Source organism: Pan troglodytes, chromosome 5 (genome assembly GCF_028858775.2).
Source record: "Pan troglodytes isolate AG18354 chromosome 5, NHGRI_mPanTro3-v2.0_pri, whole genome shotgun sequence".
Classification (NCBI taxonomy): domain Eukaryota; kingdom Metazoa; phylum Chordata; class Mammalia; order Primates; family Hominidae; genus Pan; species Pan troglodytes.
In genome coordinates this window covers 138966632-139110810 of record NC_072403.2, presented here as the reverse complement: position 1 = coordinate 139110810, position 144179 = coordinate 138966632, and the positions used below count along the sequence as shown (strand labels likewise).

General features: G+C 37.0%; 1 protein-coding gene across 2 annotated transcripts; it reads right to left on the bottom strand.

Moving 5' to 3' along the window:
* Window positions 1-25252: 25252 nt before the first annotated feature.
* RSPO3 (R-spondin 3) lies at window positions 25253-103628 on the bottom strand. 2 transcript variants are annotated; one of them, XM_009451955.5, is made up of 6 exons: window positions 102954-103572; window positions 73458-73649; window positions 71735-71881; window positions 66873-67070; window positions 29581-29647; window positions 25253-26463 (listed from the first exon to the last, which is right to left on the bottom strand). In XM_009451955.5, the coding sequence occupies exons 1-5, from the start codon at window positions 103048-103050 to the stop codon at window positions 29607-29609; spliced, it is 675 nt and encodes a 224-aa protein (XP_009450230.3). In that variant the 5' UTR covers window positions 103051-103572; the 3' UTR covers window positions 25253-26463; window positions 29581-29606. The 2 variants fall into 2 exon arrangements, with proteins under 2 accessions (XP_009450230.3, XP_001166327.3); XM_001166327.8 differs by lacking the exon at window positions 29581-29647 and having other exon boundaries at window positions 102954-103628.
* Window positions 103629-144179: the final 40551 nt, after the last annotated feature.

The following is a 144179-nucleotide window of genomic DNA, read 5'->3' as shown; positions in this document are numbered from 1 at the left end:
TAAAAACTATCAGGGCAATAGAAGTGAATATAAGAGGATTCCAGATAGGAGCAGTACAGATACCAGATATCCTCAATCAAACTGGCTAAGGGGGTCTCATAAGCTCCTTAGTAAAATATAGCTAAAAGTCTATTTTAGAGCCCTGCTATATTAGTTTATCAACTTCCATATGTATATGTATGTATTTAGTTATGATAAAATAGATGAATGTCTGAGTATGCGCACATATGTACATGTGAACTGCAAGAGATTTTATGGAAAGAGATATGGCTATGGCTAGTCAGGATAGGGCATCTCAATCACCTTAATTTGATTCTTAACAGGTACCATACCCACAAATCCAGGTAAAAAATATATATATAGAAAACAAAACCCAATAAAATAATATTTTATTACTATCTGGGTTTGGCTCCACACTCCCATGGAGATCTTGGGTGGGCTGAGCTTGGCTTAACCATTCACTGATTCTTTTGGCTTGGTTAATTGGACCTATGTAGTCTAGGACAAAAGTTGAGTGGAAGACCTATTTGCTTTCTTTGCTTCAACTCCAAAGTTTAAATCTGAATTCTCAATGTCAACACTCATTGAGTCAAGGAAAGCACACCTCTAACGACAAGCAGTGGAGGAAAGCACTGAAGACTAAGATAGTATTTGGCTCAAAGGGTAGGGCAGAGCTGGTTGGATTCCCAACCTCTGTGTTTTTTGAGTTGGCTGTGGGGAAACCTCAAGGGAGCTTCTTTGGCTCTTCTTATGCAGCTGGGCGGAAAAACTAGCCAGGGTTATACAACATACACCAGACACAAGCTTAGCTCAGTTATATAAGGCCAGAGATATAAAGTGCCGGAAAGTTGTTTTGTTTTTTTCTCTAAAACTGAACAAAACAAACCCCTTCTTTTAATCAAGAACTTCCTCGGTTCCCACAAAAGAAGTCCCTTAAATGGATTTTACCCTCAAATTATTCCTGACTAAATATAAAATTCTATAATAGTACAGGAACATAGATTTTATTTTTGCCGCTTTTCCTGCTGTTGGAACCGTTGTTCAGGACTTCCAAAGTGTTAGTATGTCAACTCCAGATTTAGAAGAGCTCTGATGAATTTATTTGTTCAGTAGCTTTCCCCTTTCTTCATGTGCAGCTCTCATTCATTTGTATTTTCATCCACCTGGTTCGGATGGGAGCTGACAGTCATTTGCCCATGGATGGGAATATTCCCCAAACTGAGCAAACCAGAGTTTCTTTCCAGGAAGTGAATCTCTTTCTATTTCTTCTCTAATCAGGAGCCATGGGATGTGCTCCTTGATTAGTTAGTTAGGAGGCATTCCACATATTTACAGTACTGCAAAATTTAGGAAAATAAAGCTGTCACCATCCAGTTCCCCAAAGTAATAGAAATGATGAGAAGTAGGGGGAATGTCCCATATTTAGAAGATCTCTTCAGTATCTGGTTTATCCCTGAGGCTAGTTCAACACTTGTTCTCCCAAAGTTCTGGTTGTTTGGTAATTTTCTAAGTTCTGAAAATGAGACAAATACCTTTGCAAAAAAAAATCTTCCTTTTTTCTTAAGCTAGTCCAAGGTGGGTTGCTGTCACATATGTTGATTCCAAGACTTCCATTTGTTTTATTTTATCCCATGAATACATTGCTACACCATTTCAGCTGGGGCTTCAGCTGCAAACCCTATATTGGGAATTCTAGTTGATGAGACTGGGCCTTCAGATTGGGTTAGAATGAGTGACCTATTTACAAAACTGGCCAAAAGTTGTGGACTTTTCTTACTCCACCGAAATCCACCTCAGAGTTTTTATTGCACGGCAGGGACTGCTAGTGGTTTACTGTAGTTTGCATTCTCATTTTCTTTCTTGTAATTAAAACCCTGGATTTTAGTTGGACATTTGGTTGCCTGGAAATAAGGTTTTATTTTCTAATCTTCCTTGTGGCTAGGTATGGCCATGTGACTAAGTTCTGGTCAACAAGACATGAGCATAAGTTTTTGGATTTTTGTTTATAGCTTCACAAAACCCTCTGTAATGGTCATCTGACATACGCCTTTTGCTTCCTTGCTTTTTCAGCTGGCTGTAATGCAGTCCAGATGGAATTTGACCAGTTTTCTTGGGCCATGAGGTGGAAGTCATGAGCTAAGGTTGATGTAGCTGGGACTACTCTTCTTTGCCTCATCAATTAAAATGGTGTATATATACTATCAATTCCTAAATATGTATCTCTAGCCCAGACCTCTCTCAATGGATGGACTTTAGTATCTGAATGCCATCAACACCTCCACTTGAATGTCTAAAACATCTCAAACTGAACTCCTGATTCTTGCCCTAAATCTCTCTGTACCCATAGTTTTCTCCATCTTAGTGGATGGCTACTCCATTTTCTGGCTAGTTAGACCAAACACCTTAGAGTCACACTTCCACATTCATTCTATCAGGAAATCTTGTTGTTCCTACACTTCAAAACAAATCTGAATCTAACCACTTCTCACTGATACTGCAGCCACCATTTTAGTCTTAGCTGCAACGTCTCTTGCCTCAGTTACATGGCAGTCTTTTGAAATCTACATCAGTGCATGCCATGGCTCTACTCAAAACCCTCCAATGGTAGCCCATTGTACTCAAGGGGAGAGCCTGACATGAGCTGGCTCCACTGTGACCTCTATGACCTCATTATCCTATTCCTCTACCCCAGCTCAGCCCTGAAGCATAGCTCAGTCCCATACAAGCCCTCTAGCGCATATCTTTAGGCTTTTTTTTTTTTTTTTACAAAAAACATGAGACAGAAATAAATTTCATTCTAGTTTAAGTCACTATTATTTTGTTTGTAGCCAAACTAACCATAAGTGATAAAATATTCTGGTTGGAAAAAATTCCAGTTGAGGTCACATCCAATAGCAAGAAGACCCAGAGAATAATTTAAGGGTTTTCGGTGACTAGAAAGCCCTACAATGACTGAAAGGTCTTAGCACAATTAGCAAATATTGTGCCTATTTGTTTCTTTAGTTGTTTGTTTTTTTGTTCTTTTATTCTTCCTACTGAATTATATGCTCTGCAAAGGCTGAGACCATGATATCTTGTCATGAGTGTCTACCACTGTGCTTGGCACAGAGTAGATGGCCAACACATATTTGTTAAGTGAATGACAAAGAGATGAATGAATTTAGGAAAAAAATCAAGAACTTGAGAAATCCTTGAGGTAATACTATTTCATAATAGTTCCTAGACTGAATTGATTATTATAGTTAAGATTCTGGTGTGCAAAAAAAGATTACACCAAGTAGCACTTCTTATAAAATCTTGTTTTAATTGTTCTATTTATAGGGAGTGGGTGGCATGGTATGCTATATACAACAGGCAGAATTCTAGGATGACTCTCAATGACCTGTGACTTTGTATTACTCCCACCCATTGAGTGTGGGTAAAACTGTGAATATGATATCACTTGCATGATTAGATTACTAATTTGTTGACTGATTAATCTCAAAATGGAAGTTATCCTCAATGAGCCTGACCTAATTAGATGAGGTCTTAAATAAGAAGTATCAGCAGATACATTCCTGCTGGCCTGGAAGAAAGCAAAGAGCTAGATTATGCACTGCCTGTGGAAGGCACATGATAAGAAACTGCAGGTGGTCTCTAGAAACTCAGAATGGTCACCAGCCAATAGTCAGAAAGAAAATGGGGACCCCAGTCCTACACTGCAAGGGACCAAATTCTTCCCATAACCTGAATAATCTTGGAAGAGAACACTGAGCTTTGAAGAAGAATGACAGTATGGCCAACACCTTGATTGCAGGTTTGTGAGACCCTGAACAGAGGATCCAGCTAAGCCATGACCAGACTGCTGACCCACAGAGATGATTAAGCCTCTAAGTTTGTGGTAGTATTGTTAAGTAGCAATAGAAAATGAATATGAACACTTTCACATACATTGTATTATTTATTCTTATCACAACATACATATTTATATTTGAATTTAGGAAGGTTAAACAACTTGCTAAAGTTTATCCACGTAGTAAGTTACCTAGAAGAATAGGGAGGCCAGGCACGGTCGCTCATGTCTGTAATCTCATCAGTTTGGAAGGCCAAGGTGGGAGGATCACTTGAGCCCAGAAGTTTAAGACAAGCCTGGGTAACATAGTGAGACACTCACCTCTAAAAAAAATACAAATATTAGCCAAGGTGGCATGTGCCTGTAGTCCCAGCTACTCAGGAGGCTGAGGCAGGAGGAATTGCTTGAGCCCAGGAATTTGAAGCTGCAGTAAGTTATGATTGCGCCACTGCACTGCAGCAGCCTGGAAGACAGAACAAGATCTTTCTACTAAAAAAAAAAAAAAAAAAAAAAAAAAAAAAAAAAAAAGAAAGAAAAAGAAGAATAGAGATACTTTTATAAAGACCATATTACAGGGGGTATAACTGTGTTCTCATGTGGTCAAAGGATGGAATAGACCAAGAACTGAGGCTGCAAACACTTCCATAATGTGGTACCATTGCTTTCTATCCAGCTAACAGTGGTGATTGGATACTTTAATTCTAACCAAAATATGATGACCTAGGCTGAAATTTTCAACTTTTAATTGCTTAGAAATCTCTGTAGGTGCTTTTAAGCCTATGTATTTCTACTCTTGGCTTTCTACATCTACTTTTCAGGTTCTTATTATTTTATTGGATATATTCTTATTGAAATCTCTCTCAAATCCTATGTGGCATAAGGTATAATGGAAGGAAGGGAGGAAGAAAAGAAGAAAAAGAGAGGGAATGGGAGGTGGAGGGAGGGAAAGTAGGAGAGAATGAAAGTAAAGATGAAAGGAAGGAAAATAAGATAAACAGGAAGAAAAGAAAGGCAAACACTACACAATGATGCCTTAGAAGTGAGGAAGCTATGATTCAGAGAGGTTACGTGACTTGCCCCAAATCACTCAGTTTGCAAGCTATAAAGCATAGTTTTCAAGTCTTCTGACTTTAAAATTTATGCAATTTTTCAGGCTGACATAAATATTTGATTATCTTTATCCTGAGGCTTTCTATTTTTAAAGCAATGTGTGTATTTCGTTCAGGCAAATCACGAGGCAAGCACCTACTCCACCTACTCACAATGAGAGATGCACCAGTGCCCTTCTGTTACCAATTAGGCTTCATAGTAGATTTGGGTCTTCTTGCAATGCTAATAGGAAGAGGCTGATTGAAATAAAACATGATGGATTTAGATGAGCTCTACTCCACACATGCTCCAGAAATCACACTTTAACTTCAGGATAAAACTGATGTCTTAAAAATTTAATGGCCCACAGAGCAACTAAGAAAAAAATGCAGTTTTAGAAAGAAGAAAAAAAGAACAAGCAGAAGGTAATAGAAAAAGAAGGAGGAGGAAAAGGAAAAGGAGGGTTATAAAACAAAAACTAAAGAAAAATAGATTTTTCAAAAATAAACCTTAAAATCCACTCTGTTATTTTTATTGTATTTTTGCAAGTCTTAAACAGTTCCTGTTTGGGATTCATTTATTATGGATGCAGTCTGAATTGTACTATTCTTTAGACCATATGGAATATCGGAGTATCTAGAATACACTGATCCATCCAACTTGTCATCACTATATTTCATAGTACAATTTGATTGCTGGGTTCAGATTACTCTTTTCTCCAGGGATCAAGATTTTTTTTTTGAAGTTTTGATGTACACTAACAATTTCTGTTCATTGAGGAGGAAGATTAAGCTTAACCAGAAATAATAAACTCTAAGACCTCACCAAAAGCCTTTCTATCACAGTTAATGGCCACTCCATCCTTTTAGTTGTTCAGACCAAAAAACACTGAAGTCATCCCTCATACTTCTCTTTTGTTCACATCCTACTCATAACCTATGAGCAAATCTGGTAGCTTTATTTTCAAAATAGTTCCAGAATCTGACCTTCTATTACCAGTTCTACTGCAACCACTCTATTCTGCAATACCACCTTTCCTCAGCTGCTTCCTTTGCTCTTTGTCCCCTAAAGTTGATTTTCAACCTGGAGGCTAGAGTGATTCTGTTAAATATTAGTCTGATCAAAGAATTCCTCTGCTCAAATTCTCTAATGGCTCCCCACTTACCCCAGAGCAAAATCTCAAACTCACTCAAGTGGCACCTCCCTAAAGTCTTCTCTGTCCACTTTATTTAAAATTGCCACAACATTTTGGGGTCTTATAACCACAAGCCTCTATCTTATTAATGGCCAGCAGATGTAGGATGAGGTTTATAATGGTGTACAAAGTAAGAAGGCTGTAAGTGGCTAAAAATCTGGGTGTTTGGGCTATTCAAAAATAATTGGATGTATAGACATTTGAGTTTGGTGCTGGGGGACTTTTGATTTAGTGGGTTTCAGCCTGCAGTGATGAAATAAACAACCTAGAGACCGAGATACAGAGGCTGTCTTTGGCTCAGTTATATAACAGCCATTATGAGCATATTTTTGCCAGTCAGAAAGTCTCTTGGCCAAATTCTGCCTTTGCTACTTCTATTCATTATTTAATCTTGGGTATCTAATTATTCTGGCCCCATTTATTTTTACTTTAAGGATTATTTTTAGATTAATGTAAATGGTATATAAAAAGTTACCATACTTGGTAAGTACTGGATAATTTTGTTTAAAGTAATGGCAAACAATGGGGGAAAATTTTGATTGGGTGGGTACCTGGCAACAGTTGGGATGATGAGTATTGCTCCAATGGCTTTTAGCAGACACAAGGAGGAGGCTTTTGTAGAAAACACACAGAGAACCAAGCATGAAACAGTAATCATAGAATACTAATAACAAAAGAGTGGATTTAAGGATTATTGAGGGAAAAACATAGTAGGACTCAGTCAATAGATTGAATGCAATTTTTGGCTTGAGAAAACGGCTGAGAAGTAGTACTGTTTGCCAACATAGGAAAAACAGGAGATCAGCAAATTTCAAGGTACGAAAGAGATGGTGAGTTCAATTTAGGATACAATATGTTTGAAATGTGATATTGAGAGGTGACAGCGTGCTGGCAGTCCTCACAGCCCTCGCTCCCTCTCGGCGCCTCCTCTGCCTGGGCTCCCACTTTTGGCGGCACTTGAAGAGCCCTTCAGCCCACCGCTGCACTGTGGGAGCCCCTTTCCGGGCAGGCCAAGGCCAGAGCCGGCTCCCTCAGCTTGCAGGGAGGTGTGTAGGGAGAGGCGCCAGCGGGAACCGGGGCTGTGCAAGGCGCTTGCGGGCCAGCTGGAGTTCCGGGTGGGCGTGGGCTTGGCGGGCCCTGCACTCGGAGCAGCTGGCCGGCCCTGCCGACCCCGGGCAATGAGGGGCTTAGCACCTGGGTGAGCGGCTGCGGAGGATGTACTGGGTCCCCCAGCAGTGCCAGGCCACCGGCGCTGCGCTCGATTTCTCACCGGGCCTTAGCTGCCTTCCCGCGGGGCAGGGTTCGGGACCTGCAGCCCGCCATGCCTGAGCCTCCCACCCCCTCCATGGGCTCCTGTGCCGCCCGAGCCTCCCCGACGAGCGCCACCCCTTGCTCCACGGCGCCCAGTCCCATCGACCACCCAAGGGCTGAGGAGTGAGGACTCACCGCGCAGGACTGGCAGGCAGCTCCACCTGCAGCCCCGGTGCCGGATCCACTGGGTGAAGCCAGCTGGGCTCCTGAGTCTGGTGGGACGTGGAGAACCTTTATGTCTAGCTCAGGGATTGTAAATACACCAATCAGCACCCTGTGTCTAGCTCAGGGTTTGTGAGTGCACCAATCGACACTCGGTATCTAGCTACTCTGGTGGGGCCTTGGAGAACCTTTGTGTCAATACTCTGTATCTAACTAATCCGATGTGGACGTGGAGGACCTTTGTGTCTAGCTCAGGGATTGTAAACTCACCAATCAGCGCCCTGTCAAAACAGACCACTCGGCTCTACCAATCAGCAGGACGTGGGTGGGGCCAGATAAGAGAATAAAAGCAGGCAGCCGGAGCCAGCAGTGGCAACCCGCTCGCGTCCGTTCCAGGCTGTGGAAGCTTTGTCCTTTTGTTCTTTGCAATAAATCTTGCTAGTGCTCGCTCTTTGGGTCCACACTGCTTTTATGAGTTGTAACACTCACCGCAAAGGTCTGCAGCTTCACTCCTGAAGCCAGCGGGACCAGGAGCCCACTGGGAGGAACGAACAACTCCAGACGTGCCACCTTAAGAGCTGTAACACTCAGGGCGAAGGTCTGCACCTTCACTCCTGAGCCAGCGAGACCACGAACCCACCAGAAGGAAGAAACTCCGAACGCATGCGAACATCAGAAGGAACAAACTCCGGACGCGCCGCCTTAAGAGCTGTAACACTCTGGGCGAAGGTCTGCACCTTCACTCCTGAGCCAGCGAGACCACGAACCCACCAGAAGGAAGAAACTCCGAACGCATCCGAACATCAGAAGGAACAAACTCCAGACGCGCCGCCTTAAGAGCTGTAACACTCACTGCGAGGGTCCGTGGCTTCATTCTTGAAGTCAGTGAGACCAAGAACCCACCAATTCCGGACACAATATGACATTCAAGTCAAGAAGTAAGTTAGGTGTTGTACTATTAAGGTTACTGGTAGTTAAAAATCCTTAAATGAATGAGATTTTCTCTATGAAAGACAAAAGAGGCCTGGTGCAGTGGCTCAAACGCCTGTAATCCCACCACTTTGGTAGGCTGAGGTGGGCAGATCACCTGAGGCTAGGAGTTCGAGACCAGCCTGGCCAACATGGCAAAACCCCATCTCTACTAAAAACACAAAAAATTAGCTGGGTATAGTGGCGGGCGCCTGTAATCCCAGTTACTCAGGAGGCTGAGGCAGGAGAATTGCTTGAATCCAGAAAGCATAGGCTGCAGTGAGCTGAGATGGTGCCATTGCACTCCAGTCTGAGCAACAAGAGGGAAATTTCATCCCCCATGACCCTCCCCCTGCCCAAAAAAAGAAAGAAGAGGAAAATCAAGAGTAAATGGTGGCTTAACAGTCATAGGAGGAAAGAATCTCAATAAAGATGATAAACAACATCATGAGTAGAAGAAAGGTCATGTAAGGTAAGGACTAAAACATGTTTGTTGTTTTTAGTAATTAAAGACATTTGCAAGATTGAATTTACTGTAATAGAGATAGAAAAACACAGATATGGTGGTTGACACAGTCCTAAGAAATGGAGTCATGGAGGTAAGTACATACTGCTCTTTGGAGAAACATGGTTGTAAGGTGAACGAAAAACTAAGGTGTACACTAGAAGGAAACAGAGCGACAAAATAGGAGATGCTGAAAGAAAAAGAGAAGTTGAAATACAGAAGAGAAGAGACACACGCAATGTAAGCTTCCCAAAGAAATGAGAAGATGTGATTCAAAGAACAGATGGTAGGTTTAACATTTGAAATGTAGGACAACAATTTAGCTAAAATAGAAAGGGAAGAGGTAAGGCTGGCTCTGCCTATATTTACACTTGTTTGTGTTTTGGGGAGAGAAAGGAAGTGGAGAACGTTCTTGCAAGATGATCTGTATTTTCTCTCTAAAGCAGAGTTCATTTGCTGAGAATGATGGAGAAAATCAGGTTAGTGAAAGTTTGAAAATATTATTGTGGTGAGTGACAGAGGAAGTGGATTAGGGATAGTTAGAAGTTTTACTGTGTAGTGTTAATAGCCCAACTGATGTGGGAGACCATAAATTTGTAGTGGCATCAATCCATGTGGTTGTGGAATTTGTTTTTAGCAGTGCTTGGCAGCCAGATATGTGACTGGAAAGGGAGTGATTGGTTGATCCAGGGTTTGAGTTTTGCTAATTAGGTGCAGAAGAAGGACAAAAGGCAAGGGAACTGATGGTAATGGCAAGAGAGATCTCTAAGTAAAATGTCATGAGCTTTATGGGGATTAAGGTTGGTAACCATCACTTAATGCCTACTTTTAGCATGGAACAAGGTTATGTTTTACATAATTTATCTCTAATTCTCACATCAAATATGTAAGGTGGGTATTCCTACTCCCATTTACAAGTGAGGAAAATGAAGCCCAGCTGAAAAATTTAGTGAAGCCAGGTGGAGGATGAGAGATTAAGTAAAATCGGAAGGGTGAAGGACTAGAGTCCTTAATGAGATTGAAGAATATTATCAGTGGACCAAAAAGTTGAGGAAGCAGAAAACACATGAGATTGTGGACACAGTGTGGTAATCAAGAAATTAGAAATCTGGAGCTAGATGACTTGGGATATGATATGGACTAGGGTATCCAGACAGAGATATATAAACAATAAGGTTGGAGTGTTGGATATACTGTCCACACAGAAGTGGCAGTGGTCCAAGATTAGTAGAAATAGGAATGAAAGTGGATTGATCTGCTCAAATCTTTGATGAATCTGTCAGGAGTGGTAGAAGTGAAAAAGTGGCAATGGTACAGTAAGTGTAAAGCATGATTTTGCCAGATGTTCTGAACTTTAAGAGAAGTTAAGGTTTAGAAACAGTAACATGAAGTCCCGTTCTTTTTTTTTTTTTGACGCGGAGTCTGGCTCTGTGGCCAGGCTAGAGTGCAGTGTCACGATCTCGGCTCACTGCAATCTCTGCCTCCCGGGTTCAAGCGATTCCCCTGCCTCAGCGTCCCAAGTAGCTGGGACTACAGGCGCGCATCACTACGCCCGGCTAATTTTTGTTTGTGTTTTAGTAGAGATGGGGTTTTCCAGTGTTGGCCAGGATGGTCTCAATCTCCTGACCTAGTGATCCGCCCACCTCGGCCTCCCAAAGTTCTGGGATTACAGGCGTGAGCCACCGCGCCCAGCCAAAGTCCCATTCTTCTGGCTCCTTCCTTCATGTACATCCTTCTCATTCTTGGTCATCCCCTACTCCTCAAATTCTATGCTTTTCCTATTTATTTTGTGCTGCTTCCAGTCTGATCTAGCCACTTCTCACATCCATCTCTCTATCCATACCTAGACTCCAACATACAGCTCTTCTAAATTGAGCTGTCCATTTCTTTCATTTAGTGGATATTTGAATAATTCCCTTAAAAACGGGGGTGGCCTTGAAAAATCCCACCTCATGTGCTAGAATTCCCTGGAGTTACACTTCCTGATAGAGCTCATGGGTGAATTTGAACATGCTGTGGTTTGAGGACATGAATGAATGGCCACTTTTCAAGGCTCCAACTCAGTGGCATGGATATTTTATTATGGTGCCTTTGAAGAAATTCTAGCCCAAGAATGCAGACACTCAGAATAGCTTTTTCCCAGGACCTGACTTTGGGGGTTGGGGGCGGGAGTAGCAGCAGCTTCTGGGAATGGCGGGCTGTCCACAGCACCATTGCTTCCTTAGCTCCTTTAGGCACCGTTATCAGCTTCTTAGCTCCTAGTAAGCTTGTGGTCCAATAAAACCTCTGAGGGTTGACTTTTTCCATGCCAACTGCCATTCATTTCCTTGTATTGTGTGTTTTGTTGTATTTTAACGTGGGCCTATTTTTTCTTTTCTTACTGATTTTATCATTTTGGCCCAGCCTATCATCACACGTGCTATTTTACAGTTTCGACTTTCTCCTCCAAAGTATCAGTTATTTCTGTCAGCATTGTCCTATTTTTTTTTTTTTCAAATTCAAGTAGGCATGCTTTCTTTAGCTTCGTCTAAGCTATTGAGATGGGGCTAACAGGGCAAGATGAAGGACAAAGAGATTGACATAGATAATTTTATCAATACTTCTTACATAGGGTTGTTCAATCAGATATGGAGCCATCTAATTGTAGCTGCTTCTCTAAATCTTATACATAAATATATTCAGGGAAGTTCTGTCAAATCTGTTATTTAATTCAATACACATTCTGTAAAACTTCCCTAATCTATTACTTTAAAAACTCTAAAAAGCAAACAAACTAAACCACAACAGAAAAATGGGATTAGTAAGGCAGAGAGCATGATACCTGAGAGGGGTTGTGATCCCATGTGTCCTGTAGTTTTCTCTGATGGTAAAGGCCGGTATTCTAGCTTCTTATCAATAGTTTAACATTATTTTTAGAATTTTATCAGATACCAACACACAACTTTGGTGCAGTCTTCAAAATCCACAATTGTTTCTCAGGGCAAGCCCTGTTATTTAGGCAAAAAGGAAATATGTTTTGAAAATAAATTTTTTTAAATGAGCAGTTTTGGAGGGATGCTGAAACATAATTGATTTTTTTCAGAAGTATTTACAATACATGTAAGATAATTGCTTTATTTTCTGGCCTTATATAATAAATTTTATGATTTAGAATCTAACTTGAAAGCAAGCATTTCTCTTTTATTGGCTTAGGAGAAGTTGTGAAGATGTGTGATTTTTTTACAGATCATCTGAGTTTCTATAGGACAGAAAACTAGAATTCTATATTTAGTATTGGATCCATACTGTAACCATTACATTAGGTTTCTATTTTTAAGGATTAAATAATAAGTTAATGGAAACAATATAGCCCTATTTTTGCTTAATATGCTAAGCACAAGATGCTTTATATCAGCAACTGAATACATTAATAAAAAAATCTCATTTTTAATTGAATAGCTGAAATGATGCCAATATGTGAAAGAATTATAAACTGTTACAAAAATAACTGGTTGCATTAAACAGGATTGCATATAGTAGACTGCTGCTGCATGTGTTTGAAAAAGGAAATGCAAATATGGAAATAAATATATGTATTTAATTAAATAAAATATAATTAACAGGTTTAAATTTTTTAAGGGAAATTTTGCTACTAGGCAGTGACGTCAACCTGAGCTAATTTTTTTTCTTGTCAGTGATTTATATTCATGATTCAAATATTGGCTGACAATTTGATCAAGGGGGAGATAAGGCATCCTTAAATTGATATTAATAATATTATCAGACTTGATATTTTACAGCATTTTACATTTTAAAAAGATTCTGACATCTATTTTTATTTTATTTGTAATTTATTAAAAAAATAATGTACAAAAAGTAGAAAGTAATATAGTATACACGAGTTTGGGGCACAGAGTTGAATAGCCAATATTGCCTAAAAGTTGAGAAATTTGACTTAGGTGTTAAGGAGGGCAGCAACCAAGATTGATTTTACATGAAAAAAAAAAATCAGTTAAGATGAAGTAGCATTACCAAATGCATTTATATAGAAAAGGATAAAGAGAAATAAAGGAGAAGGCAAAAATATCTTACTGAAAATTATGAAGTGATATGGGAAGTCAAGAGAGAAAGTTGGGAAGATGTATTGGGGAAAACAAGTTTGAATGGAAATTCTGTTAAAATTGACATTTATCCCTCACGCTTAATATTTATAGTGGAATTTTAGTTTTATCACAGGTGTGGATAGTTCTACTCTTTGTTAAATTAGAACATTTACTCCTTTTTCTCCTTTGCCTCAGTAGGTTAATGGCTGTAGTCTAATTTCTTCATAAAGCAGACCCAAATAAAACATATGTTGACTCTCTGTAGGCTGTACCTTGAGTTTCCTTCTTACCCACAGATAGAAGCCTTCTCTATTGAGTTGCCTACATTCTGCATCTTCAATTCCCTACCTCTCATTCTTTCTTGGCTCACTGAGACCTGGATTCTGTCCTCAGAACTTTGTTAAAATAAGTTCTAAAAGAACACCATATTGGCAAGTCCTGGGGACACCTGCCAGTCTTCAGATTGATTGATTTTGTTGCAATATTTGATATAATCGTGCCCCATAATGTTTCTATAATGTTGCTTTCTTTATTCTTGACCTGTTTACCTCTGAGTCCATCTTTCTCAGTTCCCTTCATAACTCCCTGTTCCTCTACTCACTCTTTAAATATCGCTAATTGTATTCGATCTTTTTTCTTCTCTTTCACTGAATTCTCCTTAGGCTCATTCACATATGCCCTGTGATTTATTTATTAGATAATTACTTCTAAATCAATATCTCTACCTTTCATACAGTTTAGCCCAGGGACAGACCTATAATATTCCAGACTCCTAGGAGATTATCTCAATTGAATATCTGTCACACACCTCAATCTCAACAAAGCAAATAAACAATCCCACTCTCAGCTGTGGGTGATTCTCTGATTAATGACACTGCTTACCGAGTGAGACATGGGACTCACTTTGCTCCCCTGCTTCTTGCTATTGGTTACATGTTTCATGGCTTCTACCTTCAAATGATCTCTGGTGTCTATTCCTTCCTCTCCTTCATCTTTTTCTGCATTAATTCAGGTTCTTTTTATTTTGAAGTTGACTATACAATTTTATACTCCTATACTTAAAACTGTTACTCATCCGAGTGTTCTTCATTCTTAAAAATCCATCTTTTCATTGTCACCAAAGGCAACTTTTAAGACAAATAGAATTATTTCATTGCTCCTCATAAAAACCTTAACAGACTCATCACTGTTTTCAAGATAAAGTATAGACTCTTTCCCATAACATATAAGGCCATTTATCATCTGTTTCCTGTTCACACCTCCCAAATCTCTTGCCAGAGAACACAGAAACTACTTGTAATTCCCCAAACTGCATATTCTCATTTATGCCAGGCTTTTCTCATGGCCTGTGATACCCAACCCGACATTCATTTCCTATTTTGTTTCACTGCCAAAGAAGTACTCATGATTGAGGAATTAGCTCATGTTACTAAACACTCATCCTCTCCTGCTCCTGCATCCAAGCCTGAGTTAGGGGCTCATTCCTCTTGACCTCCGCACCAGGAGGCACAGACTTAGGTAAAATACCCTCATAGCATTTGGGTATCTTATGTGTTTCTCCTAGTAGGAAGATTCAAAGACAAGAATTTTGTTTTGTGGATTTGTATTATCTGTATCAAGCATGTTGCCTGGTAAACAGTAGATATACTGTAAATACCTATTGATTAAATTAAATATTATAGAAAGATTGATTATTGAAGGAAATATATGTGTATGTATGTGTGTTTACATGATTGTATTTATATATATTTATATATAACAGAAATATTGATATTTCTGTTTCAGAGTGACTTGGAAATTCTATTTTAAGCAAAGCACATACATTTTAATTAGTAGCAATTTATTGGGAACCCACTACGTACTTGGCATGCCACATAGTTTCCTTTAATCTTCACAACTCTATACAGTCTGTAAAAATATTATATTTATTTTATATATGAATATATGGAGAATCAAATAAATTATTTTTCCAAGAGTGCACGGTCAATAATAAAGAGATTTAAATGCAAGTCTTTCTATCTGCAAAGCCTAAAATAGACAGAACTTTTAAAATTTTTATTTGTTGAATTATTGTTTGTTGAAAGAGAGGAAATGACTAATCATGGAAGCCAAAGATGATCTTTTAAATTTATTACAACTTGTGGCTTGGGTAAATTTGATCTTACTTTCAACCTTTGCAATATCTGATGAAAGAGGGTCTGGAATTTAAAATATCCTTTATGTAGCCTGCCTGCAACTGGCATTTTGGCTAATCAAAATAAGAAAAAAAGGAATGTTTAGTAAAATGCCTGTTATTTTCAAAAGGAAAATTTTTTAAAAGGAAAACTGAATTCCTCATTTTGCTGGTATAGTTTAGGCCATGTGAGAAACACAATAAATATGTGCCATTGGGAGCAGACTGTGAGCAGATGAAACTATCTCAGACATAGCTCAGCAGTTTTCCTCTGCCAGACATTACTTCCTATGGAAAGAGAGACAAGTATACTTTTAAAAAACACTTATATGAGATTAAATATCCTTACATATTTATTTGACTAAATGGAAGGCATTTACTGTTCCCCTGATAGTTAACAAGTTTATTTCATTTTATAAAAAATAAAGATTTATACATTGGGAACAAGAAATAATTTAGGGTATATACATTTCGAATAATTTATTTTGTCATTATTAGTAGTAGTTATTGTAAATTAGGTATAATGGTTTTTAGGAGGTATTATAATTTACTCATAAGTTACATATATTTCTTTTCTTTTTTTTTTTTTTTTGAGACAGAGTTTTGCTCTTGTCTCCCAGACTGGAGTGCAATGGCATAATCTGGACTCACTTCAACCTCCACCTCCTGGGTTCAAGTGATTCTCCTGCCTCAGCCTCCCAATTAGCTGGGCCTACAGGTGCCTGCCACCATGCTCAGCTAATTTTTTGTATTTTTAGTAGAGATGGGGTTTCACCGTGTTGGCCAGGCTGGTCTGGAACTCCTGTACTCGGGTGATCCACCCACCTCGGCCTCCCAAAGTGCTGGGATTACAGGCGTGAGCCATGGCGCCTGGCTGTAAGTTACATGTATTTCTAATGAGTTTTTTTTTTTCTTGGCATTGGAATACAATGCTTTCTATGTCACCTACAAAAAATCTTACCAGAGCATTACACAAAATAAGAGAAGTAATTCCTAGGGCAATTATCTACATAATAATATTATAGTAAAATTTACTAGGAGCAACTCAAGCATTTGATGTAATTATTTTGTACAGGTAGAGAGCTGGACCAGTTACTGTTTGCCGATGATAAATGTTAATTGAATGGGATAACTACACATAAGTCGGATGCTGATAGGAAGTGCATGAAACATGGTCTCTGCCATTGCAATGAGAAACAATGGTTGAATGTCATAATCATTATAATATACTCTTACAATGGAAGTATTGTGTTTTTCTGGTACATTATATTGGAGAAATTGGTTTCCCAAGACAGAAAGAAGATTTTTATGTAACAGGACAGTAATAATTAGACCTAAATATAAACCATTTTCATATCTAAATTAACTGCTTGGTGACTGAGTGCTAGTTTCAAATAGTAGAAAACAAGGGAATTAAAATATAACTAAGAAGATAAGCCCAACTTGCAAAAAGACATTATGGACAGACAGTATTCCATTCTTTGGATTTTAAAGTAAAATCAGTAAGTCTTTGATTTGTTTTTGGTTAATAATGGAAAGCATTTTCCAAACGAAAAGAAAATGAAATTAATACTTTATTAATGGTGCTAAGAAAAGCTAGCACTCCCTCTCACCCCACTCCTAGCAAAGCTTTGCCTCCAGATGTTATTTTGTATTTATTTTGCAATGTTTATTATGGCAGTCCAAGATGTTTATGTCTTAAAGATACATTGGTCAGTTTATTTACAGAGAGACAGCTTCTTGAAGTGAAGGCAGTTTACTTTGGGTGTGGGTTAAGCTACATAGCACTAGAGAGAATGGGTGTGGCTGGTTTCCTCTTGTGTGTTCTCTTATTATTTCTTTCATTTCTTTTCATTACAAGCGCTTCTCTCTCTCTCTTTTTTTTTTAATCCTGTAAGGTTTTATATGATTTGTCCTGTGAGAAATAGTTGAGTTTTTCTGAGCAGTTACCCTGTACAGGAAATGAAAGAAACACAAGGCAGAATGGATGACAGGGCCTTGACACCTTTGCTTACCACCTTTGCCTCCTGTCAAAAGTGACACTGGAATAGCTGGAGACCTTCTCAAGGCACTCAGGATAGAGAGCAGTCTGTAGTATTTGACAGAATCACTGATATTTCTCAGGCAAGGCTTAGGATTGACTAACGGGAGAGAAGGGAGGCAGTAGGTGCTTGTGTGTGTGCAGTAGGACTGGACCAAGGATTTTGAAAGATTCTGTCGTTCCTTTTTTTAACGTATTGCAAACTAACACAGAATTAAATTGTAAAACCAGTATAAGAAATTTCAACCAAGTTCTCACTTTTCTCATTATGACTGTTTCAATGCCATTTCAGTAATATTGAATAACATTTATTTGAAACATTGCTTTGTAATATAAAAACAACATTTTTAAAGTTGTTTTTTCTTCTGCTTTGTTGAGTTCATCAGAGTGTACTAACACTCTGATGGGAAATCCAATTTGTGGAAGTGCAAGGACATGGCAAAAGAGAAGCTGGCAATGTGATATTCGGTGAAGGCTGGAGAAGGGCTGAGACATGTTTTGGTTAGGACTGGTGTGGCGTCTTCATACCCATAATGTAGTATTTTGCAGGAAGAGTGAAGCTTCATCTTGCAAATTAGAATATATAGGGAATTCCACTTTTAATTATTTTCCTCCACTTTAGCATTATTTTTCTTTCCATGCTTTAAGGAGTGATTTGGGCATAGATTTGTTTTCTGAAGTATTCTCAATACACTTTTAACTTAATATTTAAGTCTTGTATGTTTCAAGTGATACAAGGGAAAAGCAGGACCATCTGCTGCTTTTTCTTTGTGGATCTGAAATAATCTTACACCTCTTAAAGAGACATTTTGTAAACACTGCCTGTGGCTAGCCCTTATAACTGGCTACTTCTCCAGTTAAAATGATCCTCAAAGGTATAGTTTATTTTATTTAATTTTAGTCATTTGAAAATAATAACTAAATACTGCTTGAGTGGCAGATCAAGACATTAATTTTGCTGGCCAGTTCAGTAGTTCAGTTATGATCATTGTTACAGATAAAAGAGTTTCCCTTCAAATTGATAATTAAATCACCCAATCTCTGTGAAGCTATACTTAGATAACCATCTGTATTTTCACATTTTCTGGATCTTTTTTGGTATCAAAACATACAAAGTTGCATAACTATAAAAGCACTAATATGTTTTATATCATTTTTACAGAATGGAAAACATCAATATTTATTGTGGATGCCAGGCTTGGTATATCAATTATTACAAAATAATACAAGGCTTTTAACCTCCATCTAGAAACCTGATAGAAAATTTTAGGAGAATGTTATGTCACCTATACATATGAAGATTGTCTAATCTGATAGCTCTACCGGTATAGCAAAGCACTGTTGCTAATTTCCTAATGGCAGAATCTATAGGTTGATTGATTATTTATTTAAAAGATACTTTATTAATGGATGGAAAGGGCATCTGCTGACTATTTTCATGTTTCATGTTTTATATTCCTGTCCCAAAGTGACTACATTAAACCTGAAACAAGTGATTTTTTTACACAGTCATTTCTCTTTGTGCTTATTAATTTCTAATTATTCTTTGCTTGTCAATATAGTGTTAATTTATCCATTATCTAATTGACTGGTTTCTTTTGGGGGTGAAGGGGGTGGAGGCAAGGAAATGATACAGGCCCTGAATTTCAAATTGCTTAGGCCTGCAAGGATGTTTATGGCCAAACAATCTATTTTGACAATTGTGGAAAGGATAATTCTCATAATAAATTTGAGAATTCTAGAGATACTAGAACAGCACATTCTAATGATCTCTTCTGTTCTATAAATAATACCATTTTGGATTTAATTGGATCATCTGGATATTCAAATAAAACTCTATTCTCTTGACCCTTTCACATGTACATATTAAGCTATCCTTTAAATATTCCATAGTTAACAAGTGGAATTGTTGGTTTACCACAATAATTCATTTCCCCCCCTAGAATTCCAACATTAAAAGGAGACTGGCAATCAAGAAAGCTAGAACTTATTTGCATGAAACTGACTCACTTTCCTAAATTGACTCTGCATGTCCATGTCTTTTTTGGAATCATAAATTATTCTCACTGCTGGTTTGGATAAAACTAAAATCTATTTTCCTGTAGCATTTGGTGTGTTCATAAAGTGAGTCATAATCATTTTTTTTTACTATGGGAAAAAGATCAGTAAGGGTGAACTTAGTGATAAATAGGACCTTCTTCCAAATAGTTGCCACATGAGGAAAATCCCTTGTATGTGAAACACAAAGTGTTTCTATTTTTGTTTTCTAGTTTATTTTTATTAAACTTCTTTTAAGAAGTATAAATGGGGCCGGGCGCAGTGGCTCACGCCTGTAATCCCAGCAATTTGGGAGGCCGAGGCGGGCGGATCACGAGGTTAGGAGGTCGAGACCATGCTGACTAACATGGTGAAACCCTGTCTCTACTAAAACTACAAAAAATTAGCCGGGCGTGGTGGCAGGCGCCTGTAGTCCCAGCTACTCGGGAGGCTGAGGCAGGAGAATGGGATGACCCCGGGAGGCGGAGCTTGCAGTGAGCCGTGATTGCGCCACTGCACTCCAGCCTGGGCGACAGACCGAGACTCCTTCTCAAAAAAAAAAAAAAAAAAAGAAGTATAAATAATATTCTTTCCATAGCTCTATACTTCGAGGAATTTATTAAATTATGTCTTCTCCAGTTTATTCCTAGGTTAATTTTTAAATCATTAGGTAGGGTTTTTTTTCCTTCCCAAACTAGTCAATCAAAAAACATAAATAAGCAAAGTGTAGAACAGAAGTAGGGAAGGAAGTCAAAAGGATGGACGGACTGCTGCCAGGGACAGCACAGTGCCCCAGGGCATGGCACTCGTTTTTGGCATGTCATTCTGGTGGAGGGGCAGTACATGTCACTGAGTAGTTATAAGGATGAAAATAAGGGTTCCTTTCTTTTTGGGATCAGAATTCTTTTTACTTTTTTTCAAATCTTGAGATCATCATAGCCAGATAGTTGACGGAGTTGTCACCAAATTTTCTACCTCTTGGGAGATTGGGACCAACCTGGAATGTGCGTGTTCTGGGGAGACCGTATGTGGTAGCGTTAACTGACTCAGAAATGTCTCCAGTTCAAGATTCCACATTTAGTGGTAGTTTATTTTATTGTATTTGGGTATCACACAATGTACAAAGTAAAGTTGCACCTCTAGTTCCATGTTTGATATAGCTCCATTGCCAGCAGCTACAGAAAAAAAACAATGCAGATATACTAGAAGGAAGTGAAGTATATCCTTACTCCCTTCTAGTAAGGAAGGGCTACATTGTTGCATTCTCAAATATGTGGTCTCATCACGTACTTCTATTGACTCCTTTTGGGGAATAATATAGGTAATTCTTAGACTGAAATCTCCAGTGTGGGCAGCAGTGTGAGCAATGGGGAAAGGAATGTCAAACTGTTGCTGTAGCTAGGGACTGGCTAGCAACAGTAATAGCTTATATATTTATTGTGCTTTAGAATTTCAAAGCACTTAAAATACATTTGATTGTTTTATTTTATTTATAAAGGTAGACTCCTCTTTAAAATGTTTAAGAAGTTGTTAAATTTGTTGAAGAAAATCTAGATCTTGCTTGAAATTCATTTGTGATAGAAATTCGGAGCAGCTAAAATAGTAACTGATGCTAATAGTACAAAAGTGAATACTTCCATTAAACCTGTTAGGCAGAACACTTTGGTAAAGTTATTATTTAACCTTGTTTAAAAACTTTTCTTATATGTATCTGCCAGTTTTCTTTTTTAAAATAAAACTTAATCTTTTGTAGGTGATTCAGTATGTTGGATTGCCTCCACATCATATTGAACAACAATTTTCACTGCACACAGCTATAGATATAGAAGTAACTGTAACAGTTTGCAAACTGTTTATATGTCAGATTATTTTGTGGTCATGTAATTATGTCTTTTGAAATTATTATGTAGCCAATTTTCCAATTAATGAAATATTTCCTCTTGTTGGAGTTGTGTTACCACTGTATTTTAAGGACTATGAATAAAAATGATTGCTATTTTGCTTTCTTGCTTCCCCCCTCCCTCCGTCTCTCCTATGTTTCTTCCTCCCTTTCTTTCTTTCTTTCTTCATTTTTTTGTACCTGTGTATGTGATGGATATGTTAGCCTCAAAATTACTTGAGAGCCAGTATGGGCAAGAAAAGGTGTGTGACAATTAAAATCCTGATATTGAATGTCTGAAAGTAGCTGGAAGAAAATGAAGTATCCTCTGAAGAAAGTTGTTTTGGTAGTTCCAACAGTGAAGAAAATCTGTTGATGTTTCTTCCTGGATCATTGCAATTCTGAACAAGGACTCAGGGGAAAGACGATCATGCTGGCAAATACCCTGCTTATACCAGAAAAGAACTGAATTGAGGGCTAATCCACAGACATAAAGGGCTATAACAATCAAGGGCTTCCCAAGGAGCCAGACTTACTGTTCTCTTTCTGAACTTTGGTCCTTTACTGATAGCACGTATTTCCCATTTCTCCTTTTTATTCCTCTTGCCTACCAATGCACTTGCCTCCCCCAATCCACTGTTCCCCACAAACCCCACATCCAGCCAGCCCATAGGCTTCCTGCAGCTCTGTGTCTCACCGCCTCACCCTACCCCGCCGCGCCACACACACACACAGTCACATTTCGAGTTCAGATTCAGAGTTAAGTCTTATCCTGGGTTGAGGCCTCTAGAACTTGACTTCTCAGGCTTCTTAATGGGGGATAATAGTTTTAGATCATGAAGAAATACTTCACTATTATATGTCATGGGCAATCTTGGAACTAATAATAAATATGACTTTAGAAGTTATGATGAAGGAGAAGGAAAGTGGGTTTTGGAGTCAGCCAGAGCTGGGTGTCACTTCCAAACTCACATGTTGCTAGTTGTGTGACTTTAGACACTTCTCTGTGCCTCAGTTTCCTCTTTCGTAAAACAAGGACATCAATGACTCTCTCACAGGGCTTTTGGGATAATTACATAATATAGTATAGTCAAAGGGTTAAGTGGCTAGCATAAAGGAGGTACAGCCATTTGTTTTGTTTTGCTTTTCTTTTTCTAAGAACATTTGAAATAAAGTTACAATAATCTACTATGTTAGTAAGATGAAATGTTATTGCTTAAATTTGGAAAAATTTCAATTGATTTGATCATGATCCTTGTTTAATTTTATTTTTTCAGTGGTGGATGAATTCCAGACAAATTATCTTTACGTTACAAGAAGTTACACCCTGTTTATAACAGATCAACCACAAAACAGGCCTTTTCCCCATAATTTGACCAGAAATAGTTGCAGTTGTATTTAGAAAGAATCTAGTTGGTTCCTCTGCTATGAAAATATATCCATGGAAAATATATACTGTCTGTATTTATGCCCATTTATAAAAAATGTACTTTAAATAGTTTCCTAATTTTAAGAAGACTCAAGACAAAATTACAATTTAATTACTAGTTAATATTATTAATTTCATTTCCATGATTCTCACATATATACTTATTCCTTGAAATTATCATGCATGTACATTTTTATGGATACTATCACATATCATGAATCAAGAAATAAAATTTATATGTTTGACTTGTGGAATTAGTCATAACTTTTAATTGATATTCATTTATAACAAAATATTTATTATTATATTGAATGAAGAACCTTTTAATTCTCATAACAATCTTGCAAAAGAGATGATGCCAATTCCATTTTGCAGATGTGGGATGAGGCTCTGCGAGATCATACAATGTGCCCAAGGTCACACAAGCTGCAACCAGTTAGTAGCAGAATTGAGACATTAACACAAGCTGTCTAACGCTAGCACCAGTGCACTTTCCATTTTCTTTGCTGTCTCCCTTTGTGAGAATGAATATCTATTCTTGTTTTTAGCTGTATTTATATATGCTTTTTCTTCCCAGTGTTATTTCAATATTTTAATAACCACTAATGTGAACAGCTTTTAATTCAATAACATTAGAGAAGCAGAGTTAAATCTGTCTCCTCTGAGAGCCTATACATTTTCACTTTTGAGAAAAGCAGGGTTGGGATAACTTCCAAAGGACGCAGTCACTAATGAGGACTCAGGGACATCACCCTGAAGTAAACAAAGTGTGAAATGTTCCCTTGTCTGGAACTAGAGTGATCATCTCCAGTTCCCCTCTTTCTTGTTGCACATGAGAAATGGGGACCCAGAGGAGTTAAGTGACTCACTAGTGGTTACACAACTGCTACTAGAACCTAAATCTGAGGATAGAAAACAGGCCTTCCCTTAATTATGAAGCTGAATTCGGAGAACAGGGCAGGAGCTTGATCAGACATTAACAGATTTATGTTGCTGCACTCTCTGGATTCTTCGAATCAATAATTTACCGACCATCTGTTGATGGGGTAAACTATCAACAGTTTACCCCATTATGGAGACAGAATCAGAGTAGAAAGTTAACACCTTCTGTGACTAGTGTAGGAACTTTACCAGAGGTTGATAGAGTTTTTGCTCAAATTTGAGAAGGCTGCTGGTTTGAATACTGTATGATTCTATTGTCTTAAGGATCTGTTACTGGTGGATGGAGAATTACAGTTAAAATTGATGTTATCTTTTTCTTCATTTATATTTCATCCAACGTATGAAAATGAATGTTAGTTTTTATTTCTTTTTCCTTTGTAATAATTCTACTTTTATATAAGTTTAGCATCAAGGATTCAGACCTTCTGCCATTGTCAGAAGGACCATAGGGTAATAAGTTTGAGTCAAACACATGGGAAGACCTGATAGTCATTTGCCACCATTGTCATGTCCTGGTTTACTTAACCCTTTTTCCAGCATTGCCTATGCAGGTGTAGACCTTCCCAGTAAGTGCTTGTTGAATAAATGAAGACATGAGAAACAGAAAGATGTGCAAAAATAATTTGGCTACTTATACTTGACTGGGTAACACTCAGAAGAAAGATGGTATATGAAATCATCCGAAAGGTCTCAAACCTGGGGACATATTTCTACCTAACATCATTCTGTAGGATAAAGTTTGTTTCTTCTTGGTAATATATGTTTTAGCTGAAAATGGAATTAGAATTATTTTATACATTGGGAATAGATTTAGTGAGTTGAGACACTTATCTCATAGGGACAAGGAAAGAAACACCAGAATAAGAAACAGGAATAAATCATTTAAAATGTTTATATCTTAGAAGAGGAAGAGAGAAGTGGAAAATCAATTAAGCCAAGTAGATTACATGAACTGTACAACTGGTGGAGAAAGGGTGTCCAGAGATAAGCAGCCAGAAGCCAGAGTCATTGCAAATTCTTCAGAAAGCAGTGATCTTGAGAGGGCTAGGAATCACAGTGGACAGAGCAGCCGTGCATCCTTCTATGACAACAGGAAGGTTAAGGTGGGTCATGAGATTCTGTGCTGCACACTCAGAGATACCTCCTCCTGCAAGGGGTGGGCTGTGTCCTCTGTGAAACACTGGTGAGGCCTTCAGCTAGGGTGACTTCAATCCCCTAAAGAGATCCACAGATAGAAAATATGGAGAAGAAAAGACTAAATGTTGAAGATGCAGGGGGATCTGACATACAAGAAATGATGCCCATTTCTAAGCAATGAAGGGGGAGCAGTGAAATCAGCTAGGGAGGCCCATGTGTCTATAATTAGAATGTTGATTAAAATAAGAAAATGGAATAAATATCTCCTAATACGCTGTAAGTAAATCTCCATTGGCTCAGATAAAGGTGGATTCAAAAAACAAATATTACTGAGAAATGTAATATATTCTGAATTACATAGGAACCAGGTTCTCTGAGTTAGCAGAATTCTCTTTCTTAATTCATGAGTCTCTAAGAGTAAGAATTTCTCAATAAACAAACAATAAAACAGAGTGAACAAAACTTGAAAAACTATTAACAAATATATTTATTGTGGTGGCTTTCTCCCCTACTAGATATACCTTGTTAGAAAACAGTATCCCTTTTAGTTCCAGGTGGACCATTAAGCAGGTAATAAAATTGTTTTTCCCTCATTGAGAAAGAAAACACATGACTTTGCAAACATGTTATATTCTCCTTGCTCTATTTTTTTTCTATAAAATCAGAATTTTCTTCTAATAAGTATGATTTTGTTTTTGGAAGTAAGTTACAGGCACATGTTTACAGGTTGATATATAATCCAAGGGGTAACAGAGGCTGAGCCACATAGTGCTAACATAGATTGGAGACCTGTTCCAGGTGACCACAATCCTTCACAGTTTTGTAAAGCACAAAAGTAGTCTCCAGCTCTATGATTTCTTCCACATTTGTCTTTCTCCAATCCCATATGGTATATTCAATTCTGGTATGCACTCTTGTGTTTCTTATAAAAATACAGGATGAGGGTGATGGAACTAATCTTAAAACAGTTGTTTCTGTGATGATAAATCCTGTGATTCCAAATGCCAGGCCCTAATTCTGAGCACTCTCTAGATCTCCCGGTCAAAACAACACTGTCCTTTGAAGGATGTTTCTCTTCCCTGAACTCCTATTTGTTTTGAAGGGATACTGTATCTTTGAATTTGCAGAACTATCTTTTGCTTCTTAAAACAACAGCTTGAAAACACATTTTTATAAGGAAAAGATGTTTCTTCTCCAGATGTCATCATTTCGTTGTTACATCTTATAGCCTATTGATAATATGTACAAGAATGTCTTGTCTTTTAAAAAAGCAGAGAAGCACATAAGACAACCATCTGAAAGTATCCCTTCTTTGATCTTTTGGCTCTTTGTTGTTAACTATGCTTGTATGAAGAATATAGCAACTACTGGGAATGTTGTTTAGACAGAGCAATAACTGACATGTCCATTTGTGGTCCTAATGGCTAGAGCACCTGTCCTGGGCATCTGGTTGAGATAGCAGCATCATGAGTCTACAATAATCTCATGGAACCCTCTAGTGTACAGTGCTGACTGATACCGATTTCTGTTTATCTTGGACTTTTCGCTTCTTCTGCTGCTGTTTGTTTTCTCGTTGCTCTGGGATTTCTTTGCTGGATTCCAGACTTTTGCTGTCAGGTATTGCTTCTTTACTTTCTCCTTTATTAGGTTTTTTTCTTTTCCTCTCCCTTCCTTTTTTTCCTGAAATGAAAGGATACTCTTTTAAAAATTACATTCAATTATGTTCTAATTTTTAATTACATTTTAAAAAATGACTTAAATTTCTCTTAGATTATATATCATAATGATAGATACTAAATATCTACTATTTCAATCATTCAACTATTATTAAGTCTGTGGTATATTCCAAACAATGTAAATGTGAAACACGTATATGATATAATAAGGCAACTAACATATGACTGTTTGAAATCCAAATAGTTCTGTTCTTCTAAGTTTGGAACTTATTTTACATGATAGTTATTTATGCATGTTTCATGGAAAGTTTTAGATAGATTTCTTGCTGTTGAAAACATTTATTAAAATGTATATTTTGGCTGGGCCTGGTGGCTTATGCCTGTAATCCCAGCTCTGTGGGAGACTGAGGTGGGAGGACTGCTTGAGCCCAAGAGTTCAAGACCAGCTTGGGCAACATAGTGAGACCTTATCGCTATTAAAAATAAAAAAAATCAATGAGGCATGGTGATGCATGCCTGTGTCCCAGCTATGCAGAAGGCTGAGGTAGGAGGATCACTTGAGCCTGGGAAGTCGAGGCTGCAGTGAGCCCTGATAGCGCCACTGTACTCCAGCCTGAGCAAGAGAGGGAGATTCTATCTCCAAAAAAAAAAGGAGAGATTTTTATCTGGCTCGTATTTTTAAGGTACCATGTTGTATTCAATTTTTTTCCAAGTAGCAGTTACATAGTTATAATTTGTCAAGATATTTGCCTGCTATCTAAGAGAAAAGAACTGATTTGCATAACAAATGCAGAAATAATAAGGATGAATAACAAGATAATTGTATTTTAACATAAATATTTGTATGTTGAAATTAATTTGGATTATAATTTCTCTACATGCAGGGTGGTGATGACTATAACTGATCAATAACCCTCTGGTACAAGCTACCAGGGCAGGTTGAGTCTCTATCCAGCAAATGAGTAGATATTTATCACATGTATACTGGATTTCATGCAGGCCCCCGACCTGGAGCTGGGTTTGAAGCATAGATTTAACTCAGACTCACATTATGAGAGGAGAAATTTTTAAAAGTGGAATCAACATGACTTTAAAGGTTTGGATGTGAAAAGGTATTATTGTAGCCAACAGGGAGCCACTTGAAGAACTGAATTTTATTCTGTCGGCATTGGAGAAATGCTGGGAGTTTTAGAAGAAGAGAATAATTTGATCGAAGTAGATAAACCTGGCACCAAATTGGACGATTATTTTTATTTATTTCTAAACAGTGAATTAACTAGATGTTTTATTATCATGTACACCTTTTATATATGTAGTCTACAGTGTAGTCTGAAGGCATGGTTTTAGTAACATCCATGAACACATATATCCCAATGAGAAATTACCTAGATTCAAATCAACATTACAGTAAACAAAAACTAGGAACCAACTGTTTCCTGAGGTATGACAAATTCTGAATGTGTATCCCACATACTGGGTCATTTAAAATTTGAAATTAGACTGTCTAAAATAAGTAACTTTTGACAAAAATATTTTGGAGAAATTGTCTGCATGAGAGAACCAAAATATTTTCATGTCCTGAAGTAGGCTGCAAATATTGAATTCAGTGGTTTGGCTTTCCTTTTCTTGGGCTCTGGTTACAGAATCCTAGGGAGTGGTATTATTAATACTGCATAGGCATACTACGCCAATACGGTCTCCTTGGATTAATGATTTTATGCCACATCTAGCTTTGTCATGAGACTGTATTTATAAAACCGTCCAGTTACTTTTTGAAAGCTTTCCTTGTTGGGCTCAGCACAACATACCTTCAAATTCTGGAATCTAAAGGGACAATTGACAAAAATCAGAATTCATCCAAGGGTGAAGCAAATTGTTTTGGACATACAGAGAGGAACAAACAACATTAGAGGCAACTATTATGCCTAAGCTGAACTACTTATATTCTGATTACTCGATTCCATTATTCTTTTCACTTTAAAGGATTTTGCTGGGTTGATAAGATTTCTACAGAAGGGATCAGGGCCTTCTTTCCATGCTGGATTTAATGAGTACACATTTGATGTGCTGACTTGAATATAATAACCAAACAGGGAAAACTGAAGAGTAAGTTTACCTTTCTGAATATGTAGCATAATTTAAATTTTATAAAACTGTACAAACAGAAAGAGAAAAATACTAGTTTTCATGTTATGTGCTTAGTTTTCACAAGGAGATGGCTGCAAAGGTTGGATTACATAATATTTCCATATTGAGGAGCATTTTGGAGGTGTTTGAGTTCAACTCGAAAAAATTGTCAGCAAAAACCATTCCAAAGTTCCATAAAAACTACTGACCCCAAGCAAAATGTTATTTTTATGGAAATCATCCAGAAGTTCAGTGTTTGACATTGTTCTCTTGATGACGGTCCAACATCTTACAGCTGTGATCCCAACCTTAATGTTTTGGACACATAAGAAATGTATTGTTTCTTCCTTGGTCACAGATTGATTTATATGTTTTTTAGCCACTTGTGACAACATCCTCAACTGGCAGTGCATTTCTGCTTATTAGCAAACTGATATGATTATTTCTTAAGGCAGGCCTAAACATTTTTGGAAGTAGATTGAAACTCGGTATTATAACTTTATGTCCAAGGAATAACTAGTCTGGGCAGTGAGTGAAAGGGAAGGCTCTAGTAAAGTAACAGGAAACTAACACATTGTACATTATTGCTGCTCAACAGAGGGCTATTGCACAACAGAAGAATGGGGTTGTTATTTTTTTACAGGCCATGTGTTAGTGGTTGGAAATGCTAACTACCCTTTGCATAAATATATTTTCTGCTTGTGTAAGAAATAAAATAGAAATACACAAGAGTGGCTGTAGTCCATTAAAAATCATGTGTAATTTGGGATAATTTTGTAAGGTTTTCATTAAAGGGGACTTCCTTTTTTATTCTGGTGACTTTTCATTGATGTGGTTAATATTTTTTTCAGGCTTTTTTGGCAATTTTGCAAACTAAGCATTCCAGTTATGACAATCTGACATATATACACACATATATATATATACACACACACACATGTGCTTTGCCATTCACTGAATATTCATGTATGTGTGCATGTGTACACGCACGTACCTGCCTGAACTGGGTTTTGGAACATTCTAGTGATTAAAACAGCGTTCATCTCCCCTTGATGTTCTACCTGTGAGGGTGTTTGGGTAGAAAACATCAAAGAGAATTTGCTATTAGCAGTCAAGTACAATCTGAGCCCTTGCAGAGAAGCACTATGGTGTAACATTTAAGTACACTGTCCTTAGGGCCAGAAAAATGCTGTTTTCAAATTCTAGGTCTGCCACCAACTAGTTGTGTGAACTCTGGCAAGTTGTTGATATTTCTCAGGATTAACTCTCTGATATATTTAAAATGTGAATAATCCTTACTTCTTGCTAAACTTCATAAGGATTAAATGAGATGCTGGTAGAGCATTTAGCATGGTGACTGGCATATGTTACTCATGGGACAAATGAAAACTAATATTATTAATCCCTTGCACAAACATGAACAAAGCCCCTACTCTGTGCCAAAAATATGTGATAAAACCTGGGGATATAAGTGAGATATGGAGACTGCCAATAATTATAGTCACATGTTAATGCTAAAATAGAGGTGTGTACAAGGTCCTGTTGGGGGTACAGTGGGAAAGCATTGAACTCCATGAAGAGAGACTGAAAATGATTTCAGAGACTGAAAATAATTCCCTTGATGTAATGATGTTTGAGGTGAGCCTAAAAGAATGACTGAGAGTTTGCTAGGCTGATGAGGGAAGAAGTGCATGCCAGGCAGTGAACATGCACTAAGGCATGCAAGGACATGGTGAATCTGGGGCATTGAAAGTCGACTTCCTTGGTTTGATCAGAGTCTATATATAGAATATTACCCAGAGAAGCTGGAAAGATATACGGGCTTCAATTGCCATGTTGGGAGTTTGTCCTGAGGACCAGTGTACTGAAAACTAGAGAAGGGCAAGTATTGAATTCAGATAGCAGGCCAGAGTTTGGATGTTTTTGTGATGAGTTTAGAAAAGGCCAATAGGCTATTCTTACATGTTGACCTTATTTCCTATTTCAGAAAATTGCTGTAAGTAATAAGATGCCATAGAGGGAATGTAGTCAGTGGTTGGTATTTTTGAGCCTTAATTTTTGAAAGAGTAGCTAAAATCTCCACGTAGACCAAAAAGCCATATTTAAGATTTTGTTGCATAGTAGTATCACATAATTGAATTGATAATTGATATTTTTAAGATTCTGAAATTATTTTCTGTTAGTATAAACACATACAATCTTTTACATAAACATTTCCTATGGCCTTCTGCAGACAATGTTCCAAAACATATAAAAATACAGATTCCTAGATCCCACCCTTGGAGATTATGATTCAGTGGTTCTTATGAGGGGCCCAAGAACCTGTAGTCAACAACAAGTTCACACCCCTCCCCACCAGTTTATTTTGATGTGCAACCACATTTAAAAGCCAAAGCTGCAGAGCAACAGAAGACCCAATTTCTTCAAATATATACTCTCAAAACTTACTTCAAATTGCATGGTTGCTCCTTTGTTTCTTTCATTTTTCCTAATGAATATCAAATACGTTTTTGACTTACTGTAGCTACTAATTTTAAGGCAAGTTTTCTTAATAGATACATTTGGAATAGGCACCCAGATATAAATTAAATTAGTTGCAGGTTATCTTTTTAAAACCTGTTCAAGTGCATATATGAACTAGAAAAAATAAACATGTAAAAAATGACAAAGAGAGTGATCCTGAATTATTCTTCCTAACTTATATAGTATATATTTAAATTCCAAGTGAAAATGCAAACCATAGAACACGTTCAATATCCTTTAAACATAATGAGGTTATGAAAAAAAGAGTTGCTTTCCCTAGAATCACAACTGTAATTCACTTATTGAGAACCACTTAAATTATGAATAGCAGCTATTTTCTTGATGTTTGGATAAAATCTGTCTATAGGTCTTCATAAAAGCTGCTGCTTTGTGAATTTCTTGCGAAGTGTCACTAAGGGGAGCCATTGAGCTGTAAGTAGTTCACTTCCCAAGACAAACTAGGTTATAATTTTTACCCAAATGCTAAAAATGTATTCCACATTACAGACTGAGGACTAAATATCACGAATTCTATGACTCAAACCAATTAAATAAGTATTACATTTTTCTTTTCTTTTTATTTGGTGTGGAATGAAATTCAACCAGAAGCCCATGGCTTTATGCCTTCTATAAAGCACTCACAGTGTGAAAAAGGGGTTGATCTTATTATTTTTGAATCTGGAATTTGACCTGATTATTATGTATAGAGAATGAAAATTCCAGCTTTTGTTCTTTTTTCTTTTTTGTTTTTTGTTTTTGAGACGGAGTTTTGCTCTTTTTGCCCATGCTGTACTGCAATGGCGCAGTCTTGGCTCACTGCAACCTCCACCTCCCAGGTTCAAGTGATTCTCCTGCCTCAGCCTCCCGAGTAGCTGGAAGTACAGGTGCGTGCCACCGTGCCTGGCTAATTTTGTATTTTTAGTAGAGATGGGGTTTGGTTTTACCATGTTGGTCAGGCTGGTCTTGAACTCCTGATATCAGGTGATTTGCTTGCCTTGGCCTCCCAAAGTGCTGGGATTACAGGTGTGAGCCACTGTGCCCGGCCTGTTATTTTAAATTAAAATATCACTGGGAAAATTTGCAAGGAAGAGGAATTGCTGTAGTATGACTTTTTTCTTTTGTGGGGGCAATTATAATGTATTGTGTAGATACATATTTACAGGCCTATATTATTACCAAGTAAATTGAGAAATGTCTTTTGTTTGTTTTAATAAAATAGAAAACTTCTTCTTGCTCTAAATTTAACCTAGGAATTTACAACAAATATAGTAAAAATATCAAAGAATGAATGTCTTTTGCTTTTTGATAAATAAGCAGATAATTTCTCCACATTGAAATTTAAAGCTACCTGATTTACCTATGCGGTAGGTTACACACGAATTCTATTGCCTTTTCTATTTAATTTTCAAGATGCTTCTGATTAATTATTCAAAGAAAAATAATTTGATACATCATTACATACTCTACTAAATGCTATTAATTTGGGATATTACTTTGAGCCCACTTTTACAAAGATAGCTCTGACCATTAAAATATACTGAGATTGAAATAACATTTTATCATCAATTTCAAAGGACCAGTTTAAGAGAGGCACTCTATTTGTATCATGCTGTTTTGGGAATTCAGAAACAAGAACATAATGATTGGAAGGCACTGAGTATAAACTTTAGGAAATGAAAGCAGATAAACCCAAGCTTCTTAACATGGCCCTCAGGGTCCTTGTCCACTGTGATATGACCCCTGCTTACTTATCTACTTTGCTGGCCTCACACTTGTCTTTTTAGTCACCCCTGCACTTGTCCCACCATAATGCTTACTGATGCCATATATTGGATACATTTATCTAGAATGCAGTTTCTAGATCCCTTGCCCTAACTCAGACTTACTGTTGAATTATCTGGCCTTCAGGGAAACCTTCCTCACTCTCCTAACCTCTTCCTAGGCTAGACCATTTACATTTCTCCTCTCTGTGTTCTCAGCTCCCAATTAGGACCCTGCTGCAGATCAAGGTGAAGATGACCTGGATAGTTTCTTTTTAAAAATAGTAAGAATAATTATAACTAAAATTCAACACACACTTTTATTAGGTTGGTGCAAAATAATTGTGGTTTGTGCCATTACTTTTAATATGTACCAGGCCAACTTCTAAGTAAGAGTATGGTGCCTAGAAGCTCTATTCAACCCCTGTTCTACAGATGAGGATAGGGAGGGTTCCTAACCACAGCACCCTTCTGCCTCCACATTATTTCTCAATAGAGCACAATGCGACATGCCATCCTTGTTTATGTCACTTCAGCTACTGAGGCAAGGAAAGAGCCCAGCTGTGGACTAACTGTTTAAAAGAGAGGAGTTTTATAAAAATCAAGATTTGGAGTGTACTTTCTTAATCTCTTGAAATTTGAATTTGCTGGGCAAGAAAAAGCTGCTTATCAGAAATTAACTCGGAACTTAATAGCATTTGGAATAAACTTTTTGAGTCAGCACCATTCAGCACTATCTCATTCTCTATTCTCTTTCTTTTTATTTTTGCTACAAGCCTATATTTTAGTATTTCCACTCCCCCAACATATAGAGGTATGATATATATATATATGTAACTTGAAAATTATACATCATTTATATCTAATTTAGAAATAATTTTCCATTAGACTACTACCGTTACATTTTTGAAGCTTTAATGAAATTATCACATATTTTCATATTTTGTTATACTTAATACTAAAAAAGAGAAAGAAAAATTATATAGCTTTAAAATTTTAAAATGCTACTTGAGGTTTGAATGCAGTCCTATTATAAATCATTTCACCTTATAGCAGACATCATAAATATCAGTAATCACAACTTTTTAGAATATGTATTTTCATAGTCTGCTTTAAGCATAATAAACTCTCTTTTGCCTAATTAAATACCTTCCTTACAAATGGACCATTGCCAATAGGCCTTTACAAATTTTTTTCTCCGTTGTTTAAATAATTTTATTATCCACTAAAGACTCAGAATCTGAAATTTTGAATGTTGGCTCAATGTCGTGACAGAGGTTTCCATAACCCTTTCATTCAAGCTAACTCCATTCCACCTCATTGCTTCTGCTGCCTGGAACCCCAGCCTGGAATCCTTGCTTCCATTTAAAAGGGCCATTAGCTGGAGTCCAAAAGAAACTATTAAAGGCATTGGGTATTGCATACTAGGATGTCTTCCTGTTCTATGTTAAAAGAACAGTTAAAAGTGATCAGGGGAGAAAGTACCCAAAGATTTTTAAAAATATTGGCAATGTTTATGAATTTTACTCATTATAAAAGTAAAGGATATTCTGTATTTTATTGTATAATATTTTAAAAGCTAGCAGGGTATTATAATTTATATTAAATATTTTAGATTTTGCATTCTTTTGTATGGGTTTATTTCTCTTGTATCAACTGCTTTTTGGTTAAAAGTTCATTTACAATAAGTAATTTTTTCTTCAGAGCGGAAGTTCTTATCTTGACTTTGAAATCCTATCTATCACCTTAGGATAGATCATAAAACTCTTGGAAAGTAAATCAGATACATTGACTTACATGTAGACAATTTCTTGATCTAAGCATGTTTGCATAACACATTTTGAATTAGATCTTGGGTTTTAAATAATTGTATCTATTAAATAAGCATGTAAATTTATTCTCATTCTTACTTGTTATCAAAGGGTATGTTGGCAAATTTCATCTATTAAGCACCGTCAAATATTATTCATTACTTTTGCCGTGAAATTCATGACTAGCTTGTTGGATGAATATTATTGTTCCCTTAAAAAAAATGACCCTGAATAGGATACTTTGGTTGTTTTATATAATGTTTATGAGCTTATAATACGGGAATTTTATTACCTATCTTCAGAAATTTAGTCAGTGGGGCATCCTAACGCTAATATTTCAAAGACCATTAAAGCCTGCCTAACAACATTGTCGTGTTCTATCCCAAATTTTCAATTTGGACCTAGTCCTCTCAAAATATTAGTGACTATCTCAAAAACGAATTGATGTGTTCATCTTTTTTTTGTAACACTTGTACTCTACCCTGTCCCCATCTCACCACCATGCCCGCTGGCGCCCCCTGCTGCTTCAACCACCATCTTCCATTTCAAGCTGGAGAATATGCGTGAGTCTATGGAACTTATTAAATATTTCTTTCATATTACCCTTTAAAAAGTTCTCTCAGCAATTTAAATATTTAAAAAAGTGGAACAGCCTCTTTGAAAAATTTCTGTTATACACACATTGCCAGACTGAAAGTACATAAATAGTATTACCTAGAAGTCTTCCTATAAAATTATTTTAAATCAGAATACACAATTATAATTCAGACCATCTATCCAGTGATTCCTTTAAGAAATCTGGAAAAATTATTTCTTTAGTACTTGACTATCATTAATTTTTAAACAACTTTTCACATTATTTGCGATAAATTAGTTTGCCTAACGTGCCAATTTAAAATTTAAATGTAACAATGTTATTTAATATATCTATAATCAATGACTAAGTTTAAAGTACTGCCTATGGTACAGATTGCTTTAAAAATATGAATTTTCAAAATAATTTTTTCCCAGTAAATTTTTATTTTCTTGCTGTAGATCTTTTTGAGTTGACTCTCATGTTTCCCCAGCCCCAATAACACATATTCCAGTAACACAGTAAAGAACACTTAAATGTGTTGACTTATCTAATTCATTTGCTTCAGAAAATCAGGAACCACAGCTGTATTATCCATCTTTCATTCTCAAAATTAATGGTTTCTATTTCTATTTTCTCTTTACATATTCCTCTCATGACTGAGCATAGTGAAAGTTAGCTTTTATGTAGAGTTTAAAATAAAACTTGTATTTGAATTTTCCCTATTTTTCTTTAGTTAAATGTGTAGGCTCACAGCTCATTCATTTGTGCTTAAAATACATGTTCTGGAATCAGTATATGATAAATATTCACCAAATGCCTTTTATTTTTTCTAAGAATCACTAAGGCAAAATCACTGTCTTCATCTTTGATGGAATATAACTTTCCAATTAACAGAAAAGTCCTTCATTTCAAAAGGCTGAGCAGAATGCTACTTGAAAATTTATTCCAGCTGGTTAAATTAAAGAATTGAATTAATTCCAAAGAAAGAATATTCTCTGGGCATTTATCATTTGATTTTTATTTGGATAAACTTCCATTTGTTCTAAGAGCTTGTCTTAGAATTTTGTTCTTTTGAGACAGAAACAGAAGAAGTGTTGATAGCCACATTTGGCACTGCTATACTCACTCCCTTACCCAAATTGTCTACTGGGTTGTATGGACAGGAGCGGATGGCCTCATACTTGCTGACATGTTTGCTGTGATTGATTATACAAGAAATCTTGATAGTATTCTACTCTTTCATCATGTTATGCACTAGTTGACTGTGCTGTCTAATTCTCATTCTAACACAGCCCACTATGTCTTTCTCTGAAGCTTTTTATTGGTCTATGGGGAAAAATGTACCTTTAATCTGGAATTGCATCATGTGGGGAAAAATGACTACCCAGTTTCTTATTTGTGCTGCTCCACGTATCATGTGTCTCACTCCATGCAATTTTAGCTACAGATAATATACATGTTTATAGTGATGGTTTAATGTTTTCAGCTCTTTATTAACTACATATGTAAAGATGATTTTCATGCATCTTCAAATATGTTCTTAAATGGTTTCACTATGCTTCAGGATCTTACTCATTCTTCTTTTGTTGCAGATTTTGCTTCAAACTACTGGTTTCTTAACTAGTTTGAAAAACATAGAAAACCCCACTCAACCTCTACTACATTAAAATTTGTGATAAACTTTACCCATAATATATGATAAGGGGAGTATTTCACCTATAGCAGGTAATGCATATTGTTCTAGGTACTTTTTCTCCCATTCTATTTGTTGAAGCAATTGTCTGTTCTTAATCAGAAATACTTTCAACATCCATTTCCACAATCATCAAGATAGGTCCTTGTAATTACTTCATCAATAATGGTTACATATAGGACTTGGAGGGGAATACAACTGATTTAATCATCTTTAAAATTTGTTTGGAGGTTAAGTGTTAACTAATCTAGAAATATCCACCCTGTAATTTAGCAAGATTAGTAAGATTTTACTGTACCTATTTTACAGCTTTTCACTGTGCTTTCTCTATCATTATTGATGAGGGTAGGTTTGGAAGTATAGACCTGGGCAACAAATGTGTATGTATGTTTGTGTGTGTATATATTTTTTATATATAAATGTATATGCACATATTTATTTATAGGTCCCTTTCCACCACTGATGGAAAAGTTTATTTTTGGGGTGAATTTTAAGTATCAATTCCAAGACAGCCGGTTTTCCAGTGTAATTTTTAATGATTCTGAAGAGAGTGTCATCCTTTCACAAGAGCTCTTTAGAAATTTGAATCTTTAAATTTAGTGATTTCTGTAACTTATATGACTTTTAACTTTTTCTTATCAACCATATTTTCCATGTAGCATATTAAGACTTGTGCCCTATCTACTTTTTCTCTTCACAAACTTTCAGAATGTCCTGAGGAAAATAGAATATGGCTTTCTAATAAGCATCTGATTAATGCAGAAGAAATCAAATAATTACTTTCATTCTTTGGATAGTCAACCTCGTATGCATAGACTTTCCCTCCCAACATTAACGTTATCATTAGTAGATTTCACTCCTCTTCCTTTGCTACTAACTAGTGTGTTTCCTTCTATTGTTTGATTGGGTCCCTATGTGCAACCCAGTATATCATCTACTAATTTTAATTGATATTTCTAGGCCCTTTTGCAATTTGTCAAGGTGATATTGAATTTTGTTTCCAGTTTTCATAATATTAGGAAGAACAATTAATGTAGTAACAACTACAAATATAAAGAACTTACTCTTTATAGAAATTCAACCTTAATTTTTATTTACCTATCAAAGTATTGAAAAGGAAATGCAATTCACAGGACTGATTATTTTGGAGTAGGGTGGTTATATGGTTTGCCCGCTTCCCTACCCAAATCTTACCTTGAATTATAGTTCCTATAATCCCCATGTGTGGTGGGATGGACCCAGTGGGAGGTAATTGAATTCCAGGGGTGGTTACCCTCATGCTGTTCTCGTAATAGTGAGTGAGTTCTCATGAGATTTGATGGTTTTATAAGGGGCTTTTCCCCCTTTCGCTTGGCACTTCTCTTCCTTCCGCCATATGAAGGATGCATTTGCTTCCCTTTCCATCATGATTGTAAGTTTCTTGAGGCCATGCTGAACTGTGAGTCAATTAAACCTGTTTCCTTTATAAATTACCCAGTCTCGGTTATGTCTTTATTAATAGTGTGAGAATGCACTAATACAGGTGGGGTGGATAGTATTGGGAGATTCTAGCAGTGATTCCCTGATTTATTTGCATAATTTTGTGCACAAGGGGAAACATGTAAGGCCGATATTCCTGGTATATTAGTAAGCACTGCTACTATTGCTCTAAAGGCTGTGGTAGCTCCTTTCTCTTTGGCAAGAGCCTGAGAACAGTAGTGAGTCTATAAATATTCGTTGAATGAATTAAATGAAAAAGATAAATATTGTTCCCTTTTCTTGATTTCATGGCTGTGACTTAATTCGAGTTAGAGTTGGAGAAGGACAGGCATAGACAGAGATGCTTTGGTGTTACTCTCTCATATGCGGGCATGCTGTGATTACCCAGTGTCCCAAACAACCTGTCTTAATAAGTCCCACTTATTATAGAGTATTCAGCCAGTTAGCTACTTCTGTTCCAATATCAGCTTCAAGAGATTACAGTGAACTCCAGGGAGCTATATCATGTTTTCAGGAATATCATTTTGACTTGTCATGCTTGGTCCTTTGGGACCAAGTCAATGATGAATAACTAGAGTATCCCTAAAGCTGTTTCAAGAAATGGCATTAGGAAGTCCAGGTTGGAACAGAGAAGTTAGAAAGAATTCCATTCTCTTGTTTCCAGAAGGCATTTGAGTTCTAGGACAGTTTTAGTGATTTGAAGACTTCAAAGTTTCCCTGAGGTTGGGAGTGTGGATCAGAGTCCATCTCTCAGCCCAAAGCTGGAAAACAGTGGTCTACCAAAAAGTTTTTGTGATTGTTTGGAGAAAAAGAGGTGGTCAGGAAGAGGAACAAATAACAAGAGAAATAGAGGAAGAGAGGAAAGCACTTGGGATGGTTGTCAAAAGTTGAAAGATGACAAAACAAACTTGTCTTCCTTAATTATCTTCTATAGCAAGCATAAATGATGCTTTATTTGGTGGAGTTGAGAATGTAGTCTTCCTTTAAAGTCATGAAATATGATTCTAGCCCATCTTGCCTGATCTTGGGGCTTTTGTATCCTCTTTTGAAGTGGCACTACACAGTCTCAGAAGCCTGACTTCCCCTTGAGTTTCGAATAACTGTGGCTTTTGTTGTAATCCATTGAATTTTTCTTTCAGTGGAATGCCACCAAAATGGACCATTGGGTAGTATGATGAAACTTTCCATTTAAGAGGGTGTAGCAAGGACAGCAGATGTTATGTGCAATGCAATTAATGGGAAGAGAAAGTCTCAGGAAAGGCTTAAGCAAATGAGCTGAAAATTAAAGGAAATGTGACAATTCCTGAAAGAATGAACACTGTCTTACTCAATCTCTAAGAACACTGTCTTAATCTCTAAAATAAATATTTCTCATTTAATTGAAGTATTTAAGAACGAAATAAAGTGACCCTGGAAAAAAGAAGGCCAGATGAAATAGATAGAAAAAAAGTTTTAAAGGGGTAAAGAGCTTGAAATAGCCCACATGTTTGGTTTTTATTTTCTGAGCAAAGTAAACTTCATATATACCGTAAGACCTAGTTAAGGTAATGCTATAGTTTAGATATTTGACCCTGAAAATGTCATATTGAAATTTGAGCGCAAATGTTTGGGGTGGGGCCAAATGGGAGGTGTTTGGGAGTCATTGGAGTGGGTCCCTCATGAATGACTTGGTGCCATTCTCATGGTAATGAGTGAGTTCTCACTCTATATTAGTTCCTAGGAGAGTTTCCCAGAGAGCTGCTTGTTAAAAAGAGCCTGGCACCTTCTCTCTCTCTCCATTCTCTCACACACACTCTCTTTTCTTCTCTAGTCATATGATCTGCACGTGCCAGTTCCCCGTTTCCTTCTGTCATGAGTGGAAGCAGCCTGAGGCCCTCACCAGAGTCAGATACTGGTGCCATGCTTCTTGTACAGCCTGCAGAACTGTTAGCCAAATAAACCTCTTTTTTTGAATGAATTACCCAGCCTTAGGTATTCTGTTATAGCAATACAAAAATGGACTGAGACAGGTAGAAACGGGGATACGTGATCAATGACTGTATATAAGCCATTCCCTTATCTCCAGAGAATATTTAGGAGAAAGAGTAGTAGTCAGGAAGTGACTTCAAATATTGGGGAGTGAAAATACTGAAGGAAAGCAGAAGTAAGGTTGGCTTACTTGTTTATCTGTTATGCCAGAATTTGGGGAGAGGAAGGTGAATCCCTTTTTTGTCCATTACATCTTGCCCACCCTTAATCAAGCACACTTTTGGATCCTGCAAGGTCTGCTGGAACTTTTAAACTGCAGAGGATTTAAGGAGTTAAGCACAAAATGTCTCTGAGGAAGCCTTCCCTGAGTATGAATGGGTCTGGGTGTGGGTGTGTGAATCAACCCTAACAAACTGAAAACAATACTGGGTGATTTCTAAAAATTAGCAACTCTTTTCAGGCATCACTGAATAACCTCACAAATGATTTGCACTACTGCTAACAACACCTGGTAAGCAGTTGTATTATCTATGTATGATAATATATTTAACATATTTATATATGGGGTACTGTATTTATATATTTTACTGTACTAGTTTTTAAGTATCTTGAAGATCACCCCTTACCTACATACATCATTCAAGATACATTTTAAAGGCTACTTCTCTATTAATTCTTCCCTGATCTTCTCCAGCAGGTGAGGAGGGATGCAGTAATGTATAGCTGCTATGACCTTGGGCTTTGAAGTTAGAAAGATGTGAGTTTGATTTTCTGCCAAGCTATTTAGTCATAGTCTATCTTTGGGGGATATTACTTAAACTCTCAAGACCTCATCTTTTAAAATGTGTGCTTAAAAAAAGTGGGGCATTAAATTTTAAATATCTGAAATAGGTATCAGGAAACGTGCATTTTAAACTTGGCTATATTACTCATCAGCAATATCACCTTAAGTAAAGCACTTTCTGTGCTTTGTTTGCCTCATTTATAAAATAGAATCAATAATTCCTACTATTCTCATTATTTGGGGTAGGTATGAGAAACAAATGATATATAAGTAGTTGAAAATGAAAAGGATTCTAAAATTATAATCCCTAAAATAAAAATAATTAGTAATGATAATAAATGGTCTCTATGAAACTATAAAACAGCTGAGTGAATCAACTCACCTTTAAAAATAGAACAGCCTTAATCTGGTTTGGGTAAAATCTGAGGAGCACTTAATTCCTTTAAGATGTTTGATGAAAGTTGTTAACCCACTCAAGGCCATCTGCCTTACTTCTTGCATATCTCTCAAATGTGTCATTCCTTCTTTATCCTCATTCAGTTCAAACCTCTGTCACCTCTAGAACCTCTAGAATGATTTTTGCAAAGATCTGGTGGTTTTTTTTTGTTTTGTTTTGTTTTGTTTTCTTCCAGATATTTTCCACTTTGCTGTCAGGTTACCTTCTTATAGTGCAGAGGGCTGGTCTTTTATTCCTGTTGGTTTTTTGTTTGTTTTTAAATCTGCCCCGTGCCTGTACTCCCAAAGTTCTTGGCATGGTTTAGAAGGCCCTTCTGAATCTGACTCTTGGTTATGTTATTGAACAGCACCTCCTTCCCTAATTTGCCTTTGCTCAGTCACACTACATAGTTAACTATAATTTGATCACATCATGCTCTTTCTTGCTTTTGTGATTTTATTGATGCTGCTTCTCAATGGAAAGTTCCTCTCCTTCTCTTTAGCTGGAAAATTCTACTTGGCCTTTAAGAGCCAATAATAATTTATCTCCTCTATTTCCAGAGGACACATCTGTCAATTTTGCATTTATTTGTTTACAACCAATTCTCCCATGAAATTATGAACTTCCAAAGGAGTCTCATACATATTTGCATATCTTTGTTATTTTCACTTCTAGCATCTAGCTAATCAGCTGACCTTGAGATGCAGAGATTATCTGGAATTATCCAGATTGGTCCATTTAATTACATGAGTCCTTAAAAGTGGAAAGTGGAAGAAGAGGCAGAAGAGTGTGTCAGAGAGATGCTGTGTGAAAAGGACTCAACCTGCCACTTGAGGCTTTGAGGCTGGAGAAAGGGGCCATGAACCAAGGATTGTGAGCAGCCTGTAAAACCTGGAAAAGACAAGTAAGTGGATTCTACCCTAGAGTTGCCAAAAAGGAACACAGCCTTACTGATGCCTTGATTTTAGCATGGTAAAACTTGTGTCAACCTTCTCACCCACAGAATTGTAAGATAATAAATTTGTGTCATTTAGGACACTAAGTTTTTGGTAATTTATGATGACAGCAACAGAAAACTAATACAAACCCAACTTTGTAATGGTTTTCTTATATTTCAGTTCACATGTCCAAAACAGTTTTAAAGACCCTCATCCCACTATTCAAATGTTCTAGAGTAAACTAAATGAGATCGTTTTGGTTATGAGCAGCATCTAATTTGTCTACACAGAATATTAGCACATAAGAGCCTTAATTTCCTTTTTGAAAACTTTGTTCCAGCGAATTTGGATAAGGTGAATTTATTGATAAGATGCAAACTAATAAATCAAAGGAAGCGGAGCATCAGAAAGAAACCACATTCTAATTTTTATTACAAGTTTATACCTCTACTCTCAATCTAATTCTCTACTTTCAATCTAATTCTTGTAAGAAGCAAAAATTTCCTTTTCCTAAAAATGATCTGATAGATTATTAGCTGAATTATGAGAAAGGTATTATGGTATGCTTGGGTATTCTCCACTGTGTTTTTACATATATGGTTGGTATATTTTTCTGTCAATTTGTGAACAAGAATTCTTATTAAGCAGAAATCCATCTGGACTATATCATCTGCAAGATCACCTTTAAGACAAATGAAAGAATGTGAAAACAGGGACATTCTTTAAGAATGAAATTATGTCTTCCTCCATGCACCCACATCACTGTGGTTACAGAACTTTGGGGAATTTATTCCCATGTTTTCTCTCCTCTGGGTGTTCACCGCTTCAGTTCTTCCTATCAGAACCTCCTGAGGTCAGAAAGTTTTGCCCTTTTCAGAGACTTTCTTTGGCTGGTAAAGCCTTCTGAGCTAACCAGAAATCAAAATGGGATGCTGTATTATGTCAGAACTGTGTGTTTAGTCTGCTTTCCTAGAAATAATCAAGAAAAGTTATATGTGAGAAGACACAGATGGTCCTTTCTCAGCAATATTTTCATATTTTTGAAGTATAATATAAAAATATAGTTCATATCTAGAACAATATATTTTATATACACATATTTTTATTGATTCCATTTATAAAAGTTCACAAAACGTGTGTGTGTTTGTGTGTGTATAATGTAATACAAAGCAATAAATGTTATATCATGTTGGCCCTTAACCCAGCATGTTTTTCTTTGAAAATTCACAGAAATTGATATTCTATTTCTGACTTATTACTGAGCATATTTATAGCATGGAGAATATTTTTATTTGCCAGATTACAAATCATTTTAGGAGAATCTTTGAAGGGATACCTAAAACCATTTTGCACCAATATTAATCATTTTTTAACCTGACTTTTATTTTTATAATTATATAAAAAATAGGACTCAAAGCTGCTTCAAGACACATATTCTGTTATGAGTTTGGTAATTAAGAAGCTTATGTGTAGAACTTAGAGAATCTCAAGGAGTTGTCTGTGATACTATTAGCTGTTGTCCAGCCAAATAATACAATATGTTTCCCCTTGCCAACTATAATATATAATCTACTATTTAAAAGTGTATACAGTGAAATATAATTAGTTAACATTTCAATATTTAAATTCAAGATGACTAGTAAAGGATCTCTCATATACTGCACAGTCCTAGACATGCAGCTAAATGTACCTATTAATATTCAATGAATACCAGGCTCATTTCATGCTCATTTCTATTTCAGGAATGACTCAAAAAAGGACTGTGTTCCACTGATTATGAGACTAATACTAATGTGACAAAAGTTATTTCACCATTCTCTTTTTGTGAAAAAAAAAAAAAGAAAACTATAATAACACAAACAAAACTTTAAGACCACTATTTGGCTCTCTCTGACTCCCTTCCCTGAAGAGCATTTACGACTGACTTTTGAGGAAAAACAAACACATTCATAAAAAAAAAATTGGCTTCTTGCAAGTCCTTTTCTCCTTTGTCTTCCAACTCTTTTACTCAAGCTATGAAAATAAAGTAAACAAATATTTTCAATTTACCTATTTTAAAACTTCTATTCTTGTTTTACCATTTCAGTTTTTCACTCTGCTCTTATTCATTCCTATAGTTTGGGACATACTATGCTTATACCTTATCATTAATTCTAATAGCATACAAAATTAAGTCTTATGATCAGCACTTATTACTGGCATGGAGCATCTGGTGCTAATCTCAAATTGATTCCAGATTACATCGCAATCCTGTTGTCGTCCCAACAGGGCAATACCCTTTGCTGTCTCAGGGTCAAACATGCAACTCCTGCCTGCTTGTATGGCCAGCTGGGTTCAAGAAGGAAGGAACCTCATTGTTGACAGTTACCAGATGAATGTGCCCCTTCTGTACAGCTAAGAAATGGAATAGACATTGGTGAGTGTTGGATACAGTTTACAAGCTTGAAATGCTGGGAATTCACATTTGTGATACTTAAGCAGATTTTAGTCTCACTGGCTTATTCCCAAGAATTGGGTAACATGTTATAGTTTTTGATGATTTGTTGGTTATTTGTTATTCTTTGAAATTCCCAAGGAATGAGCAAAATATCCAGCGGGAATATTGATGTGAGCAATAGACTTAGCAGTCTCTTTCATGGGCCATCAGCTGTGGCACTTCACATCATAAACTCCAAAGGCAGGCTAATCGTGGGTCAAAATTCACCCTAGTTGGAGGAAGTCCTTGCAATAAGGAACGACCAAGTTCAAAATTATTCTTGGTTTAAAATACAAGGTTTTGGAATCTCAATAAGGTGAAGGAAAAAACAAGTTGTGTTTACTAGAAATAAAAATTTGCTGCCACAGGGAATTGAGGGATTATCAAGCAAGGGTATAAAGATTCAGCTTCAAGGAATGACAGCCAAACATTTTCCTCAATATTTTGCAACAGGTATCAGGTACCTAAGTTAAGTGAAGATGAACTTTGACTTTTATTTGAATTTAAATAATTATAAAACCCTGGAGTAGAATATGTCTTCCTTAAAGTGTATCTTGAGCTTTTTCATTGTTCAAACCCTGGATTATTATACATTCATCCTAAATTACTTTCTGTTGACACATAAAATGAAGTGTCATGTTGTTTTCCTAGACATGAAAAACCACTGTAGTTTTTTAAAAGCTTATTCTTTGTATTTGTTTGACCGTATCAAAAATAGTCATGGAAAATAGCTGACCTAACCAAGCGGAATTTTAGGACCCAAAGAAACCAGTAGTAAGGAATGAGTGTTTTAGGTCTATTAAAAAAAAAATAAATAAATAAAAAGGAAATAACAAGTTCCTTGATGTTGGAGCCCCAGCTCCTTTTGTTACGAGCTTGTATTTGGCTTCCTTTTCTGCTTAGTCATTGCTTTAACTCCCACTCTGAGATTAATTGCATGACCTCTGGAGATGAATGATCTTTTACTTAATCTTAGTCAATGCAATCTGGACAACCTCAGGTTTGGTGAGGCTCCTCTTGGGTGGTTTTCATTTGTTTTAGAACATTAAAGTATCTCATAAATCTATATTTATTATATTGGTGAGTAATCTACTGTAATTAAATATGAAATGCTGAAGACAATGTTACGGTAACATTGGGGTCAAAAACCCCTTTTTATGGTGATTCCATGGCTACAAAAATACTCTGGAATTTACTTTTGTCTTTATGTCTGGATCTGCTTAACATTACAGAGCATCCAAAGGCACATCATTTTCAAATGGCCACTTTCTAAGTGTTTTAAAATAATAGTGATTTTTAAAATGGTAAATACACAATTCTTATAAGAAAACAATTTAAGATGAATCTTAGAATTTGGCTAACAATCCCTTATTCTATATAATGTGTCCACATTTACTGGTATTAGAAAATTTGGTGAACGAGTCTTAAATAATCCAGTCTTTAAGAATATCCAGGTTTGATATTAGATCTCTTCTTACTAGTTTTCAGGATGAGACCAGTCTTAAGATGCAGAAATGAGGCTGAGTAACAACAAAATCAGTTTAAGGCCATCAATTTGTAATTTATGAGTTAGAAGGAACTGTCACAACTCTGCTAAAATTGGCCTCTGCAATGTTGACAGGGAGAAAAAGGATTTCTTAAGCAAATTAATATTGAAACAAACTATGATTTTTAGATGCATTTAAATGATGCAAAAGTATAAAGTTTTCCAGTACTTTATGCTCATATACGAACAAAATTGATGTTACCAGGTAGTATTATTTGATAACTGAAGTAGTCACCTACCCAATTTCCACTTGGTGGTGGTAGATTAACCATATGCCACCACTGAAGAAGGTAACACAACTGCATGTTTTTCAAACATGTTCTGTAATTGAAACTAGCAAAGCTCTTACTTACTGGTTTTCAATATTCTGCAAGATGCTGAATATTGAAACACAAACTAAGTAACATGCTTTGGGACTTTATATTCAATAAAGGAATTCTATTTTCTAAGTTAGACAAATAACCAAAATAAAACAAATGGGCCAACTTAAGACAGACAAAAGGGCAAATACAGGAAAAAATATAAATGAATATTTTTAATTTGGGAAAATGTATACATTAGGAGACAAATGAATTATTGAATGTAAAGAGAATGAGCATTGAAAGCTTTTGATAAGCTGGGGAAAATCACCTTTTTGCATTGAAGTAAGGTTGAAAATCCATTCACTAAGAAGTCTTAAAATCAAATAAATTTTCATGCATCTATGCTTAAAGTCAGGGATATAAATGAAAGAAGTCTAAGAGTTCCTCACTCATATGATTCCACGGTTAGTTTAAAGTTTAAGATAAAGCTGCCCAAGGGTAGAAAGCTTCTTCATCAACCTAAACACTCTTTCTGTCAGACTTCCCTTTGAACTGCCCTAAGAAAACTTTCATGGGTACTTCAAATGAAAATCTCTTATATCACTGAAAAGAAACACAAATAGACCATAAAATACTTTTAAAAAATGTGTTGGTGACTATGTTCAGTTCTATGACTCCATACAATTACTTTCAATTATTTTATTATTGAAGTGTTAAATAATTGTGTAGCACACATACACTTAAATCTTTGAGGAAAACAGAGTAAGACTAGTTCCATTCTAGTGGCTCTAGAGAATATGGTGGCAGGGAGGTCAACTTGAAAAATTATAGTCCTCATCTTCCCATAGGACAATGGTAACAAAATAAAAGCTAGCACAGAAGCAGTTTCTTAATGTATCTATTACCCTGATTTTAAAAACATGTTTCTTTTGCTTTCTTCATACTGCTTAGTCCTCTGATCAGAACATATCCACCATTTCAAAATTATGCTAAATGAAGTGTTTGTAAAAATACTCAGGCAATGCTAAAATGCAAACACAAATTTGTTCGTTTTTCTATTAGGCCAACCTTGAATCTGCAAATCTCTAATTATGTTGCAAGTGCCTTAGAAGGCTTAATAGACTGCTAGTAGGTTTTACCACATCTTAATTCTGAAAATCTGTATACAATTTAAAGGAAACATATCCATGTGTTCCTGACTAATTTGCCATTAAGCTTATTTTGTGAGCTCAATTTCATGCCTAAAAAGTATTTCAAAGCCTCTTTAAATTTTTAAGCCTTTGCCACGAGCAAGGTATCACAAACACACATGTTATTAGAAATGCACTGATGTTTGACAACCCAACTAAACTGTAAAGAGATATCAAATAATACTGCTAAAGGAAATCAATGCTCCCATATTTTTATAAAGAAATAGCTTAACGCCCTCTGTGCGCCCACATGAATGAGCACGCTGTACAATTTTCATGTTAGAATGAAACTCTTATTCGGTTAACAGCCAATTCCCCTTGCTTCCAAAGTTAAACTACAATATTCTAGGAGAAATTCTGTACCATTCCCTAGTCTCAATCTCACGTGCCTTCAGCAGATGTCTACAGCAATTGGGAGCAGCATGTATTTTTCCATATAGTTGTGTGTTCCCAAAGAACAAACCCAAAGTCATGCTGCATCTGCTTTCCTCGCACATGCACGTTGTGTTCCCTCTTGGAACTCTACCCACTTACAGCTTGCTTCAGGCTGAGAAGCCTCCTGGGGTGGGAAGTTTGCTTCATGTCTGGCATGTCCAATGATTCACACAGCATTTAGGAGACCGTATATGCTTCATAAATTGAGTAGAAAATCCAAACCTTTGAAATACATTTTTTTTAGTAAATTTTACTTTATGTCTTCAATATTATTTTATAGGAATTGGATTAGGTATTAATTTTAACAACATTTTAAAAAGCCAAGTGAGATTCTTTATTAGGATTTATATTTAAGCATAATCCTGTGAAAATTGCACAAACCACTTAACAGCCTGAAGGTCACTGACTTTACTGACTGACAGCGCCTTTGTTTAGACAACATGATAGCACTAACATAACCATTTAGTGCATTTGAATACAATGTTGGCAATTTGTGAAAACTATTTGGCTTTAAAACATCAGTATGATTTGAAGCAAAAGGGGAAATCACTGGCCAATTTGCTTATTATAGTTAAGTTTGTTATTTGAATAACAAAATGGTTGTAAACAGAAAGATGAAGCAGATTTGGTGGTAAAAAGAGGTTTTCAATTTTTTCAACAATGATAATATCATTAATAAGAAATAACGGTTGATGCTAAGCCTCATGTGTGATAAGTATAGTTAGAAAAGAGCAGATGATTAGAAATAAATGATCCTCTTGAACACGGGGCAAAAGTGTTGAAAAAGACAGAATGGAAAGATCAGATTGACAAAAGATTTAGGTTCTAGTACTGACTAACTTGCTTATTAACTGGCATTCTTAAGGTAGTTATATACTCTTTTCAGCCTCAAATACTTGAAATATCACTGGACTCAGAATTAGGTCTGAGTGTGAGTCCTGGTCTTTGAGTGTGAAATCTACTACTCACACTCAAAGCCTCAATTTCCTCATCTTTAAAATGCAGTCGATAATAATAATGCATATATGCCTGCAATATTTAAAGAATTTTAAATGAGATAATTATGTAAAATTGCCAACATTTAAACAAATAATATTATTAAATCACAGTCCAATCAGAAAGAATCTATGTTAATATGGTTATGGTAATGGATATGGTTGAATAAGGACATATAGCCCAAGCGAATACATGTTTCTGTCTTTTGGCTTTTTGTAAGGTGATTTTGAGTCCAAGTGTAATTCCCCTGGAAAACCATTTACCTTCATTGCAGTAACTGGAGGTCTCATTTCCATTTTAATCATTGTATAGGTTCCCAGAATTATATAACCTGGTAACTGAACTACTGTGCCCTAACTCCTTAGTGTCCAGAGATGAATAAATCCCTGACAGCTGTTATATTATTTAGTGGGGCTCTATGGAACATTAGGATTTAAAGCAACTCAGCATTTGGATATTTTTTTTTAATTTCTGATTATAAAAACCATATGTATTAAACAATTTGGTTTCAGACTAGGAAATTAACAGGTGTCTGTATGTGTGAGTGTGTTTGTGTATATATTATATATATATATATTTATATCTGTATATCTATAATGATTAATAAGCCAATTGTCCAGATTAATATAGGCTTGTGAAACAGGCATTTCAGTGTAAAGGTATAGAGTTTCATGGCAATACAATATGTAATATGATGAATTAAAAGTACTTTTGTTTCCTCTGGAACTTTAGGTGCTTGTAGTTAGAAGATACTAGATCACATGTTGGCAGTTTTGTTCTTTTCATTATTCCAATACATATATTCAGGTCCTCTGGGTCTTAACTAACTTTTAAAAAATTTAGTATTACACACACATTTTTAGTTAAGCAATATACATGTGTCATCTGCCATTTATTAATATTAATTATAAATGATCAGTGGTTAATGGGATCCAAGTCCAGCAGCTGAGATTTTTCTGAATTTGACCTCCTTAGAGTTTATATAAAAAGTTTTCAGAGTAGTTCTCCCAAGCTCCTAGCCAATTTGAAGCTAGTTTGCAACCTAACATTTTAGATTATGTATTTAGCAATCAAAAAGAGGAAGGATAAATGACAGAAATCATGAAAAAAACATTATGCCAGAGGATTAGATGGGACAAGTAAGAGGAAGAGATGTTGTTTAAAGTGATACAGTGTCGTGTGTTAAACATTACAACAAGCTAAAGGTTATGTATACAGTATATGTTTTAGGAATGTTACAGTTTCATCTTTGTTTTCCATAGTTTTACAATAGTCATAATGACAAATGTGGAAGGGATGTTTCTATAAGTTAGTATAAATGAATGCAAACTTGAGGAGAAAACCTAGAAAGAAAGAAATACAAAGCCCAGCATGTTAGTATATCATGAGAGCCACTTCTCAAAGTTACTTATTTCTTGCTACCCTACAACATCCTACAGCTACAGCATAATGGACTCCAAGACATCTGATATAACCTCTGCACAATGCCTTGGGGAGCACACTGATATATTTTTCCTTCTGAGAGTCAAGCAATTTTCCTAAGAAAAAAATACTGTGCTTTTCTGTAGCAAAAAGTCCACAGGTATGTCAAATACAGATTTTACCATGATTATAACTGAAAAATATAAAAGAGGTTTTAGAAAACATCTTGTTCAACAGTTTTAAAATACAGCACTTTGGTACAGAGCTACTGGTTGGCTAGACCTTACTTCAATAGAGGCACTTAGTTTATTTTTATTTTATTTTAAATTGGGGTAAAAAACACATAACTACCTTAACCATTTTTAAGTGTACAGTTCAGTGGCATTAAGTACATTCACACTGTTGTATAGCCATCACCAGCATCCATCTTCAGAACTCTTTTCATCTTGCAAAATTTGAAAAGTCTGTATCCATTAAATAATCACTCACCATTTAGCCTTCCTTACCTCCTGGCAACTATCATTTTACTTTTTATTCTATTAACTTGCTACTTTAGGTACTTCATATAAGTAAAATCATATAGTATTTGCCATTTTGTAACTCTTTGAAGTTACTTAGTATAAAGTCTTTAAGGTTTATCTGTGCTGTGGCGTGAGTTAGAATTTTCTTCCTTCTTAAAGACAATAATATCTCATTGTATGTATATATCACAATTTGTTTAATCTATTCATCCATCAATGAACACTGTAGTTGCTGCCATCCCAACTTTTAGCTATTGTAAATAATGCTGCTATGAACATGGGTGTAAAACTATCTCTTTGAGATTCTATTTTCAATTCATTTGGGTATACACTCAAATGAAATTGCTGGATTATATGCTAATTATATATATATGTATAACTTTATATATATATGTATATTTGTTTGTGTGTGTGTGTGTGTGTATGTGTGGAACCACCATGCTGTTTTCATAGTGGCTGGCTGTACTATTTTACATTCCCATCAATAGTGCATGATAGTTCCAACTTTTCCCACATCTTTGCCAACAATAAGGCACATCTATTTTTTATCCATTGTATAAATTGGGCTCTACATGCAATTTCAACAGAGCAGAGGGTTCTGTTGCTAAAATCCATTTCAAAACAATTTTTTTCTACTCCAATTTTCTCATCTTGTAAGCATCTGTAGATAGCCAAGCAATCTATTACCAGGAGGAAAGCAAGACCCAGTCAAATGCCCACTAAAAGTCTCCTCTTACTACTCCTACTTACATTTTTTTTTAAGCCTCAACTTTTTTGGCAGACCTTCTCAGAACACCTTTCTGAGGATAACTCTCTTAGTCTAATGCTCAAATCTGCTTTACAGAATACCTGGCCCCAAGCCACATCAGACAGTGAGAACAAAGTGCTAGAATAGCCATTTTATTGAAGGGAGAATGTTTTCCATTGCAGCAGGGGAGAGTGGCTCAAGTAGGTGGCTCCCCTTGCTGCTTAAAAATAAGACCCTAAGAAGTGATTAAAAAAAACAAAAGAAGCAAGTAAGCACAGTTAGTATGGTGATATATTATTAAATATGTAGATAGCTCCACAAATTGAATTAACACCATCAACACAGTTCAAGGTAAACAATACTTCACAAAATATTGTGTCCATAAAGCCTTATGATACAGTGGAAACTATAATGCACTGGGATTCACATTTCTTTTCTGTCATTACCAGCTTTGTGATAATGTCACTTCGGCAAAGTCACTTTAACTCTTTCGTGTTGTTTATTGCAAAAAAGAATGGTGAAGTATGCATCTCCAAGGTACTTTTTGACTTATTCTGATGTTTTATGTTTTGTTATTCCTACATAAGAGGAAGAAATCTAGAATTAGTTCTAACATAAGTCTTCTTAATTACATCAGCACAGGCAGAAGAGTTTATGAGGGATATAGGACAAGATAGCTTATACATACCTATGATCATATGTACATGCAAATATATTTACCCTAGTGTGCCTAGCACTATGTCCGGCACACAACTGTCACCTATAATGTTTGTGAATGAATACCCACACATGTAAGATTGCAGTATCTAACAATTTTTATTAAAATCAGCATCTGAGAAGGAGAAGTTGTAATTACAAAAACAAAGCAAAATAAAAAACCAAACAGGAAAAAAAAAAAAACCAGATGCTGGTGAGGTTGTGGAGAAAAAGAAACACTTCTACATGGTTGGTGGGAGGGTAAATTAGTTCAACCATTGTGGAAGTAAGTGTGGCGATTCCTCAAAAATCTAAAGGCAGAAATACCATTTGACCCAGCAATCCCATTACTGGGTAAATACACAAAGGAATATACATCATGCTACCTGACTTCAAACTATACTACAAGGCTACAGTAACCAAAACAGCATGGTACTCGTACCAAAACAGAGATATAGACCAATGGAACAGAACAGAGCCCTCAGAAATAATACCACACATCTATAACCATCTGATCTTTGAAAAACCTGACAAAAACAAGAAATGGGGAAAGGATTCCCTATTTAATAAATGATGCTGGGAAAACTGGCTAGCCATATGTAGAAAGCTGAAACTGGATCCCTTTCTTACACCTTATACAAAAATTAATTCAAGATGGATTAAAGACTTAAATGTCAGACCTAAAACCATAAAAACCCTAGAAGAAAACCTAGGCAATACCATTCAGTACATAGGCATGGGCAAGGACTTCATGTCTAAAACACCAAAAGCAATGGCAACAAAACCCAAAATTGACAAATGGGATCTAATTAAACTAAAGAGCTTCTGCACAGCAAAAGAAACTACCATCAGAGTGAATAACCTACAGAATGGGAGAAAATTTTTGCAATCTACCCATGTGACAAAGGGCTAATATCCAGAATGTACAAAGAACATAAATTTACAAGAAAAAGTCAAACAACCCCATCAAAAAGTGGGCAAAAGATATGAACAGACACTTCTCAAAAGAAGACATTTATGCACCAACAGATACATGAAAAAATGCTCATCATCACTGGCCATCAGAGAAATGCAAATCAAAACCACAATGAGAAACCATCTCACACCAGTTAGAATGGTGATCATTAATAAGTCAGGAAACAACAGGTGCTGGAGAGGATGTGGAGAAATAGGAACACTTTTACACTGTTGGTGGGACTGTAAACTAGTTCAACCATTCTGGAAGACAGTGTGGCGATTCCTCAAGGATCTAGAACTAGAAATACCATTTGACCCAGCCATCCCATTACTGGGTATATACCCAAAGGATTATAAATCATGCTGCTATAAAGACATATTCACATGTATGTTTATTGCAGCACTATTCACAATTGCAAAGACTTGGAACCAACCCAATAATGACAGACTGGATTAAGAAAATGTGGCACATATACACCATGGAATACTATGCAGCCATAAAAAAGAATGAGTTCATGTCCTTTGTAGGGACATGGATGAAGCTGGAAACCATCATTCTCAGCAAACTATCGTGAGGACAAAAAACCAAACACATGTTCTCACTCATAGGTGGGAATTGAACAATGAGAACCCTTGGACACTGGAAGGGGAACATCACACACCGGGGCCTGTCGTGGGATGGGGGGATGGGGGAGGGATAGCATTAGGAGATAAACCTAATGTAAATGACGAGTTAATGGGTACAGCACACCAACATGGCACATGTATACATATGTAACAAACCTGCATGTTGTGCACATGTACCCTAGAACTTAAAGTATAATAATAAAAAAAAATCATTCTATTATAAAGCTACATGCATTCATATGTTCACTGCAGCACTAGTCACAATAGCATAGACATGGAATCAACCCAAATGGTGATCAATGATAGACTGGATTAAGAAAATGTGGCACATATACACCATGGAATATTATGCAGCCATAAAAAGGAATCGGGTCATGTCCTTTACAGGGATATGAATGGATGTGGAAGCTGTTATCCTCAGCAAACTAACACAGGACCAGAAAACAAAACACTGCATGTTCTCACAAATGGGAGCTGAACGATGAGAACGCATGGACACATGAGGGAAAACAACACACACTGGTACCTGTTGGGGCCAGGGGAAGGGAGAGCATCAGGAAGGATAATTAATGGATGCTGGGCTTAATAGGTGATGGGACAATCTGTGCAGCAAACCACCATGGCACACGTTTACCTATGTAACAAACCTGCACATCCTGCACATGTACCCCAGAACTTAAAATAAAAGTTGAGGGAAAAAAATAAACTAATTCAAGTATATCAGTAATATAAAAAAAGAAAAGCAAAACACATTATAGTCAAGTTAATACTAGAATAAGAAAAATATTTGCTATGCACATGACAAAAGATTAATCTCTAATATACAAATAATTCCTATTAAGTGGTGTTTTACTTAATAGAAAAATTAGAAAATTGGACAAAACATATAAATAGGCATCCTGTGGAAATTCAAATAGGCTCTAAACATGAGATTAGCCTTATTAATACGAAAATGTCAATAAAACAATAGAATACCATTTGTCAATCAGATTGGCAAGAGTTTAAAGGACTAATAACATGCAGTTAGAGTCAGGATATGAGGAAACACGTAATTTTGATATATTCCACGTGTGAACTGAAACACCTTTTTGAAAAATAATCTGGCAGAATATATTAATATTTAAAATATTCACATCTTTGGTTTATCCATCAAATGTTTGGGACTACATTTAATATTAGATCTCACAATTATTGAGTGCTTACTCTGTGCCAGGCACAAGTCTGAAAGTTTTATACATACTCATAACTCCTCACTACAACTTTGTAATGTAGTTAGTGTTATCATCCCCATTGTACGGATGAGGAAAAATGGGATATGTAAAGGCTAAAGAATTTGCTTAAAGTCATAGCGATAGTTAAAAGCACAACTGAAATTTGAAACCACATGGTTCCAAAGCCTGTGCTCTAAATTCTAAGATGCATCACCTCCTTTTCCTCTGATAGAAAGTCAATGTATCAATTCATTAACATGATAGAGATTTTTGTTACAGTAAGAAGAGCAAAAAAATGGGAAACAATTTTATAATCCATCAATAGCAGAATGATTGAATACATTATGTGATATTCGTAGCATGTAACATTTTGCAGCTATTAAAAAGATGAATTAGAAAGACGTCCATGATATGCAAATTTTAAAATGACACAAGTAAACATGCACACACTATTGAGCTACTAAGGTGCACAATTTATTCTTTTTCTGTAGACACAGAAAGAAAAGTCAAATGCTTTTTATAAAGAAAATAATATATTCCTTCTCTATGGAAATTTTTTATATGTCTATTTCTATAAGCAGAAGATTAATGTGGAAGAATATACAACCCACTTTCACATTGCTTTTCTCAGAGGAAGGACTGGACTGAGGGAGAGTGAGATTATTAATTTTTTATTTATGTATCTTTTAGGCTTTTGTGTTTTTACAAGAGCATGCACATCATTATTGATATTAAAAATACAGCTTTTGTGTAAGCCAAACAAAGAAATGAATAAAACAAATAACAAATCTGTAGCTTAACTGAGATGGTTCTGGTTTTTAAACTATTTCAATACTTTTTTAGTTCACTAGGCTGACACTGCAAATATTAAATATTAGTTTTTGAAGATGATGAACATGAGAAGAAACAGTTATTCTATGAGCAGATAATTTTAATTCAAAATTGAAGAAATCTGCTGAGATAGAAGGAAAGGGTGACAAGGTAGGAGGAAGGGCATAAAAGGTATAAAACATGGTAGAAAGCCAAGGGGCTGATGGAGAGAAGTTAAATTTAAAAACTCCCTTGTCTTATACATTTCAAGACCTTGACAAACTAGACAAATGTGAAGCCACTACAGGTTTGCCAATGAAATACTTTAGTAACTGTATCTTAGCTGTTGAGACAAACCAAATTTGAAATAAAACAAAATCTCTTCATGATTTTGCTGTTGGCTGGAAAACAGATAAGCAGCATAGCAGATGTTTACAATTGTACTTATTATTCTGAGAAATATTTTACTATCATATGTACATATTCCATAAGAAATAATTAGCCATCTAAATTGTATTCTACTAATTACATTATGAAAACCTAGGTTCTTATTTCTGTTAAGACAATAATTTTTGTTCATGAGTTATAATTAATTAGATATTAACTCTTGATCCTAAGTATGCACATATTTTCTATATCTTTTATTTTTGGAATTAGCAACTATTCATATTTTCTGCATGTGAATTTAGTATATTGATATTTCCTTACCTAAAATGTGCTATTACTCAAAAAAGTGAATAGTAAGTGGCATTGTGCTTTCAGATATTACATTTTATGTAACGCAAAAGTAAAAGGAATATCTCACTTACAGATGTACATGTTTTGCATTGAGATATAAAATGTAATTAAACTTTATTCAGAAACTCTTCCCTACATCTGTTTCTTTGCAAAAATAGGAAAAGCAAGCTCTTCCAGCAGAAAAAACAAGTAAACAAAACAACCATTTGCAAGGCATATTTCTCAATTATGGCAGCTGGGGCTCACAGAGGCTAGAGTTATGACCTGGTGGTGTATACACAATATAAACACCGGAGTTCAGTAATTAGGTTAGAGTTAATTTTAACGTTTCAGTGGCCTTGTGCATAATCAAGCAAAAGGTCATTGCCCACACTGGTGCATTTCACACAGAACCCTCAGCAGCTAGAAATGGACATGGACATGTCTTTACTTAAGCCTGCACAATTCAATTCCAGAAACCATTCATATGCATAATAGATTATTTTTTCTGTTCATTTAAAACCAGTTTACTCCCCCCCAAAAAAAGTTTCTAGCAAATGCAGAGAAACTAGAAAAAAACAGTTAAAATATTCTTGGCATTATCCTGAACGTGTGTTTAGTCTGAAATAGACAGAAAAAACTTTGGTTACTCTTCCTCACTTAAAGTTATTTTCAAAACCAGTATTGAAAAGGGATTATCTTGTAGAAAAACATACATTTCTAGATTTGGTAAGTTTTGTTTCTTGTTTGGTGAGGAGATGGGAGATGATTTACATCTGTTGTGTTTTTGTCAGTACCCTTGTTTTCTAAACAGAGCCAGCAATCAAAATGGCTCACTTGACCCTGGCTTCAACTGCAGGCATTTTACTTACAAAGACCAATCTCAGGACCCCAATTCCTCTGCCACAGTGATTCAAAGTAGGGTCCATTGGAATCCTTTCATGAGATTGGATGCAGGGATACTGAAAGAGAGAGCGAGGGCACTATCCTTTTTTATTTGGAGCAATGTGGATATATAGACTTGGAGCTGCCCAGAGCCAGCTTTCCTCCTAAATGGAGAAAGACTCTGCAGCAGAGGAGAATAAGGCCGACAAACAATGAGGAATGAAGGCAGTGTGAGCTGAAATGGTGAGAAAGGGAGAGAGCAGAAGGCGATGCAGTGATATTGTGATAAAGTGATATTGTTTGAGGACTTAGTGCAGTCTGTGGTTAAGCCAATAATTTTCTTCTTGCCTAAGATAATTTGAGATCTGTCATTTTCAACTACAATGTCCTGCAGAATACAGAGGGCAGAACAGTGAGCTTGGTGAAAAAGGACTATCATTGAGAGATAACATGCTAATATATTGTTTTGCTATTAAAGTAATAAGTATGTCATGTAAATAATTTTTTAGAGAAACTGAAAAACAGAAAAATTTTAGGAAAGTATTTCTAATTTGGGACCTGAGAAATGGGATGTTTTAAATGAAAGGGTAAGGAACTGAGTAGGAAATTAAATAGAAAGAGAAGGGCATGTAGAAGAGAGTGAGAACAAAGTGGATTAAGAGGTTTTGAAGAATTTTCATTTCTATCCATTTTGTCATGCTAATAATAGCCTACTTAGTCACACCTCTTGAGAGGCCCAAGGATAAGGCATCAACTCCTTTCTGCAGACTATGACATCTACAAAGTTAGTCTGTAATGCTTCTATGAAGAAGTTGCTGGAGGATATAAAAAGCAAGATAATTATCTATGGAAAGAATAATTCTTTGTGCCTTCAAATGTGGGGTGTCCCCTATGTCAAAGAGGTTTCGGCAACACTAGCAGTTTTAAGGAGTGACTGTATTAGGGAGATGGGAAGGAGAACAGGAGCATGAAAGGAGGGAGTGTCTTTTTGCTGGAGAAATATTTACTTTGCAACTAGCAAAGGACAAGAAGCTTCTTTTGGAAACTACATTTGGGGGTCCAGAATTTAAATTTATGCTGATGCTCTCGGAGTCTCTCTCTAGGGAACCCTCCTAATTGGCAGGGATCTCAGTTGGCTAGAACAGGCTGTAAAGGAAGCCAAGGTCTTGGGGTCATTTCTCCAAAGGGCCGGTTAACTCAGCATTGTTCCACAACCACAAGCTGTACCTTTAACCCTACTTAGCTGTCTTACAAAAACATATTAGCACATCAACATGGTGGTCACAGAAAAAATACATGTATTCACACTGAGACCAAAATGAAATGTAAGCAGAGAAGTTTCATTTTTGCCAGCATTAACAAATGTCTTTGTAATGTGTTAGGAAACTCTAATGAAGACAGCAGCTACTGGTGGTACAAATCACAAAGGTGAAAACTGTTAACAAAGGTGTATGCTTACAAAAGGGCTGATACTCTATGGTCATTACCTTGTGGACTGATATAAACCATTCGGAATATAAGATCTATGATGAAAAGAATTTTGTCTTTTTGGTGTACTGCTTTATCCTCAGCACCTAAGAGTGCCCAGCACATGGTGGAAGTTTAATAAATATTTGTTGAGCGTATGAAGGTATCTTGGCCTCAAATTTTATTTATTCTTCCTGTTCTGCCCTTTACAAATTAGAAAGTACAATAGAAATAATATCCAACACAACATCTCGTGTATCAATAGTTGACTGTTTTTACAAAGGAAGGAAGGAAATTTACAAAGGAAATACAAATCTCTTACTGTATTTCAGACAATAAGAGATTGTTAAGTGAATGAGGAATCACACTAATATAACTACAAACAAGAGAAAGACCTCTAGGGTAGAATGCAAAAATGGCTATAATTCTCCTCTCCCACCCTGTATATGCATGCCACCTTGCAAAGTAAGTTTGCACCTTCTCCTGCCAAGAGATAAAATCTGTTTCTTCAACTCTTGAATCAGGACTAGGCTTATGACTAGTATAGGCTGACAGAATGTGGTGGAAGTAAAAACTATGCCAGGTTCTGAGCCTAGCCTCAAGAGGAATGACTTCACCTTTTCTACTTTGGAAGGCTGTAGGACCTCTTGCCATCTTGATGATAATAGAAACATGGCAATTTCCTCATTCTCCAGCCATCCAACAATGTGACAGAGCCCAGCCAAGATCAAAATTGCCCAGTAGGTCTCAGCCTTAATTGCCCAGCCACAAATTGTTAAGTAAGTGGTTGTTGTTTTAAGCCTTTATGTTTTGAGGTTATTTGTTATGCAGCAAAAGCTAACTGAAACAATCCTCGTGCACCAGACCTAAACAATGGCAAGATCATTGTTTGCTTAGGAGCTGAAGAATGCTACCACTCTATTCAATAACCTGATCACTGTGTATTATGTCATGCTCACCAATGGGTCACAAAGCACTAGATATTTATAAATATCACTAAGTGAAATCTCAGAGAATATAGGCATTTTCAAGGGTCATTTATTACAAAGTTTATTTTAGAATAGGAATGCTGAGGTACACACCAATTAGCAGAAAAGCCTACAAATAATTCTTATATTATCATAGGAATGAAGGGATTGCATGGATGATAATAACAATTAAGTATTTCCCACTGTGAATAATGTCCACCATGATTTTCGACCACCGTTAATAAAATCCCCAAAATCTCAGAGAGCCTACAAAAATGGTATGGAGCAAACTCGGTCTGAATTGTAAGAGGTAGTAACTGCTGGCTGAGTTCTAAAAAATGATATAATATCAAGGAATGCAAGGCATGAAATAAAGTCTTCTTATTTTCTGCAGAGCTTTTTCTTTAATGTTGAGAAGTTTAAGAACATACAATAGGATGTAAAATGTGTTAGAGGCAAGAAACTTAAAAACTGTCATTTCATTTTTTTTTCTATATCTATCAAGGTGCTGGCTGTAATTCTTCTGCTTCATTATGACACAGGGGAGTCAACTGTGCATGTCTTCAACCCAAAAACCTAGGCAACAAAGAATCCTCACATAGATCCTGCTATTATAATGTCAATGCCAGAGGAAACAATAAGAGGTGGGGCCTGTCACTGAGGCATTAAATGTTTTCACCTACATGGATAATAAATTCTGATACTTGTCCACTGAATTTACAAGGTGATTTGATGTTTCAGTGATTAAATTGGAGGTGGTGGGAAAGAAAAAAAAAGGAATAAGTGTTGAGTAATATAGCTAAGGAGAAAAAAATATCAAATAAAAACAGAGAATAAGTCATATGTGACCATGATTAAAGAGCATCTGAAGACCAAACATGTTTTTATGAGAGACTTTAAAGATTAGTAGTGAGGTAGGAGGTAGGGCTTGACTCACAAAGTGAGACTTGACTCTGGAGGCAGGGTTCAGACACCAGACCAAATTGAGGACTAATTAAAACAGGCATGGAGTGGAAGCACCTTTCTAAAAGACACACCCACCAATGTGCCATGTCAGTTTGCCATTGCCATGGCAACACCCAGAAGTTACCACCCCTTTCCATAGCAACAACCCAATGACGTAGAAGTTACCACCCTTCTCCTAGAAATTTCTGCATAATGTGCCCCTTAATTTGCATCTAATTAAAAGTGGGTATAAATGTGACTGCAGAACTTCCTCTGAGATGGTACTCAGGGCACAATGCCTATGGGGTATCCCTGCTCCATAAGGAGCAGTACCTCTGCTGCTGCTGTACACTGCTGCTTCAATAAAAGTTGCTGTTGAACACCACTGGCTTACCCTTGAATTCTTTTCTGGGCTAAGCCAAGAACCCTCCCAGCCTAAGCCCCACTTTTCAGGGTCCTCTTCACTGCATTGGTAGTGCCTACATTCTTTCAAGGACAGCTGTACAGTTTACTATTATTAAAAGCTTAATATTTAAAACAGATTGTAGTATATACAAATTGTAAACTGTCAGTCCTTAAGAAACATACTGTAGGTCTGGTTCTAAAACTTGATCAGTTTAGAGAGATGAAATTTTAAAGTATCAGGTTGAACCATATGAAACTGCTTACACTTGACCATTTACGACCTACAAAAAAGGTGGTTGCATACAGTTCAACTGAATAGATAGGAGAGTATTATGAAAAAGAAATGATTATAGCCATATAATTAATTTTAGTGGAGGGAAAGCTAAATAGTGATTCAGCAACTGGAAGGCCTGTCCACTGAGGACATTAAATTGAAAACGTGGCTTCGCCTTTAAGAGAGAATACATTCAGCCAGGCATGGTGGCTCATGCCTGTAATCCCAGCACTTCGGGAGGCTGAGGCAGGTGGATTGCATGAGCTCAGGAGTTCGAGACCAGCCTGGCCAACACAGTGAAACCCCGTGTCTACTAAAATACAAAAAATTAGCCAGGTATGGCAGCGTGTGCCTGTAATCCCAGCTACTTGGGAGACTGAGACAGGAGAATCGCTAGAACTCAGGAGGCAGAGGTTTCAGTGAGCCGAGATCGTGCCACTGCACTCCAGCCTGGGCGACAGAGTGAGACCCCATCTCAAAAAAAAAAAAAAAAAAAAAAAAAAAAAAAGGAGAATGTATGTAATGCCTTTATATAATGCCTGGTAGACTTTTACTATACTTAATTTTGAGAAAGTACGTAAGGCAACCTACAGTATACTCAAATAGTACAGTAACACAATGATTCCCACATTTGTTTCTTCCCTGGAGTGTCCCTAAACATTTTATTTCTTTCTATTTTAAAGGGTTCCTTTTATATTTCTCTGGTGGAATGAATGCTAGCTTGTCTTTATACCAGGAAGATAGACCTCCACCTCACTTCTTCCAGCAACATGCTCTGCTCTTCTCTCTCCTTTCTATCCCAAGATCATACACTATCTGTGATTAATAAGAATCTTTTTCGTAAAACTAACCAAAGAACAAAATTTCTTTTATTCTTGGTGAGTTGCCTTAAAAACCATCTATAGGAAATTCTCTTTAGTTAATTAGAGGAAGGTACAAATGAATGAAAAATGTGTTTGTTGACTCTGCTTCCACCACCACATACACAAATATACCCTTTTGCATCAAATGCAGGTGCACACACATCTTCCTGAGCTGTTTCAGTTTTCCTTATCTGAGATGGTTATACACTGTAAGTCAAAAAAGTCAATAAATAAAACCTGGCAACCACTGGAAATGCATTTTCTCCTTGTTTACTTCTACTTAAATATGATGTCTCAATACACATGTGATAATAGTTTATATATTAGTCTGTATAATCTCTTAAAATCTATATTTTTGATATTTCAAATATATAATTCAATTAAGTTCAAGCTAGAAAGAATTGTATTGGTAATGACCTCTTACTAAAGTTAGTAATTGATGGAGAAGTTCAGGCTGATTAAAAGGTAGCATGTCAAGTAAAGGGGAATAATCTGAAATACTGTAAACAAATACATGAGGTAATTTAAATGTAAGGATACAACAATTAAATTTATCTCCTTGGGTTAACTTATTCTAACCATGAGAAAATGGTAGTAGAGAAAAATGTATGTGTGTAAGATTTTGTAACATATACATATTAAAAAGCATCTCCCAACTAGATGAATCCACTCTGTTCCTACAAACTATTTTCTTCTAGTCAACTTCTTCTTTGTGTACATTTTGAAAAGTCATTTCTGGATCTTATCATTCTTCCCTGGAGATCTTGCCTTTGGCAATTTCAACAGAGCAGAAAAAATCCTGAACACATGCTCCCTACCTTTTCCAAATATGAGTTATCTACCTCTGTCTATTGTTAACCTCTTAGGCAGGGATCATAGACCTAACTTTAAATTCATAAGAAAAGCCTTATCTTTTAGTACACTCATCTTGAAATGCTCAAGCTATGAACCTAAAAGAATCTTCTTCTTTTATTAATGTATAAACATCTGGGAGCAACTCAAATAATAGCTATCCTAAGTGTGAGGGGAAGTCATGTCTGTACCACTTTATTGTGTTTATCTTTAAAGTTGATTAAATGTTTCTAATGCTTACCCTACTTAAAATAAGAAATGCCAACTTTTATAGAAAAATATAAAGGTAAATTAAAGTCCTCTACTAAATTTGCTCTGTTGATATGCTTCTCTATATGTGTATGTGGGGTTCTTATCATTTAGGTTATAAATTCAAGACAATGAGTAATTTTCAAGATGTTTTTATTATATATTATACATATTATATAAATATATAGTAGAGCCTAAATGAAGACTCTGGATGTTCTTATTTTGATATGATGCTTGATAGAGAGGATACGGTGGGATGTCCAGAGGTCACTATTACTTTTCTATTTGGTTTGTGTTCAAATAGGATACTTGCTAACTAAACCTTAAGAGAAGTTAAGAAAACTGGAGGATTAGAGAAATAACAAAGAGAGAAATGATTTTCTTCCTACCTTTAGTTTATAGGCTACTTAAGAAAAGTTTTTGACAAACACCTTGAAAAATAAATGAAGAAAAATAAAAGTAGGACTAAATCTGGAAATTAATTGTAAATGTGATTCATATTTGCCACTTGTTAGTCTATGTTTTATGAAATTTGAAAAAATAAAACAGTTAAATTTTCTAGTTGTATAAACTTCTCTTTGTAAATGTAAAATGTCACTGTATCCTCAGAGGGGAAGAAAACAAATCAGAAAGACACTTTTAAGCTAAATCTTATGTCACAGGTTACTATTTCAAACTTCTTGTGATGTTGTTTATTTTATCTCTTTCTAGATGAGATAAATGCCAGTTTTAACAGCTGACATTTTCAATGTTAATGTTTAAGTCAAGTGCTACCAAAATATAATCTATTGAAAGATCACATTCTCAAGTAAAAGAAATAAAATGTAATTAGAATCGTGATTTAATTCTGCTATTGGATAACTTTTCTTCATTTATATTTTAAAAGGAATGTGTACTGAATACTGATTAATAACCTACAATCTTTGTGAAAAGAATGATATGAGCAAAGACCACCTGTAAGTCATTAAATTTTAAGGAAATTTAGTAAACATAAGTAAATGTACGGCAACAGGAGCATACCAACAAGTAGAGTGATGAAATATTTGACTTCCAAATCCAACTTTTAAAATCTAAGATGTTTTAAATTAATTGGTAACAAATGCCAAAAGGCCTTTTTCACTAGCCAGCTTTCATTCCTTAAACTAAGTTTTAATCAAAACCTCCTACAAATTTACAAAAGTTTGAAGTTCTCTTTAAATAACCCATGTCTTCAAGAATTTTTTCACATTAACTACTTGATTAGAATGGCAGAAACAGGTTTTATAGCTTTTAGTGATGGCCAATTCTTTTGGCATAATGGATGTTTCTTTGCAAAGTACAGGTGACCCAAATTCTCTTTTGTATAAGCAATGTTCAAGTTTGCAGTGTCCTCTTCTGTGTTCCCTTTAAACTAGTTCACACATCTATAATCTCCCTTATTCTACGATGTTGTGATTATCTGTTTAAACATCTCAACCTTCCACTGGACTCTGGTGTACCTTCACAATAGAGAGACAGTACCCCATTCAGTTGTGAATCCTTAGGCCCTAGTACAGTGCATAGCCATAAAGTAAGAATATAATAAAACTATGTTGAATGAATAAATGAATGAAATAAGCTAGTAAATGAATGAAATAACCTAATAAAGGTCAACTATGGAGAAATAAGAAAGGTCAACTACAGAGGCAATCAAACTCCTTTGGAATTAATTGAGAAGATCATTTATAGACTCACCAGATAACTACCAATAGTTACATAAAACTACACAACATATTTGTAGGAAGTGGTGCTGAATACATTAGTGAGAAAGATAGAAAAATGATATTTTAAAGATCGGCAACTGAGGGTCTTCTGGCTGGAAGTTTATTCACCCTAAAGGATCATATTATTAAATGCTATATTTCTCCTTGTTGATTTCACAGCAAATTCTAATAGTTAATATTGATGGAATAGGTTCTGTAATCTGGTCTATAAAGACCAGAATATGAAAAGAAATCAATATGAAAAGATATCTGGAGACAGATATGAAAAGAAATATGAAAAGAAATATGCAATATGAAAAGAAATCTGGAGACAAATGTCGTTAATGATTTTGCTATATTCATAAAATGTGGTCTTGGTCATTTCAAAATAAAGTCAGTATTAACTATACTGGCCAGGTATGGCGGCTCACGCTTGTAATCCCAGCATTTTGGGAGGCTGAGGTGGGATGATTGCTTGAGCCTGGGAGTTTGAGGTTGCAGTGAACTGCGATGGCACCACTACAATTCAGCCTGGATGACAGAATGATATTCTGTCTTTAATTTTATATATATGTATGTGTGTGTGTATATATATATATACACTTGGCTACAAATCTTACCACTAAACACTACATTTCACTACTTTGGTTTGCAGGCAGTGAGGAAAGGAATGTTTGATGGCGGTGTTTCTTTGTCTTGTTCTTGTAAATATCATTAGACTTTGTAATTATGAGACTTCCCAAAAGTTTTCTAAGTACTAGCAAAGCAGATTATAGTACAGATAATGCCCTGAATGCTTACAATACAGCCTAATTCAATTAGCACATTTCTATAGTAAAGTTCTGACATCAGGCTCCATATTTTGGAATTACCACATCTATATTCTGTAATTTACAAGCAACATATTCTTGCTTGGTACACATTTTAGGATATTAGGCATGAAAGATAATGCCAAGTGTTTCATAAGAAATAAAATGAAAAATGCAACAGATTATGAGGATTCAAACAAGCACATTTTGTTATTATGATTGTACCTCGTTCTCCCTTCTGACACTTCTTCCTTTGCACTGTACACTTTCTTGTCTCATTTGTGGGGGGACATAGGTTACCCTTTACTGAAGGATGCTGTATTATTTCTCGGACCCGTGTTTCAGTCCCTCTTTTGAAGCCACATGTTTTTCCCTTCTTCGTGCATGGACTCCAAGGATTCCATTCACTGACCTCACAGTGCACTGAAACAGAACAGAAGAAACAGACTCAGCTGGCTTACAACCACTTTCACTATTGTTGAGTTAAAAAAAGATTTGCTTCCATTAGAACTTGCCCACATTTGAGAAGAATCTTGCAGATCAAAGTCGGGCAAGATGACTTAAATATAAAACAGGAGAATGGGAAAGGCAGAAATTGAATGTTTTCAGTTTAGTACTCATTATCAGGTAAACTCATTTTTGCATTGGATTTCCTTTTTCTCTAGATTGATTAACACAGGCACTAACATTAATATAATCACTAAAATTGATCAATTCTTTATAATTTCCAGAGCACTGCTGCAATTGTTGATTGATCCTGACCAGAATTTGAAGAACAGTTGTTATACTATGTGCTAGGGAATTGATTCTCAAACTTTAGCATGCATCAGAATCACTTGGAGGGCTTGCTAAAACAAAAAATTCTGGACCTTTCTCCATTGGCCCCCACCAGAGTTTCTGATTCAGTTATCTGGGGCAGGGCTGTGAATTTGCCTAACAATATAGGTAATGCTGATTTGCAGGTACTGGGAACTCCTTTTGAGAACCTCTGTGTTAGAGAATGCTTGAGCAGAAAATGAATCCAGGTCTTTGGCCTACTATTTACTGCCTTTGCTTACGACATGTGCTGTTGTATGCTTAAATATTGATATCTGTTACTGAGTATGGTTCAGGCATAGTGGCATCTATTATATGTGAATTCTGGGTCAATTTCAGCTGATAACCTGCTTCTAAAATTAACCTGACCAAGTGATTCCTAAGATGACCTGATGTACTTTTTCTGAAGCTTCTTTTGGAGATTTGTTTCCTTTTTCTGTATTAGTTTCTTTTTTTCAATAATGGCTTTCTCAGGTTGTAACAGATTTTTGAACTTCTAAAGAAAAGAAACATCTCAAGGTGCTATTATATTTATGTCCCTAAAACTTTCTAATGTATAACAACAGCTAGCAACAGTAACTCTTTCAGATGATTTAACACTATCTTTCCACAAAAAGAAGTTTCCAGTAACCTCCCTTATTGCCTTCTGATTTAATGATTCCTTACTTTAGAGCAGAATGCTATCTCATAACAGCAGAGGCTGAAAGATAACTTAAATGTTTTAGAAATTTAAATCCATTTATTATACATTTTTCACAGGACATTTCAGACACTTTCAGGTCCCTGAGTGCAACACGGAATTAAATGGAATTGATTAAATACATGACTTTATGTTTCTGTGAAATGAAATGAACTTATTGAACCATTTTAAAATAGTCTTCATGCTCAGTTATACCATTACAATTTTCATTCAAGAATAGAGTAACTAAGTCAATTAATAATATTATAATCTCTTGCTGGTTATGGATATTATCTTCCAGCATCCCATTCTGATATTAACCATTAAAAAGTAGTGTATCCTTAGCATTACAAAAAAGGCACCTCCAAAAAAGCAAATGAGAGGAGGAAAGTCTATGTTTGTGAGCTGTCACTTTGTCCAGTATTCATTTAATTCCAGAATTAAGAGGACTGAATTAGAAAAAATGATCTGATGTGCAAGTGACCAGAACTTCGGTGCTCTTTCATAATAGCAAAAGTGGTCTAAGCAAACGTATACTTGGACTTCAGAAAAACGTATTTAAAAAATTACAGCTTAGGCAATTATTAGTTTATAGTCAGAAGATGAAAGGTTTTATAAATTAAATTCTAAGGACAACCTTAGATAGTTTCATTGGAGGAGGGAAAATGTTCAAAACTAATGAGTTTAGGTAGTAAAAAGTTCTAATGAGACCAGAGAGTTAAAACACCATGAAATGAGGTGAATTTATCTTAGAGAAACACTGTAGAGTAAACCTATAATGTTAGCATCCAAATAATATTTCCAGGAAAAAAAATGAAAACTGAAAAAAAAAGTGCTAAAGACAACACAAAAGGTGATTTAAGTTCTATTCAGATCATTTAATGAACAATGTAGAATTGAGGCACTCCTTGGTTAAGAGATAGTTAAGGAAAAACAGAATATTCACCTTCTGTGTTCCTTCTAGCTTCTGTATTAAGAACAATCTTAAAACTGGAAATCTTTAGCTATTCACTAATGAAGCAAATGAAGCACATGTCTCATAAAGGTAATGAGCTCCGGTCCCTGGGAATGATTGTGCTGTGGTTGATCATCAGTGCAAGATGCTGTAAAAGGGATTCCCAAATTGGCAAGAAAGTTGAATAGGATGTCCTATTAGTAGTGACTTTACTGGTCATTTTGCTCTAATTCTTGTTGACTAGTTGCATGGTTCCATAGAGAACATAGCAAGGGAATGTCCCTTGCTACTCAGTCCTTGAAGTGAGATATATTCTCTCTGTGTTTCTTGAACAAATCCAACTAAGAGAAGCAGTGAGGGTGACAAAATGACAGTGCAGACAGGAAGCAAATATCTGGAGCACAAAGTGAAAAGAATATATTCTCTTATAAAATTTGGTTCAGTGGATGTTTCTGTTTCATTTCACCTGCAAACCATGGAAAGCGGATACACTGTGACATACCTCTTTCATCCCAGCTCTATATCAAGGTAGCATTTCCTCTGTTTATGACCTTTCCTCTCAATTTAAAATCTCGATAGAAAAGTAGAAATACGGTGTGGATTTTAGCAATGAGAAAGACACATTCTTTCTATTGGATGAGTAGTGGGAAGCTAAAGTCAGACTACTAATTACAGCACTGAAAATAACTTAAAATGTTTCTTTGGGATCACCATTTTGGCTCTCCGGATCCTAGTTTTCATATTTGTTAAAGGAACAGGCTTTAATATTCCTTTGTGATACAGAAGCAGGTCATCATCTTCCCTGAAATTCTGGACTGGCCTAAAGGCATGGCAGGTGTAGTACCTGCAGGTTAGGCGCCATATGATGGGAGACATCTCTTATTGAGCAAACAACTGGAGCCAGCCCTGAACGAAAGTTGGTGATTTGTGTTACTACAGTGTCCTAGGTCATTTGCATCTGTTAAATGAACCAAACTCAGTAATTGGCCTTTGGACTGCTAACCTCTTTTCCAAAATATATAAACTTAAATGTAGTTGTGTTAAGAAATAAATAGTCTTAGTCTTACTAGCAGCATAAATTACCAGTAAGCTTTAAAGGCAAATCCAATAGTGCCAAGTGTGAAATGATCTCCCTGACAGAAAAGCATTAATACATTTAAGGTAAATAGCCTTTCCAGGACTGAATGTTACACCTTCAACAACTGAAAAAATCTAAATATGTGCCTTTTTTCTGGGTAGAGAAATGTCACAAACATTCTGCAACTCATCCTGAATTTCTGCTCTTGAATATTCCACAGACGTGTTTTCTATTTTTTCCAGTGTTTGGAACTTATTACCTCTAATCATCAGCCCTCAGGACCTATAAGAAAAAGAACTTGAAGTGCTTTCTTTTGTACTTTTTACCCTATTCCTAAGTTGCTTTTTTTTCCATGTGTTTTTACAACTGGAGAAGAAAAAACTTAACCAAAATGAGCCATGAACTGTTTCAAGACTGTTGTTTTCCAGATGCTTCTAAAATTATCTTTAAAATATCTATTTATTTTATTCTATCAAGAACATTGTTTAGAAATAAAAGTGCTATGGTACACTTGAAATGGTTAAACCATCACTTTAGAGTTATTACTCCAGCACTTTAGATTCTAAGGGACCCCTAAGATGGGGACCCCAGAGGAGTCCTGGAGACTATCTTGTACTGAATCAGGAGGGCAGTTGTGTGGATATGCCAACATCACCGCAGCATCAAAGGTTCCTGTAGTTCTTGCCCAGGGGATTTTGAGATTTCCTAGGCTATTTTACCATTTGGTTCAGCATCTGCTTCCCAAGTGTTCATCAAAGTTGTAGCTGTAGTAGCTGCACAACGTTTAAAAGATTGAAAATACAGCCTGACAGTGATCTGTTATTTAGACAAACAACTTGTCTGAGGGACCTCCCCTTCAGGAAATTTGGCCTGCAATTAATCAGCCCCAGGGACTGTCTCAATCTGTCAGTTTGAGTAAGTCCACAATCCTTTTTATTATGTATCAATACCTGTGCAAGCGGAATACTTCAGCATAGCAGTATGAGAGAAAAAGAGTGAGATTTTAACTAAATCAATTTCAGTTCTCTAGGTCTTTGATCCATTTACTGAGCATTAATGGGCTGTGTCAAGAGAATATATGTTCCCACCTTGGAAAATAACTTTGGTCATTAGTTGAGATTAGACCTAGGTGTTTTATGAAACTGTTGCTCTAAGGTAAAAATTAAGTTCAAGACATATATGTATGTCACATAACAGATCACTGTCAGATATACATGTGTGTCTTGACTGAATGTTTACTTAAATTCATTAAATAATAATTTAAATAAAAATTCACTAAATAATAAAAATAAGTCTATCATAAACAGAACGGTTGAAACAATTATCAATAGTCCCTAAGAAATAAGGAAGCACCTACTATATTAAATTGTACCATAATACATACTAGATAAGGTTATGAAAAACACCTTTAAGAGAGTATCTTTGTGAAGAAGGATGGAGACAGCCTTTAAGAGATCTCAGCCCAAGAACCTTCAAGTTCTTTTGACAAAGGACTTTGAAAAGCACCTCCATGGAGACTGACATTATCACTTACTCAAATTATTACAGGTTCTCCTTACCAATACTGACACACTCCATAGTATGGTTGTTGGCTTCCAACCCTTCTGGGCAATTGTCAAGGCACTTTCCAAGGTGTAAGTAAAATCCACTTTTACATTTTGTGCAGAAATTTTTGTTGAAACAGGTATCACAGTCAGCTTTGCATTCTGAAAGAGAAAAAGGAGAAATATGCTTGCATTATGTTCTCTTAACTATTGGTCCAGTTCTACATGTGTCAGACACAGCCACACACAACTTTAGTATCAAATAAACACCTGAAGTCCAAAATTATTTTGCCAGACTGAATTCACGATTCCTCCACAGTGATTTAGTTGAGGTACATTGGTTATTGATTTTAAAATCATTGTACTGATTGCCCTATGAAAAAATCTTTGTTTATATATATATATATATATATCCAAGAATATTTATAAGATGAAGTATCTGTTTATATTAAGTGATAGTGAAAATGTTTCATCAGAACCTTAAGAAAACATACAAAGGATATTACCTTTGTGTTGTTCTTGAGGGCTATTGATTCTTACAACAAATATTTGATTGCCTACTATGTGCCAGGCATTGTTTTTTATACTGGTTGACAGCAATGCACAAGAGGGGTAAGAGTCAGGCTTCAGAAAGTTTACATCCTAGGAGAGGAGATACAGTAAACAATAACAATAGTTCACCCTTATATGGTGATTACTGTAAGCCAGGATTGCTATAATGCTTTACAATATTATTAAGTTATTTAAAGTTTACAACAATCCAATGAGGTAGTCATTGGTATAATTTCATTTTACATATAAGGAAACTGAGGCTCACAAAAGTTATAAAACTAACCCAGGACAACAGATCAGACTGCTTTTTGAAACCAGGCAGTCTAGTTCCAGAGTGATAAGTGCTCTGGAAAACAAAACAAAAAAACAACAGCAAATGGTGGGAAAAAGAGATGGAGGGTGGTTGACAAGGGGAACAGGCTGATTAGTTTGGATAGGATGATCATGGAATGTCTCTCTGAGAAGGTGACATATGAGCAAAATCATCAATGATATAAGACAGCCAGCTATGCAAAGATGTGGACAAAAAGCTTTCCAACTGCTAGAACAGCCAGTGTAGAACATAATTGCAAAGGCTTGAGGTGGGAAGAGCTTATGAGAAGGGAAGTGAGGCTGGTGCAAAATGGTTGAGGGGGAGTTGTAGGAGATGAGTTTGGAGGAACTACATGTGGTATTTGAATAGAGTGGTATTTCCTAATTTACATTTTTGAGAAAGGTCCCTGGGTCTGCAGTGTGAAAAATAGGTTTTCAGATTCCAGATGACAGTACTCCCAATATTTATTTCCAATTGATAAATAAATGTTTCAGTTGCTCTGGAATCTCTCTTGAAGTCAAAATAGCTGAAATGATTTGGCAAGTTAGTCAATACTTGGATTTTGTGTTGATAATGGAAACTCAGATGGAATTGAGGCTTGCAGTACTTTTCTATAGGTTCAATGAGCAATAATCATATTCCCAGCCTTTGCTTTCATGATTAAAAAGAAAACCAAAACATGAGTGCTTTTTTGTAAGTTAGTGATAAAAATTTTCTGGTTCTGAGGGTTAAGTCCAAGTATGATTTAGCCTAATTATCAGATAAACATTATCATTTACTTAACATTGAATATCACAAATATATTAGAGGCCATTACAATCTGGAAAAGTCACCAAAGATGAGATAAAAATACAATTTTGTGTGGGCACTTACTTGTACACTTATTTATATCTGGATATCGAGTTCCATAATATCCACTTGGACATGAAGAGAGACATACTCCAATCTGCTTCATGCCAATTCTTTCCAGAGCAAAAAATAGTCTGGGCTTACATGACAAACATCCATTGTAATCTGAGCACGTTGCACAGCCTCCTTGGCAGCCTTGACTAACGTTAGGATGCACTGTGGAGACAAATGTAGAAAGACATTACAAAGGTTAAATCACAGATTAAAAAAATGACATTTTCTGGGCAGGATATATATTCTCTTTCATTAGCTTTCAATTCGTTGGCAATGGGTGAATGAGGTGGGATTTTTTTTCCTATTTTTTTTATGATCTTTTATTTCCCTTTAGCACATGTATTGTTTTTAATTTCAAAGTTCTTAAAATTGAGCATTTGAAAAATAAGAATATACTGCCTCAAAGGACTTATACATGTGTGTGTATACATAGTCTCTTTATCATATAATATATATTTTTAAATTATGTATAACTAATTATATATATTCTCTTCATATATATAATATCCTCACTGAACTAGCACCCTGGGAGATTGGGGACTGGTAATTTTGTGCTCATTTACACAGTGAAATTAATACACATTTGCTTTGCTTTTCATTTATGTAATGGAGGATAAGCGTATGTTTCTAATTTCTTCAGTAAGTAAAATAATGTACATTAGGGCTTAACTTGAGTAAGGACACTAAGTTTTATATCTGTTTTGAACTATGGTGTATTAGAGAACACAATTTTACTTTTTGATCCAATGCAAACTGATGCTGAAACTATGTTAGCTGTTGAGCACCCCACAATTCCTTCATTAAATATTTCTTCTCACACGAGCTTAATAATTGCCAGTTCAAATAGATATAATGGTGAAAATGTGATGCTTATCTCACCAGTGTTTCCATGTGGATCATATATGACTACTTATGGTAATTTATGTTCAATATTTTCTCTTTTGGAACTGGAGTCTTACAGTTTCTGTGCCCTTATCTTCTACTTACTCGAGTGAAATGTATATTTGGTGAGAATGGACCAGTCTACCTTAAGAATCACTGTTACACATATTCCAGGGTTTCCAAGAGTTACCAATGTGTGAGTTAAGAGTGTTCATTAGCAAGTCTGAACAAACAGAAATGAATATTTGGGAGACTCATGTTTGCTTAAGATCATCACAACTTTAAATCTTCTTTTGACTATTAAATAGTCATCATCACCTCTGCATGAGCTGGCAAAAACTACTGACTAACGGATGTTTCTCATATAGCTGGTGTTTAGGATGATTTCTTTTCCTAATGTGTTCTCCACTCAAATATATTGCTAATAGCTTTATTGTCCTTTGAAGATGCCAGAAGAAAAAAAAACATAATCCTTAGAGAAAGAAAGATTGATGCACAGGAATCTAAAGGCATGCCAGTGTATTTCTGGCTTCTCTTGTTGGTAGTAGAAGGAGTAGGCTCTGATGGACCTTAACATTATTAAATCTGTCTTTACAGTGACGTTTGGTTATTACTAAGTTCTTTACCACAAAAACAAATCCCTCCAAGCTTAGTTAGAAGAGGTACCTATAAGACCAAACAGCCTTACCACAGGGGTGCACGGGTTAGTTACAGAGAGGTCATTCGGTTGACCAGCATCCTCTGCCTGTAGGAAACCATCCCCGAATCAGCCACAGGAACCACAAGCAGCTCATTCTCATTCCAAGACGTTTTGTAAATAAACTAAGGAAATGTGTGGGGGAAGGGAAGTCTGCTTTTCCTGTGCATGCTCCTCTGTGGGGGTGGGGTAGTCACATAAAGTGGCACAGGAGGTTTAGACATTACAGGGCCTGGGGGACTTGTAAGTGAAACTACTTTCCAAGTAACAGGGTCATTTTTCATGCCAGTAACTCAGCATTGGTGACTTACAGAAAACGTGTACATATTGTAAGCTTGCAAAGATCCTAAAAAGTAAAAGGGGCAAGAGATTTCCATGTGTTTGGAATCTATCATTATCCATTTCAAGAAGCGAGAGGTGTAGATAAAAACTTGTAAGACCTTTTCATAGAATTGTCTATAGGAGAGTGGACCTCAACTTGAAGGAAAAGTGCTTCAAACTCAGGGCACTAAGAGACTCTGGGTTTAAGAAAGATGGACCATATTGGTCCATGTCAATCCATCCCTATCTCTGAAATGTGGCTGCTGAAAGAAAACACAAAATTCTAATTTTATGTATTCTGAAACTTTTGCCAATTATGATATAATTTTAAATACATCAATTATTAATATAACCATGATTTACATATTCAGAGCTTCAAAAACTGACATTCCTTAAGATAAATTTTATTTTAAAAACTAGGTTTTGAATGTTTGGAATGTTCTTCAGGAGAGAGCTTTGAATAAGTCTCATGATTGTAACTGTATCCACTGAAATTATGAGATGTGCCAAAATACCTTGCTTGATTCCCTCTGTCTCTAAAACTTTTACTGATGAAATGCAGCACAGTCAACATTGTGCTACAATAATTCTTTTTACCTTTTTTTTTCATATAATGACTTCCTAGGCAAGGGTTTTTAAAAATTTGATTTTTGAAAAAGCAAGAAAGACCTAGTTGTCCCAACTTGCAATAAAATTATATGTTTTAATCAGTGAATTTTGAATATGGACAATGAATTTTGAATATCAAATGATGGCAAACCTTATTTCTTCAGGAAGGTTTAAATGCTGGCTGTGGGAAGAGAGAGAAATGAAGACTATGAAGCTCAGATTCAATGAGTCTAGATTTTTTTTATGGTTATGTAGTGTAGTGACAGCTTTCTTGAATGCCGTATAAGGATCATACAAATTACACAGTCAGTATTACACAACTAAGTACAAATTTCCCAAACTTCATTTTAAGGCAAGAGATTTTACTTTTTATATGGAAACCACAAAAAACTTTGGTCTATATTGACTGTAACAACACTTTCAGCCATAAAAACTTGTGATTCTGAGACAGAAAATAGAATTTTACTTTCTCATGTGTCTGTCTTTTTATTCCCCATTCAATATTAACTTCATTTTGAATTTCTAAATCACCTTTTTCAAACAATATTTTCCTACTATTATTTGAAGTTGTTGGTGGAGAGGTAGGGAAAGTTTCACAGAATCTCAGTGTTTGAACTTAATCTTAGAAAACGAGTTGGAGTTTATCAGTATGTAAGTGGCCATGTGTGGCTAGAGAAGGAAACACTACAGTGACCCAAGCTGGGAAGGAGACTGGCATGAGTTTGATGCAACTGGTGCATAAGTAGTGGGGAATGAAGATATAAGGAATAACAAGAAGATTGGAAGTATAAAATAGATCTAGATTACAGAAACTTTTGTGAGATAGGCCAATGAAATTCTTCTGTAAACATAGGGTGTTTCAATCACACCAGTGATTGAAATTTAAGATTTGAATTGGAAAGGAAATTTCCCTGGCAGTGTGGCAGGCATGGAAACTAGGAGAAGAATAATGTAGTAGTCAAGGTAAGAGGCTGATGATAACTTAAAGTACTTCAGAGGCAATATAATGTAGTGAGGAAGGGATGCATGTTTCAAGGATATTTAGGAGGTGGTACCAACCAAATATAGTGGCCAATGGCATGTAGGCTGAACAAGAAAGAGGATTTGAAAAGGTGGGTTTCTAGGTCCAGCCAGTGAATAGAGAGGGGAGGGGCTACCAGGGGAGTAAAAGCCTGCAGTTGGAGAGTAGGGCATGGTGCATAGAATACTGATGTTTAAAAAGATAAACCTGGCTTGGAATCATTAATTTTGCAGATTTTATGAAATATCCAGAGAGTGATGCTTAATAGATGGAGCTTACTTTGGAGTGGCTGTTGGAGATGCACACATGAGTCTCTGATGGTGGCTACTTAATTAGAAAAGCCATGGGAGCTACTGGGCCTGGCACGGTGGCTTACGCCTCTAATCCCAGCATGTTGGGAGGCCACGGTGGGCTGATCACATGAGGCCAGGAGTTTGAGACCAGCCTGGCTAACATGGTGAAACTCCGTCTCTACTAACAATACAAAAATTAGCCCAGTGTGGTGGTGCACGTCTGTAATCCCAGCTACCGTAACTGCTTGAGCCTGGGAGTTGGAGGTTAAAGTGAGCGCAGATCGCACCATTCCACTCCAGCCTGGGTGACAGAGTGACACTCTGTCTCAAAAAAAAAAAAAAAAAACAAGGGGAAGCTACTGAAAAATTACAGAAAAAGAAGTCATCATGCAAAATAGGGGACATTTGGTAAGAGAACAAAATGTATTATAAGCAGCTTTAAACAATACTTTGAATTTCTAGGTCACTCACTGTTGCTTTCAGAGCATACTCAAAAGCTAAATTAACTGTGGTAATTGCCTTATGATACAAGTAAGTAGAAGCTATCATAATCATTTATTTTGAAACTTCAAACTTGAACTCTAAGGAATAGCCTGCTGGAAAAATAGTGAGTTTAGATCAGAGGTGAAAATAGAGATCTTTGATATCTGGTAACTATATCTTTATATATAAGTAAACTTTAGATGTGTAATGGGGGTAGATATGAGTGGGAAAATGGGCAGAATTCATGGAAACTTTAAATTGGGACTTTCTACTAAAAATGTGTCACATACACAGTGAAATTAATATGTCTATCTTTAGAATTAAGAAAGAGGGAACTATTATTTCTTAACTTGTTTATTATGGTTAGTTGTACAAAAAGGGTGTGCACTGATACATAACTTAAACCTACTTTCAGTGTCTGAACTGTCAACACTCCCTGAGTAAAAAACTTCAATTTCACTATCTGTTAGGAAGGCTTCCTACTATTTGATAACCTTTAACTTGTGATACATAACTGATGCAACCATTCCTAAGAGACTTGCCATTATCATAAGAGTTAATTCAACTTTGATAAAATATCCAGAATACAGAATTTTAAATGGAACCAGAACATTTGGTCAATATACAACCTTTGGCTACTTGTTTTCAATGTTTATGATGTATCAACTAATACAGTATTGGGAACTAAATTCTGTTTCTGTGACAACTTAAATGCAAGCTTCAAGCATTTGCTTTACGTTAATTCACTTCTAAAGCTCAGTTACAAATGTACTAACATCTATTGTAAGTTGTTATGTGAAAAAAATCCATTATTGCATGCTGCCAGTTACTGCTGGTGATCATTTATTTGTAGCTAATTTCCAGAAATGTAAATTTTAGTAGACTTTAGACTAATAAAACAGGTTTGACTGAGTTGGAAAGAAGTGCCAGATACATAAAAGTAATAATGATTTTATAATCTAATTAAAAATTAATAAATTCACAAATTTGATCTAAGTTATTTTTAACAACAATAAAAACATCATATATAAAATCTCTCCAAAGCATACTTGCCTGCACAACATTCACTGCCTGTTTTTCTGTATGCAGTGGCCTTAAGAGACAGGGTAGAGAGAAGAGACCAACTGAATTCTATAATCAAAGTTTTTTTTACATCTGTCCTTTCCTCCATGCCTTCTCTTTTTAGAAGTGTGCTCACATTGACTGTACGCTTCCTGAGGGAAAAGGTCTCATGGTTTGATAATTTCTTCTTCTTTTTTCCTCTATAGATTCAGGAATTTGAGATAATTCCCACCTTCTATTCAAGGAAGCTATTTATTGAATAGGTTCTCAATAAAGTGTTTTTGATTATTGAAGGAATGAACACAATACATATAAAAAAGCTATTTTTTAAAAAAATAATAAATATGTTGTTAGGTACAGTGGCTCACAACTGTAATCCCAGCACTTTCCTTGAGCCAAGGAGTTTGAGACTAGCCTGGGCAACACAGCAAAACCCTGTTTCTACCAAAAAAAAAAAAATTAGCTGGGCATGGTGACACATGCCTGTGGTCTCAGCTACTCAGGAGGCTGAGGTGGGAGGATCCTTGAGCACAGAAGGCCCAGGCTCCAGTGAGCCAAGATTGTACCATTGCACTCCAGCCTGGATGACAGAGAGATACCTTGTCTAAAAAAAAAAAAAAAAACCCGAAAGAAAGAATAATAAAAATGTTAAAGTAGTAAATGTTTAACAGAAAGTATCTATAACAATTTAAGTGGGCTATGCCTATGAATATCTGGCAAAGAAATCACCTTGCAAATTACATAAACTTTGAATGCTTAATTATGAAATCAATCATTCAAAGTGAAGTAATAATGGTTTTTTTATGTGTCATTTACTTCAGTAATTCATTCCCTTAGAGAAAATGTGGCGATTTTTCTTGCCTAAGTTAGGACAACACATTTCTACCGTATCTTGGGACTTGATTATTACGGAGCCACATTTAAGTTTGGAGTAATATTACATTTATTGAAAATTAAGAGATGTTTCCCGATTCCTCTGGTGGCAATGATCACTTTAAGAAAAGTCTAATGTTAAAAATTTGAATTATTTGGCTGTCTCTCTAAAATTCTGCCCAGTCAACCCAAGAAAATATTCAGAGTCAGTGTTTCTCATTTGTTCATGTGTTAAAGCTTGCAAGTAGAGGCGACAATGGCTAGGTCTCCACAACCATTTAGGCAACTTGAGAAAGTTAGGTATAGATAGCAGAATATGAACACAAGATTTTTTGAATAAATATAATTACTTATTTGGACACAACACTCCTTTTGGATTATCAAACTATGATATTTGGGTGAATACAGGTTTATTCATTATTATTTTTTATTGATAACTTATTGAAAGAACCACATGTTTATATGTCCAAATATATACAGACCCTGCCATTTTTGAAATACTGTTTATCATCTGATGGTTTTAGGGTTTTAATATACCAATGTTTTAACCATTAAGTAAATTAAAATTCACCTATGCTATTTAAATATACATATTTAAATATGTGCACATATGTGTTTGTATGTCTGCGCATGTGTATATGGATACACACACATATATGTGTGTATATACATATATATATGCACGCATGCATGCCCATGCATGCACACACACACCTACATACAAATTCTATTGGTCTTTCGTCAAACTCAAAAGTACATACATTAATTGAACTTTAACAGCTAGGATAATAGAGTCTGCTGTATCTTTTATCCTACTAAATCAACATCTAATCTGAAAGTTTGTGCCTACACCAGAGGTTGACAGAATTCCTAAGAGTCTCAGAGAGGAATGTCTTCACCAGCTGCTGAATACAGCCCAGTTGGTGCACCACCATTATTATTATGTGGGGAAACATACTGTTTTTAATGGAAATGGTTTCTTTGAGAACTTGGAAAATCTTTCTTTTTCTCTTACTGAATAATAATTTCCTGAAGGGAGTCTAATATTTATATTCTATAAATACTTTAAAATAAAGCCACAGCAATAAAACAAACCTAACATTAAGCAGCAAATAGCTAGGCTTTCCACTAAAATCAAGTCAGCCCAAAATATTAAGAAAATGGCCAGCAAATGATGTTAGCTGTAGAATTCATGAAATCTAAGATATGATGAATATTTGGGAGCTCAAAGCCAACCTGGTAACTGAAGGCTATGCTTTGCCTAACCACAGCTAGTCCAAAATCAGGACTAGAAATGAAAGATAGATGCAAGTAGGCTTCACTGTATATGGATACACTGTGGAAACTATGATTAAGGTTTTCAACAAAAATTTCACCCACAGTGTGCTCAACATTTCATGTGATGCAGGAAAGGCAGGAATGAATAAGACATCCAGTTCCTGAAGACATGATGTTCATCAGTTAATAAGTACGTAAACAAGGAATCAAATGATTAAAGATTGTAATGAGTGTTGTTAAGGCAACAAACAGGTGAATAAGGCAGAGAATAACTCTGGGAAGCTTCCTTAAATACATGTCAGGGAAGAACCTTTAAGTCTACTCCTTAGCCGAGGCCTGCAGAATAAGGAGGAGTCATCATGTAAACCCAGGAAGAGTATTTCAGGTAGAGCACCAGCAGTGCAAACAGTATAAAGCCATGGGAGAAACTGGGCACAAGGAGCAACATGACAGGTACCAATGAGGCTGCAATGCGTTGAGTGCTATAAAATGAGTTACAAAGGGTGGTTGGAGCCAGATCCTCCCATCCCTTGAGGGCCAAAGTAAAAAGCCTAAGTACATGTAGCCTCTGCATTTCTAAGTAAATATTAGAAGGAAAGGAAAGAACACATTTTGCCTGATATAGTTACTTTAATTTGTGTTAATTTTATGGATCTTGGAACAGAACCAGCATCTTGTATTCCATGAAGATATGTTCTCTTTTTAACTCGTATATTAGAGGAAAATGTTCTAACTAGCAACAAACTTGGGGATTTACATCCAGATTCCAATCTTTGAAGAGGCTGTGCATCAATCTACATGTGTTTTGCTCTTGGGACTATCTCGTTTCTCCTCTGTTCCTCCCCATCTTTCTCTAGCAGTAATTTTAGTTTGCTTTGGGATTTTAATTTTCATTCTATGTAAGTGTGTGTGTGGGAATAAGTGGGGAGAAGTAAAAAAGTTATCAAATACATGAAAGGTCATAAGAACAAAGAAAGAATAAAAAGCAAAAAAATTACAGTCTTGCATATAATCTTTTCTTGTATTTTTCTAAATTGTTACCATTAGCAATGCATATTGAAACAGTCTAAATAACTTAGAGTAACAACACTGTGCTTTTTACTTCTAATTTAATATTTCTTTTAGTATCTTAATATTATGTACTTTAATTCCTTAAATGAATTAAAAATCTATGGACTAATTTCAAATTGGATACTTCAAAAGTAATAAAAACCCTATGAACTTTCCTGTGACCAACCGACTAGCTACAGTTGATGCTGCTATTGAAACTGTTACAGACTACTCACAGAACCAAAAATAAAGAGGTGGTTTTTTTTCCTAATCGCAAGTAGAAAAATCCTTTGTAAAGTGAATGCACTCTGCTACGAGTGTAAAATGTAAGGTACTGAGTCAACATCCCCAGCTGTTGCTAAGAGAGGGAAAGCTTCCCCTTCTCCAAGTGGCCATGTTCCCAAGTGGAGGTGAATAGAGGACAAGAGGGGGTGGATGGGGGTGATGAGACCCAGATTCTGTAGAGAGCCAGGACCTATTGATGAGTTAGTGGGTAATAACAACGTTTTTCATAAGACAGATCCAACAGTGTTCATCCAACAGTGGGAATCATTATGTGCTGTGGTCTGGCTGAGAAAGGCATTCCATTTTTTTTTTAAGGTTAGAAATAATTAGAAATATTTTTTTAAGGTTAGAAATATTTTTTTTCTAACCTTAAAAAAAAATAAGAAATTTTTTTAAGGTTAGAAATAATTAGAAATCAACATAAACAGAAAATGTGATAGTTTAATGGTAATGAATCCGCATGAGTGCTCCATAACTACTAACTTCACATTCTTGAATGAAACAAACTTCAGTTTGTGCTAAAAACAAACTCCACTTTGTTATATTGTGAACAAACTTGGATATTTGTGCTACATAGCATGCTAAAGTAGCATATCTGATGGCTGACGTCTTAGCATAAGTAAACAGCAAGTGAGAGACTTGTGGTATTTCAACAGGCACTAGAAGATGTACCAATAGTGAGTATACCATTTTTAAAAACTCCAGCTTTATGTATCACATATAAAATTCTGAGCAAAGAAAATAAGTGATTTTTTTCCTAGATTCACAAAATTGCTAACAGAATTGAAGAAGAATATACATGCACCTTTGTAAGTATGATGCATCTTTATACTTATGTGCATGGCTCCAATTGCTAACGGAATTGAAGAAGAATATACATGCACCTTTGTAAGTATGATGCATCTTTATACTTATGTGCATGGCTCCCTGCATTGTGACCTCATTCAGAAATGGGTCCTGCACACTTCCCAGAAGAGCACAGGGACAGGGTGAAGAGGTACTGGCTCTGCACTCATTTAGAGTCTGGTTTTGAACCCTAGTTGTCATGTTTTCTAGCTGAGTTACCAATATTTATTTTTTATCCAGTTATTCATTTAAAAAATTAAATTATTCAACATCCACACAGTGTTCTAGTAGGTGAGCATACAAAGATGAATATAATCAATTATTTGTGTAAATGAATTTCCAGTCTGATTATATATTTAGACAAAAGTTGTTTAATTTTTTTGAGCCTAGGTTTCCTCATCTGTAACACCGGAATATCTGCTTGATATGTATTTGAGAGGATTAAGTGAGATGCTGTGTAAAGTGCTTAGGACTCTCATAGGCAATCATCAAAATCATAGGTATAAGACACTTTGTTTAACTCAAGAGGCACTAAACTCATCCTGTGTTATCATCATCCATATTTGAAGCAGCTGGCAGCTTTATCCAATAATAACTCTTAGAAAAGAGGATACATACTGAGGCTTCTAATACAGGAGGTGTGAGAAGCTTGGGGAACCAGAAACTCACTAACAGTCATAGAGAGTGGCTACTTTTTAAGGACCATAGACACAGACTTTAATAGGAGTCACAGACATCCGGGTCAAGAAGACCTCTGAGGCACTAGCTGCTCACTGAAGACACACACCTACTTAAATAGACTGAAAAAGGTAAGATATGGCATAGAAATGATATCAATATGGTACCGAGAAACCAAAGGTCTATATGGTACAGAGAAACCAAAGGTCTAAATATTCTAAAACTTTACTGTGTGTAAAAATGGCCTGGATTACTTGTTTACAATGACGAGGTAAGATGCCACTCCCAAATATTTTGATTTGGAAGTGAATCCAGTGGATTTAGGTAACTGCATTGATAAGAAGCATCCCAGGTGAATCTGAAGAAGATGATATAAATACCACACTTTCAGTATTACATTATTATTATCTTCACAAATAATTGTTTATTCAGTGATTACTGGAAGCAGTCTTCTAGGTACTGATCATACTGAGAGACAAAAGATAGTCTCTGACTCAAGAAGCCTACAATACAATTAATAAGATAATACTTTAATATTCTAAAAACCATAAATGTATAGATTAGAAACTTTTTGCCACAAATTAAAAGGCAGGAGCAATTATTGATAATTGAGATATCTAAAGATTACAGAGAGCAGATAGGAATGGTTATGGAACTTGAAGGAAAAGAAAAACTGAGACAAATGGAAAGGGGGAAAGAGGGAAAATGTTATGAACAAAATGCTTTATGTAGGAATACATACATAATATCTGAAAGGATGGTGAATTTACCTATGGAATTTAAAGGGCTCTTGAAGCTCTTCCTTCTCCCTTAAATTTGCAGATGAGAATATTGAGATCCATATAGTCAGCTTCCAGCCAATAGAATCATAAACTTTGGGAACTTTAGAGGTATCTAGTTCAAACTGCTTTCCTGTAACAGTCTACTTGATTATGTCTAGTAAAACAAATATCATGATACTTGGGGAAAGCCCATACAATTATCTTATAATGATATTTATTTATTTATTTATTGAGATGGAGTCTCTCTCTGTCACCCAGGTTGGAGTGTAGTGGCACCAACTCCGCTCACTGCAACCTCTGCCTCCCGGGTTCAAGAGATTCGCCTGCCTCAGCCTCCCAAGTAGCTGGGACTACAGGTTCACACCAACATGGCTGTCTAATTTTTATATTTTTAGAAAAGACGTGGTTTCACCATTTGGCCAGTCTGGTCTTGAACTCCTGACCTCAAGTGATCCACCCGCCTCACCCTCCCAAAGTGCTGGATTACAGGCATGAGTCACCGTGCCCAGCCCATAACGACATTTATTAATAAACATCCCATTATATCAAAACTCAACCATCTCTCTCAGAAAGTTCTACTACCCTAGAGAATACCCAGCAAGTTTTCTGCTTTTTCCTGAAGACAGTTTGCCAAACAATGCTTGATGCTCTTGCTTCGGTATCTCCTTCTCCCCACAATAAGCTCATTCATGGGTATTCAAATGGGACATGACGTTAAAGATCTGCCAGTTCACATTGTCAGCTAGTAAGACTCTCATCTATAATAAAGATTTCCTCTAATCTACATGCCTTTCTTGTCAAATCCAAAGGAATTATACTAATAGTAGGAACTTCAGGGTAGATATATGAGAACTGTGGTAGTGTGGGAAAAGTCATAGAACTGTAGAAAAACAAAACAACTATCCCCCTACAAGACCTTTGAGGCTAAGTTTTGCAACTTACCAACCTTGTGATACCATACAAATCACTTACCATCTTTGAGCTTTAATTGTGAAATGAGTATGATAACACCTGTTCTGCCCATTTCAAAAGGGTGTTGAGAAAAAAATCAAATAAGACCATGAGAAAGTGTCTATATGCTGTACAAAATCATATTAATATAAGTTATTGCTGATAATGGGCAAAATGATACTTTTCCAGCTCAGGATCAGATTTGAACCTTCCTCATTCCCAGAAATATAATATGTTTGATGAGGAAATGGATAACTGTGTTTGAGAGTACGGCATGTGTAATTGGTTTGTTTTTTAAAATTGTGCCTTGTCATGAGCCATCTTCCTTTAGGGCAACAGGTTATTGTAACTTTTTAAAGTTTGGCATATCTTGGAGTAAGGAAATAAAGAGACTGTGAAGCAACTCCTCAGTCAATGAACAGATAATTCTGTCCAAGGAGGCCATTATTAAACACATAAGAAATCAGATTGGCAGAGGATCCACAGAGCCCTTCTCTGGAAGGTCAACCCTTGGAACCACCTGCTGTGTAGCATTTGGTATTACAGAATGGCCACAGGAGTTATTTCTACTCTTGGCTCCACTGCAAAGTGACTTCAGTGAAGTCACTTACTTCTCTGGTCTCTATCTTCTTCAGTAACATGAGTGGTTTATGCTGCATATATAATTCACAAAAGTCTTCCTAGCTATTAAAACTATTGTACACTTAATTGACATGTGCCTTTTTTTTTTTTTTTTGAGGAAGGGTCTCAGTTTGTTGCTTAGGCTGGAGTGCAGAGGCATGATTACTGCTTACTCCAGCCTCAAACTCCAGGGTTCAAGTGATACTCTCACTTCAGCCCCCACAGTAGCTGAGACTACAGGTTTGAGCCATCATGCCCGGCTAATTTTGGTATTTTTTGTACAGATAGGGTTTAGCCATGTTGCCCAGGCTGGTCTTGAACTCCTGGACTCAGGAGATTTGCCCTCCTTGGCCTCCCGAAATGCTGGGATTACCTGTGAGAGCCACTACATCTAGTCGACATGTGCTTTTCTGTTGCAGCAAATGGCACCATGAAGATGCTACAATCGGAAATCCAGGAGCCCTCCTTATCCTCTTCTCCAATCACCTTTCTTACAGATTCTACCTCCCTTATTAATAGAGTTCACATCTTCCCATTTCCTACTACTACTACTGCTACCATTACCAATCAGAGGGATCTTTTAAGAACAATAGTTGTAAATTATTATTATTATTATTATTATTATTTAATGGATTCTCACTCTGTTGCCAGGCTGGAGTGCAGTGGCACGATTTCGGCTCACTGCAACCTCTGCCTCCTGGGTTCAAGCAATTCTCCTGCCTCAGCCTCCCGAGTAGCTGGGACTACAGGCATGTGCCACCACACCCGGCTAATTTTTTATATTTTTAGTAGAGACAGGGTTTCACCATGTTGGCTATGATGGTCTCGATCTCTTGACCTCGTAATCTGCCCGCCTTGGCCTCCCAAAGTGCTGGGATTACAGGCGTGAGCCATCGCACCCGGCCAATAGTTGCAATCTTGTTGGGCCTCTGATTTAAAAACAGTTAAAAAACCTGGCCTGGCACTTCCTAAGTAACCATTCTGTCAAGTAGTCTGGTTTATTTTCTCACACCCTCACGTTTTGTCTAATGAGGTATTAGTAGTTCCATCTCAGTTGCAAAGATAACTATTTCTCATTTAAACCTCCTCTGGCATTCTCTTTTACAGGCTTAATGAAAAGCAGGGTGTATTGGGGAAAGCTATTCATTAGGTCAGAAGATCTAGATGTACAGTTTAGGTTTACCATCTCTGACTATGTCATTTTGATCTGTTCCTTAGTTGTTTTCAGCCTCAATTTCTTTATTTATAAAATGGAATAATAACTCATGAAATTGTTGTGAAGGTTCCATGAGATAAACATGTGGAAGTAGCTGGTAGTAGCCTTTCTTTACTTAAAGACCTTTACAAGTCAGTGATCACATACCGAAAAGAATTGAATCAAGTTATTTTCAAGACTCTGAATTTTGGCAACTGATATCTTTAAAGCTATCAACTGAGGTTAGGAAAGGTCATCAACAGAGTTACATAAGAATCCAAATAACTTGTTGACATATATTTGCCAAACTGGTGCTTTAAGTAGATTGACTTATACGTTTTATGTGGTGGTCATGGGGTTACCATAAAAGGTTTGAAAATGCTTCAGAGAGATGGACAAAAAATGCACTATTTTAAAACATACAATATGTTAGTGTTTGGGAAAAGTAATTCCAGTTAATGAACTAGTGTGAAAGTTCAGCTATAGAAATTAGTCAATGTGCCAAAAATGGAAATTCACTCAGCCAAGCTATGCCACACCATTACAAGGCTTACTTAAAAATGCTAACTACATTTAAAGTGGACAATAGCATACTTCCTATGATTGTCACAAACGGCATGCTAAGTAATGAGTCCTATTCAATGCTCATAAATTTTAAGACAAGAAAATACCAGAAGGCCTAATAAATTCCCATGTTTTCAGTTAATCTTCCTTCCACCTTCCTGCTTCATCCCCATATGTGGTCTTGTTCAGCTTTGTCTCTATTTCCCAGAGAAAAATCTGGGTAGGTATTAGGTTTATTGTAAACTAATTAATTTCCAACGCTATTTAAACAAATCAAAAAAGAGGTACTATTCAGCTTAGAAATGATATCTAAAGTGCTCTAATTTATCTTTAGCCAAATATTGTTTTTTAAATTCTGAATTAATATTTTCTTAACCACTGTGAAATACTACAAGGGCAAGTTCCAGGTGTGTTTTGCTCATTTTCGTAATTTTGGCACATAATAATTGTTTAATAAAGAGCTATTAAATAAATAAATGAATGTATGATATTGTAGTTAGTGCTGAGTTCAATTTTGATTTTTCCATATTTTTCCCCTAACAAGATTCCTTTTTTGGCTTGTTAGCTTTTTAAAAATATGGTCTAAAACTTCCATGAATGTGCAAAAAGAAACTTAAACTTTTGAATTCTAGCCATAACTCAGCATTCTAGACATTTGGACGGGCAACTATCTAAGGTTAGAGCATGCTATAAAAATGAAAAGGGAAAGCTCATTGATCTTACTGTTGGAGGAGTGGACTTTAAGATCAGTTTTCTGCTTTCAGATAAATGAAAGATTATGAATTCATTTGTATAGTGGATACAATCAAATCACAGACTAAATGATTTGTCTAAATTATATAGCAATATATAAATTAAAATCAATGTCCCTGCCTCCTAAGGTGGGATTTTTCTCACTACAGTCAAATCAAGAACATCTAGATTCTAAGAAGGTAATTAGAAAGACAGGATTATCTTCCAATTAAGTTTATAAAGTTTCTATTTCATATTACATGGATCCCTTTTGATTATTTTCCTTGCTCATTTATAGCAAATACAGTATTTAAATAGGATTCAACTGGAAACTTAGCAGTGAATGACTGCCATTATGTTTGAAGCAAAACAAAAAGGAGTAAAGTTCCATTGCATATGTTTTAACATTGTTTACATTGAACTTTTTCTAAAATGGTTTTTCACAAAAAAATCTTAAAATTAAAAAAATCCTATGTCTGTAATGAGGAAGTAATCTCTAGATATTAAGAAGAAATCTCATATTGTGACTTACCAACAAAGAAGTGAAATTAAGATTCATGGGTTCTTAAATTTTAAGGTAGGCCTTAAATCATCAAGGGAAAGAGGAAACATTAACTAGTCTAAATGACATATGCCTTTCCTAGTCAAGTATCACAGGAATCATTAATGCTGTAGCATTAATTTGAAATTCAGTCAATGAAGTTTCTGAGGTTTTTAATTGCTTAGCTGTGTAATCCCTTAGTATATAATAAACACTTGAAAATGCTGTGGAAACAGGAAATCACAGAAAGGGAACACTGGTTTGCTTTCACCTCTTGAGGCCTAGGGTACTATCCTGTTTTAATAAATAATATTCAATATAAGGCTTAGAGCTCAGCAGTTATCCCTTTTAGTAGTTTTTGAATAATAATAATATGGATACCAGAGCTTACATCAGATCAGATCTCAGATATGTTACTTCATTTTGGTGATAATTTGGAGAACTAGCCAAGAATTGCATTTGAACTGGCATGTGATAAGATTTGTAATTGCCCCCACCTTTTTTTAAGCCATTAAAGCACCAGTAGTCAGTTTTTACTATTTTTCAATTTAAATGAACTCATTTCCCTTATATCCTGTGCACATTAAAAAAACTAATCTGTATAGAGATAACTTAGAATAATATTTTGCAGTTCAAATTACATACAGTTCATACTAACTCCTCTCTTGATTCTTTTTCCTTTAGCCTTTTCTCTAGTATACAGTATCAGAATCTTTGCATCAGATAGCATCAGACCGGCTGTTGCAAACACTACTAAGATCTATCATTTAGGCACAGTTACTTAAACTTTGTTTAATCTCTAGTGGAAAAGATTTCTATAAACATTTACACCAGAACAGTTTGTCAGAATGAATCCTGCAAAATTACTGGCATACTCCCAGGATCAGGGGGCTGGTGTTGGGGGAGAGGGGAGATTCCTGGTTATACAATTTTAAGCAACCCTAGAATTTCAGGGGTTTTCCTGCTAGAATATGAAGGGTTTGTATTAACAAAAAGGTATTTCAGTGTCCAGAGCAATTCAAGTAAAGTGTTTGAACAGCCACTTTAGTTTATTGCTCTTGTAAAAATGACTCTCCATTTACTTCAGGTTTAAAGTAAAGGGATTATTTAGGTTTCAGAGACCCAGTAAATAAATTGTCTATGAGGAAAGAAATTTGTACAAGAAGTGTGTGAAGAGACACCAAACTTACTCAGTGCAATGGTTCTCAAGGTGCTTAATACATAGGAATGACTTGATCCTCCATGAGTTGCTAAGTAGTCAGCATGAAAGAGCTAGTGGGGGGAAAACTGACATCTGCCAAGATAAATGCAGCACTGTTTTATAAATTAACTCGGCTGTCTGTGTCTTTATTTTTTCTTTGGAAGATTATAAAATTAAGACTGTTCAACTCATCTTAGTAGTGGTTTAGAATTTGTGGAGTGGATGAGGAAGTGAGTTTGAGCTAGGAAGGGTGACGAAAATATCCTGCACTGGAAAATCTTGGCATTTTTCATTTGAATGTGTTCTTATCTGATGACCTAGAGCACTTCAGCCCAACAGCTTGTGAATTAAATAGTTTGGGTAAAAACTATTACATGAAGGTTTCTTGGATCGCAGCCTCTCCTTACAGCACATACTCAGTTCAGAGGCAAACAGTTTAAAATGAATTCCTGGAATGTCAATGGGATGTCCACATGGATACTGAAGATGGTAGTTATAGCATGAAATTGTTTGGAGGTTCTCTTGCTGCAACTCTCCCTTATTCTGTTAGAAACTAAACTTTGGGGTATGGTCACATAATGCCCACAGGTTTAAAAACACAGGCTGGATATGATAGCAAATGTTATTGATTGTACTAGGGCCAAGTATGCATCTATGTGATACTGCAAGCCTAATTGGCCTCCAAGGAAATCCCACAGATCTATGTTAAAAGCTTGGATCTACATTAAGCTCTGGATAGAACTGGAAAGTTGGCTGGATGTCTTAGAAATGTGCTATATGAAAGAAAGACTGTCCTTTTAAAATTATATTCGGTCTTTGTGGAGGGGACTGAGAGTTACCATCTTGAGGATGGCATGAAATGAGAGTGTGTGAATTAAAGTCAGAGGGGCTAAGGATACCATGTTTGGACCTTGTTCCTTGTTACCAAACAAGCAACGAGGGTCCTTTTGGTTTCCAGATAAAAAAAAAACTCATCATAAATTGAAAAACAAAACTAAATTCTATAAGAAACAAATATGTAGCTTCTCAGTATGTCCTCAGTTTGTGGCCAAGCAGCATTTGTCCATACCATTTGTATTTTATGGCAGAAACTACATGACCAGTGGTACAAGTAAACACAGCAAAAAATTTTGCTAAGTTTTTCCAAAATTAGGATTCTTCTATTCTTTGGTTATCTTATTGTCAATTTAAGATGAAAGAAAATTAAATACATTGTTCCACAATATTGGCCATAGTGACAATCAGGTCATGATAACTATTAGATGTGTGCAGTGCACAAGGACAGGGTTTATTTGTCTGCCAGATGATACCTGGAGATTTCCAGTTGCCAGAAAAAGCTGGCCAGAAAAAGAGTTTGACTTCCTGTTTGTAGATTTAAAATAAGCAATATCACTCATCCACATATTTAAACCGAGAACTGGTAGTCTAAGCTCAAAAGAGTGCTGAAATATACTGAAGTCATTCTGAACCATAAAGGAATTTGAAACTTACCACTGTAAGGACAGTGTCTTTGTTCAATTAAAGATCCGTTACATAAAGTGATCGAGTATCTTTTCTGGGTATCCAAGCCAATGGTTTCAAAGGCAAATTTTTACTTTGGGTATTGAGCAAGAATACTTTTGTGCTACTTGAGTATTTTCCTAGGAAAAGGTTTAACAATCTTTTAATTTCTCAAATATTGAAAGCTTAAAATTATAGCACCACTTACTTGTTGATAATTTCTACTTAGATACTTACAACACCATGTTTCTAAAGTGAATTATTTTCAGTACGAGAAATCATAAGTTTGTTCTAGCTCCAGATATTTTAGAATTGCTTGTCTGATATAATGTACTACCATTTTCTTGCTGCCAAATGTTACTTCAATAATATGATATTTAAGTTGACCTAAGGATGTTTACAAGAATTCCTTCCCTTCCATTTCCATGCTAGTCAGACACCTTCTTTTATGAACTTAGACTAGATTCTTTGAGTTCTTTATCTACTCAGGAAGGGAGGAGGAGAACTTGTAGTGATGAATTGGGAGTTCTCTATGTGGGCATGTACATTCACACAGGCAAACAAGGTGGTTTATGAGGATAGTGACATAAACTGCACATACTGATGACGTATTTCCATCTCTTGCACGCTTATGGTAAATAACCTATTGGGAAAAAAATTAGTGAAAAAGCATTGTTTTCTGGTATATTTCCTACTCTCTGGAACTCATGATTGCTCTCCATCCTTAGGGACAATTAACTAGGTCTGACGTTGGAGCAATGGCTAAAGCTCGCTGTGATGACCTTCCTCCCAAGGAGCCTGGCTTTCTTCAGTCTAATTACTTTTGGCAACTGTGGTTATTGGGATTTGGCCTAGTGACTCATTGGAACCCATATTATCCCAAAGAGCCCCCTTAACTAGCAGGATTAAGTCTGTCAGGAAGCCCAGACTTCCACCCCACTTTTACATGGAACTTTCCCCAGTTTATGGCAAGATTTGAAAATCCTTCATGGACTAAAAAAGACTCATAAACACGATTTAATGGAGATAACTACCCAAAGAAGAGCACATTAGGAGTGAAGTAGAAATGATAAGTTCATGAATAAATGACCTACTGCAAAACAGAACCCATTAGGGTAGAGTTAAAACTGTGCTATTTATAGTCGTTTTAGTGATCACCAGTAGTCAATCTAAAGTGAGTCAGGAACTGTAGAAACTATAAAAGAAAAGGACATTTATTTCTCGTTAGGTATTTCCTAACCATTAAGTTTTCCCTAAAAACAAGGAGGACTCTAGGGCACATTACCAGTCATCTGGTAAGACATAAAAACAGTTGTTTATTATTAAGTAGCTTTGAAAAAAAGTTTGAGTATGGCTGATACCCATCTTCTAAAACTGTCCTATTTATACTCCCTCCACACAATATAGCTCAGCAGCAAAGACACTCCCCCATGGTTTGTACCTCTCCTAGTAGCTGTGTTCTTATTCTATGAAGCCAGCATCTGTTACATTCACTAGTGTGTCCTATTGTGTGCATTTTGCTCTGTTCTTTTGACTGAGATAATTCTCTATCAGACAGTCTTGTCTGTACCAATCAGTGCTACAAGTTTAATAATACTCTTGTTCAACAATACAGATCAATAGAGTATTGATCAACAGTATCAGAATACTTTATATTTTACACTACTATTTGTTCAAATGACATCTATCTCATTTGTAATCACACTCCACATACGTCTATTTTGTCCGTCTAGCCTTCCCAAAACTGGCATGGTTTTCAGTGGTTGCTTAGCTGCAATAGTCATTATTGAATTAAGGCTCTTACAATATTTCTCAGTCTTGGCTGCACATTAGAATCACCAGAACTACTTTAAACAATGTAGATATTCAGGTACCATCCACAAAGATTGTGTTATTTGTTCAAGGGTGGAGAAGATAGTTTTATTTGTTCAAGGGTGGAGTCTGGGCATTAGTATCTTTTTAAAGATCCCCAGGAAATTCTAATGTGACCTCAGGGCGGAAAATCATTGTACCAAGACCCATAAAGCAAGAATTCAGAGTGGAGGTTACTGTTAATGCTCATGGTAAAAGTAATATAAATAACAGACTTTATGAAGTGCCATAAAGATAACTTTTTCTGGATAACAATAGCCAGTAAAATATCTATTGTGGTTGTAAATTACATAGAAGGATTCTGATTTTTAACTGCAAAATTACAGACTTTTCCAACATTTTCATGCCTACGTTAATCTTTTCTTGGTTACGCGCACCATAGATGGAAATAACAATCACAGAGTCTTTCATATAAACTGTGCAATCCTATTGCTTTTAATGAAAAAATCAGCAAACTTTTATGTTTACAACTCATCAATAAGACAGGTTTAAGGAAAGAGAGGACAAAGGGTAAGGAAAAGAAAGCGATGTAGAGGAGGGTACTTGAATACCAGAAGCAACCTTTATAGTAAATGTTTGAAAAAAGACTTATGGTTTGTTAAATGAGGATAAAGAAAGAAGGAGGAAAGAAGAGAGAGTAAGAGAAAGAAAGAGTGGGTGGAATTTAGAAAATGCACCATGATTGCCTCAAGTACCAACCCTAATGTTAAGGTGGAGTGAAGAATCAAAGAAGGACCTTGGCTTTGGAGTCTAGCCTAGACTGGAATCTGAGGTCCACCTCAATTCCTTGAGTGATCAATGAAAGTGGGACTATTGGCACATTCCTTACAGGTGGGTATGAAGATCAAATGAGATAATTTTTGCAAAAGCATCAAGCAAAGGGTCTGGCACTTACTGGTGATTATAACATGGGAGCTATTGAGTAATAACTATTATCATAATACTCACTTTAGTAAGTATACATGCATATTTAGATAAGATGTACATAAATATAACAGTGGCTCTGAGAGCTAAAAAGCTGTTGTTTGCCATGTAGCACTTACACATACTTTGGCATATTATTTCTTGTTGGCAAAATGTGATTGATATTTGCTTTGCATATATGACAGCCTTTGTTGAGATGACAGTGTTCTTACCTTTGAAGTCTCTTTGTAGAACAGGGGAACAAAAAACAATGAGAAAGGACTGCTCTTTTTCTTACCAACTTATTGAGCATATGTTAAGAAAACAGTGTTCTAAAATAAGCAGCTCACAAATTCTGTTATTTTATATTGTGTGGTAGTGGTTTGTATTATGTGGTTATAAAATGGGGGCTGCTTTACCACTTACTCTCAGGAATGTGCTTTGTATTGGGGTATAATTATAAATATGCTTACCAGCTAGTTTTCTAAGGACAATTTTTGGGAGTGAATGTAGCACATTGCGTTACTGCGTGTTCATTTTAGAAAGGTGTTTTAAGGTAACTAGATCTAATACCATGCCCATGCCAAGTGCAAAGAAGAGGACTAGGAGAATAAACTGCTTCTGATACAGAAGCCCTAAAAATAGGAGGAAAAAGGGGGAGAGCTTAGGGGACTGACTGTTACTGAGGCTAGACAGTTACTCAGTGGGGATGTTGTAGAAGTGATCCCACACTGTGTAGATGGACTGGATTCTTTCAAGTTTTATCCCTTCCAGAGATTCTCTTATATTAAGAGAGCATACTTTGTAGAGAAATCTACTTAAAAGTAGAATGCTACAGTGATGAACAGATACTGCACCCAAATTGAATGGTTCAAAATTTTATTTTTATACCTTATGTAAACTTGCCTTTCATTATCATAGTTTTTCAGGTCTCCTTATGATCTGTGGCAAAGTTCCACAGGTAAGAAGACTTCTAAGTGCAATTTTCAGCTGCAAGATTTGGCAACAACAACTACAGCTTATGATACCAGTGACCATCCTCTTATGTAACACAGAGAGTATTATAAAAACCATAAAAAACCACAGTTGAAAATGATATATTAAACTACTTAAAATAGACAAGGTACCTTAATGTAATTAATGTTATTTTGACATTACCAAGAAGAGTGAGTCTCAATGTCATCACAGCACACAGTTTTTACACCCCCGTATCAGTAGGAGAGCACACACTTTTGATAATAATAAACATCATTTTTATGTGAGTGACTCTGAAGTACTTGTGTTCAGCCCTAATACTCTAATCCCAGGTGTTTTGAGTTTTGAGTTCCTAAACGTCCTACTGGCTCCTCAAAAGAGAAACAGATTTCCAACAAGACCTGCTTCTCCTATTTTTCTTTTTGTTGATCGTCATCATTTTTCCATTCACCCAGACCTGAGTCCTTATACTCCAAAGTTTATTGCCAAATATGGGCCTCCATCTCTTTCTCTTTCATATACAATTAATTGCCAAGAACTACTGATTTGATTAAAAGAAATTATCTGCTGTATATACTCTTTTGTGCAGTCATTCACTGTTGTAGCCTAGGGCCTTATTTTCTTAAACCTGGACTATTGTAAATCATCTCTTCCTCATAATTACAGGCCACCTCTGAAAGCCTGCCATGCTAGGGAAGCTCTGAAGTGACCCTTGAGTCAGTATTCTGATCCAGCTCCCTAACCCTGAGCCTAAGGACAAGATGGGGTAGACTGAGTATGCTGATTGTTGCTGTGACTATGGTTTTCAGACAATAAAAAATGTGAATTATGAGGTATATCATAATTAATTCATTATCCACATTGATCACTTACTCGTTAACCTTTATGTGATGAATTTACTTATAATCAATGAATGTTTATGTTTGTTTGTACTCAATCTTTATCTGTTAAATTTAGTTGAATAAGACAAGTTATTATTTAACTCCCTAGTTGTGACTTATATTCTCATACCAAAAGATTAAATGTTGAGGAGACCGTAGGGATCACTAGATCTAAGTTTTTGATCAACCTCCTCATTTTGCAGATGAAAAACTTTAGCTTGGTATAGTAAAAGGACTTTCTTGGGTTATTCAGGCATTAGCAGCAATGCTGGATCTGGAACCCAGGTCTTTAACTTCTGAGTCTACCTTCTCCCAACATACACTAAGGAGCCTTCTTTCTCAGGTCTCAGATTCTACCACAAACTTATGATACTTGCAATTAATTAAATTCTAAAGGTCAGATGAAACATTAATAAGGCGGTGTTTTGAAGAGTAGATTAGATGTTTGCATAAAACATAAGGACAGTTAAAAGCCATTAAATATTTATTTAATTGGACAATCATATTCTTTAGTACCAATGAATTTTCTCTAAAAAAGTTCAAGAAAAATTTTAGCTACAGCAGATAGCACCTAGGTCCCTTGCCAAGTGACAAATAAAGCAGAAATGCTCTTATCAGATAAGAGGCACCTGCAACCCTGTTTTTTAAAAATAAAATTTAAAAATTATTCAAACAGTTCAAATGTGAAAAGAATTCAGGTATTTTGCTTAAAAGATCCATGTTATTGAAACTTTAGAGCAGAAAATGGGATTCTTAGCAATCGATGACATTTAGATATTTAGCATTCTCAGCACCCCCACAGTCTTTGAGAATGGAACACCCCATTCTTTTCAGTATTGTTGGATGACTACTTTAATCAGAATGCCAGTAATATTCCTGAATGGAAAGATCTGATGGGCAGAATTGAAGAAACAGAAAAGATGGCTAGCATCTTTTACATATGTATATGCTGTACTTCATGTGTTTAGTTATGGTTGCAAAGCATTTCAAATTTACTAGGTTGTCAGATATTAAATTTTAAGATATTCAATCATGTGAAACCCTGAGAAAAATCTCTAATTAAGAAAGCAATCTACATTTGTCCTTAAAATCAAAGGCCAAGCAAAAAAAAACTGCAATTTATGATGCAACATTTTTTCAAATTATTATTTTCAAAAAAAAAATGCCAGCACAGAATGCACTGTTAGAAGAAATAGTCCTAACCAAGTCAAACACATAATTTCAACACACTGTCTTGCATGATCCTTACCGTGCTCTTAAAACTGAATGATGTTTTCCTAATGGTAACCAAAGTTTTTTCTTACATTTCATGAAACACAATATCCACTCTGATGGCATTTCAAGAATTCACTACTTGGAAAATAATTTTTTTCAGGTGGGGATGGGATATGTGAATGAATAGTGAAGTAGGAAGAGAGAGATCAAGATATGTCCAAAATGAAACATTGGGATGGAGACAAAGGGGAAAAGACAATTTGGCAAATCAGTATATCTAGAATAGTTTTATTTTTTCATAGCTCATTCTTATAGTTGCAGAGGTGTATTTTGGTCTTAACTCTACATAGGGCTCTGACAACTCTACATAGTACTCTGCCAACATTGCATAGGATTCAAAAGAATTATTACAACTAAAAAAAGATTAACCACTGAACTAGAAAATATTTTAGACATTTAGTAGCAATCTGGAGATCTCTGTCCAGATTCAAATAATCTAAAATAATCAGATGTCTAATAAATTCATTTTGTAGCAATGCAGCAAGGGTTTCCCCATAATAACTGGAAAATAAAATTTTACTACACGTTGTAATTTCCATTCATTGCTTTCTGGGGACCTAATTTGTACAATATTAAATGCCAGGGAATTATTTAATGGAGAAATGACTTAGTAAAGCTTATCTATTTGCAAGTTCAAATACTCTTCATATTTCATGTTTAAAGGAATATTGAAATAACAACATTAAATCAGTTTCATACTCATTCTTACATTCTCATTACTTGAGTAACTTGGGGCTAAAAAGAAGGTATTTTAAAATTACCATTTCTAACGTTCTTGTTAAAATCCTTCTATTAAAGTAATAAACAGAATTAAAATAGTGTCACCATGGGATATTTTGAGAAACAACCCTGATAATGTAATGATGATTAAATTTGAGTTCACAAAGATGTTTTTCGTTGCATTTAGATGTTGCCACTACCGCATATGAATCTGCATTTGTCTTGATTTATACAGCTATTACACGACGTATCAAAGAATACACTTTCTTCAGCAAATTCTATTCGTGTCTGTATCTTTAAAACACTGTTACTCTCAAAAATAAGGCAGACTGGTGAGAAACGTAGACAAGTGTGAAAAATACATTGTAGTCAATATCCAAACCAAACTTTCATTTGAAATTAATATTACAAAATGTATAGTAGAATTTGCGATTTTTCTATTTTATCAGTTAACTTGTTATTTTCCAGGATTCACAACATAATCACAAAGGGTGTGTCATAATTTCAAAGACTGAAACAATGTCATGAGCAATGACCAGTACATTCCAATAGTCTGTTTTTATTTTATTACCATGAAAATTATTTCCTTTGTATTCTTTCTCTCTTTCTTCAGACGTCTTTATGAAAGACTTGCGAAGTTTTATAGATTGTGCAATGAGTGCTTTTAAATTATTATGCATATAATGGCTTTTCAAAACTTGCATTTATCTAGAGTCTGAACAATTAAAACCCAGCTACTAGATGGCATCAAATAAAAAGGATGCTAAATGCCATCTGATGTTTCTAACAATAACCTTCTGGCATAGAATAATCCTATAGTATCTCCTAGATAATCAAATGATATATTCCGTTTAGAAAACTTTACTATTAGGTATTTAATTCTTTGACATTGATCACCATTATATAAAATGAGTTCAAAAATTTCCAGTCAAGGAGAACAGTTTATTCTCTAAACCTATTGAATAAATGATGGCCTTGAGACCATCTAATTTATTACTTAATAAACCTGATATCTTCTCTATGACCAGAATATAGAATAAAGGTGTACATAACTGTGAGATTCATGGCAGGAGACAAGTTCCACTTGCTAGATATATGGCATTATGTAGGTTACTGAGCCTCTAGTTCTCAGGCCTTTTCTTTGTAAGATGGGAAGATAAGTACCTGCTTCTTCACTTCAGTGGCTATTTCAGGGCCCAAGCAACTAATCCACGTGAAAATGTGAGGCCCCACTAAGATACTGTGGCTATCATTATGGCAAAAAAAAAGTGCTTCTTAATGTTATTAGCACACAATCTGGAATTCAAAGGTTGAGTCATTTTTAAGAGCTGTATACCAATTCAAATAGATAAAAATTTACTGTGTATTTATTCACCCATAACTAAATAGACATTTTAAAGTACAAGAGTCTTGTCTTAAAACATTGTTTCTTTTATGAGAAGAAACACTAGTTTGTAATAACTAGGATCACTAGTTTATATCAAAGTAGAGACAAATGGGATTACAGTTGTTTTAGGGAAACAGGAGAATACTGATATGGCTTTATTTGCTATTTCTGAGGATAATGCATGGTTCTTTGGACATGACAATATTTAACACTTCAAATGAATGTTCTTGTTTACAAAAAAGTTTCCTACTAAAACAATCAAGAGAGACCATTAAATTTTTTGTAAAACAGTTTTTAACACCTAATTTTCTACCTGTCATATCTTTATTGATGATTTTAAGCTTAGGAAATTGAAACTATATAACTACAGGCCAGAAGATTCCTTAAATATTCACTTAATTGTCTCTTGAAGAAACAATTAGGATAGGCAGCCTCTTTTGAAAACACGTTTGACCACGTTTTCATTTTAAAAACTTTTCCTAGTCCTTACTTGAGAAACAGGAACTGTGAATTGAATCTTTTTATTCGTTTTTTTCCCCCAGAGATTTCAAAACAAACGGTATATCTGAGTTTGTGCACACGCAGTTTGACCTTGAGTTTCTGGGCATTTAAAGAGGACCTCTCTACCCTCCACTCCTTCCTCCTTAAGTCATGCTGCACCTGCCAAGGGTCTAGTCTGTCTCCTCCGAGGACGCAAGGGGTCGCCCCTCTACCAGGATTGCACCAGCAAACCAAGCCGCAAACGCAGACTCAAGTGCGAAGGAGCAAGAGCATCGCTGTGGGTGCTGTCTCCCAGTCCCACTCCCACAGAAAAATTGGAATTGCAACCCAGTTCCACCATTCCCTCTTTCATCCCCTCAACACAAACAGAGGTCTCCTTTGACTTGGCCTTGAGATGATTAAGGCAGGTAGAAAAGCAGTTTGCCTTTTGACTCCTCTCGGCCCAACCTAGAGGTGCATCATCCCACAGCTCCCTGAGGCAGCGCCCGGGGAAAGCTTCCTGCGCCGTGGTCCTCGCTGGGGGAGGTGGGCACAAAAGGACTACAAGCTTGCTTTCCTGTGTCTTCCTTCAGAATCAGGGGCCCCAAAACTGCAAAGCGAGACGCCTGTGACACTCAGTACCCTGTCCCTCCTTGACAAGTGTGTGGCTCCCAGCCCGGGGGTCCTCGGTGGGGGTAAAGGAGAGAGCGTGCTCTGGGACGCCCAATGGGCACGGGCTGGAAGAGGGATGGAAAGCAGAGTGGGTTGCGCTCCAGCCCGGGCTCCCTATGCCCACTGACCCTGAGACTCAATTCCCCAGGCCAGACCCTGGGAGGAGAGGAGGCGGGGACCGCCAGGCGCGTGGACACCGCTGAACCCCAGGCCTCCCCTTCCGCGTCCGGGCCGGAATGAAAGAGTGGGTGGGGAGTTACCAGAGTACACACCATTCGGAGGCCAAGAATAATAAATCGGATGCCCTGACATATTTAGTTTGGGCTCTCCTGCCCTCTGCTAGGCGATCCTAAAGGCGGTGAGGCCCGGCCAGGGCCCCTGTCGCTCTGGCCCTGCCACCTTTTTTAAAGGCAATTTTCAGGTGAATCAAACCTTGTCTGGCCGAGGCCAGCAATACAAAGGGAGCTTTCAGGGGACCCTCATGCCCAGGGGCAGGGCAGGGACAAACAGCGGCCGAGAAGCGATTACTAAATTTCCATCTCACACAAGCCGGTGTTGTGTCCTCCGCGCTGCCCCGACGTCTGCCCCGAAAGGCTTCCCGGGCGGGACGCTGGGAGAGGGATCCCCTTGGGAAACCAGGTGGGGCCGCTGGGCCTGGGCTGCACGCCGCGGAGGTGCGAGAGCCCAGAGCAGCAGCATCGCTTCCTGCCCCTCGCGAGCTCCAGGAGAGGTTTCCTCCTCCCTCTCTCCACCAGCGCCCCCAACCATAGAGCCAGAGTCGCCCCTGCTCTGAGATCTGCGAAAGGACTCCCCATGGGAACACAGACACTAGAGCAGCGAGGGCGCCAGGCTACCCTGGAGCGAGGAGAGGTGACACCTTCGCATCTGTCCCTTCATCTTGGGAAGATTCTACCTTTCAGACAGACCAACCCAGGTTGAGGCTGCCGTGGTGGTGTCCGCTTAATTCCAGCTAGGACACCGTCTTAAGAAGCCATCACAATCCAACCCTCCAAATAACAGCATTAAGGGCAGCGAGGAGGCGAATCTTTAGGGAGACCCCACTCTCTGTACGTGTGTGTCTCAGGGGACACACTTGAAAGGGCCAGAGATGGTACAGACGCTCACATGTGACAAGAGAGAACCTGGAAACTCCGCACCTCCGGCTCCCCACAGCTGGGGTTTTGCTGTCTTCAACCCTCGGGCGGGGGACGTCCGGCAGCTCTGCAAACGCGCAGACACGCGAACCCCATCGCCTCGCGCGCCCTTTGGCTCCGCTGGTGCGTGTCGGGGATGCGGCCGCGCAGGCGCTCGCTCCCTGGCTTCCTGGCCGGGTAGCGGGCGTTCGGCTACCGGAGTCCAGCCTAAGGGCCCAGCCGAGGTCTCCCCGCGCGAGGCGGTTGCGCTAGGTGAGCGGGTACCGCGGCCGCGCCTCCCTTGGCATTTACTCAGCGGTCAGGGGCATCCTGCGTCTGGGCGTCCCAAGTGCCTTCGGCTGGGTGCCCCTGTCCGATCCTCAAAAGGAAAGCACAAATCCCGGGTGCGAGTCTAACCCAGGACCGAACTTTCCCGCGAACCTGAAGTTACCATGGGGCGGGAGCCACCTTAGCGCCGCGTCCGCCCGCCCCTCGCACCGGCTAGGATGCTGCGGAAGGCAGGGGCGCCGAGAGGCAAGGGTGAAAGACGCCGTCCATACCCCCAAAGCCCGAACCTGCATCTCCTGTGCGAGGCGCGGGGCGGGAGGACCGCTGCAGTTGGGAGCCGGCTCCGGACAGGCAAAGCGACCCGACAGGTGAACGCGGCGGGAGGGAGCAAACGCGTAAAAAACCCTGCACTTACTTCTTCGCTGGCGCCTTCCCCGGGAGGCGTTTTGGCTGCCGATGTATTCCATAAAGTTCAAAATGATAAAAAGCCAAGAAATCAGTCGCAAGTGCATAGTAACCCAGTAATGCTTCCCTTCCTTTCTCCTCTTTCTTTTGATTGTTAATTATATTTAATGTTTTTAAAATATATGTAGGTGTTAGGCGTATATAGACAGTGCCCGAGCAGCGGGACTTCTCCTCTCACATCCGATAGGCGTGCTGTGATGGCAAGCGAAGTGGGGCGGGTGGACAGGGAAACCAACTATTGTACTTTCAAATTATCCAAGCACTGAACTGCGGCGGCTTCGCTGGGGTGGCTGGCATCGCCGCGAACCGGGGTTCCAGGAGCCGCCGGGGCGGCCGCAGGTAGCATGTTGTGCGGCAACTGCCGCAGGCGGGATCCGGGCGGGCGAGCGGCGGCGGCGGCGGCGGCAGCGGCGGCCCCTTGGGCTCAGAAGCTGCGGCGGCTGCGGCTGCAGCGGCGGGGGCCCCGGGAGCGCAGGGGAGCGGGCGCCGTCGGCACAGCGGCCATGGCCAAGGGGCGGCGGAGAGACCCCGAGCTGCTTCTGGCGTGCGCGAGCAGGAGACGCTCCAGTGTTGGGCTGGGCTCCCGGGAGCACCACATAGGGGAGGAGGAGGAGGAGGGCAGGGAGGGGGGAGGGAGAGGAGGGCAGGGAGGGGGAGAGGAGGGGGGATGGCTGTGGGGGGCGGGGGGAGCTCGGGGGCGGGGAAGGAAACTGCTGGAGCAACAACCCTGAGCGACCTCAATAACTTTCAATTTCAAGAGGGAAAGAGGGAGCTGGAAAAGTACAGGCGTTGCGCTTTGGCAGAGGGACGGGAAGAGGCGCCTAAGGGGTCCCGAGTCTACAGCGCAGCATCTCTGGACACTGCAGTGACGGCGGGAGAATTCCAGCCAGAAGAATGGGGAAAGCAGTGCGTGCGAAGAGCCCCTCCAGAAGGGCAGCTCTGGCGGGGAGACTTGGGCGCACTGGGGCTGGCAGGCAGTGTTGAGGCCGAAGACCCCCCCACCCATCCCAGTTCGGCTCCTCTCCGCGGCCTCAAGCTAGGCGCACCCGGCTGTTGGTGGCCGTGCGCCCCTGCGCCCTTGTGCCCCCGCGCCCCCACCCCATCCCCAGCGCCGGCGCGCAACTACCCTCTCCCCCTTGGCAGATCGCTGGAGAGTTTCTGGCTGCTGACTTGTTACCGGCTTTCCTGACCTTCTCCTCTGTTGCCTTTCTCCCTTTTTCTTTTTCTTTCTTTCTCTCTCTCTCTCTTTCTTTCTTTCTTCCTTCCTCTTTCTTTTTCTTTCTTTCTTTCTTTCCTTCTTTCCTTCCTTCCTTCCTTCCTTCCTTCTTCTTTCTTTCTTTCTTTCCTTTCTTTCTTTCTTTTCGGCTGCAGTTGGTCGCCAGGCGGGTGGTGGGGAGGAAACTCTGTGGGTGCTGCCGGTCAGCTACTCTGAGGTTTACCTGCTCCGAGCGGGGAGGACCCAGAAGTGTGTGCGCTCAGGACCTTCCCGTTGGAAATGCAGCTGTGCTACGGCTTTCTTCCAAACCAAGGCTTTTCTGTGGCTTTGGAAGATTCCTTTCCCGCTCAGGCAATTCCCTCTATAGTCAGCTCGCCCCCCTTGGAGTTTTCTCTCCCACCCTCGGTCTCCCAGTGTTCTTGAGAGGATCTGTTGTACATTTTAATCTCGCATCTGGAAGACTGGGAATAAGATTTGGAAAGATTTTCCCAGTCTTGGGGAAGGAAGGGGAAGGTCCACTACTTTCTTATCTTCCCAGCCCAAGTGGAGGCCCAAGGCAGCAGAGAGTAAGATGCTCTGGCCCACCCAGGGATGGGAGAACAGAGGGCCGGCACCCCTGAGTGGGGCACACCCTGGCTGTCGTTAGTAAATGGTGAGCTTTCCACGTCTTTTCTCCGGTAGCACCAGCCGATGAACTTTTCAGTAATTACTGAAGAAGTATTTAGTCGAAAGTCACAAGCCTCAAGTGATTTTAACATAAGCCTGCCCTATGTATTATATTTAACAGAATATCTGAAGGACTACACTAGCACTACAGGTTAACACAGCAGCAAACTTCTGGGAGGTCACTTTGAAAGAGTCCCTGATTCATAGGTGCTTTGCTAATTTTTGTGCTCAAATAATTCAGTGTAAGTCAATTGCTAAAGCCTTGCAGAGTAGCAAGTGACACTTGCACTTCTATCTGCTTCCTCCATTTGTAATCCCTATTACTGGATTGCCTTCAATTTATGTAAATTAGGTAAATTTACATGAATTAGAGCATTTTGTAAGTTTGCAATGCTGTGAATTGTATGTCTCTGGAGTCCTTTAGTGGTATATTTGTTATACATCCCAAAAGTAGGATAGAGGCGATAAAGTGGCCTAGATGCAAAAGGAAGGGAACTTGAAATATGCATTATTTTCAAGATGCTAAAAATTAGAATCTGAGAGATGGCCTTTTGATGTTAATTCTTTAATTAACTATCATTTATTATTTTGCATGCTCGTGTTGGAATTTCGAAAGTAGGCATAGTTTCCTTTAGGTTTGATATTATGAGGAAGATGACACCTCAACAGGATTATGATTTTTGCCTTCTTTTTAAGAGCTCCCATTTACAACATCCCTCTTTCAGTGGTAGAACTTTTTCTGTACATTGTATGCACATGTGTGTGCACACCCCCACACACAGACTTTCCATCCTTTATCTGTTGCAAAATGTCTACTTATAAATGACTGAGTTTATCACTTTGAACCAGCGAAGTTACAGATAACAAGACAATTCCAATAATGATTATCCAAAAAAGAAGCCACTCTATTTTACTGTGCCTGTCCCCATCTGCTTTGCTTTCCTTCTTGCTAATACCTCAAATCCTGAATATCTGCACCATAAAACATGGGGGATTTAAGACTATGGGAGGCTCCCTTTGAAAAGGACTCCAGAGACAGCCTTTCTAATCCGGGATACTTGAGCCGGATGGGATGAGATTGCAAAAGAGATGTGAAAAAGCAATTTGATGAACAACTTCAGGGAAATAAACATGAAGAAAGACATTTACTTTTCACTGTGCATTGTGCAGACACATGTTAGTTTGGATGAGAACAGGAATGGCAGTGTAAGTAAATAAACAAACCAAATGAGAAGCTACAGTTCTTGAGCCATCCCAGAAAAGAAGTGCTAGATGCAGTGGGAAGGAAAAGCTTGTCAAGGAATAAGCTCTGCTCAGAGGAAACATAAGGAAAACATTAAATAAACGAGGAGAGTATTCTTTCTCTCTTGATGCTGTGCTTTAGAATAACTTTTTCCTGATCCATATTACCGTCATATTAAATGTGTGTTTACTTGCCTGGCTGAGTTTTACGTTCCCTCAACTGTCTTAGAAGCTTATGAAAAGCATGCCATGGCATATTTTCTAAAACATAGTACCTTTTTTTTTTTTTTTCTTCAAACAAGAAAACAACACTCACAGTAGCCTGTGGCTGCCAGTGGATTTCAGAGCTCAAGCCTAAAGAAAGTTAAAAACCATAGGCTCAGCATAGAGGTCAACATTTGCTTATTTTTCTCCAAAACACATTAGTTCCAGGGAGTTTTGGATAACCAGGAGACTGGGAGACTTGGGCCAGGAGAATAGAATAGCTTTGAACAAAGATAGGAGGCTAAGCATATCCCGACTAGATACTGCAACTTCTCATCTCTCCTTCCACTTATTCCAACCAGGCAGTGACAACAGTAACAAGTTATTTTTATCCATTGCAGCAGTGGCACTCTAAGGAAAGAAAATGATTGTCATATTGTTGAATCCATACTGCAAATATGTGAAAAGGGGTGTGCTCCAGAAAGAGAGAGCAAGCCCAATAGTTTGGAAAGGGATATAACTAGTAGTGATGAGAGATGTTTGGCAAAGTTGGGGCTGACATCAGTCATTATACCACAGAGCGAATATGCAGATTCTGAAAGTGCACAGCTCTCCAGTTACTCAGATCTGGATGCATCTGAGTCAGTAAGTCAAACAGGGTACTGCTGGCGGGATGTGTGTAACTGATGCAGCTAGAAGTCATCCCTGAAATACAGAGTGGGTAGCAGCATTTAAACACCATTGAAATTAGTAGATGATGGAAAACTATTTTTAGAGAGAGAAAGAAAGGAGACAGAATTGTAGCAATTTAAAAAGTGATTATATGGTTATATAGCATTAAGAAAATGAGAAAATCAAGACCCATGATGGATTACTTTCTGTCAACAAGAAAGAATGTTCTTCCTCCCAGATGAAGTTATGGGACATTTATGTAATTGTGGCAAGCACCATCTGGTATGCCTAAGTTTAAAACTTATTTCACAAATCAATTGATTGCTGGGCTCACTTAAAATGTGAATATCCAATAGTACTCAATATAAAGAATTTAACAGCTCAGAAAATTTTGCATGATCATGGAGCTTTAGTACAAAGAGACTGTATGTTGTAGTAAGAGGGCTCTAAATTGTGAATCTGGGGATCAAGGTGAGTCCTTGTTTTATACTTATATTGTTGTGTGTCAGGTTTCTTCATCTGAAAAATGAGGAAATTGAACTAAACCATTTCCAAAGTCCCTTTCAGCTCTGACAATAATGTAACTATTTCTAAGAAAGAAAGACAGACTTGTAATTGCAAATGTCAGAGCTATTTCTAGTTGTGTGACATCACAGCTTTTACTTACAGAATTGTGTTTAATTGAATAGGTCCAGATTTAGAAATCTGCTTTCAAACTTGTTGATTTTCTGGAAATGCCTAACCCATTACAAGAATCCTAGATGACTCTGGCCCAGCAAAGATAAATCCAGGACAAGTTCAATCTGTCTAGATGTCTGCAGACTTTGGGACAACAAGAAAGAACAAATTATAAACTCGAGATTCTAGGCAGAGTCCTACAGAGAGCAGGAAAAAGGACTTCTGCATCTCATAAAGAGAGCACTCATTTAGACCTGTTTGTAGGAATCACAGATGAGGGAGGAATGTGGATCTCACTAAGAGCCATTCTTTTTATCTTTGTGTTATTACTTTCTTTTTTGGAATAAAAAGTTGGAAATAAAAGTCACATTTTATTTTTCCTATTCTTATCTTTGGATGAGGATTTATATCCATGTGCCCTTCATCCCAGGAACCTCTTCTGAAGTTCAACAGTGAAGGTTGAGTGGTTGTGGTCACAGATTTAGGTTGAAGGGTTACTATCAAAGACATGAAAGTATAAGATGTAGGCTGGGCACGGTAGCTCACGCCTGTAATTCCAGCACTTTGGGAGGCTGCGGTGGGCAGATCACGAGGTTAGGAGATTGAGACCATCCTGGCTAACACGGTGAAACCCCATCCCTACTAAAAATACAAAAAATTAGCCGGGTGTGGTGGCACGTGCCTGTAGTCCCAGCTACTTGGGAGGCTGAGGCAGGAGAATCGCTTGAACCCGGGAGGTGGAGGTTGCAGTGACCCAAGATTGCGCCACTGCACTCCAGCCTGGGCAACAGAGCGAGACTCTTTCTCAAAAAAAAAAAAAAAGTATAAGATGTAGAGTGCTAGATGAGGGATAATACCAATGAGTAATTTTTGCAGCTTCTTTTACATGTATTATCTCAAAACATTGTCTCATAGATGAGACAACCGAATCCAGAAAGATAAAGTCACTTGCTTAAGCTTATAAGATTCTGGCTGTTTTGTATTACCCCAAAATCTATTTTCTCTGTCCTCTCTGTCCCCCAAGAAGTTGACTTCCATAAACTAAATAACCAGAGCTCCTTTCCTCTGCTTTCCAGTTGAGTTCAGGCCTAGCCAGGGGTACCTGTGGGTGATCAGATCATGGGAAGGAAAAGTGATGCCACTCCTTCCCTGCTTTGGCATCATTTGCCACATCCTTCAGGAGACTACAGCCCTGTCATGCAGTCCTTTTTCTGTGGCTCTAGCACTCAAGTAGGTTTCAGAATCACCATTTACCCTCCTTGACTCCTCGGGCTTAGGGATAGAAATGGCTTCCCCCTCTTTTTAGTTCCTTGGTGCCTCAACATCTCCTCTTGGTTTCTTCAACCCTGTCTGCACTATAGAAAATGGCCATTTTATAAAAATGTCTTTCAAAAATTCTTGCTGGGTCCCTAAGTGACACAAAAGTGTCAGTGCTTGGACTTGTGACCAAGTTGTCTGATTTAATGCCAGTGCCCTTCCTACTATGTCGTCCTGCCTTTCCAGAGGAATGCACTCTGATTAAAACTAAGTTGCATGAAGGGAGAGGGCCAGGGTATGTTACAAGCCAGGAAGGCTTATAAAGTAAGGAAGTGGGCACACAACAAACATCAAAGCAAGGTCATGGGCTAAATCGCCATGAATAACTAGAATCAGAATGGCAAAGAGCAAAGCAAAGTTCATGTTTAAAATTATAGCCAGGCAATCAGAAACAAGAAGTCACAGGAAAAGAAAGAGCAAGGGAGTCAAGAAACAGCAGCAGCAAAAGCTGACATTGATCTTAAAGCATGGTTTGACTAAGTCACTTTTTACTTATTTTTTCCTGTTAGGTCCAAAACGAGCCTTGCACAATCCACAGTGAGTAAGGGTAGTTTATTGGAAAGCATACTGAAAGATGGCAGCTAACGTCAATGTGCCATCCATTCATCCCATGAATATTTGTTGATGGTGTCTACTATGGGTAACTCCAGGCTACACACTGAAGCAGAGTTTTGTGCATGGCCTTTAAGGCAAGAACAGTGAAGGAATTATATTAGGGGTTGTATTGGTGCTCAGATGAAAAGCAATGCTATGGTTTATGACAGAAATGAACTGGACACACCCAGCAACAAGCTTTAGGAAGTACCTCTTCAAAGCTGCCATATTCATAAACAAAACAGAATGAAAACCTCTCTCCACCTATATATGTACTATCAGTTATGGTTTATATTTGTTACTGCTGGTGCCACTTTGGGTAGCTACTTTTGGCCGTCTGGCTACTTTTATTTCAGCACTCACTGAACATGTGGCAAGCACCATGCTAGGCCCAAGAGATACAAAACTAGGGACACTAGGCCCCTGCCCTCAAGGTGAATACCCTCAGTGAGGGAAGCAGGCACATAAGCCATGTGGTAACTGCTGTGTCATAAGGGCTCTGTGGTGTGTTGTGGGGAAGGGAAGAGGAACAATACTTGGGGGGCAGTGATAGTGGTGAGGAAAGAGATAAATTCTGTGTCTAAGATAATACAGCTTTTAAAGAACGAATGGTGAATCTTAATGGGGATAAGGAAGGATTCCTTCTTTTGCTTTAGACTGGCCCTGATTCAGAGGTAGGGGGGCAAGCCCCTTTTCTGCCTTGCTTTGAGGAGGTCAGTGGTCATGGTTGGCTACATGTTTGCTAGGGAGGCAGCCAGACTCGAAGAGCGGCATCAGGCCTCCTCCTCTTCCAGCAATTCCTGTGGCTCAGTGGTGATCCTGTGGGAGTGTGGTTCACGGCTGATACCTGTGTGGGGGTTTGTGTGGGTTAATGATTTGACTGGTTTACTGTAGTGAGAATGTGGACAGATTCCTCTCATGTGAGAAAGATGACATTTCATTTCCCCTGTTCCTACAAGTGTTTGAAAATGTTTAGAGTAACTACCAAAGAAATGAGGGTTGGTCTTCGTAAGTGTCTGGCTGTTCCCATTCTCTTGCCCCAACTCCATGCCCAAGCACTCTCTATACATTCTGGTATTCCTTTGTAACATGCTCTCCCCAGACAGTGTTTTGTGCACCCATCCTTATCAAAAATCCCCTGCTGAGGCTCATCCCTTCTGCTTTCCAGCTCTCCCCACCCTAGAAGTTCCCTATTCTGAAATCTAATCCTTGCTTACTCACTAGTGATAAAGGGCTGGTTTAGCTCTGCCCTTCTCTCCTTCTCTTCGCCCCATATAATCTTTTCTTCCCAGAAACATATTTTGATTTCACTTTGGCCTGTGGGGTATGTCACAGGTGTAGGCAGTTTCAAGCCATTATGAAAAAGCTCCAGGTGCCTGGTGGTCATGATATTTTTCCAATTTGGCAGGTGGTATTCTATATTTGTAGATAAGATTGCCTCACTGAGAAGTATTCTGCAAGAAGATAGAGGAGAACAAAGGACTTTCTTTCCATGGAGCTTGTATCAGTTACGTATTGCTGTATAATGAACCACTTCTAAACTTAGTGGCTTAAACTATCAACTATTTATGGCTTCTCACAATTTTGTGTGTTGACTGACTCTCCTGCTGGTCTCTCCTGGGCTTTCTCATATGCTACATCCAGCTGTCAGGTCAGCTGACACGGCAGAGATAGCAGGCCTCTCTTCCCAGGTAGTATTACATCTCAAGAGCGTGGAGCTCTCTGGGTTCCAGAAGTGTGAGAGAGGAAGTTGCAAGGCCCCTTGGAAGCCCTACAAGTGTCACTTCTACTGCATTTTTTTGACCAAAGCAAGTCAAAAGACCAGCCTAGATTCCAGAATTTACCCAATAGACTTTATCTTTTGATAGGAGGAACTGCAAAGAATTGTAGGCTATTTTAAATCCACCCCAGAGCTAATGGGCAGGTTATTAACCTCTGTATAAAGCCAAGTGTGGAGCTCTTTGGCCAGTCAGAAAGTTGATACCTAATTGAAGCAAGAAAGCAAAACTGAGGTTTACCATATACCCTATCTGACCACCTATACAGAGTGTCTGGTTCTAGATCAGTTCTTTCTCTGAATTGAGTTTTAATTCTATACTTGAAGCCTCACAAAATCAAAGCAGTACAAAGGTCCAGGCCATTGGTGGGACAAATTTTCAGCTTTGGGTACATAAATAAGAAGCAATTATGGTTTGGAACTCACAGAGAAAAATCTTTTCAATGTTCTCATCTTGGGGGAAGTCACAAGTGTTTTCCTTCGGCCTGTTGTTTCCTTCCCTTTTCTCCTGTCTTAAGAGCTAGGATAGTATTACTTAAGGTTTGTGAATATAATATAGACATCTTCTCATTGAAAAGAATCCTGTGAAAATGCCTCCTTACCAGGAGGCCTTCCTTTTGTCTACTAAAAATGGCAGCAGAACTTATCATTTTAGTGCATAGAAACATGAAGCACTATCTCATTAAATTCCATAATTCTGAGATTTAATGACATGAGGTACAATCATTTTGCCCTACAACATAGATTTACCTTAAGTGTTTAGGAAAGGAGGCAATTTAACTAATGGATTTATTTCCTCACTGTGACTTGATTCTCTGATTTAGTTAGGAATGATATATTGGGTTTTCATGAGTTTTTGGTGAATTTTCACCATTATGATCATAAGAATCAATACTTTTTTAAAGTAACATTGTAAGTTATATACAATATGGTGTCTTTTGTGTTTTTAAAAAATACACGGTACTATGGTTCGAATGTGCTCTCTGCCAAATTTATATATTGAAACTTAATCTCTAATGTGATTGTATTTTTTAGAGGTAGGGCCTTTGGGGAGGTGATTAAGTAATGAAGGCTCCACTCTTATAAATTGGATTCATGCCCTTATAAAAGTGGCTCCAGGAAGCTCCCTTTGCCCATTGTTCCATGTGAAGACATAGCAAGGAGGTGCCATCTTTGAAGCAGAGAGCAAGCTCTCAGCAGACAATGACTCTGCTGACACCTTGATCTTGGACTTCCCAGACTCCAGAACTGTAACAAATACATTTATGTTGTTTTATAAATTACTCAATCTAAAGTATTTTGTTGTGGCAGCCCAAAAGAACTGGTATACTAGATATTCAAGGACAGCCTGGTTTCTAATAGACAACTAATGCCTTGAGGATTTCTCCTTCAAATAATTATGTTTGTATGTGTAGCTTGCTTTCCCTCTGTTCATGTACATTTGTATTTTTCCTCTACTTATTTTTTAGCATTGTTAAAATTATTCACATCGTTATGTATACTACTTGAAATCATCACAATTAGAAATTTATTTTAAATGCAAATATTCCCAAGAAAGTTAAGAATGGGTGAATTATTTTAGTTAGATTGTTTCCTTCTGAACACATCTCTGAAATTTGACAAGGAGAGAGGGTCTGACCTGTTCAGGGGCATTATGAAGTGTGAGTATGAGGGAGACCTGTGTCTGATAAGGACACCGAGTAACTAAGGGAGGTGGAAAAGTGAGTGCAGAAGCAGAAGCTGCAAGAAAAAGCAGCAGCAAAAGGAGCTGTGTGAGTGTGCTGGGGATGAACTTAGTAAAAGGATGCACTTAGTTTTCTAGAGATAGTTTTATGAAGTATTAAGAAAAATCTAAATTTGACACATTATGGCAACCTCCTAAACATAGGAGGAGATTGCATAAAATATTATACATAAATTGTTCTCAAAACAATGACATAAATTCACCTGATATTTGACATGAGATAGGAAAGAAGAAAAATTACCCAGAACATGCCCCAAAGATGGAAAGTGGGTGAGTATATATTATGGAATGCAAGGATGTGGGGCAAAATGCATATAGTTTCTTTTTACTCATTTTCTTTGAAAAATTAACTGTTTTCAAAATTGCTGCTATACTCATACCTGTTAGTGAGGACTGTATGAAAGTATTTTCTCTGCATGACCATCTTCTAAATGCCTCTTTGAGAGAAACTTCAGTGACAACATAGACATGTTTGATTGGATACTAGTACTTATGTTACCTTCTTTTTAAAAGAGTAACCACCTAATAAAAATGTTTTATTTAATATATAGCCCTGAAGTTTAATATTCTAGATTGATTAATTTGCAGGTGTTCGTTTTTAAAATGTTAAGTGGACATATTTTTCATTCACTGAAAATTATGTTGCCTTACAGTTATTCTCTACCTATTGAATCAAGGTCATTCATTGTTTGGGGTAAGGGGAGGTAACTTCTAGACCACAATTTCACTATTGTGCTTTGAGTCTCAGAGCTGCCTTCCTTGAATCCCCAGTAGTTAGTCTTGCCATGGATTTGCTGAGAGAAAGAGATTTCTAAACTCCAAGTTTCCTTTATATATACCAGCAAAGTTTTGGTTCCAAATATGCAGTTTCACTGAAAGCCACAGTGTAGTGAGGAATCAGGACTGTAAAAAGTGTCCTTGTCAGAAGGAAGAGGGAGTGAAGAACCTTTCTGGAACTGGAGGAAAGAGTGGGAGTGTTGGGCAAAGAAATCAGACTCTAGTCTACTCTTGACAATTGATCATTCATAGAAGGAGTAGAATTATTATGCACCTTTAGGGCCTTGTGTAAAGTGTTCACAGAGAACTAATAATCAAAGGTAGAAGATGAACTAAAATCACCCCTGTGCTGGTAGAAACTAATGTAATTGTTCAAAGGCAGATCTGCCAGGGGCCAGAGACATCTTGCACAACTGTCAAGTATGGGTGAAAAGTGCTCAAAAAAGTTTTCCCTGCAGTGTTGGCCCTGGCATGGCATTGTGTGGTAGCCATGGGGCTGTTCAGCAACTCGTTCTGTCTCTCCTCAATCTGTTTTCTGGACACGTGTAGAGATTGCATTTCCATGCCTCTCCTTGTCACTTTTTTTTTTTTGAGATGGAGTCTTGCTCTGTTGCCCAGGCTGGAGTGCAATGGCACAATCTCGGCTCACTGCAACCTCTGCCTCCCAGGTTCAAGTGATTCTCCTGCCTCAGTCTCCCGAGTAGCTGGGATTACAGGCACGCACCACCGCACCCAGCTAATTTTTGTATTTTTAGTAGAGACAGAGTTTCACCTTGTTCCCCAGGCTGGTCTTGAACTCCTGACCTCAGGTAATACACCTGCCTCGTCCTTCCAAAGTGCCTGTTACTTTTAAAGTTAGGCATGGGATGTATAAATGGAAATAAATGAGAGAGAAGTGACATTAGTCACTTGAAGATAAAAGTTTGAAGAGCCAGGGTTGAGTTTACCACATTCTTTTTCTAGTGCTATCGTGATCATAGAAGCATAAGACAGAGTGAAGCCTTTGTCAGACAAGGTCCTTGAGTGACTATGAACAGCCCCCTCGCTCCCTGCCTGTTGCTGACCTATGCTAGACACAGCATGAACGAGAAACACAACTTTGTAGTTATCGGGCCACTGAGATTTCCCTTAAGTCAGCTTCCATATATTTCAGTCAGAATAGTCCCTTGTCTATATAAATCAGGACACGTGTGCAGAAGGAGAATAAAGAAGAGACAAATAAACAATTTCCACTGAAATACCAAAGCAGGAAATAATGGATAATTTACAGAGTAAGTTCAATAGATCCTTATTGATAGTGGGCAAGAGTGAACGAAAAATGGAGCAGCCGAGTCCACTGCAATAAGATATATTTGCTGTTGCTGAATTCATAGATATTTAAAAGTTAAATACAGAATGAATTACTTTATGTCCATTGTTGAAGAATGATTATCTTTAATACCAAGTTGAGAAACATATAGAACTTGAAGGGTCCTTGACAAATCAGTTAATCTTTCACACTTGGCAAATATTTCAGTCTGAGGCCACAACTCCTTTCTTCCGAAGTGCACTTTATTGATGTGATCTTGGCACTCTGGACCACTGGCTCAAAGGGGTTTCAGAATCCTTTATGTAAAGGGCTGCATGCAGTCGCTGTCAATGGATGGGAACTGGAATATAGTAGAGAAATCTGTTTGCCCCCTGAACCTGAGGTAGGAGAACATTTAAAGCATCCTTGAGAGACAAAGATGTATACTCTTTGTAAAGACTTTTTAGGGAAAGAATTTTCCCTCTTCTTTAGAAGCTTTCAAAAAGGTAGAACAAATTTTATTTCAAAAAATATTTTATTTCCCTCTAATGGCAGTTTATGGCAGCATAAGTTTTCTGTACTGAAGTAAAATTTCAAAAGTAAATTGGAATCTTTGTCTAGAAACTGGAAAAACTTTTGATTTTTAAGAAAAAAAATCTAGTTTAATTGACTTATGAAATTCATAGAATTCTAGATCTGGATGTACTCTCAGAGATCGTTAGTATACATTATTTTATTTTGACTGAGACCTGAAAGATTAAGTGACATGCCCAAGGCACTACTGGCAATGCTGAGACTAAAACCCACTCCTCCTCATTACTAGGATTATATTTTATTGCACCACCATTCTGAATGCTGTTTTGTTCAGCGTTCAGTGTTTAATCAGTCATTCTACTTTAGAAATCCATATCCTTGTTTCGTACCAATGGAATCTGAGAACAACTCATTTATTCACCAATTCATTCATTCATTTACTCACATTAATTTAGCATTCCCTTGGTGCCTATCTTCTTTGGACATTGTCCTTAATCCTCATTGTTATTTCAGACTAAGAACACTTGATAAAGTTTAAAACAATTGTGAATGTATCCATTTCGTAGGGCAAAACACTTTAATTCTGATTCTTTTAATAATTCTTCTTTGATTTTCATATACTTCTTATTGCAAAGTTTAGGGTCAAATAAGTTCTGAATGTAATAGAAAGAAGACATAATTTTTCTGCATTTATTTTGATTAAAAAACCTATATTTATTATTATAACTAGAGAACTCCTTATGGATTTGTTATACAAACTGACCCTAGGTTTTTTTTTCAGTCATACTTAAGGAAAAAAATAACCTGCTTAAAGTAATAAGGCAATGCATTTATATATTATCCTATATTGGCACTGCTGAAATTTATTCATTTCTTTCCAGATTGATGCAATGTATAAAAATCCCTTGGATTCTACTCCAACACTGCCATCAGTGAGCATGCTGAGTACCTACTATGTGGGCAGTAAACATAAATGTGTTAAATGTAGTGAGAATAACACCAAAGAAATAAAGGACCCAGGTCTCCAGGAGCACATAACTAAGTCATGAAGAAGACCTAAAGAAATATATTAGTAACAAAAATGCTATTCTATTTATGCCTTTATTACCAAAAAGGAATCACTCTTAAACTACCAAGAAAAGAGAAGAACTAAGTCAGTTTAGTTAAAATACCAGTCTTTGAAGACTTGAGTCAGGTAAGCCAGGTTTTGAAGCAAGTCTAAATCTGATAGAGATATAGGGAAAGAGCAATTAATATAGGGAGGCATTACTATTTAAGGAAAGGCTTGGGTAAGAAGTCTTCCTCTCTCTTTTGAGTGACCTCTCTCAATTGAATGACCCACTCTCTGCTTAGGTTCCTTCAGAAGGTTCAGCTTCACATTCAGCAGCATTTCCTGAGACCTCGTGTTCCAGGCCCTGTGCAAGGCACTGTGGCATGTTATCACATTTGTTTAACTAGTAGCTCTTCCCTCTAGATAGGTTGGCAGGTTATTCTCAACCTTTTCTTCCATGCTGTGCATCTTATTCACCCCTGGAATCCAAAATACATAAATAATGTGTGTGTGTGTGTGTGTGTGTGTGTGTGTGTGTGTGTGTGTGTGGTGGGGAGGGAGGGTGAGTGAGTGATCAGTAGCTTTAGCTCTGTCTCCATTCCCCAAAATATTCAGTTTAATAGGCCTTGCTACTTATAGGTAGTCCAGAGAGCAGAAGCACAGAGATCATCTGGGAGCTTGTTAGAAATGCAGAACATCAGGCCGGGTGCGGTGGCTCATGCCTGTAATCCCAGCACTTTGGGAGGCCGAGGTGGGTGGATCACCTGAGGTCAGGAGTTCGAGACCAGCCTGACCAAAATGGAGAAACCCCGTCTCTACTAAAAAATACAAAAATTAGCCGGGAGTGGTGGCGCATGCCTGTAATCCCAGCTACTCGGGAGGCTGAGGCAGGAGAATTGCTTGAACCCAGGAGGCAAAGGTTGCAGTGAGCCGAGATCGTGCCATGGTGCTCCAGCCTGGGCAACCACAGTGAAACTCTGTCTCAAAAAAAAAAAAAAAAAAAGAAATGCAGAACATTAGGCCCCACCTCGGACCTGCTAATCACAATCTACTCAATCATTTTAACCATTATTTATCCAGGTGACTGAATGCACATTAAAGTTTGAGAACCCTTCATGATATAATCATATGAAAGAGCTTTTAACAGGACTGTTGAGTAGGCTCAATTTCAACACAATTAAGTCAGAAAGTCTAGTGACTGGGGTATCTGTGTGGTTTAAACACTCTCCAGGAGATTATAGTGTGCACCCAAGGTTGGGGCACACTGCTCTGCTCTTTCCCAAAATGACATATAGATAAAAATTTCACAAATCCCTTGTAAACAAAGTAGATTTCAGAGTCTAGATTCAGGACCTACGGAATCAGAAATCATAATTTCCAGAAAAGAAAGCTGTTCATCTGTATATTTAACAAGCAATTCAGGCTCTATTTCTTTCATCTGGTGACCTTGTGGGAACTCATTTTTTCCTGTGTCCTTACATCCTTCACCAAAGGACAAGAGGCAGTGGAGTCACAAAGTAGGGAGACAAACATGGAAAGGAAAGAAATAATGTGAGATGAGAAATAGATTCCAAAATATCCAATAGGGTGGGGGCAGAGGTGGAGGTGGGACTCAAATCAGCCTGAATCCCTCTGTCACTATCAAGAGCCACTGCTGCACTTAGATGAGTGAATGATTCCCAACAACTGTAAATCTCTTTGTTTGAGAAAGGACTGGTGTTGAAAGGGCACATTTCAGAGACGATAACCATGGTTTAGGGGAAGAGAGAGATCAAATCAGAATGGGTAACTTGACTGAGAGTCTTCTGGTTCATTACAAAGGGAATGAGTCAGTATTCTGTAGGACTGTGGGAAGCTGTCCTTTGGATTCTTTCTTTGCTTATGTGATTCTCAGTTTGAGGAATACCAATTTCAAGAATGTGTAGTCTCACTACTGGTAAATGTAACACAAAAGTCAATAACACGTTTCTAATACTGGTATTGATTATAACACATTATAATGCATTATAATACATACTCATTGCATTTGTTCAATGTATCTGCTGTCTTGATATAGAGTACCGGGTTGGTTTGAGAAATTCTTTTTCATAAAATTATGTTAAGTTGTATTTGAAGAATTTTTTAAGACCATGCATTGATTTATAGAATTATTTATAGTTTTATTTATATTTTGCAGTAGGAGAAATACCATGTGTTTTAAATATCTACTTAAAAAAATACGTGGAGTACTCTACTAGGTGCTGCAGGTAGAAAATAGAGGATAGAGCCTCCGCTTCTGAAGTGCTTAAAATTTATTTGGAGTCAGAGGTGTCAGAACTTCTATGCACAAAAAAATTAGTAACAATGGAGCAGTGGATATGTTGACAGACAAATGGGAGATTTGGATGGTAAGTGTTAAAGGAGTTGAGAGTGCTGAGTGCTGTTATGCCTATGGGCATTGTGCTTTGTGCTATCCCTAGAAAACTTGCCAGTGTGAACTAAGAGACTATTTTTTTATTTCATTACCAATTCTCACTGTAAAACTTTAATGATTATTTAACTTCTCTGAATAATAGCTGAATGCAAATGCAATTAAAAAACATATTTTTTTGAATTTCCTTTGATGCTAAACTTAAAGGAAGTTTAGAGACACAATAAGTTATCCTTTCTAGTTTGAATATCTAGAGGAATTAAAAGACCCTAAGGTAATTCGCTTTTGTAATATGGACCCAAACTGGATATTTTGTTGATAACTATTTTCTTGTCTTCTCATTCTAGCAAGGGGTTGTGATTTCCCAACAAAGACAGGGAGTTGCAAAACAGCAGGACTTTGCTAGAGTTAGTAATTAATTAGGTGCTAAAAGTACCAGAGGCTCTGAGACACAGTGTGTGACTCAAAGGGATAAGAAGCACCCAGAATTTCAAACAAGTGTCACTTAAATAAACAGAAAGTCAAGTGAGTCCCATCTGTGGAATGGGAAATGGTCAATTGACATCAGGAGCCACTATGCAACTGTGTAATACAATGTTATAAGGATTAGTCACGATATTTTGCAACTTGTGCATGACTGGAGGTTTTTTTCTCAGTTCTGTAGAAGGTGAGCAATTATCTGCCTGGTAGAATTCACAGAAGTCAAAATGAACTCTTAATGCACCATAGTGTTCAAATAAATAACCAGTCCTTCAGAGGTTCCCACCAGCATGACTTTCCTCTACCCCTTTAATGTATATTAATCAATCAAGTTAATTATTAATATTAGTAGACAAGCCAAAGCACTTTACTAATCAACTAATAGCTGGGGACCCAAGGCCAAGCAAGAGCTTTCATGACTGGGAGGAACATTCCAGAGAGAAAATTATATAAGTGGTCATTTTGTCTAAAAGGAAATGTGTTTCTCCTATGGAGTAGAAGAATTCCTGCATAAATACAGATAAGTGTTAAGGTGTTATTCAACTTAAGATTTTATGGTTTCTTTCCCATATTATTTCCAAGTTTCTTTATGTAACTATTTAAATTTTGAAGTGGCAGGTACTAAACACTGTAATAGGGTCTATCAACATAAGATAGTGGAAGATCATCAGAGTTCACAAATAGATCTATAGGTAAACATTATGTGTGTGTGTGTGTATGTGTATGTGCGTATGTTTTTTAAAATGTGGGTTCCCTGCAAGAATGGGAAAGGAGAAAAAAGATCTGATGTAACTTGATTATCCTCAAGTGAGTATTATCCCTATGAGGGATTTCATGAACATTTTTAATTATAATTAATATATGGTACAGAATGCTTCAGTGTAACATTGAGAACATTTTTGTTATGTTGAATAAGTCTGCCTGAGGTTGAAAATGCAAAACATGTAAAACAACTCTTAAATGTATTCAAGTTTTAAGAGTTTAGAAGAATTAAGCAACTCTCTGATTTTGCGCTTTTTTTTGCAATATAAAATTAATACATGTATGTCTTGCCATAAAGAAACATGTAACTTGCATATTTGCAAGTGAATATGTGTTCGTCAGAGACATGAGAGGCCAAATTTCATTGAATTTGGTTAGTAAACTTTAAATTGTAGACATAAATGTTTCATGACAGGTTTATTTGATTTGATGGCATGTATTAAATGCTAATTCATTAAAACATTATCTGATTCATACTAAAAAAGCTATTACTGCAAATTTGGAATTTTTTTACTTTATATTACAGAACCAGTAGTTAATTACTTTCCTTTAGAGATCTCTGGTCCTGGCACTAGTAGATGAATGAGTTGGAGTTACAACTCAGTAGTTGACTTAGCAGAAACATTTTAGCTGTGTCCATTAATAAAGACTGAATATTGTTTTTTCTTTTTAAGACAACTTGTAGTTGTTGTTTTTTTTTTTTTTTTTTTTTGGAGGTTGGGACAGATAGTTTCGTAGCATGAATGCTCCACATTTTAAAATGTGTATTGAGCAAGAATTTACTGGATCAAGTCTTTCCCATCAACATACTCTAGAGGGAGTCAAATCTAAGAAAGTTATGTTTAATGCATTTCAAGTGCTGTTGGTTTTTTAAAAATAACTTCCTCTTCTTGGTGACAATCTGTTTTGGCCCTCTTAGTTAATAAGGATGCAGTCCAGGAATTGGTTAGAACCGGGATCTAATGAGGCCAAGGTAGAGACTGATTCCATGTGTGAACCATTTAGCCACTTACAGAGAAAATACCCCTTCCCTTGGTCACAGACTGCTTGGGTCAGCATGTGAACCAATGCATACTTAGGCATGAATAGGGAGAGAGTGAAAGGTAGGATGTGGAGTAAAAGAGTATTTACAGGCCAGGAAAAACTACTCCTTCCCGAATGGAATAATAAACTACAATATGGGTCTCAATAATGCCATTAGTTAGCTGTGTGAACTTGGAAACACCTCTTAACCTCTTTGAAATTCAGTTTTTCAATTGTACTAAAATGGAATTTAAGCTAGAAGGTCTCAGGTCTAAGTTTTATGATATTATTTCGATAGAAGAAAGTTTATGGTTTGTATAAAAGTGTATCTTGAAGATCTGGGTATGAGCCAGTAGCTCCTGGAAAAATCTTGGAAGTCTGGGCTGGGCGCGATGGCTCACGCCTGTAATCTCAGCACCTTGGGAGGCCTAGGCAGGTAGATCACCTGAGGTTGGGAGTTCGAGACCAGCCTGACCAAAATGGAGAAACCCTGTCTCTACTAAAAATACAAAATTAGCTGGGCATACCTGCCTGTAATCCCAGCTACTCAGGAAGCTGAGGCAGGAGAATTGCTTGAATCTAGGAGGCAGAGGTTGTGGTGAGCCAAGATCTCGCCATTGCATTCCAGCCTGGGCAACAAGAGTGAAACTCCATCTCAAAAAAAAAAATAAAAATCTTGGAAGTCTAGCATTTTGTTTTTAATATACTTTTGTTCTAAATATTCTTGTATCATGCACAACTGGATTACATGTACTTCTGCCATATATCTCCTGTACTTTTTAAAACGTTTGTTCCTTTTATTGCACTATTTCTTTCACTTGACGTTTACTGAGCTTCTATTTACAGTTATAGAAACCTCACATGCTCTTTAGACGCAACTCAGCTGATATGAACTCCATGAAACACTCCTTGTCCCTTCTTAACACTATAAGAATGATTTCTACTTTCTCTGAACTTCACTCAAATTTTGCTGTTACTTTTCTTTTGGCACTATCACTTTCTGCCTTACCTTATAGTTGTTTCTGGAACATGTCTTACTTGTCAATGAAACTCAAACTCCTTAAGTAGGTGTAGAGATCAAGGGATCTAAACTTTACATTCTCCATTTTAAGCAACGGGATTTGCTAAGAGTAAATATTCAACACAAATCTGCTGACAAAAATCAATAAAAGAATGCTGCTTAAAATATCTAGTTTTTGAAAAATTATTTAAATAGACATGTAGTTCATTTTAATGAGACCATCAATTGCAGTTCCTCAGACTTTATAGTTCTTATGTTTGTGAGGAGACACTTTTAGCAAATTTTCTTTTTAGGAAGGGAGGGAGGAAAAATGCTTGGTATTATTTCTTTCTAACTTGTACATGCAAACTAATTTTAAGAACTCATACAGCTTCAGTTTTTTCCTTTGTCAACTTTTAGGTTGGTATCTACCCGAAACAGAGTTTGAGTGAATGTTTTTTAAAGATTTTCATACAATTTTACACCGTTAATCTTCTATAGCTCTTGATGATGAGGAGCAGCCAGCATTTTTCTCATCAGGTACCAATTTCTTTGTATATCTCAAAAGGACCAAATCTCCAAATAGAATTGGGTGTGCAATTAGAAATTCTCACATTCAGTGCAAGTATGTGTTAGGATTTTCTTCAATAGCCTCTTAGGTACTGTGTAGCTTTTATTTCTATTATGCCTTCTCCCTGTCTTTCTACTTTAATTTCTACTTTTTGTTTCTTCCTTTCAGCCCACAGTCATACAAGGCATTTATATAGTAGGTGCACAATGCATAATTTATTTGGTTTAATTCTCTCTGTTCTTTTTCCTTAATCAACACATGGAATTTTATCCAGGGGAAAGAGTAACATGTGGAGTTTATCCTCTTCATCTTCTATTTTAGCTTTTCTGTATTTCTTTCTTCAAGCGGCTGCCATTTCATTTCTTTTGAGTATTAGCTTACACTGTGGAATCCCCTCGCTTGATAATTGCAAAGGCTTAAATCTCTGATGATAAATGTCAAGTGGTGGGGTTGAAACTTTTGGAAAGGAGGGCCTTGTGCATCATCATTTCCTTCCTTTTTCCCCTCCTTCTTCCTTCCCTTTCTTTTTCTTTTAAAGTCTGGAACTGACGAGTTGATACTTCAAGACTAATATCTTGAAATAAGGAGACATTAATGCCTAAAGTTATTTTCACAATCTAAAACTGAACATATCATAGCTATTATGTTTATCTACAAAGACATATAAGGCCAGTGTCAAGATCATTCTTCGGGAAAAAAATTGATGCCGTTAAGAATATTCTTCATGTAATCTGTGGGATACTTATAGCCATGAAAAAGTTTCTGGTAGTCTTTGCTGTTTTTAACCTGGGTGTATGTTTTTTGCTCATCATATTTTATATGTTTCTGGGTGAAGTTCATACCAAAGAGAGAAATAAAGGAACAGAAAAATATTAAATAACTATCTTTCATTGTAACTGAACATTTTTCTAAAGATGAATGATATGGACTTTGAAGGAAGATGTGCATTTCTAAACTGCAATGATTATCTCAAACATGTAGATAATGACTTTGGAAAATTTGCTAAAGATTCTTGACATAGAGAAGAATAAGATAAGTTTCATTTATAATAATCTAGAAAAAATAAAAATATTTGAAGAAAAAAGCTATGTTGGTGCACATGCAGAGACAGAGAAATAAGGAACTTATGTATATACCTACAATGTCCCCACAAAAATAAAAATATTAAAAAATAAGAAACTTAATCATAGTAAATTCTCTTTAAAAGTCTTATTTGAATTATTACTGGTGAATTTGTCTTGTTGTCTTTATACTTATGTTGAGTCTTGTGTCAAGATTTTTAAAAATCAAAAACACAGAAAAGCAAAGCTCCCAATGGATCTTCCTCATCAGCAGAAGGATTCACACTCTTCCTCCATTCTTCCTCTCTCCACTCCACTGAAAAATCCCAATGTTACCATGGTTTCTGTGAATTCAAAAATGATACTTTTTGCATCTCCCCAGTACTAAAAACCAAGAAAGTAGACTAGAATTTTTACTGCTATAGATAGCTCGGATGTTGTTACAATTTATTTATTTATTTATTTATTTATTTATTTTTCAGACAGAGTTTCACTCTTGCTGCCCAGGCTGGAGTGCAGTGGCACAATCTCGACTCACTGCACCCTCCGCCTCCTGGGTTCAAGCAATTCTCCTGCCTCAGCCTTCCGAGTAGCTGGGATTACAGGCATCCTCCACCAGGCCTGGTTATTTTTTTTTTTTTTTTTTTTTTTTGTATTTTTGGTAGAGATGGGGTTTCACCATGTTGGCCAGGCTGGTCTCAAACTCCTGACCTCAGGTGATCCACCCACCTCAGCCTCCCAAAGTGCTGGGATTACAGGCATGAGCCACCACGCCTGGCCACAAATAATTTAAAGAAGTATTTAGAGTCAGACTTCCAGATTGCTCAGCCCTGGCCAACAGATTTTCTGCATAGACTCTAAAATCTGAATAACAGATTTTCTGCATAGATTTATATTTATCTATGCATCTTTGGGCTCTCTATTGACAGCTAGCAATACTTTGCATTATTAGATGAAAGTAATATCTTAGTTTGTGCACTGAGAGGTCTAAGAACTGATGAGGAGTGTTTTGCCAATAAGTATTTGGATATTGGTTTATTTGTTTGCTTTAATATTATCTATGTCTCCTTGCCTCCTGATGGGGTGTTAAGCATTTAGCATAATTGAAATGTATGATCTTTCTTTTTGGTATTTTTTAATGCCTCCTAATTTTGTGCTTCCTTGCAGTCTCTTTTTATTTCTGTTATGAACTACATTTTAGTTTTTACTTGTTTAGAAATTTGGAAAGTAAGTATCCCATTTTTTAATTCTACTAGTGATAAACTTTCATTTAAGAAAACATTTTAGTTTTATTGTTTCCCTTATTAGTGAAGTTAAAAATATATTAGTAGCTTTGTTTAGTTATTCAGTTTTGATTCTGAACTTAGCATATTTACATAATTTAATAAACACATTATAGAATTAAACATTTATGCACCTTCCCAGATTCACTTGGCCCCGCCTGCTTCCCAGGGTCTTAGCCACTTTCTCAGTAGAGATCTTTGGCTATGTTACTGAGGAGTCACCTCACCCCAAATATCACTAGTTGTCTCAGGTTGTCCTGGCAAGAAGTCAAGGTTCGTTGCACCTGAAGAAGGGGGACCTGCAGCAGAATCTAAACTGGGCTCAGCTTAACTAAATGCCCGACAATTTTGTCTCTCTCCACTGGTTCTGCATTCACATCAGCACTGAGTATTGGGCATGAGATCTGACTATTCGAAGAGGGTGACTAATACAAGCCAGAAATTCAGGCACTTGTGAGGAAGAGTTGACCAATGAAGAATAGGAGATGTGAGGACTTGTTTTCTAGTCCACTTCCCATCCAGCTCCCAACTGCTCCAACACGGAGGTGCTCCATATGGCCTGCTATGCTTCCTGTGAGGCAATGCCAGCTTCACACTGACCCACATTGTTTTTACTTTTCTGGCTTCCCTGCCTCAGTTTCCTATTTCTCTCACTCTTGCTGCCCTGGGATTGCATACCCTCCGCTCAGCCTGCTCATTCTCCCCAACAAAGCAGTAAGAGCCAAGCTTTACCTTTTTTGCTGTTACAAATAATGTCCCCCCAAAATATTTTTACAAATACTTCTGTATGCTCATGTTCAAATATTTCTTGGGGATAACGAAGTACTATGAGTGAGGTTGCTGGGGGTGAATGTTGCACACATTGCAAATTTTACTAGATATTCCTAAGCCTTGCATCTCTCATCACGTACAGGTTTTTACTGTGACTCATTTTACCTATACTTCCAACAGCACTGGATGTTATAAAAAAAAAAATTTATACTTCATGCCAAGTTCACACGTGAAAAATAGCATTTTACTCTTTTTTAAATTTGTGTTTTGTTAATTCAGGAGGACAAATAGCTTTCTGGTTTTTTACTGGCCACTAAAATTTCTTCTTCTAAAAGATTCCGTTTGTATTGTTTTCTTTTGGTAGCATATATGCCACACATATGATGTAGTATATGGGATTATTTTACTCTATTTGGCCCTTTGCTACTGAGGTACTATTTTAAAAAAACATTGATTTTATAATTGATTATTATTAGCACATAATTATTTTTCTTGTATGTTCCTAGTTTTACTAGCAAATGGATATTTCAACTTGATTCTATGTTTAATACAGCTCAGCACTTACCATCATTTTTTAATATTATCATTGTTCATTCTTAAGTTCCTAATTTTAGTTAATTCCTTGGTTGCCAAAAAACCCAAACAAAAAAACAAGAAAACAAAACTGAACCAAAACAAATAAACAAAAACCAAAACTTGTAAAATATATTTACATTTGGATATATAACTTTAAAGATTTTTATGCATATTACATATTTGTAAAGATATGTAAATATATTTTAAATGGCTTAAATTATATGTATTTTATTTTTTTTAAATTACTAATTGACAAATAATGATTGCATGTATTTATGAGGCATAATATGATATTTTAACAGCTATTGTTTTATAACCTCTGTTTCTACTTAAACTTGTAATGCAAACATTTTTTGAGTATGTCTTTTTTTTAATAAATGTTATAAGGGTGGTATATTTCTGAACCTTTGAGTATCTAAGAATGTGCTTCAGTTGGCTTCACAGATGAATAATAACTTGGCTGAGTATTAAATTATTGGCTCAAAAAGTTTTCTCCCAACTGCTTTTGCCAATTTTTATTGCAGAAAAAAAAAAGCTGTGTAAGCTGTTCTGTTTCTTTACTTTTATCATGTAAAATTTTAGTGTAGTTTGTATTTATTTTTATGGATTTATTCTGATGTTCGATGTAACTTTTCTAGTTGTTTATAAGCTAAATTCTCTTTTTTCCTTTGGATTTTTTTCCCCCTAGATGTTCTTATTGAGGATCATTATATCATAGTAACTAACATTTGACTTTGGGGTCAAATGACCTTGATTATAATTGCTCTCTCCATACGAACTTTGTGACCTTGGGCTAGTCATTTTAACCTCTTCTAAGTCGGTTTTAATATGTATACCTATAGAAATGAGTTGTTGAGCAAATTAAATGTGCAGCATGTATTTTTTTTTTGGTAAAACGCTTTGAAAGATGTTCTGATGCTATGAAAGATGTTAAGTATTGTTGCTCATTTAGACATTCATTACCTCTCCTACATATCTATCTTTTAGTTTTCTTCTTTTTCTACAATATTTCAGGAGACTATTTTAACATGTTTACTGCATCACCAATTTGAGTTCCTACAGTGCTGATAGTGACATTTATGCCTTCCAATGTGGATTTTATCTCTGTTATTGCGTTTTAGCTTAAGAAAGCAGTCATTCCTCATTTCATCTGTATCTCTTTCCTATGATTCTGCTGGTTTTTAATCTCACTCTTATGGCTTTCTTTTCTACTTTATAAGTGTTCTGACTTCTTTTGTTCTAATTAAGATAACAAATATGTACAGTTTAAGCCCGGCTCACGCCTGTAATCCCTGCACTTTGGTAGAACAAGGTAGGTGGACCACTTGAGGTCAGGAGTTTGAGACCAGCCTGGTCAACATGGTGAAACCCCATCTCCACTAAAAATACAAAAATTAGCCAGGCAAGGTGGCACGTACCTGTAGTCCCAGCTACTGGGGAGGCTGAGGCAGGAGAATCGCTTGAACCGGGTAGGTGGAGTAAGCTGATATGGCACCTCTGCGCTCCAGCCTAGGCAACAGAGCCAGACTTCATCTAGAAAAAAAAAATTATATATATACATATATATAGTTTAAATTTATGTTCTAAAGTTCTATTTCTTTACTGGAACTTAAATTTAATGTAACCTTCTCCAAGCTGTCATTCTTTTTTTTGCCCGGAAGTCCAGCTTTTTATCTTTCTTACTAGTTTTGTTTTTCTATTCACTCACTTTTGGTGTTTGTCAGCACACTGGATGTGTGCCTCTCCCTTTGGCTTCAGAGTCTGTTTACTTTAGTGATGGTTAATTCTACTTCTCTATGGCTATAATAACTGGTTGGTGTATGGAGTTCTTTCCCAGTTTTTACTGTCTACAACTGTTTATCTAGTGTCACTCTCTAAGATGTAATTTACTTTTACATACCACTGCCTGTAATGTACACATGTACATTAAAAACTATATTCTGCAATATATCCTTCTCCCACAAATCTTGTCTCTACCTATACCTGTAATGACTTACTTGTATGCCTTCTAGAATTAAAGAAGTACACCTTCTAGAATTAAATGTGCCATTAATATTATGCCCACACTATATTGCCTGCACAGTTCTAAACTTGGAGGCTTAGACCAGAGTTGAACAGGGAGCTCCTAATGGTGAGGTTAGGTGGTGGAGGTGGGAAGGAGCCTCTACTGGCTTCTCAAACCTGTGCCTACTGTGAGGGATATTGTGTGCTCCCCTCTGCATAGTATATTTTTGATCCAATGAGTTGTGATTAATTTCCTATCCAAAGTATCTACTAGATTGCTTAACATACAGTAGGTACTAATAAATGTATATTCGTTTCTCCTTTCTGGTGGGCAGCCATACTTAGACTCTGGCAGTGCCCTTGACTTATTATTTCTAAATGCGTTCTGAATTCTAGTATAGTTTACTGTCCTTCTTAATTACCAGTTTTTTTAATCATCCTTTCATGTTTTTATAGATGGTAGTGAGAAGATTTATCAGAGACTTCCAGCCTTTTTATAATGAATTATTTATTTTTTAAAAAAATTTTGTTCTGATGTCCCTAGGGAAGATGCACCAATGGGGAGTGACTTTGAGGAAGCAAAAATTGTTAGTGGGCTATATTCATGATCCTAACCAAAAATGATGAAGGCTTGAACATTGGTAAGAGAAGATTACAGAGAAAAGGATATGATATTCAAGAGAGATTTGGGAAGTGCAATAGCAATGCTTAGTAACTATACTTGATGTCTGGAGGAGATTGTTGAGTAAGAGGAAAGAGCTCACGATGACTAACAGATTCTAACATGCACTATTAATTCAATAGCTTAGTGCAAAGAGGGAGTAGGCTGCAGGGCAGGAATTTTAAAAATTTAGTTTTTGATATATTAGACATTTGAAGCCTGCAGTATGTCCATTTGGAAATGTTCAGGGGTAGTTCTAACTATGGATCTGTATTTCAGGAGATCAGTCAGGGCAGGAGATATGGTTTTGAGAGTTACCAGCATATGGAAGTAGGATTAGAGGGAATGAATATGCTGCATAGGAAGGAACAGATGCCAGGAAAAGGCAAGACTGTAGGCAGGGAGATCAGTTAGAAAATTGCAATAATCCAGGAAAGAAATGATAACTGACTTTACCAAAACAGTAACAAAGCAAATGGAGGGAAGGATCGATCATGTTTCAGGAAGCTTACTGTAAATGCGCAGTCAAGAACAAGGTAGGGAGGTAGGAGGAAATCATCTGCTGGGCTGTGGCAAGTGGGATAGAACATAGAGCCTAAGAAAAGTTGTGAAAATTTGGAAGGGCTAACATGAGCAAACAGGAGTGATGGGGCAGACACCAGGGTCAAGCAAAACATCATAGGTCCAGCTGAGGCCAGAAACCATAAAATTGTAGGGGCAACAATTTTCACAATGAATGGTTTTCTCCTTGTTTCCTGAGTGTACAAAGCAAAAAGCTAGATTTCTTGCATTGAAACAAATTTGGAGGCTTTCCAAATGGGCACTGCAAAAGCACGATGGACTGTAAACTGGTAACAACATAATAAAAGAGTTACGGGGGTATAGGCTGTACACAGGAGCAACTAAAACAGTGCGTGTGAGGTGGGATAGTTAATATTCTAGGAGAGAAAAGCTGGGTAAAGCGACCAGAGACCTTAATTTGGTTGAAGATTGGGTATCTTAGCTTTTGTAAAATACGTGTGGATGAGGTATGAGTTGCAGTAAGTGATGAAAATTTCATTTACATATCCTCTTCCCATCTCAGGCTGCTCCAGATATTAAGCACAGATCACATAGGAATGAATATAAAGTGGCTTTACTCTCTGAAGCCAAGGACAATGTACTTTAGGACATGAGCTTTCCATTTTTGTCCATATGTTCTAAGATCATCTGCATAGATCTGATGCAGATATGCTAGTTGCCATTTGTCTAGGGCCTGATACTTCAATATAATACATTCCCTGTGTGTGACAATAGAAGTGGATGTCATTGGGAGGGACCCCAAAAATACATCAATAAGATGACTGTCAGATATGGTTTGAAGGTAGCAGGATGAGTCTTCAACATCTATTGTATCTTTTATCCTGGCCATGCTGTCTGAATCTTTCTTTAGATTCACTTTAAAAAAAAAATACAAACCAAACACTGCATGTTCTCACTCATAAGTGGGAGTTGAATAATGAGAATACATAGACACAGGGAGGGGAACATCACACATCGGGGCCTGTCTAGGATTGCAGAGAAAGGGGAGGGAGAGCATTAGGACAAATACCTAATGCATTCAGGGCTTAAAACCTAGATGACGGGTTGATAGGTGCAGCAAACCACCATGGCACATGTATACCTATGTAACAAACCTGCACATTCTACACACGTATCCCAGAACTTAAAGTTTAAAAAAAAAAAAGAAAAATACAAACCTCATGATGGTAGTGAATTTCACAAGGAAATTAGATTGACTTAGCAGCTCCTTGTTGATGCATGACTGGAGAACGGGGATTGTAGTGGTTATAGAAAAACCACAAGTTATTGTTATTGTTAATTTTTAATCTCGGGCTGATTTTTATATTTCTAGTACTTTGCAAGTTAATAAAAATGAATGACAAGAATGAGCCTAGCCTCTTATAATTTTGCTTCACTTTTAACTTTGCAAAAGTATAGTAACAATTGTATATACTATGCATATGTATGTCTCTATATAATATTTATAAAATGTCTTTTTAAATTTGTTCTGATAGGTCAAATCACTTAATAAATGTGGCAAGTTGAACCAACTAACAACCTAAATATTTTTGTTGGAGTGGCAATATGTGTTTGCCTCTGTGATGGTCTGTTTCCAAAGATAACTGCCCATTTTAAGTTCCTTTAGGGCAGGGATTTTGTTTTATTCATCCCTTTCTACCCATGCTGAGCACAATGCTTTAAATATAGTATATGATCAATGGCTTTTATTGCATAGCAGAGAGTGAAAAACTATAAACTAAAAGGAAAATTATAGTTTAAAACGTCATCAACTCTAGGGAAAAATTCCATTGACAGAAATAAGAACTCTGCTTACCCAGGGGCCTGTCTTGAAGTACTGAAAAATATCAAAACCATGAATTCTAATGTGTGGTTACTGAAATAAACAATTCCTCTTTTGTGTGACACCAAGTTGAATAAGCACGTAAATCTGGTCTTGTCCAATTAGGTGTGGCCAGAAAGCTAGCATAGATAAGTTTGGGTGGGTGCACTGTTTCCCATTGTCTCTGAAACCTCTGTCCCTTTGTCCCCTCTTGAACAGCCTTTTTCATGATAAAACCTTTGCTTTTGAGTAGGAGGATTTGTTAGACCACAAACTTCCAAACTCGATTTTTGTATATCCTGATGAAAATTCTCAAATTTCTCTACTGAATGTAAACATCTATGTGATGTATTTAAATGGAAATTTACTGAGCATTTGCAAAGATTTGCTGAAGGGACGAGGAGGCTGCATTTGCACTGATCGAGTTTTTCAGAATGTTAAAGTGATAAAAGAGAACAATCCAAGCCTGGAATGTACAACCACGTTTACCTCAGGCCCTCACCTGCAGTGTCACCTCTACCTTTGCCACTTTTGTCTTTTCCTATCATGGATTTCTTTGGAATTTATTGACCTCTTTTCCTCTTTGCCTGATATTTGAGTTTCTATGTTTTGTTGCTTCTCTAATACCTACATATTTTGATCCTTCATTGCCTCTGTCTGCACCTTTCCAAAGCTATGTTGCAGCATGACTGCCCCAATTTAGATATAATTCTGATAGCATTTTAAAAGAGAATTTCTCTAAAAATTCCAAGGAACTTCTATAAAGAATATCATATAGACATAATTCATGTTCCCCAGCACTTTTAATAAAAGACGTGCAATACTGACCTGGACAAATAAATTAAATGTTGTAGATGAGGTAACTAAAAAACAATACACCAATATAATTTAATTTTAAATTTTTAGTAGCATTTGAGGTTTGCAACATCCTGAGGACATAAATAAAAATCAGTTATAAATTGAAGCAGAAATCAAGGATAACTTAAATGAAACTTAGAGTTAATAGGATTTCTAAGCCCAAATTTTATCAACTACGAGGATATCTGGTTTAGGAGAGAGATAATGCATTCTATGTATCTTTAGGTATGAATGAATTTACTTTTAGTAAGTATGTATAGGCTTTTTAAAGTGAAGTTATATGAAGCTAATATTTTGGTATCTAAAATATAATAGAAAACGAACACATGAAGCACATAGATTGGTTAGTCCACCCTTTTAAGTTTTCCCAAGTCTATGATAAATGTAAGTATCACTTATCACTTGAAGACAACTAACAGAGATAAGTCTGTTAAGACAGTTTTTACAAGCAAGCTATTCTTTTTTTTTTTTTTTTTTTTTTTTGAGATGGAGTCTCGCTCTGTTGCCCAGTGCCCAGGCTGGAGTGCAGTGGTGGGATCTCGGCTCACTGCAAGCTCTGCCTCCCGGGTTCACGCCATTCTCCTGCCTCAGCCTCCCAAGTAGCTGGGACTATAGGCTCCCACCACCAGCCCGGCTAATTTTTTGTATTTTTAGTAGAGACAGGATTTTACCATGTTAGCCAGGATGGTCTCGATCTTCTGACCTCGTGATCCGCCCGCCTCCGCCTCCCAAAGTGCTGGGATTACAGGCGTGAGCCACCGCACCCGGCCGCAAGCTATTCTTAATTATTTTTAAAATCTCATTTGATATTTTACACTGCTTGTAAGCTAACAAGTTAGTCTGCCAAGTTTCATGGATGCTGGTGAAAAGCGTAAGCCTCCGGTTTCAGAGAAAAATGATCTTATTATTAGCAATAGCAATAAGCAAATTATCTGCATTTTTTTTGTGCTGGTTTCTCATGCCCCAGTTTCCAAAAGCAGCGCAAAGAAGATTTAGGTAAGGCCTGCACATACCTATTAAAGGCAATGGGTCCTGAGATAGAGAACCTGAATCTTTTATCATGGGCAGTAACCATTTGTGTCCTTTACTCTGAAGATAGACCTATTTTCTATCATACAAGACAGTAAGCAAACCTTCCCTTTCCTTTGGTGGAAAACACCATCTCTATTTTCCAAGGCTTTTTGTTTTACAAGCATCCTTCAAAAGATAGTCTGGAAAAGTGACAGAAAGTGCCTCTGCTCACAGATAATGGAAAAATGGAAGAGACACATGGAGAATTGTCTCCTACTAATATCCACCTCCTTTTCTGCACCATTTTGGTTTCTGTCGAATTTCCCTGAGTAGGGAATTTGACCAGCCACTCTAATTAATATGACCAACGGAATCTAGAATCAAATCTGTTCAATTTGACTCATAAAGCATTTAATTAAATGTACTGTCAACAGGACTCCAGGTAGCAGAATGAGGCCAATCTGTAGGTTGAGTATGGTTGGGTTTGCCATCTCTACTTTGCTAGGGAAGTTACTACCATCTATTTGCTGTGTGTTTTTAGAAAATTTGTGTATGTGTGTGTGTGATTTCAGAAAGGAGGAAAGATAAATTCATGTATTCTATCCACCATATGTAGCTGGAAGACACATTTCTTCCATTTTTAGACCATATTAATGGCCTAAAAGACCAATAAAAGGCCATAAAGAAATGACTTTACCTTTCAGTAGCGTTTTACTAAGAAATATTTAACAACCGCTTCACCAAAAACTGAAACATTAATAAAAAACCCTCTGACTCCAAAACTAAAAAGCTTTGATTTTTGGCATTTGGTATTTTTTATGCTAATACTTCCAACACAGTCAATATCAAGCAACTAATGTGATATCATTGACCAAGAAGTTGGGAAGAGGTGAAAAGCGTAAGGCTCCTGTTTCAGAGAACAAGGACCTTATTATTAGCAATAGCAATAAGCAAATTATTGCATTTTCTTGTGTTGGTTTCTCATGCTCCAGCACAAGAAAATGTGCTGCCATGGATTGCTATGGATTGCCATGAGCCAGTGTGACCTGGCTGTAGCACACCACTGAGTCCATGAGTTTAATATGAGAACAAAATTAAAATAACATCTACAAAAATTCTTCTCCTTTAGATATCTTACGCTTGATTTATTGAGTGATCTCAGAATGCTATTACATGTTCTGCCCGCGCAGTGGTGCTAAGATGGCTTCAAAAGGGCCTGGGACATTTGAAGAGGGTTTGGCATTTTTCTCTTGGTGCAAGATTCTACCTACATGCCTTCTCTACTGGATAGTTGTAGGGGGAGATATCCAGCCTAATATTCCTTTAATCTGACCAGTCTACCCACCATTCAAAAAGATAAAGATTCTGGAAGACTTGCTTCATTCATTCACAGCCAAAGTAGCACTATCATAAACATTTCACTGCATGCCACCTCTCACTCTGATTTCAGACCCAGTTGTGTCATAATCTCTTTAGTGCCTGACCTTTTGCCTCATTTCCTGTCTATGTCTTAACATTTGTTTCTTGCATCTTCTGTTCAATAATATTCCTCTGATAGTCACTGGTAATCCCTGTGATTATAATAATGCTGGCTCTTTGGCTTACATTTGCTGTCCAGTGCTCTGCAAAACAAATCTGATCCATTCAGGCGGCTGGATTCTATCTCATGTCTGAGAGCTGTCCACAAGGTTGAAGTCCCACCCAGTTTTCTCCAGCTTTTACAAAAGAGGCAAGAGTCTACCCAAAGCACGAATGTCCTCTTTAAAATCCCCACCAGATGACCATCAAATTTTTACCTGATTTGTACCTTCTGGGTTGGCAGTAGAATCACAGGAATCAAAAAGTAATATACACTTGGGAGGTATATACTGAAAACTATTTCAATAAAGATTGGATTTGGAATCACCTCAGTATGAATCAGACATATGCATTAAAAGGTATATGGGATATATTCTTTTCATAAGGCATGTAGAATTGCCCAGTTTCAATGTTTCAAATATTATCTGCGTCCTAGGAAATTTGAGGGTGTATGACAGATAGGACTTTTTCTGGATGAAATAGATATTTTGCAGGAAAAGGTCACAAATATTTGAGAACAGATGATCTTGAAAATAACTTTACTACCCCATACAACAGTTTGTGATATTTAAGCATGTAGAAAACATAGTCTGAGTACTCACATGAAGAATGATGTTAGCAACTACGTAAGACCTTTCAACCTAGGCAAGTCTTTGCTCTATCTTCCTTTATGCTTAATGTTCTTTTCTACTCAACATTCTCTTATTTTACTTTTTTGACGATTTATTTTTTCTGTATTTTAAATATTCTTATATGTTGTGAATTAAAACAGGGTATGAACAAATACATAAAATCTTCACTGGTTTTGTTTCTGTTTAATTGTTGAAAAAGTTTAAAATAAAACATGGCTTTAGCTAAATTTCCTGTGTATTCTAGACTTTTTCACGTCCTATCAGAGTATAAGGAGAATGTGCTCTACTTAGAAATACTACCTCAGTGTTTGGCACCATGGGAATTCCTGTGGATTGTTTGGAAGTCAGAAATTCATAAAATTTTAGAATGTATGAAAGCCTTAGAAATTAAAAATGACTTTTTTTCTTTCTGAACAAAGGAGAAAACTGAGCTCCTTGGGGGTGAAAATAACATGATCAATGTCATACAATTAGTTAATGGCAAAACCAGGACCTCAATGCAAATCTTACTATATCAAATTCAACATTTTATTTGCTATAACCTGCGTTATCATTTTAGCTTGATATTGAAAAGTGGATCAGAATTGCACAATTCAAAAATGAAAATGAATGCTACTTAAAAGATAAGATAATACTCTTAGGGAATGTGGAGCTAATTCATCGTGAATTACTTGAGGAAATTGAACTCACAACCAGTATATAGAGACAGGTCCCCAGGTTAAAAAGTGAGTCGCAGATTTTAAAAACTCAGAGTATTTTGTGACCAATAGCATTTGAAGTTATGCAAATCAGATAAAGATAATCAAATCTCATACCACAGCACAGAAATTGATTGCCCCGGGGATCCAGCGCCTCCTTCTCTTTCTCCCTTACTCTCCCTTATGAAGTAATTTCTTGGCCCTTAGAACTGTTTTCACAATTTATTCAAAGTGTTGCTGCCAGAGACCCATCCCATTTGGCACAAAGAAGGGAACAAAGTCCCCAACAACTCCATTGCTTTCTTCAAGGGACTTGACTCCCACTGTCTCTTCATTTCTTGGCTTTGGGAAATGACAGATTGCAGAATCAGATGTTGCACAGAAGTCATGATAACAACTTAGAAAGATGATCGTTCCTTGCTTGCTTGTTCTGTCAGGTTTTCTTTCCTTCATCTTTTTTTTTTTTTTTTTTTTTACTAGAAAGTTTATAATATGTATTTCCAAAATTGAAAGAAAGATTTTTTTTAGCTCTATCTTCACAGGTATCAAATTCTCCCTGGCAAGAGAGCAACTACTGACCCTCCAGAAGGCCAGGCTGATTATTTCTATAGGTCTATTAACTTACTTCACAAGATGCTAGTGCATTTCAATCACCTTAGAATTCACTTAGCAACTCTTTCCTACATGAACTTGATAAAATAAGAGTCACTTTTTGACTATTTTGTAAACAATTGTTTATGTATGTCAGAAACCAAGCTCAAGGGAGTGTGCTTTCTGTAATAGGAAGAGCACATATGTACTGAGAATCAGGATTCAGGGGTTTGAGAGCAGGCCCAGCTACTTACTAGCCTAGTGGCCCTGAGAAAATCACATCTTAGCTTCAATGTCCTCACCTATAAAATGAGGATAATAATACCTACTCTGTCTACTGCATAGCAATGTGTGGTAATCAAATGGAAAAATGCAAGTGAAGGCTTTTCTATAAACCATAGAGTGCTGTGCAAATGGAGGTTATCATTATTACTATCTGAGAAATGTGAAAAGATTAAAGAATAGTTATGTCACAAACAGCCAGACTGATGAACAATATCAACTTCAATTTGCCTCCAAATGATTGTGTATTTAATTGTCCCAGCTCTGTAATATTGCTATCTGTGATGAAGGGTTATAAGTGCATTTTTATCAGGGCATTTATCCTAATCGACCGTGCTAGGGTGGGGTTGTGGAAAGTACGTACATGGTGGTGTTTGCTGAAACAGAATTCTGGTGTTGAAAGAGGTCCGCAAGAAGAAAGCATTTTTCAAGCTGTGGTCCTGTTCAGAATCATGAACTTGAAATTCTGCAGCATGCCTTGAAACTAGAGTGAAAGTATGATGAGATAGGACTCGTGAGGCCTGGGTTCCAGTGTTGCCTTTGTCTAGCACTGAATAACAAGGAGGCAAATGATGATGTGGGTAATATTGATGATGATGAAGATGATAGCAGTAATAACAGTAACTTTTATTGGGTAATTATGTTGGGCCAGGCACTAGGCCAAATGCTTTATAGACATTAAATTATTGAATCCTCTCAACAACTCTGCACCATAATTATCCCCATGTTACAGATGAGGTGATTGAGAATTAGACCTGGAAATCATTGCTACTAAGAGCCAAGATTTAGTCCCGACAGTCTCATTTCCAAACCCAAGCATTTGCTGAATAGTCTATCGCCTTAATGTTTCTGTGCCTTGGTTATTTCATCTGTAAAATGCAAAGGTTAGCACAGATTCTCATATAGGGCTCTTCAAACCTGCTGTCATTTTGTAGGTATGAATCATTTAAAAAACTTGGTTGAGCAATACAGAATTTCTAAAGCTGCACTTCAGGTGTTCTATACCTCTGAAGTAAAAGAGGAAATAGTACCACCTGAATTTCCCAACACATATTTACTGCTATCTGGTTTATTTCTTGTTTAACATCTAAACTCTGCTAATGCTTTTCAGAAAATAGGCAAAGATTCAGACATGGAATTTTTTTTTTCAAAACTAAATACGACATATTTACTAAATTAAGGATGCTCTTTTAAATTAGACAAGTATGAGAATGGGGGCAATTAGGAGTTCAAGAAGAAGAAGAGAAAGTTGGGGAAGAGCAGGCATTGTTAGTACTAGTCAAAGGGCTCATTTTGGAACCCTGCTTCATTGGTAATGAAAGAGTAGGATAACTTGCCCAATAGAGTACTGGCGCAACAGAGGTGGAAGGAATGTTAGAGTTGGAAGGAATCTTAGAGAACATCTAGTCTCAAGTATTCATTTTACAGATAGGGAAAGAGTGTAGCAGGGAAAGATCACAGGCTTTGGATTTACCCATGTCCACATTTAAATCCCTGTATTGCTACTTGCTATTCTACCTTTGGCCAATTATTAACTTCTGTGAGGCTCTTCAAAGAATAATAGTGCTACCTATCTTGCTCAAATATATGTAAAGCAGCTAGGATAATTCTGGGTGTCTAATAAGCATTCAATACAAATTAGTCTTCCTCCCACTTAAATATCTTATCCTTTGTGAAAGAGTCACAAATTTGACCTCACCAAGGGCCGTAAGGTCATCTAACTTCCACAATCAGCAGTGGTCCCATTGGAGATTTGTAGCATTCTAAGAATCGCAGTGCTTGCTTTTCATCCTCTATTGCATCCTTCCACCTCAAGCTGCCATTGTGAAAAAAAATGGCATTATTTAGCAGGAAAAAAGAGAAGGAATAGGAAACTTTTAACCTAAAAAATCGTATCCTAAAAAAAATTCTTTGAGCTTATTCTTTCAGTCAGTTCCTCTTGGGAACTTTTTTCTTCAATTTCCTGTTTTCTCTGATTCCTTCTCTTTGCCTACAAGCACACTAAACAGTGACATTAAACGTAATGTAATGATATTACAACTTGTAATATCACACTAAACAATGGTATTACAACTTGTTTCATATCTCTAAAGAATCATTCAAAGCCTTTATTTAATTAGTAATTATTATTAAATATTTTAAGGTATTAAAATATTTAATCTATTTTAACCTTAAAATATTTAATCTATTTTAATACCTTAAAATATTTAAACTTACTAAAATAACTGAAAAAGTAGTGGTAGTAATTTTACTTACTGTCCTCTCTTTCTCACCTTTCATTTATTTCTTAAGCATTAAGAAACTCCCTAAAACATAGATAGGCATATCCTATGTCTCCCTGTCTCATACAAATGAGTCAAAATTTCTTAACATTCCCATTATCAACTCTATACTCATGAAGTCAATATTTCTATTTTACCTAAACTTTACATTTATTTTTCCAAGTATCTCAGTGTGATGAAACAAATCTTATTATTTTGCCAGTTCTCCTTGTTCCCTATCTTTTGGACTCTCTGATTTCTTAAGCATTTCAAATAATTTTATTTTCCCATATTCCATTTCTGTTCATCTGCATAGAAACAATATGTAATCTTAAGTACCCTTTTGGAACATCTGACTTTATTTATGTATTGATACATGATAGTTGTACGCATTTATGGAGTACATGTGATATTTTGATACAAGTATACAGTGTGAAACAATCTATTGGGATATCCATCATCTCAAACATTAATTATTTATTTGTGTTGAAAACATTTCAAATCTTCTCTTCTAGTTATTTTGAAAAATACAATAAATTATTTTTAACTATAATCACCCTATTGTGGTATCTAACATTGGAACTTATTCTGTCTATATAATTTTATTGGCATTTACCAATCCCTCTTCATCCTCAAAAAAACTGAAAATCCAGCAATTACAATGCTGGGTAGAGATTCAAAAGAAAGAAAATCAGTATATTGAAGAGATAGCTACACTCCCATGTTTATTGCAGCATCATTCACAACAGCCAAGATGTAGAATCAATCTAAGGGTCCATCAATGGATAAATGGATAATAAATATTGCATATATACACAATGAAGTACTATTTGGCCACAGAAAAGGAAATCCTGTCATTTGCAGCAACATGGATGGAACTGGGGAATATCAAACTTTAGCAAGTCAGCTACTTGCCAACTTTATTCAGTCTTCACAAAGCATTTCAGACCTAACCTTTAGACAATATTCTAGCACAGATTGTTATCAAATAGCTTCTGAAATGTCATAGGTATTTATTATTTGATCTGTTCTTCCTCTTTCAATTCATCTGCATGGTTTTGCCAGAACAATATTTGATTTGATTTGACCCCTTCTCCCCAACTGCATGAGCTTGAGAGTGCTTTTACATTGCTTACTAAAGTTACTTTGAACATCTTTTTAAGGTTGAAAATAAAATAATTTGACCCTAATTAAATCTATCTAACTGGATTTTACATCACTCCCAATAAGTCTTCTATTCCAACCCAGTTAGCTTTCTTACTGTCCACCTAATCCCCTTCCGTATACCAGGCTCATGGTGGCCTCTTGGTCTTGATTCACATCATTTCTCCCACTAAAAGCAGCTGGAGCATATTCATGGTGCTTTGCAGTTCCCAAAGCACTTCTGCAGGCATTATTTCATTTGATCCTCCTTGTAATCATAAGAGATAATCAGGATTATTTTTCCCTTTTGGTCACAGGAGAAAGTCCAGAAAGGTTAACAGGCTTGCAAAAATCGTATGACTCTCAGTGCACCCAAAGTCTTGTGATTTTGAAAAAACTGTATTTACCACAGCAGAACACTTCTTAGACTACTTCCTGAGGCCTCATTAGCTTTCTATTTATTATTCAAGCCTAATTAAATTATTTCTCTTCCTTAAATTGTCTTATGGCTCCAAAAGCCCACAGAGATCTACACAATAGATGTTTAATAAGTATATTCACTTTTATCTCTTAATATTCTGATGATGAATCCAAAGAACTAGAGTGTCATTTTAGCATGGGCAAGGATGGGGTAATTCTGAGTGCTTATTGTGGTGTTTTGATACTCAAATTATTTTGGTTGAATGAGGGAATTCTGTTTTGTCTGTATAGGTCAGCGTTTCCTATGCCTAACGTATTCAAAGAAAGGATTTATTCTTGTCTTCAATTATTATTATTTAAAATCACTATTGAGATTAAAAATATTGTTAGAATTCAAAAACAGACAAATTTAGAAGGACAGGTTTTATTTTTCTTATGGCAATTTAGTGGTAGAATTTATATAATAACTTAATTGACTCAACAATATCCAGTGTTGTTTTTGCCTTTTGTCCAATGATTTTTTTTTTTTTTTTTTTTTTTTTTTAGACAGAGTCTCCACTCTGTCACCCAGGCTGGAGTTCAGAGGTGCGATCTCCACTCACTGCAACCATGCAACTTCCATCTCCCAGGTTCAAGCGATTCTCATGTCTCAGCCTCCTGAATAGCAGGAATTACAGACATGCACTGACAAGCCTGGCTACTTTTTGTATTTTTAGTAGAGACTGATTTTCACCATGCTGGCCAGTCTTGTTTCATACTCTTGGCCTCAAGTTATTTGCCTGCCTCTGCCTCCCAAAGTGCTGGGATTACAGGCGTGAGCCGGTCCCAGTGCTTTATTTTTATTATGAGAAATATTATTTGACATTTCAACCTCACTTTAGTTCTCAGTTATTAAATATTTTCTAAGAACAAGGTGTGGCTGCTTAGTTTTCTCTGAAAATGGAAGAGATGTGGATTAGCTAAGTAAAATCAGTGTTATTCCACTGTGATTAACCCCAAAACTGACAAACAAAAATTTCAATTGGCCATCCTATGTGACCTTAAATAATCTTTCTTAGCTGTCATGCTACTTTTACACTGCTAAGTTATCTCTGCTTGGCTTGGACGTATTCATATGACACAATTACACATGACAAGCCAAGAACAAATGATATCAAATGCATACTAACATTTCCTAGTCTTTTGGTATTCAACAATCTTGGGAAAAAATAATAGATTGGAAAGTCTTTCATATACCAAAATTGTATTATATATTATATACACTTATTTTAAGTAAAATAAACCCACATCAAATGATATATTTAAAAAATATTTATCTATACTTATTACAGAAGTAGCCATAAAGGGCAGAAAGAATACATAGCTCATCTTGCTGAGTGGGAGAAAAAGCCATCAATTGAGGGGCATACAAGTTATGCTGGATCTAATATGGCAAAGTGACCAATGGAGAAGAGGTTGAGAATACAGCATTTGTTGAGATGACAAACCCATGAGTTCCAGGGAGCACTGTGAAAAAGTTGACAAGGCATGGAAGCTTCAGTTAGACCAGTGGATGTGCAGATCCAAGTTGGGGTACAAGTTCAGTTGATGCATAAGGAGTAATTGGGCAGGTCAGAGAGGGCCTATTATGCCACTGTATGGGCTTAGGATATTACTCCAGGTAAGAGGGAGCCATTGGAGCATTTTGAACAGAAAGTCTTTCTCTGGCCTCTTTTGAGAAAGGAAGTAAGGAAAAAGTGTGAAACAGAGATACCATTTAGGAAATTTTTGCAATAATCCGAGAGACAGACAATGTCAATTTAGGATAAGGTGGTAGAGATGGTCATGGCTATAACGGATCAGATTCTGGAATCATTTAGAAAGTAGAACCAAGAAGATTTTCTCAAGGATTGGATATGGAATATGAGGAAAAGAGAGGAATTAAGCACGACACGAAAGTTTTTGTCCTGAGTAACTAGAAGGAGGAACTTGTTATTAACATATATGATAAAGACTGTTCAAAGAGCAGGGTTTGGGGAAGAATATCAGAAATTCATTTTGGAGTTTTATGTTTAAGAAGTAAATTAGACATCTAAATGGAAATGCTGAGTAGGCAGTTGGATATACAATTCTGTAGAGGAGTACTTCAGGAAAGATGTATGGGCAGGAGTATAAATCTATGAATTCACTGTGTATAGGTAGTAAAAGAGAGGACAAGATGAGCATCGTTTTCTTTTTCTGATGCTCTTCCCTGGAACAAAACTTCCTAAAATAAAAATGTAGGTTCTGGCTGGGCGCGGTGGCTCACGCCTGTAATCCCAGCACTTTGGGAGGCCGAGGCAGGCAGATCACGAGGTCAGGAGATCGAGACAATCCTGACGAACACGGTGAAACCCTGTCTCTACTAAAAATACAAAAAAATTAGCCGGGCGTGGTGGTATGCGCCTGTAGTCCCAGCTACTCGGGAGGCTGAGGCAGGAGAATGGCGTGAACCCAGGAGGCAGAGCTTGCAGTGAGCTGAGACACACCACTGCACTCCAGCCTGGGCGACAGAGCGGGACTCCATCTCAAAAAAACAAAACAAAACAAAACAAAACAAAAAAAAACAAAAAAAAAACGGAGGCTCTAGTAAATTTTATTTACCAAGACCTGATTTCAGGCTGGGTGAGATCTGGTGGCACGTTGGAATCTAGTTTCTTCCTACAGGTCTTCAAGACTGTGATGAGTTCAACAAAAAGTAGATTAAGCTCCTTTGAAAGGCAGGATATACATCCTAAATTAAGAAAAAACATGTACTACTGCTATTAAGACAGATTTGTTGACGGTGCTTAGAAGTTTTTCTCATCAAGAGTCAGAAGCCCAGTAACATTTCCATTCATTCACTTCCTGATTGAGTCATTCATTCCTTAGCCAGAAACACTCATTAAGTACCTTCTATGACGAACAGGATGGACAACACTTGGTGTGGAATAATGTAA

Excerpts from the sequence above, each read along its gene's own strand:
- RSPO3 (XM_001166327.8), bottom strand. The coding sequence starts at position 103,050 with ATGCACTTGCGACTGATTTCTTGGCTTTTTATCATTTTGAACTTTATG. Across the intron at positions 73,650-102,953 it reads GGGAAGGCGCCAGCGAAGAA|TGCATCCTAACGTTAGTCAA; the intron begins GTAAGTGCAGGG and ends TTGTCTCCACAG. Across the intron at positions 26,464-66,872 it reads GTGTCAGAAGGGAGAACGAG|GAAAAAAAGGAAGGGAGAGG; the intron begins GTACAATCATAA and ends CTTTCATTTCAG.